Genomic DNA, 139267 nt, shown 5'->3' with positions numbered 1-139267 from the left:
AAATGCCCTTCGTTTAGCTTAATGTGCTAAAAATGCCTATACCAATTATTTTAATTCTCCTTGTGTTTTCTGAACAATTTATTATCATCGAATCCTCAATAACTCTTCACCGGAGTTTCAGGAATTATTTCACAGGATTCCCCAGAGGTTTAGGGTTGCTAGCTATCTTTATAGTAGCTTCCCGGTGAGATCACCCATCACTGTGACCTCAGCTTGTTTAACTCATTGGCAATTCACTTCTTTTATTTTTCCTTAATTTTTCTTAGTCTTTATTAAGTCAATTTATATCTCCTCACTCTAGTTTGATTGTAGTTCCAGATATTCTGGCTGTCTGAATAGACATTAGTCATCGGAACAGTAGAATGTACGAACTACCTAAAGTGAGGGCGTTACAAGCCATTTGGCCTCAACCTTCCCCCCGCCTCCCTTTCATTAGATTGTCATTTTGTAACTTTTTTAACTAGTGTTTGTTGTCCTGGTTTCCTTCAGTTTCCTTTGGAGTCTTAGTACCTCTCTACTATATGGGGCTTTTATGTGTTTATATTAGAGTCCAAGTCCAATTGGAATTAGGAAGTATAATTGTTTAGGAAGTTTAATAGAATTTAAATTATAAAATTTAATAATTAGAGTCCTAAAAGGACTTGATTTTAGTGGTCTATATATATGAATAGTTAGTTGACCATTATATGGAATATATAGCAGAGAGCCCACAAAGTGGATAGGTGTGTTAAATTCTGTGAGTTTTGTTTGAGTGATTTTGAGGGTGAAAAAAATAATTAGTGATTGTAATTATTTTTCCTTGATAGTGAATTTGTTGGTGGAGTAGGCTTACGCCGAATCACATTAAACTTTGTATTCTTTATTTTGTGTGAGTGTGATTTTTACAACAAGTGGTATCAAAGCCTGGTCCAAGATGTCAAAGATGGCGAGCACAAAATTTGAGGTGGAGCTGTTCTATGAGAAAAATAATTTTAGTTTATGGCAAAGCACCGTGAAAGATGTCCTTGTACAACAAGGATTAATTAAAGCATTGAATGAGAAGAAACCAGCGACCATGAAAGATGATGATTGAGAGAAACTTCAACAAAGGGCTGTGAGTATGATTAGATTGACGTTAGCCCCAAATGTAAAGTACAATATCTTGGAGGAGACCTTGCCTGTTCTTTTGTGGAATAAATTGGAGAGCTTGTACATGTCAAAATCACTCACAAATTGTTTGTACTTGAAGAAGGAGTTGTACCAACTTAGAATGGATGAAGGTACTGATGTGAGAGATCATCTTAATATTTTTAATAAATTAATTACCTAATTGGCTAGTGTTGGTGTGAAAGTTGATGAAGAAGGAGTTGTACCAACTCATAATAGATGAATGTACTGATGTGAGAGATCATCTTAATATTTTTAATAAATTAATTATCCAATTGGCTAGTGTTGATGTGAAGGTTGATGAAGAAGATAAAGCCCTCTTGCTTTTAACCTCTCTCCTACACTCTTATAAAAGCTTGGTGACAGCTCTAACAGTTGGGAAGGAGACTTTAAAGGTGGAGGAGGTTACTGCAGTTATCTTAGATGATGAAAAGTTTAAGAAGACATGTAGTAGCAATAAAGGTGCAGCTTTTGTTACTGGTTCTAGTCGTGGTAGAAGCAATTCACGTGGAAACAATTGGAGAAGGATAGTAGATCGAGTTCAAGACCACGAGTAGACCATGAAGATAGAGAATGCTACTATTGTCATGAGAAGGGCCGCATTCAATACCATTGTATGAAGATGAAGGAAGATCTTATAGAGTTTAAACAACTTAAAAGGAGTTATGGAAAAGAAAAAGAAAAAACTGCTGCAATTGCAATGGATGATGGTATTGATGGTGAATGTTTGAACGTAGATGATGATAAGGAAAAAGCAAAAGATCTATTAAAAGATGAGTGGTTAATGGATTCTGCTTGCCCATTCCATATTTGCTCAAAGAATGAATGATTTGATGTGATTGAAAAAAAAAGAAAGAAGAAAAAGTAAAACTAGCCAATGGGAACAAGATGAAAGTTGAAGGTATTGGAAAAGAGAAGATTAAGCTGCATGGTGACCAAGTAAAAGTGTTCGATGAAGTGAGATATGTTCCTAAATTTGAAAAGAACTTAATTTCATTGGATAAATTGGATTCCTTGGGTTATGGGTGTTTGATTTATGGTGAAATCATAAGAGTTAGCCGATGTCCTCTTGTGATCATGAAGGGTGAGAAGATTGGTTCAAAGAATCTCTATAAATTAGAAGGAAGCACATTGATTGAAAGAATGCAAGTGAAAGCAAGAGGCAACATCAACAATCAAAAGTAGGGTGAGAAGATTGGTACAAAGAATCTAAGCACATTGATTGAAAGAATGTAAGTGAAAGTAAGAGACAAATCAACAATCAAGAGTGTAAGGAAGTACCCAAGAGAAAATTAACTTTTGCAGAAATTGTGAAAACTAATTCCATTTAACTTGGAGGTGGAGATTGCTAGAGTTCAAGTCCAATTGGAATTAGGAAATGTAATTAATTTAGGAAGTATAATTGTTTAGGAAGTTTAGTAGAATTTAAATTATGAAGTTTAATAATTAGAGTCCTAAAAGGACTAGATTTTAGTGGTCTATATATATGAATAGTTAATTGACTATTATATGGAATGTATTGTAGAGAGCCCACAAAATAGATAAATGTGTTAAATTTCGTGAGTTTTGTTTGATTGATTTTGAGAGTGAGAAAAATAATTAGTGGTTGTAATTATTTTTCATTGATAGTGAATTTGTTGGTAGAATAGGCTTATGCTGAATCACGTTAAATTTTGTATTCTTTATTTTGTATAAGTGTAATTTTTCACAATAGTTTACTTTGGGATGCATGTTGTAGTCGGCTCTCTTGATGAATGTGAGTAAGAAAGCGTGTTTCTTTGTGTATGTTAGTTTCTCCAAACAGCCTGACTACTTTCTGCTTTGTTGACAACTGATGTATTGCTGGTAGAAGAGGCTATGATGACTGTAGTTGAAAATGGCAGAAGGTTGTTGATGAAAAGCGGACATGGGTCAACCTAATTAGTTTAAGGCTCCAAGTTTCTTTTGAATTTGAGTCTCTTATGAGTTTGGGTTGATTTGATGTAGTTTTTATTTTATGGGATTGGCCTTGTAATCCTCATTTTAATAATGAAGTATCATTTTCTGTTAAAAAAAAAAATTCTAAAGTTCGTAGCCTTTCTTTGCTCAATCCAATGGCCTCTAGTATCTAGCTCACCTCAAAACCAAACAACGAGTGCATCCACTATATCCGTTAACCCATTGTCTTGCTTGGAGTCCTCATTCTTCTCATCTCCCCCGCTGTCATTGTTGGCACCAATTGGTCATAAGGAAACTCTAATTGCATTATACCTTTATTGCATGGCCATTCTCATCGAACTTCTCTTTATCCCATTAATTTTCGCTTTTGTTGTCACGCACGAAGATGGGGTTATGATGTCCCAAGGAGGGATTATAAAGGGTACAAGCTTCAAGGATTATCAAAAGTTCATCTCCAAGTTCTAGGTCAAAATTAAAAGGAATTGTTATAGGGATTTAGATTTAAAAATGTGAATTTTGGAAAATTTTATTAGTAAAATTATTTTGTTATACTTTTGCACTGTAATTTATCACATTCGCTCAAAAATCTTGTCAACGTGATTTTTTTCACACTCTCTAATATATGACTTATAAGTTATCTTAATTTTAATTTTATTAATATACGTTTTAAAAATTACAATGCCACGAGACTTTTTTAATAAAATTCATAGGTGAAATTAAATATTTGACTTTGTTCCTCAATGGTAAAAAATTTAAAATTATTTATCATATATTATTTAATTTCAACACATATGATTTAAAAGACTTATAATAATAATAAAAAAGTAAAAAGTGTGAATTAATGTTTTTAAAAGATAGGACAGGCACCTTACCTCGCTCAATTTAGCAATTAAAAATATATATTATTCATTTAGTAGGCTTAAGTTTGAGTTACCAATCTCTCAAGTTTCTACTAAAAAAAGAAAAAATTAAATATTTACTTTTTTCGACATATAAATATAAATTTAATTTTATTTTTACAGAAGTTGAGAAAAATAAATTAATATAATTAAAATAATAAATTTTATTTAATTTTTCATAATATACCATTAATTTATATTACTTCATTAAAAGTTAATATTTATTTCATTAAAAGTTAATATTTATTCTTAAAACTAATAAATATTAATTTTTTTAATGCATATCAAACATGAATGCATTGATAAGTTATTAAAAAGCTATTACTTTAAAAGGGAAGGTGATTTTGGGATAAATAAAAAATAAAGTAGATATATTTTTAATGGGGTGGGGGAAGTATTTAATTAAATTTAAAAAAATTAAAAATTAATGCGTATATTTTGATACCCCTCACGGATATAGATTTTTATTCCAGCGTGTTTGGGATGTACATCACCAAGCAAGTATGTGCAATTCATGGGGATAATCTGTTCCAACGACATACCGTTTCTTGAACGTGAATTTTGCAGAAGGTCAAATCTCAAAAAATACAAATTCTACAACGACACATCGTTTTGTGTCGATAGCCAGCTGTAACGCTCATTCCCAGTTGCCTAGGGCTAGTTTCTCTATAAATAGGCCCTTCGGGTCCTTGCATCTTTCGTTTCGAGAGTACCCTATTCGGAGAATTTCTCTGAGAGATCTGTGGCTCTTCGAAGACGATCTCCTTCTCTGCTTGCGAAACTGTACCAAATTTAAAATAATACCAAAGGAAAGAGCAAAAACTTCATTTGTAATAGATAAATAGAAACATTTTGTAACGAATTTCAGTTCTTTATTTTCTTTGAAACCCTAGGGTTAGTTTTTTTTTTTCCCTTATTTTTATTTTTACAATCCGATCGCAATGGATATGAGATTTCCATACTCGCCGGCGGAGGTCGCCAAAGTCCGCGTGGTGCAGTTCGGCATAATTAGCCCTGACGAGATTGTAAATTCCCATGTCTCCCAGTATTTCTTTTATTGTCTGTTTAGCTGCTGGAAAATTACAAAAATCAACACAAAATGTTTGATTATCAGTTCTAGTGTTAAACTTCCATTCTCCTTTTGCTGCTGCTACTGCTACTGCAAGTTCCTTTTTTTCTTTGGTTTTGTATTGCATCTGTTTGTGTGGTAGAACTTGGTGTTTTGGTGTTACTGTGTCGTGAACTTCTATGGATTCTTGAATAGTGTTGTGGTTTGGTTGCAGAGGCAAATGTCTGTGGTGCAGATTGAGCACAGTGAAACTACGGAGAGGGGTAAGCCGAAGCCAGGGGGTTTAAGTGATCCTAGACTGGGTACAATTGATAGAAAGATGAAGTGTGAAACTTGTACTGCCAACATGGCCGAGTGTCCAGGTCACTTTGGTCATCTGGAGTTGGCCAAGCCAATGTTTCATATAGGCTTTATGAAAACAGTGCTGAGCATCATGCGATGTGTTTGTTTCAACTGTTCCAAGATTCTCGCTGATGAGGTACTTTTGAATGGAATTTTTACGGTTTTTCAACTAGTTGATATCTGGGTTGTAGACTGAGTTGTCTAAGCATTTCATAAGTAGATTTAAGTTTTTCCACAGACCTTGTTTAGAACTTTTATTGGGATGACTGACCAGCTATAATGAGAACTAATAGCTTCATGAACGAGTCAGTGCAGTATAAAGTTATAGCTGTCATTTATGTCTGCTCAATTGCTAAATCAGCCGCCAATTATTAATTCTGTCACCAGCTCATAGGCCAGACCAGCATATTGGTAACTTTTTTCATATTGTGTTTGATTGCATTCCTGCAGGAGGATCACAAGTTTAAGCAAGCCTTGAAAATAAAGAATCCCAAAAACAGGCTTAAAAAGATTCTTGATGCATGCAAGAATAAGAGTAAATGTGAAGGTGGTGATGACATTGATGTTCAAGGTCAGGATACTGAAGAACCGGTTAAAAAGAGTCGTGGGGGTTGTGGTGCTCAGCAGCCAAAGCTGACCATTGAAGGTATGAAGATGATTGCTGAGTACAAGGCTCAAAGGAAGAAAAATGATGACCAGGAACAGCTACCTGAGCCTGTGGAAAGAAAGCAGACACTTACAGCAGAAAGGGTAATCATATTTAAGAAATCTTATGCCTTAAGTCCAACTTGCACTTGATGTTAATCTTCTATTTGTGCTGCAGGTTCTTAGTGTTCTGAAACGGATAAGTGATGAGGACTGCCAATTGTTAGGATTTTATCCAAAGTATGCACGTCCAGATTGGATGATTCTACAAGTCCTTCCAATTCCACCACCTCCTGTGAGGCCCTCTGTGATGATGGATACATCCTCTAGGAGTGAGGCAAGCTTCTTTCTCAATTATTTGTCAATTATAAAGAAGTTGATTTTTAGATATTTATTTGTTTTTGGGTTTATGCAGTTTTTTTTTTGTGCTTCAGTGATGAGAAAGCAAAAATGATTGTTATGTCTTGTCTTTGATGAATCCAGGATGATTTGACTCATCAGTTGGCAATGATTATTCGGCATAATGAGAATTTGAGGAAGCAGGAGAGGGGTGGGGCGCCTGCACATATCATATCGGAGTTTGCACAGTTGCTGCAGTTTCATGTAGCAACATATTTTGACAATGAGTTGCCTGGACAGCCAAGGGTATGAGTTGTAGGACATCTGCACATTTATCTGTAGTGTAAATTTGTAAGCTCAATGTAATGTTTAACTTGATGTAAGAAGAAAGCTTATACTGACCAGCTGATGTACCATATCATGCAGGCTACACAAAGATCTGGGAGACCTATTAAATCTATTTGTAGTAGGTTGAAAGCCAAGGAAGGCCGGATTAGGGGTAACCTGATGGGGAAACGTGTGGATTTTTCTGCACGTACAGTCATCACACCTGATCCCACTATTAATATTGATGAACTAGGTGTGCCTTGGAGTATTGCATTGAATCTCACCTATCCAGAAACTGTGACTCCATATAACATTGAAAGGTATATATCTCATCATGGTTAAAACTTTTACATATTTTATCCTTTTATTTGTCTTAAGCTAGGATTTTCTTAAAAAAGGTTGAAGGAGCTTGTTGAATATGGGCCACATCCTCCCCCGGGTAAAACTGGTGCAAAGTATATCATAAGGGATGATGGTCAAAGACTTGATCTTCGTTATTTGAAGAAAAGCAGTGATCATCATTTGGAGCTTGGCTACAAGGCATTGTCTTCAATTTTTTCTTCTTTCACCTTAGTTATTTTTTCTTTTGTTTGATTTAATAAGCTCTTGAATTGTGGTTTCAGGTGGAGAGGCATTTGAATGATGGTGACTTTGTGCTCTTCAATCGACAACCCAGTCTCCACAAAATGTCAATTATGGGACATAAAATAAAGATTATGCCATATTCAACTTTCCGTTTGAACTTGTCTGTTACTTCACCATATAATGCTGATTTTGATGGTGATGAAATGAACATGCATGTTCCTCAATCATTTGAAACCAGAGCAGAGGTGTTGGAGCTGATGATGGTGCCTAAGTGCATTGTGTCGCCTCAATCAAATCGGCCTGTGATGGGAATTGTCCAGGATACACTTTTAGGATGCCGTAAGATCACCAAGAGGGATACCTTCATAGAGAAGGTGATAGCTGCAGAGCAACTTCTGGTTCCTTCGGCCATTTTAGCTGTGTTTTTATCTTTTTTATGGTTGGTTGAAAAATGACCTTCATTGCTTTCTGGCAGGATGTTTTTATGAACATCTTGATGTGGTGGGAGGATTTTGATGGGAAAATTCCTGCTCCTGCAATTCTGAAACCACGACCGCTTTGGACTGGAAAACAAGTTTTTAATCTTATCATTCCAAAGCAGATAAATCTTATCAGAACTGCTGCCTGGCACACAGATACGGAAAGAGGTATTATTACTCCTGGGGACACTCTTGTTCGAATAGAAAGGGGGGAGCTGCTCTCTGGAACTCTTTGCAAGAAAACTCTTGGGACTTCTACTGGAAGTCTTATACATGTCATTTGGTATGCATTTCTGTCTTTTCAGACATCTAGGAAAAGATGTTTTTCAGCGGAATCTTTTTTTTTTTTTTTAATTTCAGATGTCTAGTTATAGGTGGAATTTGGAGAAACTTGGTATGGTGCTTTATGTAATGTGTCAATGCATGCAGGGAAGAGGTTGGTCCTGATTCAGCTCGCAAATTTTTGGGGCATACGCAGTGGCTTGTGAATTACTGGCTTTTGCAAAATGGTTTTAGCATCGGTATTGGAGATACAATCGCTGATGCAGCAACTATGGAGAAAATCAATGAAACTATTTCACTTGCAAAAAATGAAGTGAAGGATCTTATTACAAAGGCCCAAAACAAGGAGCTAGAGGCTGAACCTGGACGGACTATGATGGAATCATTTGAAAACAAAGTGAACCAGGTACATAAGAAATGATTCCTCTTCATTCTTCTGTCTGGTTCCTTTTTGTTGCTTCCTGACATATTTGCCATCTGCTAGGTATTGAACAAAGCTCGTGATGATGCGGGAAGCAGTGCCCAAAAGAGTTTATCTGAGAGTAACAACCTCAAGGCCATGGTTACTGCAGGATCTAAGGGGAGTTTCATTAACATATCACAGATGACTGCTTGTGTGGGGCAGCAAAATGTTGAGGGTAAGCGTATACCATATGGTTTTGTAGATCGGACTTTGCCCCACTTCACCAAGGATGACTATGGGCCAGAAAGTCGTGGGTTTGTGGAGAACTCATATCTGCGTGGGTTGACCCCCCAGGAGTTCTTCTTTCATGCTATGGGTGGTAGGGAAGGTCTTATAGATACTGCAGTGAAGACTTCTGAGACTGGGTACATCCAGAGGCGGCTAGTGAAGGCCATGGAGGATATCATGGTTAAATATGATGGCACTGTTAGGAATTCACTAGGGGATGTTATTCAGTTTCTCTATGGGGAAGATGGTATGGATTCTGTCTGGATAGAATCACAGAAGCTGGATTCTCTAAAAATGAAGAAATCAGAATTTAATAGGGTCTTCAGATATGAAATTGATGATGAAAATTGGAACCCTTCTTACATGATGGCAGATCACATTGAGGATTTGAAAAATATCCGAGAACTGCGTGATGTTTTTGATGCTGAAGTTCAAAAACTTGAAGCAGATAGATACCAACTTGGAACAGAGATTGCCACCACAGGTGATAATTCATGGCCATTGCCTGTTAACCTCATGAGGCTTATTTGGAATGCACAAAAAACTTTCAAGGTTGATACAAGAAGGCCATCAGACATTCATCCAATGGAAGCAGTAGAAGCTGTTGATAAGTTGCAAGAGAGATTGAAAGTTGTTCCCGGGGAGGATCCGTTGAGTGTGGAAGCCCAAAAGAATGCCACTCTTTTCTTTGGAATTTTGCTTCGCAGCACTCTTGCTAGTAAAAGGGTGTTGGAAGAATACAGGCTCACTCGTGAAGCATTTGATTGGGTTATTGGTGAGATTGAATCACGGTTCTTACAGTCATTGGTGGCCCCTGGAGAAATGATAGGTTGTGTTGCTGCACAGTCAATTGGAGAACCTGCCACCCAAATGACTCTGAATACCTTCCACTATGCTGGTGTTAGTGCAAAGAATGTCACTCTTGGTGTTCCCAGGCTAAGGGAAATTATTAATGTTGCTAAAAAAATTAAAACTCCTTCTCTTTCTGTCTTCTTGGTTCCTGAGTGTAATAAAACAAAAGAGAAGGCTAAGAGTGTTCAGTGTGCCTTAGAATACACCACTCTCCGGAGTGTTACCCAAGCTACTGAAGTATGGTATGATCCAGATCCCATGAGTACCATAATTGAAGAGGATGTTGATTTTGTGAAGTCCTATTATGAAATGCCAGATGAAGAGGTTGCACCGGAAAAAATTTCTCCTTGGTTGCTTCGTATAGAGTTGAACCGTGAAATGATGGTTGATAAGAAGCTGAACATGGCTGACATTGCCGAGAAGATCAACCTTGAGTTTGATGATGATTTGACATGTATATTTAATGATGACAATGCTGAAAAACTGATCCTGCGCATACGTATCATGAATGATGAAGCTCCAAAGGGGGAGTTGAATGATGAGTCAGCTGAGGATGATGTTTTCCTGAAGAAGATTGAGAGTAACATGCTGACAGAAATGGCTCTTCGAGGTATCCCAGATATAAACAAGGTGTTCATTAAACATGGTAAAGTAAGCAAGTTTGATGAAAATGATGGATTTAAGACTATGGAGGAATGGATGCTTGATACAGAGGGGGTCAATCTCTTAGCTGTTATGTGTAATGAGAATGTTGATGCGAAGAGGACAACGAGCAATCATTTGATTGAAGTTATTGAAGTTCTTGGTATCGAGGCAGTTCGTCGTTCCCTACTGGATGAGTTGAGGGTGGTTATTTCTTTTGATGGATCTTATGTAAATTACAGGCATCTGGCTATACTGTGTGACACGATGACCTATCGTGGCCATTTGATGGCAATCACCCGCCATGGTATCAATCGGAATGACACTGGGCCATTAATGAGATGCTCATTTGAAGAGACCGTTGACATTCTTCTTGATGCTGCTGTGTATGCTGAAACAGATTACTTGAGGGGGGTGACTGAAAATATTATGCTTGGTCAGCTTGCTCCAATTGGCACAGGAGACTGTGCCTTGTACCTCAATGATGAGATGCTGAAGAATGCTATTGAACTTCAGCTCCCAAGTTATATGGATGGCCTGGATTTTGGCATGACTCCTGCTCGTTCCCCAGTCTCAGGAACGCCTTACCATGAGGGCATGATGTCTCCAAGTTATTTGCTGAGCCCAAGTCTACGCCTTTCACCCATTACAGATGCTCAGTTCTCACCATATGTTGGTGGAATGGCTTTCTCTCCTACTTCATCTCCAGGCTACAGTCCATCATCTCCAGGCTACAGTCCATCTTCCCCTGGATACAGCCCTACCTCTCCTGGATACAGCCCTACCTCACCTGGTTACAGCCCTACCTCACCTGGATACAGCCCAACTTCGCCAACCTATAGTCCTAGCTCTCCTGGCTATAGCCCTACCAGTCCTGCCTATTCTCCTACAAGTCCATCATATTCCCCAACTTCCCCTAGTTACAGCCCAACATCTCCCAGCTACAGCCCGACATCTCCAAGTTATAGCCCAACCTCTCCAAGCTATAGCCCCACATCTCCCAGTTACAGTCCAACTTCACCAAGCTATAGCCCTACATCTCCAGTATACAGTCCCACTTCACCGGCGTATAGTCCCACTTCGCCTGCATACAGTCCTACCTCACCTTCATACAGCCCAACTTCTCCTTCCTATAGCCCAACATCACCTTCCTATAGCCCAACCTCTCCTTCTTACAGCCCCACATCTCCATCATACAGCCCAACTTCACCTGCTTATAGCCCCACTTCCCCCGGTTACAGTCCAACCTCACCAAGCTACAGCCCAACATCGCCAAGCTATAGCCCGACCTCACCCAGTTACAATCCTCAATCAGCTAAATACAGTCCGTCACTAGCATACTCACCAAGCAGTCCAAGATTGTCACCATCAAGTCCTTACAGCCCTACATCTCCAAATTATAGGTAGGCTGACAATCTACTAGTAGCTAGTTCCTTGCTTTTGTTGTTTATTCAAGTACTTGACTTTTTCAAATTTCCCCCATAGTTATGGTGAATTATTTTCATAGTGTCTCTTAACTTTTTCTTCTTTTATCTTATGTTGCAGCCCAACATCACCATCATATTCTCCAACCTCTCCATCATATTCCCCTTCAAGCCCAACATATAGTCCTAGCAGGTGACTCTTATTGTACCACTATTTTGTCTGCTACATACTTAATATTATTTTACTGGTTCATTATTACTAGCTTAACCTTTACTGATAGTGCATTCTAATCATGCTATCGTTTGTATTCTTCAGCCCATATAATTCTGGAGTCAGCCCAGATTATAGCCCAAGTTCCCCACAATATAGGTATGCCAAAATTTCAAGCCAATTTCTCAAAGTAATACATTAATCTAAATGGATTGATCCAATTACAATGGGTTCACTTTTTTCCCCCCTGTGCAGCCCTAGTGCTGGGTATTCGCCTAGTGCACCTGGGTACTCACCATCATCTACTAGTCAGTACACTCCTCAAACGAGTACCAAGGATGACAGGAATAACAAAGGGGACAGAAATGGGAGGGACAAGAAGGATGATAGGAGCAGTCGATGAGATGTATAATTTATTTGAAGAGCTTGTTAGGAAGTAAAGGTCAAGTGTCCTTTCAACTCTTGTGTGTTACTTGGATACAGAGTCGTGCAAATCTATAAAATTTTCTAAACTTTTTCTGTAGAGGTATAGTTGCGAGATTGCTTTAGTAAAAACCTTACAACTGTTTTTAGTGTCACTAAATTGAGATGATTTAAATGGATGGACTTTTTAGATTCAGTCCCAATATAGCTTATTTTTACAGTTTGTAGGAAGTGCTTCAAATGTGTTCCTGTTGTGAATGGAACGGTACAGATTGCTTTGATAGATCTTGGTTCCAATCCCTTTCTATGCTATCCTTTTGTGATCTATATTTTGTGTTTCTGGAAGTATTCGGCTGCTAGATTTTGAAACTAGCAACAAGTCTACTTCCATAGCTCTTCTTTATTCTTCATTGTTAAATATTGACAGTGGTACTTTCTTCTGTTAGGTTCAGAACTTGATATCTTTACTAATGAGCATTTTGAAGTCGGAATATTTTGCTAATATTTTTAGGCAAAGTATGCTGATTTGTACTTTAATTTTTGTTGAACTTGCAGCTTCCATTAAATTGCAAGGCTTGAACATGGATGGGTCAAAAGCTAAATATGTTGTTGACTATATGGAGACATTAATTTCTCGGCTTTCTTCATATTACTGTATAAAGTTGAACTGAACTTTTTCACGTGTTTGTGGACATCTGCTGCTTAACACTTGAATTTCAACTTCAGTTCAAATGGTTACTCTTCATATGTCTAGTTGGTTACAAATTAATTCGGTGTTGCATTTTCTTTTGTAAGTTGTAGCCATATTGAGAAAGGGAAGTACAAGTTCCAGTACAGCTAATTGTTGATTTAGATTGTAAAAATCTTGAGAAGTTTATTCATGTTCTAGTGGATGGATTAGTGCTTATGCAAAGTAGTTTGGGATGGTGTTAAGGATTCGAAGTAGCAAAGCTACTTGTATTGTGACCTTGTGTTATTACTAGAAAAATGATATGGCGCAAATTTTGAAGAAAACGTGCCTAGTGTGATGCTCTCTTCTACAAAATTTGAGGTTGCTTTCACCAAGCAGGAACCAGAATTTGCCCCAGCAGAGTAGACGTCTGACGGCTAGGTATTTGCCATCTTATTTATTATTTTAGGCTGGCGAAGAAAGTCGACTAAACCATCACTTATTTTGTTCCCAAGCTTCAAATTCTCCTTTTCTTAAGCCTTAAAGAAAACTCTGGAGAGCCCTAGTGATATTGACAGGGAAACAACAGAAATTTAGAGGCAAAATCTCAAACTTTCTACCAAAAGCAGCAACTCCTGTGACCTTTCTGAGTTAACCTCCCTGTCCAGTCACAGCCAATGCTAGAAAAGGATTTTCTAACCCAAGAGTATCACTTATTCCAAGGAAGTTGCGTAGAAGAGGCAGGAGTTTAAGTCCATCTACCACAAAAATTCGTGCATGGGCCAAGTCGAGAAGGAGAACCCCACAAAACTCCCAGAAAATGTGCCATGTTCTTGTCCTGGAGCAATAATGATGATTTTAAGGGAGAAGGACCAACCATGGAAGAAAAAGTTCCTTGCTGGGGTCATCATTAGCAAGTGGCCTAGGTGTGAAAGAAATTTCACTTGAAGGCTCATGATGTTGTAGGGGCTGCAAAGGGGAATGTTTTTGTCCACCAAATGAGATACTCGAGGACAAAGAAAAAAAAGGTTATTGTAGCTCGCTCTGTCTGAATCAACCATATTGGATTGGATAGATCGCTGTAAATCCAAGGAAACACGTAAATTGGCGGAGGAAATGAGACATGTCTCTTCTTAGACCTCGTCAATTCTAAAAATAAGTAAATGTCTGCTGATTCAGTAGTAATCTATTTGGATTTGAAGTTGAACACACCCTTTGAAAAAAAAAAGTTCGAAATTATTGCATAATTATTGTGAAATTTTTATAATTAAAATGTATTAATATTTTAAAATAATATATATATACACACATTAAAAAATATCTCCATTAATCTCAAATTTACCTCATATAAGTGCAAATATGTGTATATTGAATGAGAATCTAATTAGAAGTGTAATTAACTTGAAAGTTTGCCGGATGCTAATTGTCTATGATTGATGGGATAGTGATGGTAACGAACAAAATACCCAAAATCATTAATCTCCAGCTCAATTATTATTTTTAAAATTTAAATTTCATTTAATTATATTATTTAAAAAATATTTGAATTTATTTAATTTTATATATTTTAATTAATAATTTACATAAAAATTTATTTTTTTATTAATAATTTATATAAAAGATTAATAATTTTATAAAATATTTAAATTTTGTTTTATTTAAAATAAAAATATAAAATTTTTAAATATTATTATTATAAAATATATTTTATATTTCATTAAATATTTTTATAAATAAGTTCAGATAACAGATACCCAATATATAAAACTCGAATTCAATCAAATCTGTTACGGGTAATATTTTTAAAAATTGAATCAATTCTAAACCTAACTGTGTACAGTTTAAATTTCTGTTATTAGAATTTAATTAAACTAAATACTTACAAAAATTCGATCGTTATTATACCCAGATACATTGATGTTTGTTGATATCAATGGTCCCAGTATTAAACCAACCCGATTATAAATAAATATATGAGAAATTAATGATCTATTAATTGCCATAGAAATCAGCTAAGGAAGATGACAGAAGATAACATATTTTTTTGCAGTTTTCACTTGAAGAGCTATATATATATATATATATATATATATATATATATATATATATATATATATAATTGGCTTAAAACTTCAATCTCACCTCGCCTCGCCTCACTCACTCACTCTTCGCACTTGGATAAATGATTTTTATTTTTGTCAAAATTAAAAACTATATATGTTAGTTAATCTCCTTAAAAAAGAAAGAAAAGAAAGAAAGAAAGAAAAAGTCAGAAACAAAAGAAAGAAAAAGCTAGAAAGCATGCTGGCCGCTGGATTTTCTTCCAGTCGTCATTTTCTTTGATATAATTATTTCTTTTACATTCTGCATGCTAAAAGAGAGCAACGGGAAAAGGAATGAAGAAGAGAATAAGAAAATATTTAACTCCATATATTTGAAGAGCTAAAATTAAAAAAAAAAAGAAGCTTATTTTGTTTGAATAAGTGAAATGGGAATAGAATTGTTTAGTCTTTGGACGGTCTCTGATGGTTGAATTTGGAACTTGTGATTTGGCAGAAAATTTGTAAGCCTATCCCTTTTATCGGCCACCCGCACACGCCCATGCGCGCGCATTCTCTTCTCCTCTCCTTTCTTCTCCTCGAGGAAGCATGGAATCAGAGTTCAGAAAGCTTTCAACTTTCCCGCAAATGAAATTTACTAAAATTTATTAATGGTATTATAAATATATATATATATATATATATGTACATATAATCTTTTCAAAAATTTAGACATGATACCACTAGCTCAACTCGCTTGCCTTCATCATCCAACCACCAAATTGAAATCCTGGCCCTGCCTGTAATATCATCGCTGTTCCTTTCGTGGCCTTGTCTTCACCTACACCAATTATCCAAAACCCCACTAATTTAATATTACCTTTATTTTGATTTAATCTAAATTATTCACTAAAATAATCCTTCACTGTCCTAGACCTGCCACCAGTCTTCCGCAGGCCTTAGCTCTCTGCTGCAAGCAAACACTGTCTGTACAGATTCTGCAGAAAGAACGCCCTTCCTTATCCCTATTCACAATTCATCTTCAAATTCTTTTCTTTATCACTTTCTTTCCTTTTTTTTTTTTTATATAAAATTACCCACATCACCCGTCTTCTTCTTTTCTTCCAATTTCAATAATTTCGCTCTCTACAGTTTCTTCTTTTTCTTTACTAGACTTCTGCTCTCTTTATAACTTGTTTCCATGGCTGAGATCTCCGAGGGTGAAAAACAACCAATATATCTTCATGGGGACCTTAACTTGTTTATTATTGAAGCTAGAAATTTGCCTAACATGGACATAGTCTCCACCCATATTGGCACTTGCTTCGCTGGTTGTACTCCCCACTCCACTGCCGCCGCCACCTCTGCAGCTTCCACCGACGAAGAGACAGGTGAAGATGACCAGAAAATTCATCACCACCGTAACATCGTCACCAGCGACCCTTACGTTACTGTCGTCGTCCCTCAAGCCACTGTGGCTCGCACGCGTGTGATTAAGAATGCCAAAAACCCCAAGTGGAAGCAGCGGTTTTATATTCCTCTGGCTCATCCGGTAATTGACCTCGAATTTCATGTTAAGGATAATGACCTTTTTGGAGCGGAGGTTATGGGAACAGTCAAAATCCCGGCTGAAGAACTCGTCACCGGCAAGTTAATAAAAGGTTGGTTCTCTATAATTGGCTCCTCCGCGAAGCCGGACTCTGCACTACTTCTGGAAATGGAGTTTACGCCGTGTGAGAAGAATCCGTTGTACCGCCACGGCATCGCTGGCGATCCTAAACATCGAGGAGTGATGAATACGTACTTCCCTTTAAGAAAAGGAAGTAAAGTGACAATGTATCAAGATGCTCATGTGCATGAAGGGACGTTGCCTGAGATCGAAATTGATGACGGAAAGGTTTATAAGCAAGAAAAGTGTTGGGAGGACATTTGCACTGCCATATTAGAGGCTCACCATATGATTTACATTGTGGGGTGGTCTGTTTTCTATAAGACTAAGCTGGTGAGAGAGCACATCGGGTCATTGCCTCGAGGTGGGGATATGACTCTTGGTGAATTGCTCAAGTATAAGTCCGAGGAAGGAGTGCGAGTTTTGTTGCTGATTTGGGATGATAAGACTTCGCATGATAAGTTTGGTTTCAGTACGGTGAGAATTCTCATCAACATTGCAGTTTTGAATTCGCTTGATTTTTTGTTGCTTTCGGAAGTTGTGAACTTGTAATGTAAAAAATTTGAAAACAGTGATCATAATTGAATCGTATGATTGCGAGCTCCTTTTTTAAGTGGTAGGCAAGATAAAACTTTCTGAATCTAATTGAATATCAGTTATAATGCGAAAACTTTCTGGTTATAATTTGTTATTTGTCAGGGGCAATACAAAGTGGCTACATGTATATTTTGTATCTGAAATAGTTATGATGTTGAAATTTCATTGGCTTCAGGCAGGATTCATGCAGACACATGATGAAGAAACCCGAAAATTCTTCGAACATTCTTCCGTCATCTGCGCATTGGCACCTCGCTATGCCAGCAGTAAACTTGGTTTTTTGAAACAACAGGCAAGCTTTATTACGTTGTTCATTGCATAAATAATTTATTTAAGATGTTTGCACGTGTGTGTTTACTTTATGGTTAAACATAGATGAATGGATTTGATTTTACTTATATTTAACTGCACGAACTATATAGTTAGGTTATTTTATTTACAGCTCTACTCTTTTGCTTGCTCCTCACAATTTTTTTTTTAATTTAAAATTCAGATTAATTTTATTTACTGTTCATCAACTTTAGCTTCAACTTTAATTTGTTTTTTGTTTAATGAATAATAAAGCTTTTAACTTGATTTTGCGGGTTTACATGTTAAAAAGCTGACATGGCAGACATCTGAGGAAATTTTTTTCCCCTCTCTTCTTCCTATTCTCTCTCTCTCTCTCTCTCTTGAAGAGTTTTAAGATACAATAGGGACATTGTTTCAAGAGCCAAAGTTCAGGGATGGTGGGTGATGGGTGAAATTGACCCTTTAAAATTGATTTGATTTTGCGTAATTCACATTATTGATTGTTTTGGTTCTGTCCAGATCGTTGGAACTGCCTTTTCACACCATCAAAAATGTGTTCTCGTGGACACACAGGCAACTGGTAATGATAGGAAGATCACTGCATTTTTAGGAGGTATTGATCTGTGTGATGGACGATATGATACCCCTGAGCATCGATTGTTTCGTGACCTTGAAACCGTATTCAAGGATGATTTCCATAATCCAACATTTCCTGTAAGTGATTCACCAGAAAATATTTCATTTTAACTTCAGCAGTCCTTGGGAATACAATCTCTCTCTCTCTCTCTCTCTCTCTCTCTCTCTCTTTCTCTCTACTTTAAGTGCCGTTGAAGTATTTATCAAATGATTTGTCTTGATGTTAGTTGTAATTGAAATTTATCAATTGCTTCCTAATGATCTTTTGTCAATCAGCTGAGTTAAAGAACAAGTTTTCTTTATTATTGTTGTCTATTGTGCTGATCTCCAATTAGTAGTTATAATATTCCTCAGTCCAAGTTTCTTTGAATGCTGTAGCATTTGCTTCCCTCCCACTCCTAGTTTTATATCCCTCCATTTTCTTTCTTTTCTTTTTTTTTTTTTTGGTTTTTTATTTATTGTTGTGTTTATAAGGCTGGGAGCAAAGCACCAAGGCAACCATGGCATGACTTGCACTGCAGAATTGAAGGACCTGCTGCATATGATGTTCTTATAAACTTTGAGCAACGATGGAGGAAAGCAACAAAGTGGACAGAATTTGGACTGTGTTTCAAAAGGGTATCCCATTGGCATGATGATGCATTGATAAAGGTAGAACGGATTTCATGGATACTAAGTCCTCCTTTCACCACAAAGGATGGTGTCACAATAGTTCCACCAGACGATCCCATGGTACATGTTTCCAGCGATGAAGATCCTGAAAACTGGCATGTCCAGGTTGAATTGTGCTGGATTTTTTTTTATCTCCCTTAAGTGGAAATTTTTGTTTTATGTATTAAACTTATTCCTTATTTTTGTATTTTTTTTTCCTTTTGCAGATTTTTCGGTCTATTGACACAGGATCATTAAAAGGATTTCCTGAAAAAGCCCATGATTGTCAAGCTCAGGTTTTAGTACAATTAATTGACAATTTCCCTCTTTTTTTGCTTCTGATATAAACCGAAATTGATATTTCCAGCATGTGTAATGTTAATTGACAGTTGGGTTATCGCACTTGTATCTTACTTCTCAATGAAACTTTTCTGTTGTAGAACCTCATTGCAACGAAAAATCAGGTCGTGGATAAGAGCATTCAAAGTGCATACATCCAGGCAATCAGATCTGCTCAGCATTTCATATACATTGAAAATCAGTACTTTCTTGGCTCATCATATGGATGGCCATCATATAAAAATGCAGGTTAGGATTCTGATAATTTGTCATACAAGTTCTGTTTTTGTCATTTAGATGGCATTGCTTCTATTCCATATCATTGTTGATGCATCCTTTTTTCAGTGCAAACTTATAAAAAAAGGGTGTTGACATCTAAATTTGTTTGAATCTTTGGATTTTGGCATGATTTAGATAGGAGCTAGTGTTTTCCAGCACCTTTGCAAATTCACCACTGCCTCTATTATTTTTCTTTCCAAAAGTTTGTCTTGTACTGGACAAGATGACTATTTTTGTCTCTATCCGTCATCAATGGTTCAAAATGCTATTTTATCTATATTGTGAAGCTGGGCTTTGTTTTTCGTGGAAAACATGTTCCAGAAAAAGAAAAAAAAAAGTCCACATTTTCTAGTTTTTAGGCATTTAGAAAAATTGAGCAATACAAAATATTTTTTTATTCAAATTCTAGGAAGCATGGAAACGCCTATTACTGTGCCTTGACACTGGGACCGTGTCCAGAAAATCTAAAAGATGGAAATGCGTATCCCACTTAAAAAAAATTGCAGCAGGAGAAGAACAGGACCCAAACTCTCTTTTACTTTCTTGTGGTTTCATTTCCCATCAGCAAGTAACCAGGCCAATGAAATATACCAAATCTACAAACCAAATCTTTTTTTTTTTTATTTACACAATAATATAAAAGGAAATAAAAAAGATCAAGGCAAAGCAAAAGGACAGGAATTGAAAGATTAATTAAAAGAAAGAAAACGCTAGATTGACTCAGCAAGAGTTGAAACAAAGACTCTCCTGGAAGAAAAGAGATTAGATTGAAAATACAAATTAGAAATGGAGGTGGTGAGATATGAAAAAGCTGAAAGGCAATTAAGGAGAAACAGAGAAGGAGATTAGTGTTTTGATAGAAAGGAATCAAAAAAGATGATAAAAAGCTGATAATTGGCAGAGAAGAAGAGTATTAGAGAGAGAGAGAGAGAGAGAGTGAGAGGAATATGAGGCTGCTTTTAAAGTTCCATTGCAGAGTCCAGAAAACGAATGCTAGCTTTTAAAGAGAGAGAGAAATGAGAGGCTGGCTTTTAAATTGAAAATTTTTATTGTAATTTTTATCTTATTATTTTTACTCTTTACTTTTATTTTTTGAATTGGTTTTAATTGAAATGTAAACTCTAATTTTAATATGATTAAACTAAAGTTGATTAATACTCTTTATTTTTTTAATAATTATACAGGAGGTGAGAGTTTAAAATAAATAATTATTTTTATAATCTTCAATAAATTATTGATTATATATATATACCCTATATTTTATTATGTTTACGCGTTTCTCAAGTTTCCATTTCCTATATTTTTGAAAATACAATTTTCCCATGTTCGTTTCGGCGTTTATCCCATGTCCGCGTTTCCGCACTTCTATGCTGCATAGTTCAAATTTCAAAAGAAAATTAATCCATTTTTTAAGAAAATTATTTAGTACTTTCAAAAAAGGAAGTTATTTTTTAAATTTAAGCAGTTTTTTTTTTTGAAGAGAACAAACCTGTAAGGGAATTGCATAGGTACACATTCATTGGTGTATCAACTATTGCCTATCATCTTTGATTGTCATTGGCCATCATTTCTTGTCTTAGATCACCAGCGACTTCTACAGCTTTTTCGTTTTTTATGCAACTTTCTACCATGTTCAACTATAAATGGAAAAATATGAAGTTCTTGCAGGTGTGAACATTTTAATGGTCTTATGCTAGAATTCACCACTTGCAGTTGGAAATTTTGTCAATCTATTTGCTACTATTTAATTGGCTACTGTTATCTTTGGCTTCATTGTTCTACTCACCTTTGTATCATATATTATTATCTATTTTGTTTGGCTTGGACTTTTGATAAATATCTGGGCGAGGGCAATGACTGTGGACTGAAACTATGCATATAATTTGCAGGAGTTGATAATCTGATCCCAATGGAGTTGGCATTAAAAATTTCCAGTAAAATTAGAGCCAATGAGAGATTTGCAGTGTATATTGTGCTGCCAATGTGGCCTGAGGGCAATCCAAAATCTGAAACCATGCAAGAAATTCTCTACTGGCAGGTAATGCTGTCTTAAGCTGTAACAATTTATGCAAAATTAACATCTTTACATTTTCGAAGACAAAGAAATTACATTTGTTTATTTTTCTTGTGCTGTTATGTTCATTGTGCACTATTTCTGGGACCCTTTCCAGTCCTTAAGGGTGTGATAGGTTCATCTTATAAAGTGTGAATGAGGACAAAATAAGTTTAAACTTCACAAAAATTTGACTCTTGGGTACATGGCTTGGCATGATCCATCTCTATATCTTCAATTGGTGTTTGCTCACAGTAAAATGTTGAGGAACTGTAGCTGAGAAAGGGTATTTAGTTACTTTTGCTATCCTCAATAAAGCCATGAGTATGCTTTTAGAAACATATGAAATTTAAGGGCTTTTGGTTTGGCTTGTTTCTCAAATTATAGGTATGGCAGTGTAACCCAAATACCCGTTGGATCTTGCAGTATCTTCTAGTATGAATTTTTCTGATGTTGCTGCAAACTGATAGGATACATTCAATGGTTCAGAACTGCAAACTGATAGGATAGATTCAATGGTTCAGAATTACAAGTTCAATTTTACTTTATGATCAACCTAGAAAGTTTGATTAGTTTGTTGTAAGATGTCAGGAAATTGCTTTTGAGAAAGTGGAACAATATGTCAAATCTATATTTCTCACTTTCACAAGTTCACATTGTGCAGAGCCAGACAATGCAAATGATGTATGATATAGTTGCACGGGAAATTAAATCGATGCAACTGGTAGATTCGCATCCTCGAGATTACCTCAATTTCTTTTGCCTTGGTAATCGGGAAGAAAATCCACAACTGATGTCCAGTATCAATGGTGAAGCGGTAATTCTTAAAAATCATTTTATTTTGTGCTTTCTAAAGTTAGTCATTCATAGCATTAACTGTTGAGTTTTAGCGTATAGATAAGCTACTTGGCTGTCCATTGTGATGGCATAATAATTTTATCTTTGACTTCAGCTATGACAATCCATATATCCTTTATTTTAGGCCAAATGCATATCTGCACTCTTATACTATTTAGGATTGACCTATTAAAACTATTTTTTTAAACTATTAACCATTTAAACTCATGAAAATCATAACAATTAAACGCAAATCGGTGCAATTACTACGGAGCGTGTAACGAGAGCAAGTCGGATGGGATCTACGTGGCAAATCTAACGTCTTAGATTGACCCATTTTTTCTTCATCTTATTTTCTATTCTCAAAGATTCTCTCTCCTTCTTCTTTCTTCCCAAACTCAGAATGGTCCCAACCATTTCCTCTTCTTCCTACTAATTCTTTCACCCAACTTAGCTTCCTCTTCCGGCTTCTGGTTACGGCTCAGATTGACTCATCTCTTATGCTCTTAGTCCTTTGGTTACATTTTCTTTCACTAAAAACCTCTCATTTTCTTCTCTCTATGTTGATGGCCTCTGCTATCTTGCTCAACTAAAAGACCTGAAGGGGAATCACAATCTGTCTTTCTTTTCCTTCTCTTGCAGGAATGGCTTCAAAATGACCAACCAATATCAATCAACGCAATCACTGCAAAGAGCAAAGCCACAAGAATAAACTAGAAAATGTAGAACAAACATCGCAACCTATTTCAAATCAAACCCATAGGAAGTTGATTCGAACTCAACCTTCAAAAAGAAATTGATTGGCACTAACCAATCCAAAATCACAAAAACAAATAGGACTCAACAATGTAAGCTACAGTTGAATGGAGGACTAAGAAATATTTGCTTGAAGTAAGGAAAGAAAAATCTACACTGAGATTCAAGCCTTGGAAAATTAGGCACATCACATTTTTAATGAAAGCCATAAGCAATTCCAAAATTGATCAAACTAAGGAGTGAATCCAAGAATGAATATCAATTAAATCAGAATCAAAATCATCTGTGTATAGATTATTATTAGAAGTTGAACAAAGTTCCTTCAAAATGGAACCAATGCAATTTAGCATAAGAATAACATCTAAAAACACAGAACCAAGTGAGACACGATGCGCAAAAATTGCAAATTTCCCATTGAAATTTGTCTTTTAGCTTATAACCTATCCAATGAATTGATAGTGCTAATGGATAAAACCTTGAGCAGCAATTAGCCTGCTATCTGCAATCAAAACGAATAGTTACCTCAATAGGAGGAAACCAGGATTCATAACCTACAAATTGTAACGCCAATTTGTTAGGACTACGTTAGATGCTATTAGGCCAAAAGGCTGTTAGCAACTTTTTCTTAATTTTTTTGTATAGATTTAGAACCTATTTGGCATTGGATTTAATATTTTTTTTATTTTTTGGAAAGCACTCTTTTAGATGCTATTGGAAAAAGCCGTTTGAAATAGTTGTCTTTGCTATTTTAAAATTATAATTAAAACATGTCAAATTTCAAATTAAAATCAAAATTTAAATATTTCAAATAAATATATTTAAGATAGTGTTTTTCTTAATTGTAGTTTAAATAATAATATCAAACAGACTCTTACAATTGCCACTTTAATGTTTCTACTCACACTCTGATAGGCCTTTCTCATTTTTTCTATACAATTGTTTCAATGGACCAACTATTCAATTTTGTAAATGGTGGACATTGTTCAATATATATAACTCCAGATTTTCTAAGGTTTGGGAACCCTAAGTTCATTTTTTATAAATCTCCATTTTCATTTGGCATATACTTTTAGTAACCTCATGAGATTTTCAGTATGACTTTTTGCTCTCAAGTGTTTTATAGTACATATTTCATCTTTCCCTTTGACATATATAGATACTTGTCTAAAAGTTATACTTTTTAATTTCCTACTTACCAAAAAAGAAAATTTATACTTTCTAAGCAGCAGCTGAGTACCATTTTCTTTTATTGCTTTGATTTATTATTTACAAGAAACTCGTAAAACTTCTCACAATTACAATTTTCCTATCAGGTCTCTGATGCTTTCAAATCTCAGCGGTTCATGGTTTATGTCCATTCGAAGGGAATGAATGTGGATGATGAGTATGTCATTATTGGATCTGCCAATATTAACCAGAGATCCATGGCGGGTTCAAAAGACACTGAGATAGCTATGGGTTCATATCAACCCCATTACACATGGGCTGCAAAGAAGAAACATCCACGTGGGCAGGTTCGTTTGATATTTTTTTCCCTCTTACAGGACACTTTTGTTTTTGGGCTTCGTTTACAGCTTTTGGTGGGTAAGTGGTCAGCTTAAAGTATGCATTTTGCAGATATATGGATATAGAATGTCACTGTGGGCTGAGCATCTTGGTGAGGTCCAGGGATTGTTTATGGAGCCTGAGAGTTTGGAATGTGTGAAGAAAATAAATAATATTGCTGAAGCCAACTGGAAGAGATATACAGATCCAAATTTCACCTTATTGCAGGGCCATCTTCTCATGTATCCTGTGCAGGTAGATGTTGATGGGAAGGTAGCCCCCTTACCTGGATATGAGAATTTCCCAGATGCTGGTGGCAAGGTGCTTGGATCTCATTCCCTCACACGTCCTGATATTTTGACAACTTAATCTTGTTTTCCCCCCAACCCCTCTCCCCTTTGTGTTCATACAAACTGACGAAAATGTATTTTATGTTGCTGGGTTTCATAGTTTGGCAGATTCAAAGAGCTGTGCTTTGATGTTTTTATTCAGAGCTGTAATTTTGTGCCGTCCCATTCTTGTGCAAAATGTAATAAGGATGGCATGAGTATTGAATTAGTATTGTTGTGCAAAGTGTGGCAAGGATGACATGTGAATACTGGCCCATAATGAATGGTTTATAAATTGTATGACAGGGTTAACAGATTGGGAGTTCAACAATCATGATTGGTTTTCTATTTTTCGTTACAAAATCAGATTATTATATTTGCTTTGCAATTATAATTGGCGATTGCAAAAATAGCAGAAACACAGCAAAAATGGAAGCGACTTGGCTTAACTTATTAGTTGCTTCAATCTACAGCGATGTCTACATTCTTAGATCTTGCACGCAACCAGTGGTTTAGGGAGAAATTCATTTTAGCAGGCTGTCGATGATCCATAATTGTGTTTTCCCACGACTACTTCCTTTCCTCTGATTTCTTCCATTCGATTTGAGCATCAGAAGGCAACCTTGCGAATGATCGTGTCTGCACCAACTCATCCTCCTATCTAATCTTTCCAGTGCATCAAACATCTGCTCCTTACGCGGATGAGAATCATCTTCGATGCCAAATCTGTGGTGAACGCATTCGACCTCATTAGAACTACATGTCTGTTTAGTATTAAGGTTGAAAGGCTAAAATTATTTTCTAAATAAAAATATCATTTTAGATAATTCAATTCAACTCAACTAAGCCTTTATCTCAAAAATTTGGAGTCGGCTACGTGGATTCGCTTTCTCTACTCTAAACAATTTCGGATTAAATCCTCAGAAATGTGTAATGCTTCTAGGTCATGTTGTACTACTCTCTTTCAAGTCAATTTAGGTCTACCTTTTTTTCTTTCTATCCTAACCTAATGTGCTCTATTTATCTACCTGGAGCCTCCGTACTTCACATGAACAAACCACTTCAATCTTCCTTCTCTCAACTTATCTTCGATTGGCACCACTCTTACCTTTTCTCTAATACTCTCATTATGGACTTTATCTAGTCTAGTATGACCACTCATCCACCTTAACATTCTTATCTCTGCAACTCTTATTTTAGACGCATACGATTCTTTCAGTGGCCAACACTCACTACCATATAACATAGCCGGTCGTATGGCTGTACGGTAAAATTTTCCTTTCAACTTATTGGGAATCTTACAATCACATAAACTCCCGTGGCACGTCTCCACTTCAACCATCTGGTTTTAATCCTATGATTAACATCCTCCTCACATCCTCCATCTACTTGAAGGACTGAGCCTAGATATTTAAAGTGATTAATTTGGGACAATACCACTCCATTCAAACTAACTCTTCCCCTATCACCAGTTTGGCCTTCACTAAACTTGCAATACGTGTATTCTGTCTTCTTCTACTTAACTTAAAACCATTTGACTCTATAGTACTTCTCCAAAGCTCTAGCTTTTTATTGACTCATTCTTGTGTTTCATGTATCAGAACAATATCATCCGCAAACATCATGCACCAAGGAATACTGTCTTGTATATGTTTCGCCAATTCATTTAAAACTAATATAAAAAGGTAATGGTTTATGGCTGATCATTGGTGTAATCCAATTGAGATCGAAAAATCTATTGTGTCCCCTCCCACTGTGCGCACAATAGTAGTTACTCCTTCATATATATCTTTCAACACTTGTATGTACCTAATAGATATACTCTTTTGTTCTAACACATTCCATAAGACATCTCTTGGAACACTATCATAAGCCTTCTCCAAATCAATAAAAACCATGTGTAGATCTTTCTTCACATTTCTATATTTCTCCATCAAGCTTCTAATGAGAAAGATCGCTTCCATAGTTGAACGACCAGGTATGAAACCAAATTGATTGAGAGAGATAGAAGTATCATGACATAGTCTCTCCCACAATTTCATAGTATGGCTCATGAGTTTAATTCCCTTATAGTTTGAGCAACTCTATATATCTCCCTTATTTTTAAAAATAAGTACTAAAATACTCCTCCTCCATTCATCAGACATTTTCTTTGAGTTTTGAATTTTATTAAATAATTTAGTTAACCATGCCACTCTCATATCTCCCAAACACTTTCACACTTCAATTGGTATTTCATCGGGTCCACAGGTTCTACCCACTAGTACTTTTCTAGCTACTTCTCTAATATTTGATACCATCTGTATCAACATATCATTTTAGATACTATTAAAAAAATAGTTTAAAAAAAATTATTTTGTTATTTTAGTGTTTTTATAATTAAAACTTATTAAATTTAATTTTAAATTAATTTTTAATACTCTAATTAGTGTATTTAAAAATTTTAAAAAGTGATTTTTTTTAACGGTAGTTATAACAGTAATGTCAAACAGACTCTTTAGCTAATTAGCTTTTTCATTTCACTATGCAACTTCCTCACCCTGGATGAATCCTCCCACCTTTTCTGCATCTTCATACCATCTTGGCCAGGATTATGTACTGTCCAGCATTATCAGGGTCCAAAACAAAGAGTCTTTCCGTAGCTTCTTCAGCGATTTCTACGTTGTGTATTCTACAAGCACCAATCAAGGCACCATAGACATTTTTCTGGCTTCGCAGGCATTGTTTTGAAAAGTGCTACTGCCCTGTCAAGATATCCAGCTCGGCCAAGGGCATCTACCATGCAAGCATAATGCTTCTCGTTTTGCTTGACTGCATAATCTCCCATTCTTGAAAACAGTTCTTGCGCCTCTTCAACCATTCCTGCATGACTACAAGCAGAAAACAGACAGTAATATAACACCATCTTGTTGTAAACCATTCTCCGTTAATTGTGAGAACAATTGGAGTGCCTCATCTGCATAACCATGCATACCGTAACATCTTATAATTGCATTACATACCACAATGTTCTTATCGAAGACTCGATCAAAAACATATCTGGCAATGTTGACACGACCACAATTTGCATACATGGATGGATACAAGGCCACTGCCTACCACAGCATTCACTTTCATGCTTGTCTTTATGATGTAAGAATGAATCCGAAAACCCACTTTTATAGTTGGTGCTTGAGCACAAGCGGCAAGAATGGCGACGGAAGTGGCATTATCAAGTGCACAGGTTGTCAGATCTAGCAGCAGAGCCGGAACAATCTTAGAGCACCACCTGCATAGCCGTCTACGGCATAACCGGATATCATTAAATTCCATCTAACAGTATTTATATGAGGGATTTCACGAACACTTTCCTAAACATGTGAACTTCCGGACAATTGGCATAAAGCCATAAAATGGCACAAGGCAAGGGGCATTCCCAACAAACAATGCTGTGTCAAGCGCACATTTCACAATATGCCCATGAATCACCTAACCGTTCTTTCCATCCCGTGAAACCCCACAAGCGTTCAGCACAAAAGTGTACGTGTGCACCGGTTGGCACAAATACCACTCAAACGCATTTCAGAATATACACTCATTGCTTGCTTCTGTATGAGGATCCAAATTTACACAACCTTGAATAATAAAATTCCACAGAAAAATATCCCTTTCAAACAAACTATCAAAGACCTTCCTTGCATATCCCATGTTTGACCCATTTCTCTCACAATAATTGCCAACCAGCTTTGAAGTGACAAATGGGTTCTGCTGGTTTCCTCCAGTGATGATCTAAGAATGCACTTTTTGAATGCATTTGGTGCCTTCACATAGCTGTAACAAGCGCGTATAATCATACGAAAAATCGAATCGATGTAAATGAAATCCTTAGTTCTGGTTACCTACCCAATCCATGCAATTGGATTTTCAAGGGAAAGATTTCCTTCAAACCTTCACTGACAATTGACTTTTACTACTGTTCATCCCCTCGTTTCGAACTCTCTAATCGATGTAAATGGTATCCTCAGTTTTGATCATCACGCTATGCTATGAGTTTTGAGATCCTGAGCCACTAGGGCATCGTGTGCTAATTACTAATTCATTTACAAAATGAATTTTTATTTTTATATTTATATGTTGAAAGTTAAAATATATATATTTGGATTGAATTTTACAAAATTATATTTAGAATAAATGTAGCATTGAAGAGTCATTCACATTTATTTGTTAAAATATTCTTGATATATTAATTTTCTAAAATAAATAATAAATTTATAATTATATTTGTCTTATTTAACATAATAATTTTACATTTATTTTTTTATATTTTTCTTTTAATTTACCTCCTTTATTTGACACCACAAGGATTTTCTTCATATATGTTATTTACATTTACCCCTCTGTAAGGCATAACATAATCTCGTAAAATACCTAATGAACTACTGAACTCTTTATTTGACTGGCTTAACAGTTTTTTTTTTTTCGTGATTTTCTCTTTTTTACTTTGTTTATAATAGTCTTAAAGACTGCAGTGTCACATTTTACAGTTCGAAATTTGAGTTTAAATAGATTTCGCAATCCTTCCTGAGAAGGTCACCCATCATTGTGACTCTCGGCTGTTACTTAACTAATTGGCAATTACTAATTATTTGTATTCAGGGATTATCTAGTTGTCTTAGGTGTGGTTATAATCTCCTCAGTTATCCAGACCGACACCGGTCACCGAAACAGTAAAATATACCAAGCCATACAAATAAGGGTGTTACATAAATTTTATAAAATTTATTTAAAAATTTTACCTATCAAAATAGAATTTGAATAATTATTTTCAATTTTATTGAATTCACATCATAAAATTGATTTTTTTTTTCTTCTACACACAAATTTTAGATTTAAAAATTAATTTTGGTAGAATTCTATTTATTCGAAACTCTATGTAAGAGCTTGTTTATTGTGGAATTCAATTGAATTTTTATATTTTATATGTTAGGTTTGGAAAAAAAAAATTAATTTTAAAAATTAATTATAACTAAATTAATTTTTTTATCAAATTTTATAAAATTTAAAATAAATTTCATAAAACTTATATAATAATATTTTTTTTATATTAAAATACTCTTATCAAAACTTTTCTCTCAATTATTTATCTTTCTATATACTAACATGCTGAAACTTTGATATGATCAATATAATTTACTACATCTAATAAATATTATTAATTAATTAAAAAAATTAAAAGTGTTTCAAATTTGTATGAAAAAATAATCAAATATTATTGATATCATCATCAAATTCCTATGAAACATGTAAATTTATTATTATTATATTATTAGTTAGTTTATATAATTATTCATTGTTGTAAACTTATTAGGTATAGATTTTTAAAATTATATAGAAAATTATAATTTTTTAATTTTACTCTTTAGAATAATTTTAAAAAAAGAAGAAATAAATTTAAATTTAAATTTAAACTAAATATTAATTATAGAAAATTTAATTAAATTTTATATTTTTTAAATTGTGTCAAATTCATTTCAAATAAATTACAAAATTTGCGGTAGAATTAAATGTGGACGCTTAGAAAAAGAAAAGCCAATTGGTATATAAAACGGCAAGCCGTTTTGATGTAAAAGGTTTAATTATTCTACAAAAAGAAAATAAATATTTCTGCTCAAGGGCCACGTAATATTCGTTTACTTTCCCCTGTATATGAGGACAGAAAATCGCAAACCTTATTTCTGTACACAAGCTTCATAACCCTAACTTGGAGGCTTTGTCTTCAGGTTCTTTCTGTTAGGGTCACAATGGTGAGATCCTCTATCACTTTCTTTCGCTCTCTGTTCCATGCTAATGGTTATTGCTTTTTGCGTTTGATTTAGAACTTAGAGATCTAATCAATGCGGTTTGCTTTTTTCGCAGGCGGATTCTCCTGGAAAAAGGTAAGACTTTCCTGTCGCATTCGATATTCTATTATAGCATTCGAGTTTTCATTTTTAGTTAGTCCCTTTTTTTTACGCTTACAGTATTTGATATCCCTTTCTCTCTCTCTCTTCTTCTTCTTCTTTTTTTTTTTTTTTTTTGTCTTTGAGCATTTTCATAAAATTAGGGTTTCTGAAATTTTGCATCCATAATTAACTAATAGAGATGTTATTAAATGTATGTGATGTGGTGTATATAGATTTACTTTTGAGTATGTGCTGTGGGTAGGACAACATTTTTTCTCTCGTTTATTTTCTAGGTTAGTTCTGTTTCACAGTAATTGTTTTTTATGTTCATTGTTCGATAAGAAAAGGCATGGGTATTACCTTCCTGGGATTTTTTTAAGTCTAGATATCAAGCAATCTGTAGTTGGTGTTGTGTTGGCGTGTTGTAATGCTATTATTAGGGTAGCTAATAGGTTGGTTACTGTTTCTTGCATAGTTATTATAGGTTCAAGGCCCCTAGGGTCCTGGGGCCTAGGTCCAAGGGGTCCTAGGGCCTAGGTGCAAGGCGCATGAAAAAAAAATCTATAAAAGTCAAATAAATGTGATGTTTTTCCATTTTCCTTTGGCATATATCTTGAAATAGGTATAAATGTAACATTTTTAAAAAAAAAAAAAAAAAAAGGATAATAATAGAGTGGTAGAGTTGAAAATGAAAATATGGGAGGTTTGAGATCTTAGGTATACGACATGGCCTAGAAACATTACACATTTTCGAGGATTTAACCCAAAATCGTTTAGAATGGAGAAAGAGAATTCATATAGCCGACTCCAATAAATTTTTGAGATAAATGCTTAGTTGAGTTGAGTTGAGTTGAGTTGAGTTTTGAGATCTTAGGTGTGCTAGTTTGATGGGATTTTGATGACTAGTTATACTAATTCCAAAAACTTCTTAGTGCGTCAATGTAAAATTCTTATAGATCAACAAATATCAAGTTTAAGTGGTAGTTTTTTTTTTGCCAATGGAAGTGCTTACTAAGGTGGAAATAAAGAATGCATAACTTTTTAATTTCTTGTGCCTGGAACAAAGACGCACGTTTAGGCGCATAAGGTGCTAGTGTTGGAGCTTGTAGAGCCTTGAGCCTAAGGCTCGCCTTTAATAACCATGGTTTCTTGTTCGTTAAGTATGTGGACCATATTTCTGGAGGTTAAATGTGAGGGAGCAACAAATATCAGAGAGTTTTATCAAGGCCACTAGAATATTTTGCCATTTTCATTTTGAAATTTTGGGTATTTAGGGTTTGTTTGGATAGGGTAAGGAAAGTGTAAGTAATGGAAGGGTAAGGAAGAGGAAGGATAAGGAGGGTTATAATAAAAGAAATCTCATATTTGGGAAATAATGGGAAGGTAATGGAAGGTAACGTATATTCTTTATGTTTGGGAGGTAACTTATATTCTTTATGTTTGGGAAGAGGTGAAAGAGGGGTAAATTTAAGGGCATATAAATAAGAATATTCATAATTCTCAATCTCTTCCTCCTTACCTCTCCTGAATTGAAATTCGAGGGTTAAGGAAGGGTAAAGTTTAGCCTCACCCTTTCTTATCCCTCCTTTATTTACTTCTCTCTCACCCTCCTTACATTTAGTGCCTAAACCACATTACTCTTAACTTAATTTTATTCTTTTTTTTTTTTTACTGGTTATATCAGGAATTCACAGTCTCTTTCCCCTTGGAGAGAACAGTCAAGGTCTAGGTCAAGATCCCATTCCAGACCCAGATCAAGGTCAAGGTCCAGATCTACATCCTTGTCCCGGCCAAGGTATAGATCGCGGTCCCGAAGTCGTGGCAGGTATCATAAGTCTTGGAAATACATTGATTATGTTTTTGGCATGTGCAAGTGCCATGTCTATATTAGTATTTCTGCTTTATTCAACACTGTTTTGATGGTTCTTTTACATGTGTGGTGGTGGTCCTCTTCTTCAGATCACGATCCAGAAGCCGTGGCAGGTTAGTTGCAACTATAGCTTATGCAATCCTTAGTTTGCCACTGCTTGTAACTGATACATGCTAGTATTTGGACATGTCTGCTTCATATGCCTCCATTTTTGTTGCTTGTATGGCCAATTTATTTTTAACTCTCTGCCCTTTGGAAATTTTGTGGCAGGACTGATACTGTAAATCCTGGAAATACATTATATGTGACTGGTTTGTCTACAAGGGTCACACAAAGGGACCTAGAAGAACATTTCTCCAAGGAGGGAAAGGTTGGGTTTCTTTGTGTAATATTGGGTCTACGTGCTATTTCATATATCCAACATTGCTATAATCTGACTTATATCATCAATAATACCTTTTTTTTATTAGGTAGCATCATGTTTTCTTGTTGTGGAGCCTCGTACGCGCATTTCTCGTGGTTTTGCTTTTGTTACAATGGACAATGTTGATGATGCGAACCGTTGCATTAAGTATCTCAATCAATCAGTTCTAGAGGGCAGATATATAACAGTGGAGAAGGTAATGTTATTGTGCCCCTGGTCTTGACAATGAGTCAGTTTCGACTGGATCCTTCTTCTTAACTTGAAGGTTTTCTGGTTATATTCAGAAGATATTGTCAGCTATGTTGGCAGCAATCAAAGATGATCAGTTCTTCCATGTCACAACTTAAGTGAAACAGCTTGATCAATGGCCAGCTTAAACAGCTTTTCAAATGCTTGTGATCAACTAAACATAGCAACTATAATACTACTTCAGCATTCAATTTCAACTCTCAACTAATCAACGGACATTACCAACAGCATTCAATTTCAACCCTCAACTAATCAAGGACATTATCAACAACTTTCTAATCAGGCTTATGGTATTTCATAATACCTGGCACTTAGTTAAAGAACACGAGTAATGCATGCCTGATCGTTTTCTTAATTTTTTTTGGTAGCTTGCTCCTTCCATGGACATTTTCCGAGCAAATATATCGTTTAATACTTTTTTTTTTTGTTTAAGTTTATATGAATTGTGCTTTAAATTTGTAGGTATTGTGCACCCCTAGGTTTAGCTTGATGATAGGTGCAACTTTCAACTTGGGAAAATTTCCAAGTTTGATTGCCTCTCTACCTCAGGAAAAAAATTGCTGGTTTTTGGTGGTGTTTCATGATACTGGATTGTGCTGTAGAACTAAGGTGATTTATTTATATTTCAGTCACGGAGGAAACGGCCAAGAACTCCAACGCCGGGACACTATCTGGGGCTGAAAAGCAATAGAGACTATGGTATGTTTGAATTCAGAAGATTTTTCATAGATGAATTTTTATTGGTTTAATAATTTTGATGAATGTCCTAACTTTAATTTCAATCTTTTTTTTTGTTTTATTCTGGAAGGTCATCGCGGAGATCGTGGTAGGTATCGGGGCCGTGATGATTATCGGAGGTCTCCCAGGCGCTCTCCTTATCGTGGGGGTCGTGATTATTCTCCCAGGCACTCTCCTTATCGTGGGGCGCGTGATTATTCTCCCAGGCACTCCCCCTATGGTGGAAGGTCAAGGAGGGAGAGGTCCAGATCACCCTACTCTCCTCCTTATCGTAGCGCTAGGTGAGGCCATATGGCCAATTGTTCCATATATGGAAATCATGGAGATGTAGTGTTGACTGCTTTTGGGCTTTTAGCAGATGATTTTGTTTTTTTGTAAGCCTGAAATGACTAATTGCTTGCGTGCCTTGAGGACATTTGTAGTCGTGGTTAAACACTTACGAAATTGTATGGTCGTGCTACTGAAACTCTGGTTAAACAGTTATGAAATTGGTCGTGCTTGGGGTGGACTGGATATTTGGGTCATTACTGGAGCACTTTTTAGTGTTGCAAACCTTGATTGGATTATGGTACGGAACAATCCAGCCAAATGTTCTAATATCACCGGTTTGGGTTGCTCTTAACTACTTTATTGAACAAATGCAAGATGGATATAAAATCTGCAACATATAAAAAAAAATTATTAAAACTTGTTACTTCCGATTCCTATTATAGTTTCTTCTGTGTGTGTCAGCAAAAGGGATTCTCATCTTCTTTGCCTATTTGGGAGAAGGTTCATGTGTTATTGCTGTCTACCTGTGTGGTGTTGGGATGTTTTAGATATGAGGTTGGAATGCAAGAAGAATAGATGGATTTAAGCTTCATTTTCTTGCTCTGGACTCTAAAATGTGGTGGGGTTGGCGTTTAGGGTAACCATTCTTTGCTGTGTTTATTGTTTTGGAAAATCTTCTCACCCCTCAGTTGTCACCGCTGCTAAACTGCTCTTGTTTGAAGATATTCAATTTCTAGGAAATGCATAGGACTTGCTAGAAAACAGAAAAACATTTTTTTTAAGTAGATTACATATATCTCCTAATTTACTGGGTTACTTCTTGTGGAGAGGCTCATCGCGGGGTAAAATTTCATTGGAAATTTTTTCTATTCGCAATAAAATAAATAATAAAAATAATAATAAATAATAAAAATAACAATGCATAATAAATGAATAAAATTAAATATTTTTTATATCATTTAAATTAATTAATTTTTCCGTTGTATTTATTTTTTTATACAAAATTTATACACATTTAGAAGAATATTTACTATTTTTTTAATTTATTTTTTATCTTTATTAAATATAATTAATATTTATATAAAAAATAATTAAATAAAATAAAAAGAAAATTTAATCAATTATTTTTTTTTCAAATTCTAGTTTTATCTTTTATTGGCTTTTATAAGTGAACAAAAAATTCTTTTTTTTTATTGAATTTTCTGCCTTACCGAAAATATTTTTATATTATAATTTATAATTTATATGAAAATAAAATAAAATATAAATAAATTTAGACTGCAAAACATTGAATTTTTTTTTTTTTTAACTCACAAAACATTGAGATTCAATTTTAGTAAAGAAGAAATTGCCATGTGTTATATGGAATAATTTCTGTGAATTTTTTGGGCTAATCCAACCCATTCAAGTTTGTATAAAAGCGATAATCATAATGTTGCTTTTCTAGTTCCTGGACCTTGAAACCTGTAAAGCCATACCTGAGTGAGAATGCCTCTTCCTTCTCTTCTAAACCCACAAACCCCCAAACTGTTGTACCCTCTCTGTCTCTCGACAGCTCTCAAGCTCCCATCAATCTCCACCCTCAAATACCCAAGAAAATTCTTCTCTCTTTCACCTTCTCTTCAATCATCTTTCCCTCTGCAAAACGATGACCCTGAAGACCATGTCATTGGCGACTGCCTCGTCTTTGAAGAGGGCGTTTTCGAGGACCCATATCTGGAGACTAACCTTGATGCTTTTCGTGATGGTGATTCTGGTTCAGATTCAGACAATTCCAGGAGAAAGCTCAAGCCCAAGAACAAGAAGAAAAATGTAACGGATATCCAGACAGAGAACTTGGTTCCTGATAAATGGAGAGAAGTGCAAGCTGAGATTAACATTACGAAGAAAGAAAGGCGCAAGATTGCTCAAGAAATGGAGTTCAATAGTCGAGTTGAAAAGAAGAAAAAGGGATTGGTTCCTATAAGGAGTGTCAATTTGGAGGAGTATAAAGCGTACAGAGAGGCTAAGTTGGCGCAATTGAAGCCACTTGTTCTTGATAATCCTACCAATATCTCTGAGAAGGAGGAGGAAGAGGAGGAAGAGGAGGAGAAGGTGGGAATGAGTGAGATTAATAGTGAGCGAGTGGCACCAAAGAATCCGAGATGGGCTGTTTATGGGAAAGGTTTTGATGATGTTACAGAGTTCTTTAACAGCGGGAACTATGAGCCTGGTGCTAAGAAATCTGGAGGTATTTCCTTTTCCTTTGATTTCTGCAGTTGGGTTTGAAGCTATTTAGATAAATGCTTTTGGTCTCATTTCTTTTTTGCTTTGCTTGAATAAATAGCCCCTCGCAAGTTGTTTACAAAAGAGGAAAAGGTTTTGCTCAATAAGAAGATACCTGATCTTGCTGCTGCTACCTCTGTGAGTTTACCATATGATAGAATTAATGACAGTCACTATGTTTCATAATTTTATTTGCATTTTATCCTTTGAAATTTTCTAATGCTTTGGTTTTCCAACTGCTAGCTGATGTCTTAATCTATTTAGAGAATGGATTAGTAGTTAATTATAGCTTATATTGTTTGTTTTAAACTGGTCTAAAAAATGTGCCTAAGATGGGGTTAAGACTTAAATTATTAATGACTTATGTATTCTTCGCAGACCAAATGGCTACCTCTGCACACACTTGCTGCATCAGGAGAATTGTACCTTATGGATGCTTTGCTGAAACATAATGTTGATATCAATGCTGTGAATGTGGTACGTAGAATGTCTCTTGCTGTCTAAAAAAACTTCACTATCAATTGGCCCATGATTTGTTTTTCGTCAGTCATTTTAGGAATTGGACGCAAAAATGCTTGGATTAGAGTTTCATGTTCGCTCTTGTTTTGAGCTTTGAATAATTGCTTTATATTCAGGATGGTTTGACTGCACTTCACAAAGCAATAATTTGTAAAAAGCAAGCTATTACCAGCTATCTTTTGAGAGAATCGGCAAATCCTTTTGTTCGAGATTCAGTGAGTACAGGCTTTTTAATTATTTCTAAATTTTAAGTCTATTTACTACCAGTGAATATGTTCTGATCTGAAAATGTTGAACTTATTTTTATGATTCGTTATCAACTTATCTGCAAACTAGGTGCCTAACTTCAAATTTGGTAACGTGATACGTGTTCTCTCTCTTATTTTTTTCAGTTTTCAACCATGCTTTTTTATCAAATCCGCAACTGAAACAAATGTTGCTTTATTAGTTATTGTCATCTTGTGGATCTAGCTATATGTTATCTTCTTTTAATGTTTGTCTGTCATTAAACTGGGGCACATGGTCAATTTCCTTTTTGTCTTCACTGTGGATAATTCTATGGGTTCAGGTAATACCTCTTTTCTTTAATATTATTTATTTATTTATGGCTAACTTATTGAGAGTAGTCGCATTGCGGTGTCCTCTGCTGCATTTTAGCAATGCTGTTGATGCCTGAAAACAATTTCAGTGTGAACTTTTGTGTCCTGATATTTAGAGTATATCGCTTAGAGTTTACTTGCAAATTCTTTGAAATGTTGATTTTACCTTTCTTTCCTCACTGACAACAGGATGGAGCTACCTTGATGCATTATGCTGTCCAAACGGCATCTAGTCCTGCTATTAAACTTCTTCTATTGTATAATGTGGATATAAACCTTCAGGACAATGTATGGTTGATTCTTCATACTTTTTTTGCACTTTCTCTCTCAATTTCATTTTTTCTTCCCAACGAACTGAACACACTCATTACACCATTTTAGGATGGATGGACACCATTACATGTTGCCGTTCAGGCCCAAAGAACTGACATAGTAAAGCTATTATTAATTAAAGGAGCAGACAGGACATTAAAAAACCAGGTAAAAATCTACTGATTCCTAGGAATCCCTTTTCTTCTTGTTCTTCTTATTCTTCTTCTCTCTCTCTTGGGGTGGGATGGGACCTTTTAAGTGCTAATTGTATGTGGTTTAGACTTCATTGTCCTGAAGTTGTGACTTTCAGCAGCCCAATGGTTGAGTTGCATTTCTTCTGTAATGTAGGCATTCAAGTTCTCAGACACCTGCATTCCTCTTCCACTTTCTTGAATGCATTCCTGACTCCCTCCTTCCCCCACTCAATAAATAAGTGAATAAAAATAGAGAGAGAGAGAGAGAGAGAGAGAGAGCTCTATGTTACATATTATAGTAAGTGAAAGAAGAATAGTAATAAGTAGTTGAGAGTTGGATAGCTGAGATTTTGGAGGGAAAAAGATGCTTTAGTAATTGACTTTTTTACTGTTTGTTAGAGGCAGTTACAGGCAGTTACACTTCTCTTGTATAAAAGGGAAGTCTCTTCCTGTATTCATTCGTTCAAGAATCAATAACAGAAATACTTTCTCTTCTTCAATATTTTCTATTCTCTTCTCATCCAATCTTCTACAATTCTGCTCTAATCTCTATTCCAGAGATTATTTCAGATCTGATCTTTAACAAACTAGTTGTGGCTTGTAATTTATATTGAGATGATAGCAAATGCTAGGCAGTGAAATGTGCTGAACTTACCATTTTCAAACCACAGAACTATTCAGATGCAGCAAGGTTATTAATTCATTATAAATTAACTGAAAATTTTCAAGTGGAGGATTTGTGGAGACGTGATCATCATACAAACATGATGCAATTTGTTAGCACAGCAGACACTTAGTGTTTTTGGCACTTCACAGGATAGAAGGGAAATCTTTTTATTACTCTCGAGCATGATATTATTGTGTTTCTAGAAGTCATTCACTTGTGGTTTGATGTGATCGGTCTTATATTAATTTTAACATGCGTCTTCCCTCTTTTTCTTATCCTATATGTCATTGGTCTTCCTGTGAATCTCTATTTTTGCAATGCATGACAAGTGTTTATTGATCTCAGGATGGTTTAACCCCACTTGATCTTTGCCTCTATTTTGGTAGAGACACAAGGACTTACGGACTTATCAAGCTGTTGAAGCAATTCCCCTACAATTCAACTGCACTGACAACAAAAAAGCCATTTCAATAATGTTATAGCCTTCCCAACTGCATTGACAACGCCACAACAGATTTTGCCATCTTCTGGAACTGGAAGAACCTCAGCACAATTGAAGATGGTGAAACTCAAATGTAGATCTGGCCATACGTGGATTGCAGAACATAGATGTGATTAGAGAAAGCAAATAACACTGAGAAATGAGAAGGTTGTGCTTTCCAAACTTGCATGTTATTGTAAAATAGTTAGGTTGAGGAATTTAATTTTGTAATTATGATACCAAAATTATGGTCAATATCATAGTGATTACGTAATGACATAAATCAACCTTTTTTAAAACAATTCATTAGATAAGCGAGAGGATGAATGAGTGTTTATGTTTACTTATGTACCTTTCACTTATATTTATTTTCCAAATAATGTTCCTGTAGAAAGAGATGATTCTCATTGATTTCAATTAATCTGTACATGGGTATATATATACAATTGATTCCTATAATTGTGTTCTACTAATTAGGAAAAAATCATAAATAAGAAATCCTAAATAGGAATACAGAATACAGAATATACAAAGAAATAATATAGTGATTGACTTTCCATAACATAGTGATTGACTTTTCATAACACTCCCCCTCAAGTTGGAGCATAGATGTTAATCATGCTCAACTTGTTACAAATGTAGTCAATCCTAGCTCCATTCAGAGCTTTTGTGAAAATATCTCCTAACTGCTCTTCAGTTTTGATGTGTCCTGTTGAGATTATCTGTTGTTGAATCTTTTCACGAATAAAGTGACAATCAATCTCAATATGTTTGGTCCGCTCATGAAACACCGGATTAGAAGCAATATGAAGAGCAGCTTGGTTATCACACCACAATTTCGCAGGTAGGGAGGTCTTAAAACCTGTCTCATCTAGTAATTGAAGTATCCACATTACCTCACATACTGATTGTGTCATGGCTCAGATTCGATTCAAAGACTAGATCGAGAAACTACACTCGCTTCTTGCTTCTCCAAGACACCAAATTTCTCCAATAAAACGCAATATCGAGTAGTTAACCTCCTGTCAACCTTAGATCCAAATTTCGGTCAGATTCGAAAAACATTCAACATTCAAATGCCCATGATTGCCATATAGCAAACCTCTTCTGGAGCGCCTTCAGATAACACAAGATTTGTTCCAAGGCTTTCCAATGAGCAACAGTTGGGGAAGACATAAACTGACTTACCACACTAACGGCATAAGCAATGTCAGGACGAGTGATTGTAAGGTAGTTCAATTTTCCTACCAATCTCCTGTATCTCTCTGGATCTTCAAACAACTCACTATCCGCTGCTAACAGTTGTAAAGTTGGAGTCATTGGTGCGCTACAAGGCTTAGCACCTAATTTTCCTGTCTCTGTCAATAGATCGAGGACATATTTTCTTTGAGATAAGAAAATACCATTCTTACTTTTTATAACTTCGATACCCAAGAAATACTTTAACAATCCCAAGTCTTTGGTCTGAAACTGAGTTTGGAGGAAGGTTTTAAGAGATGAAATACCTGCAAAGTCACTCCCAGTGATGACAATGTCATCCACATAGACTACCAAGAGAATTAGGCCAGCCTCAGATTGCCTATAAAATACTGAGTGATCACACTTACTCTTTTGTATACCAAATTCTGCATCGCTTCACCGAATCTCCCAAACCATGCCCTAGGACTTTGTTTCAAGCCATAAAGAGACTTCCGAAGCCTACAAACTTTACCCAACTCCCCCTGAGCAACAAACCCAGGTGGTTGCTCCATATACACCTCCTTCTGAAGATCACCATGAAGAAAAGCATTCTTGATATCCAATTGATGCAGGGGCCAATCATATGTAGCTGCTAAAGAGATAAACAAGCGAATAGAAGTAAGTTTAGCTACAGGAGAAAAAGTATCAGAGTAATCAACCCCATATGTCTGAGCATATCCTTTTGCTACAAGGCGTGCTTTTAACCTAGCCACAGAACCATCAGATTTACTCATCAGAATACCCATTTGCATCCAATAGCTTTCTTACCAGTGGGCAAAGGCAATAGTTCCCATGTACTATTAGCATCTAAAGCCTCCATTTCCTCTTTCATAGCATCACACCAGCCAGGATGAGACAGTGCCTCATTAACAGTATTAGGGATAGGAACAGAATCTAAAGAAGTAACAAAACACCGAGAACAAGAAGAAAATTGATTATAAGAAACAAAAGAAGAGATAGGGTAAGTACATGAACGTTTACCTTTACGAAGAGCAATGGGTAAGTCTAGATTAGAATCATGATCAGTATGGGGGACAGGATCGCCCAACGAAGTAGCTGGTGGAGGATCTGAGTCAGGAATCTCCAATCTCCTGGAATAAACATGAACAACGGGAGGTCGAGTAGGTCTAGAGACAGAAGGAACAGGCTGTGGGAGAGGACTAGACATTGGTTGGACAGTATATATTAAGAGATCATCCTCCTCCCCCTGACTCTCATACACAGATGATGGAGGAAAAAATGGAGTGGACTCAAAAAATATGACATCTGCAGAAACAAGATATCGATTAAGAGTAGGAGAGAAACAACGGTACCCTTTTTGGAGCCGGGAGTACCCAAGGAAGACACATTTGAGAGATTTTGGATCAAATTTAGTAACCTGTGGACGAACATCACGCACAAAACAGGTACAACAAAAAATACGGGGTTCAATAGGGAACAAAGATTTTGTAGGAAATAAAGTAGTATAAGGAATATCCCCATTAAGGACAGAAGACAGCATGCGATTGATCAAAAAACATGCCGTAGAAACTGCATCCGCCCAAAAGTGTTTAGGTACTTTCATATGAAAAAGAAGAGCACGAGTTATCTCAAGAAGGTGACGATTTCGGCCACGCCATTTTGGGATGGGGTATCCGCACAGGAAGATTGATGAAGAATGCCATTTTGTGTCATATAAGACTGAAATTGTGCTGAAAAGTATTCTTTGGCATTATCACTTCTTAATATGCGCACAGAAATATTAAATTGAGTTTTGATTTCATTACAAAAGGCACAAAATATAGAAAACAACTCAGAACGATTATTCATTAAATATAACCAGGTAACACGAGAGTAATCATCAACAAAAGTAACAAAATAACGAAATCCAGTTTTAGATGTAATAGAACAAGGACCCCAAACATCAGAATGAACTAACTCAAAAGGGGATGAAGCCCGTTTATTGACTCTAGACACAGAAGGCAAACGATGATGTTTTGCAAACTGACACGACTCACATTCTAGTACTGATAAAGACTGAAATTGAGGACACAACTTCTTCATGGTAGACAAAGAAGGATGACCCAATCTACAATGAGCTTCAAGAGGTGTTAAAGTACTGGAGCAAACAAGCGACCGCGGTACATGATTTTTCAGAATGTAGAGACTGCCTGACTCGCGTCCTCTACCAATAATCTGCTTCGTCGTAAGATTCTGAAACAAACACTGATAAGGAAAAAAGGAAACAGAACAATTTAAGGTACGAGTAAGTTTACTAACAGAAAGTAGATTAAAAGAGAATTTTGGTAGACACAAAACAGAAGACAAAGAAATTGACGAAGTCGGGTTCAGCCTTCGAACCCATGACACAAGAAGTAGAACCATCACTAAAGTAATGAGAGGAAGTGAGATTAGACCAAAAGCGGATAGAAGACTAGAATTACTCATGTGATCTGTTGCACGTAATCAATAACCCATTTGGATGAAGAAGACACAAGGCATGTAGTGGATTTACCTGACTCAGCGATCGCAGTGACAGGGGAACTGGTAGGCTTTAGAGATGCCTGATACTGGGAAAATTGTGCAAAATCCTCTGCAGATACCAAAATAGTTTTCTCAGAGGAAGATATTATAGAAGTATCTGCTGCCATATTGCCATCTGTGATCGCTGATTTTTTCTCTGAATTTGCGGACAATTATATTTTGTATGGCTAGGCTCATGGCAATAATAACAAATGACTCATCCTGAGTCCTGATTCGAACTAGCCTCTCCATTACGCTGATTATTTCTGTTGCCTGTAATTCCTCCTCTACTTCCTCTTCTATTACCCTATTGTCCATTTGGATTACGGCTAATAAGAGCACTACTGGCAGGCTGTGAAGATTGAGTACTCTCTGTACGAAGGACCCGTGTGAACGTTTCATGCAAAAAGGAAATCTCAGAATCGAGAGAATCGAGATTTAGCAGCCTCATACTCAAGGAAGGCCTGCAAGAAAACTCATAACACCGTTGCTCTCGTTGGGCTCACTAACTTTTACATCGTGACTAAAAGGCAACAATACATTAAGTTTCTCATATACCCGTTTAAAATCCATAAAATAAGCCGTGAGAGACTTATCCTCTTTCTCAAAGACGGAGAATGCCTTCCAAACATCATAAATACGGAGATATTCCCTTTACCATAATACAGAAAATATAAGTAATCCATCAATTCCTTAACAAATTCACAGTGATTAATTAAACTAATTACCTCACTATGAATCGAGTTCCGAAGCTGCAAAAACAACCGAGCATCCTCCCTTAGCCAAGCTTGTCGTGTATCATCAGTGGGTGGATCTTTAGTAAGGTGATCATCCTTATCAATGCTACGCAAATAGACCCTAACAGTCTTACTCCACTCCAGGTAATTCGAACCATTAAGTTTGTGTTCCGTGATCTTAGTCATCACCGGAATCACATCAGAAATAATATTCTTATTGTCTGCCATTTGTTGAGACAAAGAAAACTAACCGAAAGGCTCTGATACCATGTAGAAAGAGATGATTCTCATTGATTTCAATTAATCTGTACATGAGTATATATATACAATTGATTCCTATAATTGTGTTCTACTAATTAGGAAAAAATCATAAATAATAAATCCAAAATAGGAATACAGAATACAGAATATACAGAGAAATAATATAGTGATTGACTTTTCATAACATAGTGATTGACTTTCCATAACATCCCATTGAAACTCTAATAAAATGGAGTCAGTACTCAATATTTATTTATTTATATTTTCACAATAAAAAAATGTCACTATCAAATTAAACAGTATATATATATATATATATACAACAAGAGGATACTCAAAAGGATCTGGATTGAAGATGCTCCTACTGGTATTTCTGAACTTCTTTGTCTTGATGTTCTGTCCTCTTAATTCTACAAACTTTTCTATTATTATCGAAAAAAAAGAAAAAGAAAAATCTGAATATCAAACAAAGCTGAGCTTAGGTCAGGATCTTGAGGAAAAGAAAAACACAAGCGTGGACTTTTCTAAAAAAATAATAAAAAATAAAATAAAACCTACAATCCATTTTGTCAAAACTAAATAATTGCAGAAATAAAGTGAAAAAGACAAAGCACATCGCAATAATCGAGCAAAGATAAAGAAACAAAGGGTATAAACTTATTGATTACTCTCTTAATGCCATATAAGTTAAGCGCATGTACTTGCTTAATCATCCATAATCAAGAACGAACCCCAATTTGTTTATTTATTTATTATTATTTAAATTAATTAAATCCGAAAATATCATGTTAAAAGAAATCCAACAGCCTCTGTATCTGTTTCCCTGTTTCGTTGTCTGTTGGCTTCCTTTAGCGCAGCTTAGCTTACCCTTTGAAGTTTGAACCTTTCCTTCTCTCTCTGCGACATCATGATGATGCTTGGAGCTCAATTCCAAGTCCCCGCACTAGATGCTTTCAGGGTTTCAAGGGCAAGTGATGGTGGAGGAGGTTTGATCCCGAATTCTGGTAGGTGCTTGTCGATTCAATTCGGTCTCAAAAGAAGCCTAAAGTTACAGTGTCGCGGTGGACGTAAATCAATCCTCATCTCCTGCAACTCTTCTCGTGGAAGCTCCTCCGATGGTGGTGGCCAATCTACCAATGCCCATGATGACCACGATCACGACTTTCTCCAAGCTTCCCTTCTCATTTCAGGTCCCTCTCTCTCTCTCTCGATGGTTGTTTACATATGCAATTTGATATATATATTCCTGGGTAATTTAGATAGGATAAGTTATGGAAAGAAGAAGAATTCAAGTTGTTGAGTTCTTTTATGAATGCTGTTACTTGCAATGCGACAGTCAATTTTAAGGTTCACTATGCTTGGGAGGATATTTGAAAGTAAGATGGGTTTCAAACATTCATAATTTTTTAGTGTTTGGGGTATTTTTAAGTTATTTGAAAACCTTCCTAACCCCCAATTGCTGAGTTCAAAATGGAGGATTTTGGAAACCTCCAAAATCATTTACTTAAAAAAAAAAAAAAAACAACCTTCTATTTTAAACATTGAAAAACCTTTCATTAATTTAAAAAAATTCCTCCAAACAAAGGCATAATGGAATGGCATAGGTATCTTGAAAACATCCCATCACTTAATTTTTTGTTATTTTAGATTTCAAACAATTGGGTGAATCTTATGTTTTTTCCAGTTGTAACTTGATATCCATCTATGCTTCCATGTCTTTTCATACCTGACCCTTCTATTGGTTCAACTAGTGCAGAAACTCGCATACACTACCTTATGCGGAGACAAGGATTTCAAGAAGAGATGAGATGGCGATTACCTGGTAGATGGAACCCATTTGCTGTCCTTTCAAAGGAATCAAGACCCGAAATGAGTTTTATAGGACATGAGTTTCTTGGTCGCTTCCAAAATCCCACTATTTTTCTTAAAGTTTCTTGTGATGGAGACTTCTTGCTGCCAATTATTGTTGGTATGGTAATAAGTACTTGCATCATTGCTTTGTTGTTGGCAAATATTCATCTTATTAACTTTTAGTTGGTTTTCGATGTAGGGGAATTTGCTATTGAGAAACTTGTAGATAACATTCTAGAAGGAGATGATAATGGGGTAATTTCTTAATGGTTGCCATTATTTTTGTTTGTTTAATTTATCATGGCCTCAAGACATGTATGGTTTTTCTGCAGGACTGTCCAGACCAGTTTCAGCTTGTGAAAAATCTGGTGGAAAGAATTGATTATGAAGTATGGAACTATATTTGTTATGTATATGGGATGTGTTTTAGGGCCTGTGTTGTTGGTTTCATTCTTTAGTTTTGCAAGTCAGTACCTAGTCATCGCTGCCTATAGCTCTACTTTGCTATAGAGCATTGCCATACAGGATACTAGGTTCTTAATTGCAGTAAATTATGAAATGTTGTGTATCACTTTTACCAAGTTATTTATATCACTTTTCTCTTCATTTCAGATAAAAATGGTGAGAATTACACAGAGAGTGGTTAACACTTATTTTGCAAGGGTGTATTTTAGCAAGGTAAAACTGTGAACTATATGGCCCTTAATTATCTTTGAAAACAAAAACTTTATGAAATTCTCAAATATATTCCATGGAACTTCTAAATTCTGTAGCCAGGAGAAAATGAAATTCTAAGTGTAGATGCACGGCCGTCTGATGCCATTAATGTGGCAAACAGATGCAAGGTAATTATTTGCACACCTTGACTACATGAATCCTATTAAATTCCTCCCTTTTACTTATTTATTTATTTATTTTTTATTTTTGGGTTTCCCTTCCCTATACCTCATGCCATCCAGATCAACAAGATTACAAACTTTCTTATCTACCACGGAGTTGCTCTTGATTCCTGTACTTAGCTAACTTGAGGCACCCAAACAATAAGCCAATAGATAGCTTTCAATTTTGACAAAAATGGATGCTAACTTTTTTTTTTCTGGTTAACTTAATCTGATTGATTCTCAAAAAATTTGCCAAGGCCATCTGATGATTGCTTTGTAAAGCTGAATCAACAAAATCTTGGCATCCTAGTTTGATGAAAATGTCTTAGCCTGAATGGAACTCGTTCATCATTAGTTGAATTAATGTGCATAGTAAGTGCACAGGTCAGTTGGTTATTCTTTTCCTCCTTGGAATGTAGTTGAAAATTTTGGAAACCTAGCAACCCCTTCCCCGGCCTTCTCTATCTTCACATCCTTGTGTCATTGATTTGATTTTCTAGATCTAGTAGTGTTAGTGTATACTGGTTTCAGTGCGGATATTTCTCCAAATGGTGTTGATTTGGGAATAAATTTGTTCTAATCAGGCCCCAATTCTTGTAAGTAAACAAATTGTCTTCACAGACGCTATCAGAATTAGCTATGGGATTGGAGATAGGAAGCCAACTTATGATATATCCCTTGACAGGTATTGAACTTGCTTTATTTTTTAAGCTTCCAATGTTTGTGTCGCTTTCTTGTGATTCTAAGTAAGAGTTAAGTTCTGTCCAGTCCTGCTGATGGTCCAGATTCACTATCTGAGGAGCTTTATATTGTGAAGAATATGAATTTAGCTATTAAAGAGCAAAGATATGTTGATGCAGGTACCTTCTGGGAAAAGATGTTTTATATTTGCCTACTCTCAAAAATTAATTTTTAAATATTTGCATACTTCACTTCACTTTTAGTCACATAGTCATTGCTCTAGCTTATTGTAATAATTTTAAATTGACTTCTGATTCTTGTAGCTGTGTGGAGAGACAAACTGATGGAACTTCGCCAGTCAAGACATAAAGAATAGCCAACTTTTCTACTCTTATGAGTTGTTCATTATATATATATATATATATATATATATATATATATATATATATATATATATATAGTTGCTGCCTTCACTTGTATATAACATTATTTCAGGACTTGATGTATTCATGTATATTTAAGTTTCTTTTAGGACTTTGATGTATTAAGAGTTCCTACTTCCTGGTGTGTGGTTTCTGGCTGAGTCAGGGCTGTTCTTTTTGTGCTCAGTCTAGATGTAGTTTCCAATAAAATGTTGGCATAGTGTTTCTATATGCTTGTGCATAGTCAAAGAAACTCAAAATAGTGGTACAAACCGCGCAAAACTTGCTTTGAGAACTGAGATACCTGGTATGTTAATTAAGATCTAGTGCCCCTTTGAATTGTTCAAAATCACCAGGATTATCAATTCTCTCATGGATGTGGATTTTGTTGCTTCAATTAGAATGTAAATGATATATGTCAAAATATAGAAATGTTGCTAATCAAGGAAGAATGTATTGAGTTCCTTGTTAATTATGGTGATATTGAAGCCAAACACTTCTTGTTCAGAAGTCTTTATGATATGATTCCCGGATAGTAAACTATGACAAGAATTAACAGAGCTCTATTAAGTTTTCTTCTTTTTTCTTCCCTGCTTTGGCAAGACAAATGAGAATGATGAGAGTTACCTCTCACGTCGTTATGCTGATGTATGCTGGTGCTAGCATTCACCATGAAAAAGATTCGTGAAAAGAGAACAGAGGCCTCTATAGTTGACAAAATTGTCAACACAGTGACAGCTGAAAGCTGCATCATAATAGCCTTGCATGTGTTATCAAGCTTATAATATTTACTGATTAACCTGCAACTTGTAATGTAATGATTTTTGCATGCTTGAAATGTGAATAGTGTGCACAGTTGTGACAGTTTCTTATTTGAGAGCTTCTAATTATCTATGTTCATCGCAGCCCATTCCCTCTTTGTTAAAAGTTTGTAGAACATTATTCTGTTGTTTTTTTTAATGAGCTACATTTTCCGGGTATATGGACATTATTCTGTCTTGGTTGTCTTTACCAGCAAATATAAGATTACACTTTGACTACAACATTCTCATCCTACAAACGATAATCTCAGACTTATCTTTCTGGGAAAATTGTCTTTTACAGTTAATTTTCTCCTCCAAACATGAAAATTGACTTTATGCACTGGGTATGATAAAAATTGGGCAAGAACTGCAGTAAAGAGTATTACCACATTCCCTAGAGCATCACAGGAACTTATTAGACACCCATTACAGATCGAAATCAGGCCTCGTAAGAAACTCAACTCAACGTCGACACAAGGAAGGCAGCCTCGGATGCAGATGACGAGGTTTTGGCATTCTCTCTCCATCACCCCAAAGTGCATAGGCTTCTTCACCATGTACAGCGTCATCGCCTATTTCCAGGTCATCTTCTTGCATTCTCAGATCAACAATGCGGCTTATCAGGATACAAATTAAGCTTGTCACAGCTGCATTCCAAACAGTAATGAAAGCTGCTCCTTCAATCTGGCAAAGCATTTGTCTGAAGCCGTCCTTCTTTCTTCCATTTGTGAGGCTATAGATTAATCCTGTCCCGTAGGTGGTGTCTGGATAAATCAAACTTAGAAGGGCGGGTTTAGCAAGGAGACCGGAAAGAATTCCTCCGAGAAGGCCAGCGACGGCGTGCGTGTGAAAGACTGCCAATGTGTCATCCACGCTTTGGAAGAATGCGTACCTCCTGTGCAATACCATCATGGTGTACCATGTCAATGAACCAGACAATGCTCCCATCAACATTGCTGCCCATGGCTCCACTAATCCTGCCCATATACAATGTTGTGTTTTATGTCATTTTACAGGCCGTATATGTTGTTCAGTATGTCTTAAAAGAATCAAGAGAGAATTTGCCTAATGTTTGATGTTAGAATTCCATTGATCGTTGAGGAAATAAATAATGAGAGAGAGAAAGGGCTAACCTGCGCCAGGAGTGATGCAGACGAGGCCAGTGATCATCCCCTGAACAGCACCAATGACTGAGCTTTTCTTGTATACAATCATGTCAAAAGAAACCCAAACCAAGAGGCTGGTGGCAGTGCAGAGATGGGTATTAACAATGGCAAGTGATGCCACCAACCCAACAGCAAATGGAGACCCACCATTAAAACCTGTCCATCCCAGCCACAGAAACCCTGCACCCCCTAACATGTGAATTATGTTATTGGGAGGGAAGTGTTGCCTATCATGTGAATGCCTGGGTCCTACCTAATTAAGCACAATCACCATCATTATTTGTGCAACTTAAACAAGGCACACCAATTTCTTTTACACAAAATGAAAAAGGATCAACAAAATACATGTCAAATTACCCAATAAGCAGCAGTGAAACCAGCCACCCCAGAAGATAGATGTATCACATAGCCACCTGCATAATCAATTATATGCCGGTCAAGAAAGCCTCCTCCCCAAATGCTGAAAGCCCCAATAGTGTAGCTAAAGGTGAGCCATAAAGGAACAAATAGCATCCAAGCATAGATGTTCATCCTCCCAAGTAAAGACCCAGCAAGCAATATAACAGTAATGGCAGCAAATGCAAACTGATAAAACACATAATCAGCCACAGGAACAAGACCCACTCTAGACTTGCCTAGGAGAAAAGCCTGAGAAAGTGCAGAATTGGGTCTTCCCACAAGTGGGGCAAGCTTATTGCCAAAGGCCATGTGATGGCCCCATAAAACCCAGCAAACAAGAACAGCTGCAAATGCATAAAAGGCCATAAAAGCAGAGTTCACAGCCCATTTCTTCTTCACCATGCTTCCATATAGAATCACAAGACCTGGAACACTCTGTAGACAAACCATGGTGGTTGCTGTGAGTTGCCATGCATTGTCTGCCTTGCTATTCCACTCTGGAGATGCCTCGTTTGGTTCTAGCCCTTGTGGCAGAGTAACGTAACTCTGATCTTGATAGCCAAAACTCATAGAGAATCAAAGAGAGAGCAAAGAATGGCCAAAGAAAGATACGAATTTGGTTCTTGGAAACTCTGAGGTATAGAAAAGAATGATAAGTTTTGGAGTTATGCATGGAGGTGTGAAACCTTGAAGTAATCTCCACATTGTAGTTATCAATTAGGGGGGTACTAAAACAATATTCCTAGCTGTCCAAATAGGTTGGCTTTTGATAGATTCATTGGGGAATTCTGTTTGGGAATTGCATTGCTACTGCAAGCCATGATACGTGGGCTTTTCTTTGTTGTTCCTAATCAAATAAGAGATTCTTATGATTTGCAAGAGACATTCTTGTTTGGTTTGTCGGTTTCACCTGTTAAAACAATATAATTTTTTTGATTTACATTTTTTTTTTGTTCATCTTGGCAATTACATATTTACATTCCCTCTTCCCCAAGACCAAAAATAATTATATATAGAAAAATTTCATTATGATTTTGTAACACCCCTATTTGCATATCCTGGTATATGTATATGTTACTGTTCCAGTGACCGGTATTGGTCCAGACGACTGAGGGGATTAGAACCATACTTAAGACAACTAGATAAGCCCTGAACATAAATAATTAGTAATTATCAATTAGTTAAGTATAAATAAGAAAAACAGAATATAAGAAGTTAAACGAGTCGAGAGTCACAGCGATAGGTGACCTTCTCGGGAAGGATTGCGAGGTCAATTGTAACTCAAATTTCGAACTAGAAAATGTGACGCCGCGGTCCTTAGGACTATTGCGAACACAGTGGAAAAGAGAAAATCACGAAAAAGAACTGTTAAGCCAGTCAAATAATTAGGTCAGGGATCTAGAAGAAATATTGAATTATTTTCAAACCGGATCGAACCGGCGAGGGGCAATTTGGTCAATTGACCCCGAGAGCTGACTCTTGACCTAACTGTCAAATAAAATCGACGAAAAGAAAATTTCGGGGTCAATAATTAAATTAAAGAACTATTAAAGAATTAAAGAAAAAGAATAAAAATGAGACTTATTACATCATGATGATGACATCATATATGATGTCAAAATTAATTTTAAATTTCCAACCTTTTTAACCAAGTCAAATAGCCAAATAATTACAAAAAAAAAAAGAAAAAAAAAAGGAAAAGAAAATAGGATTATGATATCACCCAAATGACATCATGCATGACATTAAAAATAAATTCTATTTAATTTAATCTTTAACCTAGTCAATTATGTGGCATAAAAACAAAAATTCAAAAAAAAATTTTTTACTTCTTCTTCTTCTAATTTTCGTAGCTCTCTCCTCTCCCTCTCTTCTTATTTTGTTCCACCATTAAAGCTTAGATTTAAGCTTCTTAAACTTTAGATTTCACCCCCAATCCTTGAGAATAATTATAGAAACCATTAAATTGGCCCTCAAGAAGAAGATTTGGAGCAAGAAATGAAAGGAATTTGAAGATTTGAGGGAGATTGAAAAAGCTTCAATTAAGGTAAGTTCCCTCTTTTAATTTGAATTTGAATTGAATTTTTAGTATGGAATTGTAGTTAAACAAGATTTTAATTGCATAAAAACATGAAAATTTTTCATGTAGAGGGACTCCATTAATTCGGCTAGAATTAAGATTGAGTATAGAATTGATGTCAATTGATTGAAGTAGATAAATGAGCATGCTTGAATGAAGGTGTGAAGATGAATTATACACTTTGAATCTTTGAAATTAGAGAATTAGAAAATTAGGGTTCTTGAATTAGGGAAAATAGGGGGAAAAATTAGAGATTTTTGAAATTGAACCAAATTGACCAAATTGTGATTAGAAATGGTCAATTGAGACCAATTGAGGTGTGTTTGAATGGATAGAAGTATATTCAAATTCGGATTGGTGAAGGGTCAATTCTGGACAGTTTGACCTAGGTCCCTTCTAGGGATCAAAATTGAAAATTTACAAGTCCAATTGGTATGAGACTAATTGAAAATGAAAATAGACACAAAATGATACAATTTTCATTAAGGAATCATGCCCAAAAAGTGACCAAACCTAGTGAACAAATTGACCAAATCCGGATTTTCTCAGTCTAACCTGTACAAAAATGACCAAATAAACAGTGTTTGGTTATTTGGCCATAATTTGAGCTAGGCAGGTCTAAATGACCTGAAATTTTACCAGTGGACAGTTGAGATATAGACCTAAAACTTTCATGAAGAATACAAATCCAAATTATGCCATTAAACAAGTCATTTGGCCACCCAAATTTGGTAATCTAAAACTGCCAGAACCAGAATTTGCCCAGAAAATCTGGGTTAAGTCCAATCTGGCAGCCATGATTCAAATGGCTATAACTTAAGCTACAAGACTTCAATTGGAGTGATTCAAAAAGGAGAATAAAGTTAAGACAATAGGGAACATCTTCTATAAAGAAAAATTTGTCAAATTCTAACAGCAACATGACCAATGGAACAGTGCAACCTAAGACACCAAACTGAAATTTTGCAATTTTGCCTAAAAGACTTAAAATTTGAGAAAACAACCAAAACCAACAAATTAGGTAACCAAAATGTGGTATGTGAGTGAAATTAGAATTTTCATACCTATTAATCATTAGAAATTCAACAAATTGACTTGAATAGTGTCATGAATAGTAACCCCAAAATATAAATTTTAAAGAACGTCAAGTTTAGCATATAAAAGTTAGGTATAAGTGAATTTGAATTTATTTTTGGATTTATGATGAGTTATGATACTGAAACACTGTGAAACTGTGTGTTTCAGTTGAAAAGAACACCTGGAAAGAACCCGAGGAATCGAGTCAAAGCCAAGAGGCGACTCGCTTAAGATTTGTGCACAACTAACTTTTTTGTTACTTTTCACTTCTAAATTGATTTGAACAAGTTTATTTTATGATTTATAATTTTTTTGTGTTGAGGATTTTAATTTGTTGAATGAAATTGTATAAATTAAATATAAATTTTTTTATGCATTTAAGGATTTATTGCATGGTTTTGAGGATTGTAAATTTTAAGTTTGATGTGTTGCCAACCTTGAGTATGAATTTATGATGATTAAATATGTTGATGATTTATAAACACTTTGTAAATGGAAATTGTTTTGAATATGATTTGAAACCACAGTTGACATGGCAAAATATGTTGTGAATTCTCATTAGCTTGTCTAGTCAGATATCTCCTCCACTAGATGGGACGAGTTCCTTCCTCTCTGGCTTGCCAGTTGAGGAAGAGTTTGAATGAGTCTCATATATACTAGCTAGTCTTTGTTCCTCCCTTTTAGCCTCTGTTATTGGGAGAGTGTGAAATGTCGTGGTGTACAACACGGTATCTATTTGAATTTTGGGTCATGGGTTCAACTGTGTGAATTGTTGGCAATGCCCTTTAAATTATGCATAATTTGATAAATTGTGGTTGAAATAAATAATTTGTCAGTGATTCAAAATATTTTCGTATTGTTTCGGAATTTAAAAGAAATGTAGATAAATAGTTACTATTTGATTAAAATGTTATTCAAATGAATAATTTGCATGAATGAAAATATTGATTTCTGAACATTATAAATTTTGAAGAATTTAAAAATTTTAAATTTTTATTTGTTATGAATTGTCAAGCATAACTTGTATTAAGTTTTAAATTATTAGTTTGTGCACCACTGAGTTCACTACTCAGCGATAGCTTTGTACGCTGTCGCAGGTGAAAGAAAATATAAAGCAGCTGAACAATATTACTGAAAGGTATAGTGAGACTATCTTCGGGTATATTATAGGTATACCCTTGTACTTTAAATTTTGATATAATTCTGTAATTATATATATGAAATTTCCTTTGAGCAGTTGTACCAACTCTTTTGTAATATATTTTTGGATTGTAATGAAATACAAATTATTATAAGGTTATTTTGAGATTTTATGTATTTATAAAGTTTTGCACTACTAAATTTTTAATGATCCCATAAATGTAAATATTAATTTTGTTACCTTAATGAGAGGTTTCAATGTTTGATTTAATTTAAACTGTGTATTGAGTTGCTTGTGTTGATTTGTGAAATGAAATTGATTAATGAAGTCGTGATTGAGAAATATATTGGGAGTATCTCTATTTTCAGGTTTTGAAGAACTGTTTTCTAAAAATACAGACGGCACTCTGCCGAAATTTCTATAAAATTTACGGAAAAATAAAATGGAACAAAATTTTTATTAGTTTTAAAACTTTAAATAAATGATTTCAATATCTATTAGAAAATGCTCCTCACTTATAAAAGTAAGAAAATTGTTTTAAAATCCCTTGTAGTATATTTAATGGGTTACCGATAGGCGAAGTACGATAATTTATTAGGTGTACTACGGGAGCATGTTACATCTTACGAGGAGTAGGGTGTGACAGATTTACTATTTAATTTATTTTTCTTATTAAAATATCAAACCAAATTATTTGAAAATAATACAAAAATTTTCAAATTAAACTCAGTTATTTAGTACCAATTTGATTTAAATTTAAATTTTCACTATATGTGTTGCATGCCCAAACTAATAGATCACACATTCTTCTCTTAATTATTTAATTTTAAAAATTTTCAAAATGACAAAATTGCCGAAGTTTAAATTCAACCATCATTAAACTGTTACTGCAATGGCAATACCCACCTAGAAATGGAAGAGAGACTAAACAAACCCTAATATATATTGCTATTTCTTTTAATAAATGAAGACATAATAAGTCAGATACTTAAATTCAAGACCTCTTCATTTTCTACACTTTATAGCTAAAGGGAGATTAATTCGTTGTAATTTTTTTTTTTAAATAATATATATATATATCACTAAATTTAATTTTAAAATAAAAAAATATTTTAAAAAGTACATGTGGGATTAACTATCTTAATATTTTTCATTTTGTCTCAAATATATATGTGGACGGATGAATATCCTTGTTTTAAGAGTGTTTAATAACTGTAATTATTTATTGAAAATTAAATATTATTAATACCCAATGATTAAAATTGAAGATAAAACTTTCAATATTATAATTCTAACTTTGAATTATATTAAATGTTAATTTTAAAAAAATTTAAAACTATAAAGTCTTAAATTTAAATTCCAATTAAAGTCAAATATAAAAAAAATTAAAAATTAATTAATTAATCATGAATAATTCAAAAATTAATTAATTGAAAAAAAAAAAGCTTTCAGTCCATTTGAATTGTATTCCAATAAATGGTTTTCGAAAATATTTATTAGTCATGTTTTATATTTTCTTATGTGGTGTTCATATAATATAGTATAATAAAAATGTAACTAGTTTATAATTAATTATAAACTATTCATTTTACTTGTGTATTCCACGTATTATTTATTATTTTAATAATATAAATTTATATATATTTTTGTATTTTATATTTTTACAGTTGCATTATAAAATTTTATTATTGATAAAATTTTTAATTAATTATATTTTTATTTTAAACGTGGATGAATAAATAAATTAATTAATATATTATTTTTAAATCGTAAACAGCTACAATTTTTATGCTTTTTAAATATTAAATAATTTCAAATTTTAAATTTTTTATAAAAAATCTATTTTTTTGAAGCATAATATATACTTATGCATAGATGAGATTTGACAAACCATTTATTAAACATAAACCTCAAGATTTTGAAAAAATATAATTACATAAAAAATAATTAAATTATCGAAATCAGTGAGTGAGATAAATTTTAATAAATACTATATTTAATATCCAATAAGTAACAAATAAATTTATTTTCTAGTATTAATAAATTTTATTAAATTTTAAAATTTGAAACTTAATAAATTAAATAAATTATTTATATTTTTTCAATTAATTCATATATATATATATATATATATATATATTAAATAATCATTATCTCTATATTTTTATCCGTAAATCAATTAATTAATATTTTTTACTATATGATATATTAATTAATTAATTAATATCTTTTGCCAAGTGACATTTTTTGTCTATTAGCTTATATAAATCAATAAAAAATAATAATAATTGACTGATAAAATGATATATTTTTAAGTTAATTATTTTAACAATGGTATTCATTTATAAGTTTATGTGTATGTTGCAGTTTATATATATACACCAATTAATGACGATGAGGATAATAAAATGAAAAAGCAGATAATTAATGAAAGAGAATATACAATTGCATGTTTAGTTTTGCCACTAATCATTTGCATAAAAAAATTAATTTTTTTCACAAATAATTGAATTTGGCATAATTAATTTATTTTATAATTAATTATTGAAAATGTATGTTATTTGTAATTAATTTATTTTATTATTAATTATTGAAAAAAAATCAATGTGTTTATCGTTTAACAAATTAATTACGCATTCAAATGCTAATACTTCTCTCTTTTTGAAAAATCATTGAATTTTCAAAAATAAAAATTCAAACATCTGAATCCTTGCATATAGATATATGAATTTGATTTTCACATGATCATATAACTTAATTAATAACACATCAACCACATATAGAGAGAGAGAGAGAGAGCCTGAAGATAAAAAAAAGAAGTAGAACATTGTCATAAATTTGAAATCTTTCCCAGAAACAAGCAGGCATAATTAATTATTTACATATATAGCAGAAGAGAAATATATACAAAGAGAAGGCCAGAAAAGAACAACAATAATGAAAGAGAAATCAAGACTTGCCATATTTGTGCCAACAAAGAAGAATCAACGCACATCTCCTAGCAATATACAACTTTGATCTTTGTTCATTCACCATGGCAATCCACCCATGCCTCCCTCTGCAAGCTCCACCATCCCAATCTAATTTCCTGCTCTTATTCCCAATCCCTCCCCTGGACACGCATTGACCCATTTCAACGAACCCAGAACAAGCATTTTTCTCTTAATAACCCTCTTTTTTATATATATACATTTGCAACGAGAAGCCAACCAATCAAAACAAATAAAATTAAAATATCTGTTAAATAAAATATTATTTATTTATTCTCATAAATATGAAGACTCAATTCGCAGAATAATTTCCGAGAAAAATTATAGAAGAATTTGTCATCAACCACTCATTTATTCATGTTTCACGTTTAGTGTTTCTCATTTTTTTGTCTTTGCTTAGTTGTTTATTCATTTATTATTATTTATTTTCAATTAAAATTTAAATATGAAACATTATAAATATAGAGATTATTTTAATATTATTAAATTAAAATTCATTAATTATTATTTTTTTTAATTTTTATATGCTTAGCAAATCCCATTACCCTGACAATTGGTCCACCATATCACATGGCTCTGATTAGACGGAGACAATTCATCCATCGTTTGTTGTCCAAGTTTCAATGTTTGATTGTTTCACCGTTAATATTGTTAAGCAACCCTTGCTTTAAGCAATTGGCCGGGTGGGTGGTTTTTATGAATTAAAAAAAAAAAAATTAGGAGAGTTGGTATAGGTTAATTTACTCTTAATTAATTCAAATTTTCTAAAATTAATTATTAGCAAATATTGAAATTTGAAAAACCTATGGCATCACATGTGGCCGGAATTAGCAGAAAACCTCTTAAAACCTATGGCATCGCATGTGGCTGGAATTAGCAGAAAACCTCTTACCCACTTCATTATCATGATTTCGAATAATTCAAGGGCTGGGATGACTTGTATAAACAAAATTAAAAGAAATAATTAGTTTGACAAGTAATTAAGTGACAATCTAGAAAAATTAATTAATATTTTATATATATAAATTATTTTTAAAGAGAATAAACAGTATTCTTTTTAATAATTATCACCCTTGTTTTTCTGAGGACAAGGTTAAGGTAAAGCTCGAATTTCCAAAAGGGCAGATATGCGATCTTCCCGGTTTTTAGACCCCGTAATAAATGAGTCCCAACTAATACTCTAACAGAGTTTACTATGATTTAATGTTTTACTGTCGTATATCTCTTTTTCTTTTAATATCTATGTATATATAAATTTCACTATCATGTTTGTGCGTAGGCAAAGTTTGAGTTAGGCCCTCCATGGAAATGGCAAATCTACCAGAAAGCTATTGATGAGTAGTCAAAAAGATCAATCAATTGATGCTCAGATTCTCAGACACAAAATCATATATATCCTTCTTTAGCACCTCATATATAAGGAAAGGAAGCTAGCACCTGCACTCATGGAGAAAATGAGCAACTTCGTCATAAAGTAACCTGCAGGAAGATGCAAGAGAAAGAGAATTTAAAACTCTCATATACTACTGAGATTAATAAAATATACAATATTTGTGTTGAGATGTCACCCATATACTTAGCGATTTACCGTTATCACGTATCTTACAAAATATTTTGTTCGTTGTATTATAGATTTTCAAATCGAATTACTCTATATCCAAATCGAATATTATGGAGGAAGAATAATAGTTTTTCCTTGTGAAACTAATGATGTGTGTGTGTGTAATGTAACCAGTAACTAACATGCAGAGAATTGCGGTTAAGTTACGAGTAATATTACTAAAATGTGGGCTCGTTAAAGAATTAAAACATGAAATCAGTAACCCCTGGTATTGCCCTAGTAAGCAAGATGATTGAAGAAAAGAAAGGAGAGAGTGTACTTTCTAGAAAGTGAATAAACCACTCAACAAAGAGGAGTGATTGTGGGGGGTTAAAAGTTCTAAAAACAGTCTGACGGGTACCTTGCCTATTAATGTTGCGGCCTGTCCGTCCTAGAGAGAGATTCCTTCATTAATGTCGGTGGTCTTTCTGCTTCGGTTAAGACACTGAGTATCACGATCATGGCCGATCCCTTCATTTGTTGCTTCTTCTCCTCCTCTCTCTTTTTGAATTTTCTTCCCCCTTTGCCCACTCCCCCTTGATCAGTCCTCACCCTTTTTACAATCTTGCCCATACTCGATCATTCCATTTAAGACATATAGAAATTCACCTAGATTATTTTTGTAATTCATTTAATGATAATATAAGAAATATTTAAGATTAGAAGAACTATTTTGAAAATATATGTACTTATTCTAGAATATAAAAATTTTTTTAGTAAAAATATTTAATTATGAGAATATTTTCATGGAATAAAGTGGAGAGTTCTTCTTCAAATATCACTTCTTAGCTAGGGTTATTTTAGGAGTTCTATTGCAGTAAAGGTGGGTGCCCTTATGTAATGGAGTTTATAGTATGGTAGAGGATGAGAGAAATAGATGGAGGGAAGAATATAATGGATTTAAATGCACTGGCCCAGCTTTCTGCTTTGGTAGTCGCGGTTTTAAATGCTCATGCAGACCCTCTTGCCCCTTAAATCCTACCAAGACATTCTCATCTCTCCTCACGCCTCTAGCTCATTAGCTACACCATTCTTCATAAAAAAAAAAAAAAAATCACCCCTTCTCTTTCTCTCTTCCAAAACCTCTGGTTTTCAATCTCTCTTGTCATCTCTCCATAATTCTCGTCAATATCCCTTCTGTTTATTTGATCTTGAAATGGTGGTTTTCTTTCTTTCTTTCTTTCTTTCTTTCTTTCGTTCTAGTTTTGCTGGTCTCAAAGGACCAAGAAAGTAAGCAGCTAGTGTTTTACTTATTGAAAACATATGTGAAATAGCGATTGTGATATTGGCCTGGTTCACTCAGACATGGAAAACCTAACCTTTCTTGCTTTTTGCTTGAGTGGACAGTGGTGTTGTTTTGCTTTGATTGAGCCGTGCCAATATCTCAGTGCTCTTTCATTTCTCTAAAAAAACATTATTATTAGACTGCAGCTCTATATATATATATATATATATATATATATCCAACATCAAAGGTTTGCCTTTAACACATATACATTAGTTGGCCGTTTTTTTTTTTTGTCTAATTCTGTAGTTTTTAAACATGTGCATGTCTTATATGTTCTTGTTGCTAACTTTGTCTTAATATTAACAATGACCTGAATCAGGAACATATCCCAAGAAACAGCAGGATATCTATATATCGTCATCTGGTACGAACTAAGCAACTCGCCAGGAGTTTGTTAACTCAATATAAAGGCATGAACAAGATATTTTGGAAGACTTGCATCTTTCTTTGATCTCTCATATTTTAATTTCTCTGCTTATGTTTCTGTATTTTTTACATTACAAGCCAAGCACATACGAACACATGAACTCAATTATATTTTTTCTTCTCCTGTAAATTAACGTACTATGCTCGTTTAAATAATTTGATATAGCATATGTACGATATACAAGTGTGAGAGAAATACTTATTTAATATTAGTTTAATTATAAATTCAAGATATATATATATATATATATATATATATATATATATATATATATAATGTGTATTAGATTTAATAGGCAAGAATTTCCCATTAGTGCAAAAGCCGACTTTATGGCAAGTGGAGATAAGTCGCGTTATTGACAGATAGATCTCATAAGATAAGTCTCTTAAAAATAGCTGCAAAAGTCAAATCACCATTAAATGGGCATCTTTATTGCAATATATGCATCAAATCACCCTTAAATGGGTATCTTTATTGCAATGTATATATCCAAAGAAAGGTTAGGGGTGACCTATGAAGTATGAAACTTAATTGAGGTTGGGCATGATGATGATACCCTTTTCTTTGAAAAGAGTTGAAAGCTATACAAAAAACTAATTAATCAAAACCTTAGCTGAATTTGTTTTTCCCCCCTAAATTGAAGAAGAAGAAATGCTGGCTTCTGCCATGGATGTGTGCCATATTTATACATTGACAGAACTAACCTCTACATGCAAAATATACATCTCTATTCACTATTTGCGGAGATAAGTAAAGAATTAGGGCATACCAATAACAATAGTTAGCCCTTTTTCAGTACTGTATGCGCCAGGGCTCCATAACTATAGGTACCTTGTCCAGGAAGGTGAAAAAGCTATCTTTCAGTCATGTTTGCCCAAAAAACAGCTAGCTATCAACATAAAAGTACTGATTAAAAGGGCAAAAATACAGAAAAATATGTAGTTGAAGAATATGTAGTTGATTATATTATATTCTACTCGCTGAAAAACATAGAGAGAGCAAGAGCAGTATTTCTCTCTTGGTTAGCAAGATTTTTAAGGTTTGCCTGATGATGGGTTGAGTCCGCTCGATCAATTTGCATGGTTATTGGCCCAGATTTCCCGTAGTTTGTCGAATAGGCATATGTATTGTAGCCCACCTACTGTATTAAAAAATATATATATACAACAGTGATGGAAAACGAATCTAAACTGTGCAGGATGAAGGTTTACACGTGCTTAATTACACCACCTTGTCGATTTGTTCATTTTTTTATTTTAGTAAACTCAGGTAGACTTAAAATCTCTCATTCTTTATACCTTAGAAAAAAAAAATCAAATAATCTTTATTATTAGCACCTTTTGAATTTCTATTTTTATTTAACATTATTATTAAATTTTAATTAAATTTTGGCGATAAATGGGGTTATAAAAAAATAGAAGAATTTTAATGCAGCATTTCATTATATGCACGACACTTAATTAATATCCGCTCTTAGGTGAGTTACTGATATCCCACAGAAAAGGAAAAAAAGAGATGTGCAGAGATGACTAAATGTGATTCAACTCCTAACTATATATAGCCCTAAGTTATTTCCTTCTTGGTGGGCACACCGCACGCGCATTAAACGTTTTGCTTGGCTTAAATAAATCATTTGAAAAAAAATTTCCAAATGGTTGCTAATATATATATAGGTCGTAGATAAAGATATTTGTTTAATTTAATTATACGATTTGATGGAAATTAAATACTTTATTATATACTATAATATATTTCACTAAATCAAATAGATAAGGCTTTATTCACTTATTAAAATTAAATATAAGTTTGTGAGAATTTAATTAATTTTCTTTTATAAATAATTTATTTTAAAATTGTCAATATTTCTATAAAATAGAAAATTTGGTGCTTGCCACGTCTAGCACTTACATGTCTTTCACGTGGGTTTTAACTCGACAATTTGGACTGAATCAATGGAAATTGTAGGACTCTAGCCTTGTATTCACCCTCACATGGAAAGATTCCACTTACCCTTTGCACGGTTGCTCCATTTCGTAATTAATTTATTTTTATTTAATTAAAAATCAACAATTTATGTTTAAAATGTAAATAAAGTTTAATCACACAGGTCAAATTTCAATTGCATATTTGACTGTAATTAATATCATAAGGATTTAAACAATGTAATTTTTTTTTTCTATTTTATTCTTACTTTTTACAAGATATATGTGCATAAATATGTTTTTGTGTGAGATTTGATATATTTAAAATTAATTAATACTATGTTTGAATTGAGTGATTTGATCTTAGATTCAAATTAAATATATTATTTAAATATTTTAAGTGAAAATAAATTTTTAAATTATAATATTATGTAGAATTAATATATTTGATTGTAATGAAATATATTTAAAATAATAAAATAAAGTTTATCATGAACATGTAGAATTTAAACTAAATTTAAATTTATTTTTATTTTAAATATTAAAAAAAATAAATTTATAGAGTTAAATTGTGACACCCCTTACCCGTCTACAGTGTAGCCGAGCAAGATATGCCACACAATGTGCAGAGCACCAAATCATATTTCAATTCAATTTACCCTTTTTACTTATTTATTTAAAATTTTTTATTAATCTAAATCTTTCCACAAATTTTATAGAATCATCGTGAGTGCATTTGTAAATTGGAAATAGTTCTTCGAATCATAAAAACTTCCAATAAAATCATCATATCATTCTCAGTCAACCACCAATATTTTCTCAACAATTTCTCAATTGACTTTAGTATCTCAAAATTAAATTCAATTCATATCACAGTCAACTCAATGAGAAATGCTCACATTTATTACTGAACATAATTCATAGATAGTTACATCAAAAATATAATTACATGAATTTATAATATTCATTACAGAAGTTTACAAAATACAAAATACCAAAATACCAAAAGTGGCCTAATGTCCTACCAAATGCACTGCAATATGAGGTGACTCTGAACTCCGTGTGCGATCCAAGGATCACATCAGTATAAGGCCTCTTTGGACTCTCACTATGCCTCGAGTACTGCGTGGCAAAAGTAACGTTAAACAATTACGCTTAGTGGTGACAATATAAAATAAAATAACTAAAATAAAGTAAATATGCGAATGTGTGTTTACATTTTTTGTAGACTTAATTCTCGATGTTTATTGCGGTATTATTCGATTAAAATTTGGTAAAATTTATTATCATTGCATTGCCGAAGTAATCCATACTAGTCGATCGGATGAATAGCAAGATCGTAATCGCTTTGGGTACTAAGTACCTCAGACCATCACACCATCGGTCACATTGTATCTCTCGGTGTGCAACAGAACAGCTAATAAGCTGTAATAATTATCAGGAATGAAACCCAAATATAATATCTCAATCAACATAGCCAAAGGCTATTTTATCATAAAATGGCACGTGAGGCCATAAAACTTAGAATGGCATGAAGCCATATACAGTACTGCTAATAGAATCCTATTGGCATGCCAACCTATCCAACTCAATATTGCTAGGTATACTAGGGTATATTACACTTTTAAGTTTCACAATTCTTGAAATTTAAGTTTTGGTGTTACTATTCAATTCATTAGTCAATAAAATGTTGACTTTTACATGGACAATAGGTACATTGGTTTTAACACTCTCAACATACCACATTTTGTATTCTAAAATTGTTGGTATTGGTTGCCAATACCATTTCTAAGCTTAATGTTAATTGTTCAAAATTTTCAATTTTCAAGCTTTGTGTTTACTGTTCCATTAGTCATTTTTGTAGTGGGAATTTGACAAAATGATCAACATAAAGTTATTCCTTATTTTGTCTAGTTATATTTTCTTTTTTTGAATCACTCCATTTGGAGTTTTGTAACTCAACTTATGGCCCAAAAATCACAACTGGTCGGATTATAATTTTTCCAAAATTTCGGATCGATCAAATCTAGATTTTTGAGCGGATCGCAAGTCACTTTTTGAATATGTTATGGTCATAATTTGGGTTAGGTTTCTTCATGAAAGTTATAGGTCTATATCTCAGCTTATTGCTAATAAAATTTCAGGTCAATTGGACCTTTCTACACTGAGTTATGACTAAATGACACTGTTCATTTGGTCATTTTGCCCAGGCAAAATGCAAGTCACCCGGATTAAGGCAATCTTTAGGTCAACTTGGTTTGATTTTCTGGGCATGGTTTCTTCATCAAAGTTGTGCCATTATGTGTCTAGTTTCATGTCCAATTGGCCTTGCACCAATTGAACCTCTACAACTCCAGTTATTGCTACCCAAACCTGCTGGACTCATGCCCAGTCCTGCAGGTCACCAAGGGCAGCCACACCAAACTCAATTCCCACTACACAACCCATTTCATTTTTTATTCAAACAAAACCAAATGGTCACTAATTGACCATTAAAACCTACTTTCATCATCACACGATCAAAGTCTCATTTTTATCCCAAACCCTAACTCAACTATTACAAACCATGCATTATAATTTGCATTTCATCACTCCACTTAAGAGATTCATATTAAGGGCAGCCATACTACCATTTTAGCTCCATAAAAGTCATCACAATCTTACCCCAACCAAGGCTGCCGAAAATATGGGATGGGCATACACATGGTATTTAATAAATTTCTTTGTAATTTGCACTCAATCATAGTCCTTTAACATGAATTTAAAGAGAAAATCAAGGTTAGGTCACAAACCTCTAATGGAGTGAAATTCCCACTTGCTAGGGTTCTTCTTTTTCTTTTCTTTTTGCTCCCAAAAGACTCACCAAGATGTAAGAACAAGTTTTTGTGTTGGGAACATAGGGTTTAGTTGGGTAAAAACTATGGAAATCAAGCTTTAAAAAGCTTGATAATGGTGGCCATGGAGGGAGAGTGAAACGGCAAGGAAGAAGGGTTGAGAAGCTTTTGATTTTTTTCTTCATTTTTCTGCCCAATAAGTCTTTTTAAATAAACTTATGCCATGTGTCAACATTGGATTGGGTGGGAGAATTTTAATGACATCATTATGATGTCATAATTCCAATTTCTTTCATTTTCTATCATTTTCTTGTCTATTTAATTTCAATTAAATTTTTAAAAACATTTATTCATATTTTATATTATATAAATTCTTTATTTAACTGGACAAGTTGGCCAAAAATCATCTCTGAAGACGAAATGACTAAAATACCCTCCGTTTGGCTTAACGAGCCAAAATTGTGTGTACAGATAGAAAAATTTTTCTAAGTATTTTCTTGGCATTCTAATGTCATAAGAACCTTAGTGACCCTTCTTTGGAGTCCCAAAAATTATTTTATAATTTTTTCCCTGGGTCTAGGGTTGCTAACGGTCTTCACCGTCACTTCCCTTTCGGGTTACTCATCTCTGGTGTTTCGGCTCGTTTAACCTTAGTGTATTTCGTTCCTATAAATTTTCCTTGATTGTTATGAGCATTATTTAGTTTCTTTATAACTCCTCACTCTAGTCTATTTAAAATTTCAAACATTCTAGCTGCCCGGACTGACATTGGTCACCGGAACAGTAGACTGTACGGACTAGCTAAAGGTAGGATGTTACAACTCTTCCCCTCTAATAAAAATTTCATCCTCGAAATTTACCTGATGCAAACAGTTGAGGGAACTGTTACCTCATTGTCTCTTCACTTTCCCAAGTTGCCTCTTCAGTGTTGTGGTGCCTCCAAAGCACTTTCACCAGTGGAATTTATTTATTTCTCAGTTCCTTCACTTCCCGAGCTAGGATCCGTATGGGTTCTTCTGTATATGTCAAGTCCGGTTAGATTTCAATCTCTTCCATGGAGATGACATGTGAAGTATCTGAGCGATATCTTCTCAGCATAGAAACATGGAATACATTATGGATTTTATCCAGTTCTGATGGTAAAGCTAGCCGATAGGCCACTGGTCCCACACGTTCAATGACTTCATATGGGCCAATGAACCTAGGGCTTAACTTACCCTTTCTTCCAAACCTCAGTACTTTCTTCCACGGTGAGACTTTGAGAAACACTTTATCACTAACTGCATACTCTATCTCTTTTCTCTTCAAGTCGGCATAAGATTTCTGTCTATCTGAGGTAACCTTCAGGTTAACTTTGATTATCTTCACTTTCTCCTCAGTCTGTTTCACCAGGTCTGGTCCTACCAGCTTATCTTCGCTCAATTCAGTCCAACACACTGGGGTTCTACATTTCCTCCCATACAGTGCTTCATACGGAGCCATTTGAATGCTAGCTAGGTAGCTATTATTATATGCAAATTCTGCCAGTGAGAGGTATCTATCCCAAATCCCCTCAAACTCAATGACACAACTTCTCAGCATATCCTCCACGATCTATCACATAATTCACTTTGTTACTATCATTTCAATTTATTAACTATGAAAATTTAATTAGTTCTTAGGTTTACCTGGATTACTCGTTCTGACTGTCCATCCGTCTGAGGATGAAAAGCCGTGCTAAAGCGGAGTTATGTGCCCAAGGCTTCTTGCAACTTTTTCCAGAATCTTGATATAAACCTTAGGTCTCAATCAGATATGATGGAAAGTGGGATTTCATGCAGTCTAACTATCTCACTGATATACAATTCTGCTAGCTTCTCCAGTGAGTAGTCAGTCCTAACTGGCAGAAAATGTGCTGACTTCGTCAATCTATCCACTATCACAAGTACTGCATCATGCTTCTTCTGGGTGAGAGGTAGACCACTAACAAAATTCATAGTGACCCGGTTCCATTTCCATTCAGGTATGCTTATAGGCTGTAGCAATCCTGATGGAACTTGATGTTCTACTTTAACTTGCTGACATATCACACACTTAGTCACATAGTCAACTATATCCCTCTTCATACCAAGCCACCAATAATGAGGCTTCAAATCATTATACATTTTTGTGCTTTCTGGGTGCATAGCATAAACACTAGTGTGTGCTTCTTTCAGAATACTAGTCTTTAATTCCCTATCATCTGGTACACACACTCTTCCTTTGTAGTACAGACACCCATCTGCTTTCATCTCATAATCAAATTCCTTTCCCTCTGAAATTTTACCCACAATGGCCACTAATTTTTCATCTGCCTTCTGCCCATCTTGTATCTGCTGTAGCAGGTATGGCTTCACTTGTAACTCAGCCAAAATAGCTCCATCTTGAGCTAAGGACAGACGGGCATTTAATGATCTTAAAGCTGTGATGGATTTTCTGCTCAAGGCATCAGCAACTACATTTGCCTTCCCAGGATGATAATCTATCACACAATCATAGTCCTTTAGGAACTCAATCCATCGCCTCTGTCTAAGATTGAGCTCCTTCTGGGTTGGCAAATATTTTAGACTCTTGTGGACTGTATAGATATAGCATTTTTCACCATACAAATAATGCCTCCATATCTTCAGTGCGAAGATAATTGCTGCTAACTCTAGGTCATGAGTAGGGTAGTTCTGATCATGTGGCCTTAGCTGCCTGGAAGCATAGGCGACCACTTTCCCCTCTTGCATCAATACACACCCTAGCCCATTATGCGAGGCATCACTGTAGACCACAAAGTCTTTTCCCGACACTGACTGTGTTAAAACTGGTGCTTCTGTCAATATAGCCTTCAGCCTCTCAAAACTAGCTTGGCACTTGTCGTTCCAGCCAAATTTCATATTCTTGTGCAACAACTTGGTCATTGGAGCAGCTATAAGAGAGAACCCCTTCACAAATCTTCTGTAATACTCAGCTAGCTCCAAGAAACTTCTGACCTCAGTTGTATTTCTAGGAGGCTTCCATTCCATCACTGCTTCTATATTTTTGGGATCCACTCTAATCCCCTCTGCTGATACTATGTGTCCAAGGAAAGAGATTTCACTCATCCAGAAGTCACACTTGGATAACTTAGCATACAGCTTCTTTTCTCATAGGGTTTGTAGAACAATCCTCAAATGTTCATCATGTTCTTCCCTGGCCTTGGTATACACCAGAACATCATCAATAAAGACTACTACAAACCGATCTAAGTATGGACAGAAGATACAGTTCATAAGGTCCATAAATGCTGCTGGTACATTTGTTAACCTAAATGGCATCACTAGAAATTCATAATGCCCATACCAGGTTCTGAATGCAGTTTTTGACACATCTACATCCTTTACCCTCAACTGATGATACCCTGATCTGAGATCAATTTTTGAAAATACACCGGCTCCCTTCAACTGATCAAACAGATCATCAATTCTGGGCAATAGATATTTATTCTTCACAGTTACCTTGTTCAACTGCCGGTAATCAATACACAATCTCAAGGTTCCATCCTTCTTCTTCACAAACAGCACCGGAGCTCCCCAACACTGGGGCGTATGAACCCCTTATCGAGTAACTCCTGAAACTGAATTTTCAACTCCCTCAATTCAGTGGGTGCCATCCTATAAGGAGCAATAGAAATTGGTGTTGTACCCGGCATTACCTCAATAGAAAACTCAACTTCCCTTTCTGGTAGTAAACCAGGCAACTCTTCAGGAAATATATCTGGGAAGTCTCTTACTGTGGGTATATTACACAGGTTGGCTTAGCCTGCCTAGTATCAACCACGTGTGCTAGGTAAGCTTCACAGCCTTTTCTCATCAATTTTCTCGCAACTGTGACTGAGATAACATTGGACAGGAAATATGTCCTTTCACCCACAACAGTAATTTCATTAGCCTCAGAAGTTTTCAAAGAAATTCTCTTCAATTTGCAGTCAACTATTGCCTGATGACGTGACAACCAGTCCATTCCTAAAATCACATCAAACTCGTGGAAGGGCAATTCAATTAAGTCTGCCGAGAATTCATACCCCTGAATCCTCAATGGGTAACCTTTATACACCTTATTCACTACCACACTGTGGCCTAGTAGATTTGTGACCAGAATGTCTTGATCACTCTCCTCTACTGGAACTCCCCTCTCTATGGGTAGTTTGATGCAAATATAGGAATGAGTGGATCCTAGATCCACCAATGCATGTACAAAAGTGTTGTAAAGGGAGAACGTACCCCTGATGACATCCAGGGCATCTTGCTCCTCCTGGGCTCTAATGGCATAGGCCCTAGCTAGTATTCTAGTCTCTGGCCTCTCAGCTGACTCAGATGCAGGCCTCAGTGATAGACCAGCTGCCTCAGATTTACCAGTTTTCCTACCCTTTTGTGGTGCAGGAGCAAGTCAGTCGGCTTGTGTTGGAGCAACTGTGGTAGTCCTCTTCGGACAATTCTTGATCTGATGTTTTGTAGATCCACACCATAAGCATGCACCAGTCACTCGCCAACAGTCCCCCTTATGCCACTTCTGGCAGTACGGGCAGGCAGAAGATGTTGGGGTTGATCCCCTGAACATCGTCCCTGGAGAGCTACTCACTGATGGTGTGGACTGGCCTCTCCTAGGTGTGAGCGTGGTGCAGGCCTGGACCGACCACGACCTTGTGGTTGTCCGAAACCCTGAGCAGGAGGACCCTTACTCTTCTTACTGGGAGCAGAAAATGAATTGGATTGACCTGGACCCCTCTTCTGCTGTCTTTTCCTTCTAGTTTACTCATTTATTCGAACCCTTTCTACTTTTGATGCGGCATCTACTAATTTAGCAAAATCTGTGATCTCCAATGCTATTATCATGACTTTAATATTGTCATTGAGCCCTTCTTCGAACCTTCTGCACCTCTCTGCTTCTGTAGGGACTATCTCCCTCCTATACCAGCTCAGTTTGACAAACTCACGCTCATACTCTACCACTGATAATTGTCTCTATCTCAGACTGATAAATTCTCTTCTTCGCTCTTCTAAATACACTTTGCTAACATATTTCTTCCTGAACTCTGTGAGGAAGAATTCCCAGGTGATCTGTTCCGGTTGCACCTCACTGGTTACTGTGTCCCACCACTGATATGCATCATCCTGAAGTAGGGACACAGCACCCTCCAAGTTCTGCTCGGGGGTGCCATTAAGCTGCTTCAGCACTCTGATTATTCTATCCAACCAGTTTTCTGCTGTCATGGGATCATCTTCCCTCTTCCCAAAGAAATCCACAGCCCCATATTTTCGCAGTTTCTCCAGATGGGACATCTGTGGTGCTGGTGGAGGTTGTGGTTGTAGTTATGGTGGTGGAATTACTCCCATTATTTGCCGGTAAAACTCGATCATTTGCTGAAAATAGTGCAAACTGAGGTTGGGCAGGTGCCTCAGCTGCTGGTGGAGTAGATTCTCCCCTGCCCCCAGATTCAACCCTTGGTGGAGCACGACTCTCCACCTCTTCATCAACTGCTCTTTGAGAAGCAGGATCCATATCCTATTCAAAATAAGAAAATAAACAGATTTGCATCAGTATCACCTCAACACTTACAAATGCAATGCAATGGTATGCACTCTATCTAGGCTCAGAAACGCCTAAACCAATGCTCTGATACCACTAAATGTGACACCCCTTACCCGTCTACAAAGCAATGAGCAAGATATGCCACACAAAGGTGCGTGGCACCAAATCATATTTCAATTCAATTTACCCTTTTTACTTATTTATTTAAAATTTTTTATTAATCTAAATCTTTTCGCAAATTTTATAGAAAATCTGGCAGAGTGCCGGCTGTAAATTGGAAAAACAGTTCTTCTGAATCTGTTAAAAACAATTCCAATAAAATCATCACATCATTCTCAATCAATCACCAATATTTTCTCAGCAATCTCTCAATTGACTTCAGTATCTCAAAATTAAATTCAATTTATATCACAGTCAACTCAATGAGAAATGCTCACATTTATTACTGAACATAATTCATAGATAGTTACATCAAAAATATAATTACATGAATTTATAATATTCATTACAGAAGTGTACAAAATATAAAATACCAAAATACCAAAAGTGGCCTAATGTCCTACCAAATGCACTGCAATGTGAGGTGACTCTAAACTCTGTGTGCAGATCCAAGGCTCACCTCAGATGAGGCTCTTTGGACTCCCACTATGTCTCGATTACTGCGTGGCAAAAGTAACGCGTTAAACAATTCTGCTTAGTGGTGACAATATAAAATAAAATAACTAAAATAAAGTAAATATGCAGAATGTGTGTTTATATATTTTTTTTTGTAGACTTAATTCCTGATGTTTATTGCAGTATTATTTGATTAAAATTTGGTAAAATTTATTATCATTGCCCGAGTAACCTATACTAGTCGATCGGATCGATAATCGGGTAACCGCACCGGGTACTAAGTACCTCGGACCATCACACCATCGATCACATTGTGTCTCCCGGTGTGCAACAGAATAGCTAATAAGCTGTAATAATTATCAGGGATGAAACCCAAATATAATATCTCAATCAACATAGCCAAAGGCTATTTTATCACAAAATGGCACGTGAGGCCATAAAACTCAGAATGGCATGAAACCATATGCAGTATTGCTAACAGAACCCTATTGACATGCCAACCTATCCAAACCAATCTTGCTAGGTATACTAGAGCATATTACAATTTTAAGTTTCACAATTCTTGAAATTCAAGTTTTGGTGTTACTATTTAATTCATTAGTCAACAAAATATTGACTTTTACATGGACAATAGGTACATTGGTTTTAATACTCCCAACATACCACATTTTGCATTCTAAAATTGTTAGTATTGGTTGCCAATACCATTTCTAAGCTTAATGTTAATTGTTCAAAATTTTCAGTTTTCAAGCTTTGTGTTTACTGTTCTATAGTTATTTTTGCAGTGGAAATTTGGCAAAATGATCAACATAAAAGTTGTTCTTTATTTTGTCTAGTTATATTTTCTTTTTTTGAATCACTCCATTTGGAGTTTTGTGGCTCAAGTTATGGCCCAAAAATCACAACTGGCCGGATTATAATTTTTCCAGAATTTCTGGACTGACCAAATCTACAGTATTTTGAGCAGTGACTGCAAGTCACTTTTTGAATATGTTATGGTCATAATTTGGGTTAGGTTTCTTCATGAAAGTTGTAGGTCTATATCTCAGCTTGTTGCTGGTCAAAGTTCAGGTCAATTAGACCTTTCTACACTGAGTTATGACCAAATGACTGAACACTATTCATTTGGTCATTTTGCTCAGGCAGAATGCAGGTCACCCGGAATAGGGCAATCTTTAGGTCAACTTTTTTTGATTTTCTGGGCATAATTTCTTCACCAAAGTTGTGCCATTATGTGTCTAGTTTCATGTCCATTTGGCCGTGCACCAATTGAACCTCTACAACTTCAGTTATTGCTGCCCAAACCTGCTGGACTCATGCCCAGTCCTGTAGGTCACTAAGGGCAGCCACACCAAACTCAATTCCCACTACACAACCCACTTCATTTTTTATTCAAACAAAACCAAATGGTCACTAATTAACCATTAAAACCTACTTTCATCATCATATGATCAAAGTCTCATTTTCATCCCAAACCCTAACTCAACTATCATAAACCATGCATTATAATTTGCATTTCATCACTCCACTTAAGAGATTCATATTAAGGGCAGCCATACTACTATTTTAACTTCATAAAAATCATTATAATCTTACCCCAACCAAGGCTACCGAAAATATGGGATGGGCATACACATGGTATTTAATAAATTTCTTTGTAATTTGCACTCAATCATAGTCCTTTAACATGAATTTAAAGAGAAAATCAAGGTTAGGTCACAAACCTCTAATGGAGTGAAATTCTCACTTGCTAAGGTTCCTCTTTTTCTTTTCTTTTTGCTCCCAAAAGACTCACCAAGATGTAAGAATAAGTTTTTGTGTTGGGAACATAGGGTTTAGTTGGGTAAAAACTATGGAAATCAAGCTTTAAAAAGCTTGATAATGGTGGCCATGGAGGGAGAGTGAAACGACAAGGAAGAAGGGTTGAGAAGCTTTTAATTTTTTTCTTTATTTTTCTGCCCAATAAGTCTTTTTAAATAAACTATGCCATGTGTCAACATTGGATTGGGTTGAAGAATTTTAATGACATCATTATGATGTCATAATTCCAATTTCTTTCATTTTCTATCATTTTCTTGTCTATTTAATTTCAATTAAATTTTTAATAACATTTATTCATATTTTATGTTATATAAATTATTTATTTAACTGGACAAGTTGGCCAAAAATCATCTCTGAAGACGAAATGATCAAAATGCCTCCGTTTGGCTTAACGAGCCAAAATTGTGTGTACCGATAAAAAAATTTTTCTAAATATTTTCTTGGCATTCTAATGGCCATGAGAACCTCAATAACCTTTCTTTGGTATCCCAAAAATTATTTTATAATTTTTTCCCTGGGTCTAAGGTTGCTAACAGCCTTTACCGTCATTTCCCTTTCGGGTTACTCATCTCTGGTGTTTCGACTCGTTTAACCTTAGTGTATTTCGTTCCCATAAATTTTCCTTGATTGTTACGAGCATTATTTAGTTTCTTTATAACTACTCACTCTAGTCTATTTAAAATTTCAAACATTCTAACTGTCCGAATCGATATTGGTCATTGAAATAGTAGACTGTACGAACTAGCTAAAATAAATATGTTACATAAATCTCTGAATCCAACTTAGCATAAAAAAAATAGCACTCACTAACATACAAAGAATTAATGTAATTTTTTAATAAAAAATTCCTTAAGAAAAATATAATTATTATATTTCAACACATTTCACATCACCTTCCTAAATCTAATTATTAGCAATTTAAAATAACAATAATTATTCTGAACAAAAAAAAAATTCATAGATATGTTCATGTCACTCTATATGAAAAAATTGCTATATAGAATTATGAATATATGCTAAGTGCATGTATTATTTTTTTTATTTTAAATATATTATTATATTGTATTATTTAATATTATTACTCTCTTAATGTTATAATAATTAGCAATTATTATTTAGTAAGTTACAATGTATTAATATATATTTATTCTATATATACCTATAATTTTATATATTATATACATATAATTTTTTTTCTCTTTTGCACTATACCTTTATGCTTTTCATATTATAAATATTATTTTTAAAATATTATTAATATTAATAAATGAAAAGAATATTTAAATATACTATATTTCTTTAATATATTAAAAGAATTTAAAATTTTTTGATAATTAAAAGTGATCAAAATGATGATACATTTTAATCAATTTAAAATTATTTTATATTTATAATTAATTTTTTTATTAATTTATTATTTTTTATTAAAAAATTGAGAAATAAAAGTTTAACTTAGCGTTATTAAAGCTATTAGGCTTATAAAATTTCGAATTTGATTGATGGTGAAATTTTTTTATATAAAAAAAATTCCACAATTAACAATTAAATCTTTTGATAGAATTTTTTTTTTTGTGTTTTTAAACGCTTTAAATACTAGCAAATTATTTAATTTTAATAATATTTACCCAATAATATATTGACTAATTTTCATATGAAATTAAAAATAAATTTATTATTATAAATGAACAAAACAAAATGAAATTATATTTTCCTTGTTTATCCAATCAAGGCAGTTATGAGAAATATGTGGACGCCTACTGACCCACCACCTGGTGGACGCTATGCTGACGTGCAAATCTCACGGCAAGAGAGAGAAAGACAGGGCAGCCAACGCAAAGCTCTCAAGAAAAAAGAAAAAGAAAAAAAAAAAAAAAAAGCATCACCATTCGGCCTTTTGTTGTTGAGCTCTCCCTTTCCCTCTTCTATTTGTCGAATTCATCCACCACCGCCACAACAACCACCGCAACTGCCACCGCCATGTGCGATCCACCTTTTTTTGATTGAGCTCTCTTAATTCATTTTTACTACAATTTTAATTATTATTTTATTTTGCTTTACTGGTTTGAGCGAGTTGTCGTTTCTTTATCCAAATAATGGCGATTGAAGAGGACGTAGAGAGCTGTGGAAGTAGAGCAGTGGAGTCGTACTCGCAGGCGAATCCTCGACACCATATGCAAAAGCTAGAGGTGTATAACGAGGTGCTTAGGCGAATCCAGGAGTTCAATTATGAAGAGGCGAATCTTCCTGGCTTTGATGATCAGCTTTGGCTCCATTTCAATCGATTACCTGCGAGGTATTTGCCTTAACCTAGCTCTTGATTTCTTAACCATTGCTTGTTTGGTTGCTGAGAAATACAAGGAAGCTTTAGAAAGAATATCACTTTGGAATCTTTTAATTGGTGTAATCTTACCAACTCATGCTTATTGGGAGATTCCTCGTTTTCGCCTTTTCTTTTGGTCCTCCTTAATCTTCTCTGAGTTTCAGATTTTTTTTTTTTTTTTTGCGTATTTTCATTGTAATCAAACAACGGAAACCTCTAACAAGCTAAATGGTTGTAGTCATATCAGCTATAGTGTTTCTTTTTATTTTTTTTTTTAAGTTTCTTTTTTTTTTTCAAAAAAAAAAAAAGTAGTTTTCTTGTTTGCTTTCCTGTTGATATTTATGCATTATACTTGGTTAAATGGGACAGGAAGCTGTTTTTGATTTCCTAATTGATGATGTGATTCTTTGAGGGACAACTAGTTTAGTTTCGAAAACTGATTTGTCTGTTCTTGCTTTGTTTTTAACTTTCGATGAGGTATCTTGTTGCTAATGCATAGATATGCATTGGATGTGAATGTGGAGAGAGCAGAAGATGTGCTTACGCATAAGAGACTATTGCAGTTGGCGGAAGATCCTGCTAATCGACCTGCATTTGAAGTTCGTCTTGTGCAGGTGAACGTTAAGTACTACATGAGTGTCCTAATCATTTGCTTTGCTGTTTCTTTTCTTTTCTTTTTTAAGACTTGTGCTTAGGAAAATAGTTGTTTCTGCTCTGGAAACTCGTGGAAAAACTAACTTCAACCTCCTGCACATATGTCTTTCAGTCGGTGTGAATTTAATTACTTGTTGAGATCTCAACCTTGTATGTTGTCTGCCTTATCAATGTATTGAAGCCTGGTTTTGGCAAACTATGTTTGACATTGAGAACTTCACTATGGTTAATTCTCCATGGTCTGAGTATTTTTCCTCAGGGAGAGTAGTCTTTCCGTTGAGCTTTCTTTTACCATCTTTGACAATAATTGTCTATGTCTTTGAGCTTTCTTTTGCCCTTGAGAGTGATTTTGTCATTTTGCTGTTATAGACAAAGGGGCAACTTTCTTAGTTTATATATTTTTATATTACCCAATTAGAATGTTTGTCAAAGTGGTAATTTTCAGTAGGGAATGTGACGTTTGTTTCACTTCTTTCTTATGAGCTGTGTCCCATATTTAATAGCTTTTGGTGTGTGGAAAGTCCAATTTAGGATTTCTGGTTAATGTAATGGCAATTGGTTAGTTTACTTACAGATTATTAAGAATGACATGCCTGTGTCTGATTGAAATTTCAAACCAGCTGAGTATCATCCCAATTATTTAGGGTAATGAGAAATTGTTTTTACCCACCTTCAGTTTGCATGTTCTATCATATATGCCTCGCATTGAATGCCAAAAAGGATTCATATATAACATTATGTTTGGTAACATCATTTTTTTAATGGCATCACCATCCTATTTGTGTTACATAAATAGTGGTCTGAGATATTGATGGTTTTAGCCTGTCATTAATTCATTATCTAATAAATCTGACTCAATGATGTGTAATAAATAGCTCGTTTGCTTTCTTTTCTTCAATGCAGGTTTATCCTGTCCTCAATGAAATGTCTTTTGATTCTATCCTTTCAGATTGTGCAATGAAAGAAGATGCACAAAGTTCTTATATGCCAAGCAGACAGAGGTATATTCATTACATTTTCTACTCATCTAGTTATATTCTTCATTGTTGTTCAGTGTTTGTCAAAGTTACATTTCCTAGTTTAGTGTTGTCCCTCCTTTTTCTTGGAAAATTTTGTTATGTGTGCATTTCATTGATTTGCGCCTTTCTCTTTCTTTGTCTTTCTACAGTGTCCATCCACCACCTACATTTGGCTCAACACCTACTCTTGAAGCATTTGCATTTCAAGCCAGCAGATATCGTCTGGAAGATGGAGATAGTGCAGTAAATTCAGTATCACATCTTTCTCGGTAAGAATGTTGAGACATTTTGTGTGACTTGCTTCATCTTGAAACATTGTTTTCTGTCAATGAGTTAAAAGTAGAAACTTTCCTCATATTGGCCTTTTTATTGATATAAAAAGGTGTATAATATTGGATCAAACTCTAAATTCACACTCTTTTCCGAGATCATATTTATTATTTTCATGAGGTCTCTATATTTGGAATTCAGAAGTTTGATGTTCAAAATTTAAGATAATCTTTTTTATCAATTATGATGCTTGCATTGATTCAATTGACATTATTATTATTGTTGTGAAATTTTCAATCCTGTAGGCCTATGCACGAGATCACTTTTTCAACAGTTGATAGGCCAAAACTCCTTAGTGAGGTTGGTGATTAATACTTACCACTTGCACAAACATTTTGAACTCTGAAACTATGTTAGATTAATTTAGCCTGTTGCTTGGTCTTATGCTATATGTGTTTTCAGGCACAATTATAGTAAAAGGTTTTCATATTCAGTTATAGAGCTACAAATTTAATATATCATCTCTATTTCTAGAGCAATTTGAAAGTAGTAACTTAATATACATAACTTTTCCAACATCACTTACAAGTTTGTAGACAGCACTCCTGCTACAATATTGTTCATGCACTATCTTGTAAAAAAGTTTAAGAACAGCATTAAACATCACGTTCTTGCGCTAGACAATAGATAGAAGTAATTACTTTAAATAATTTTCCAGTTGACCTTCTTGGTTGCGGAGATTGGATTGAACATTCAAGAAGCTCATGCTTTTTCCACTGTTGATGGGTTTTCTTTGGATGTGTTTGTTGTTGATGGTTGGCCACGAGAGGTAAGGCATCTACTTATTTGCTTAAATTGTCCTATTGAAGTATTTGTTAGGCAGTTGGATTTTCATTAGATTTCTCTTAAAGACAATTGGGCTAATCCAAAAGGTATGAAGGATGATCAAAGTAACAACTTAAGATGGCAACTCAAATATGTGCAAATAAAATTTTTATTTTTATTGACATCACACACATTACTAGATTGTTGAAATTATAATCTTGATTTGAAAATTTTTGGATTTCTTTTTCTTTTTCTTTTTTCCTCTCTTCTCTTTCTGTTTGGTTGTTTTCATCTGCTCGTTTGTTTGCTATGCTAACATCCTGACCCATGATTCTGTATTCTTTTAGATCCACTTAACAGTTCTAATTTGAGCAGCCTCATTGTAGAACTGCAGAAGAATGTTACCCTTCAATTATAATTTCCAAATCTTTGCACATGTTCAGGTTTTGATTATTTTATTCACCAAATAAGAGACATAACTGTAATATATTCAATTGAGCATGGAAATTCCAATATTGTTGAATTTGGTTTTAAGTCAAAGTTGAATTAAGAGATGACTTTGAAACTGTCAGCCTTCATTAGTATTTTTAGGTTCTCATTATCCATAAAATAAAATTCCATTAAATTGTTTGATGTTGTCTTCAGACCACTTTTACTTTTTTCGTTACTTGGCTGTTTAACAGTGATTCGTTTGTGTTTAAACCTTTTCTTGCTTAGGTAAACAAGCTTATTTTTATTATTTTGAATAATAATAGTAAGCTAATTGCCAGACTAACGCCTTTTTGTTCACATTTCTGTGTTGCTTCACATAATTGCATATGGAAACTTCAGGAAACTGAGGAGCTTAAAAATGCTCTTGAAAAGGAAATCTTAAAGTTTAAGGTAGTTTTTCTCCATGCTGCTTTGTCTTTTGGGGGGTTACAACTGTGCACCTCTAGAACTTGAATACGATATGTTCTTGATTGTTTGAAATTTGCAATGCTATATTAGTATTCTAGCTGAATAAACCTGTGTATTTATTTGTTGATGTGTGGTGCTAACAACCTTTCTTGTAATTAATGTATATCTTAGGCAACTTTGAACTCAGCAGATGCTGGAAAGTATGACCCTAAACAGAGCTGATTGTCGTTGATGTAGTAAACCTCCCCAACCAAATTGGGGTTGAGTTCAGTCATCCCTAAGGGACCTCAGATGATATGAATGACTAGTGTTGGTGCTTATAAAGTGGTTGCTTCATTTTTACTTCACCATGTATTCTTGAAGTTTTTTAATGTTCAATTGAAGCACATTTAGATATGTTATTTTGGTCCTTGTTTGTTTCCCAGTATATGTGGCAACTAGTGAGGTGGTGAACTCATTGCAATTGTGATAATCGTTTTTAAATAAGTAATTTATGAATATAGTCCTTGATCATTTTATTCAGAACTGCAAATTTTGTTTGTTTCTGGTTCTTGAAACGTTGAAAACATTTATGAATTTTGTGCTGAGAGTTCGACTAGATTAGACCCTTCAAATAATTAACTTACAATGTTCTGTGTATCTCATTGGGGTTTGTTTTGTTTTATAATGTTGTAATTCCTGGAACCAGTGTGCCACTGATTGTGGATCATGGAAATCGGATAGGATTCTGCATTTGAGATAATTTCCTTATAGCATCACTGATGAACAGGATCATTATGACAGCCAGTATTGAGCTCTGAATATTAACTTTTGCATGGCTAAAAAGTTCAGTTCGACTCTTTTGCAGTACCATATGATAGATCAACCTGAAGCAAAATTATGGCATAGTTTTGATAAATTGTAATCTTCTGCAGGAGCAGAGTTGTTCAAAACAAGCTTCTGTTTCTGCTGCGAGCAAGCAGAATGAAATGAGGGTCGAATCTTTTCCTGACTGCATAGAAATACCTAGTGATGGAACTGATGTCTGGGAAATTGATAGCAGTCAGTTAAAAATTGAAAACAAAGTTGCATCTGGATCATATGGTGATCTGTAAGTTTGTCTTTTGAAAACTGCATTTGCATATTGTGCAAGTTTTCACTTGATCTGTTGATCTACCTTTCAACCTCTTCAGGTATAGAGGCACATATTGTAGTCAGGAAGTGGCCATCAAAATCCTCAAGCCTGAGCGTGTCAGTGCAGAAATGCTCAGAGAGTTTTCCCAAGAAGTTTACATAATGAGGTTTGTCATAATGCTTGAGAGAAGTGCCCATTGTCATTTCTAAAAATCTTTCTTTTTTCAATGTACTTGATTAGATTTTTTATACTTTGATGCTTTAAAAAAAAAAAGAACAGCAAAAAAAAAAAAAGAACTTTTTTGACTATGCAGTTGTCTTCAGATGCCTACCAAAATTTTCTTTTACATGCAATAATGTACATTTTTATTTATCATTCATCTTCTAAGAACTTTGGCAGGGTGAACCCTCAATGTTCTTAATTTTATGAATACTATAAAATCGTTGGAGAAATGGTAATTTACTTGACAGCCATTGAGGAAAAAAGTGGAGGCTATCACCAGTGATGGTCCTGAAGGGGGACTTGCTTTGACCCAAACTTTTAGTATTCCATATGTTGTGCTGCATTCTTTATCTATTTGCGTATGAGGCATTCTTCTTACTTTTCATTCCATGGGAAAATTCTGGTCTGTGCTTGCTTTGTCTTCCCTGGACCTTTGTTTTCTGCAATGACTTAATCTGGTTTGCACTTTGCAGGAAAATTCGACATAAGAATGTAGTACAATTCATAGGTGCATGTACCCGACCTCCAAACTTGTGCATTGTGACTGGTGAGTCCTATTCAATCTTTTACATCTGTAGCTTTGTGGAATTTTAGTTATAAAAGTATTTGACATTTCTCAATTTAATTGATGCTGTTAAAGAGTTCTTTAGTGCCTTTGCTCTAATGCTCTCCCAAGTCCCAACCCTTGACTATCTTCCACCTTTATTAGATATGAACTATGTTGCTAATAGATAGAAATTGTCATATTTAGTGACGTGGTTTGAGGTTGGCAGAAAACCCACAATTCCTATTTCTATGAATTCTGATAATTTCACATCCATATTAGTAGGTTGACATTGCCTTATCATTATCTTTGCTAACAGTCAACTTTTGATGCTCAATTTCTGTCTTATCAGAGTTCATGGCTAGAGGAAGTGTATATGATTTTCTCCATAAACAAAAGGGTGTGTTTAAGCTTCCATCCTTAATCAAAGTGGCAACTGATGTGTCCAGGGGAATGAATTATCTTCACCAAAATAATATAATTCACAGGGACCTGAAAACTGCCAATCTTCTTATGGATGAAAATGAAGTAAGAAGATTTCCTTAACTTGTATATTATTGGATTGCGTTATCCTTCTAAATTTATATGAATTTTTAGTTAAGAATTTATTTTTCTTATTATTGCCATCTAGTAAATTTGTCATCATACATTTTCATTAAATCTATTTTTTTAAATACATATTTTTGGTTCAATTTGTTGATATCCTTGGTCTTTTTATCATCTTTATGTGCATCTTATTGTAATTGTGAGATATTCACATTTCTCTCTCATGCTCCCAATTTCTGCCAAGTATTTAGACAATCTATTTGATCTCTCCTGGTTGTTGGAGACTATAGTGTGTCTACTTATAGCTTTCTGCCATGTGATATTAGTTATTGGTGGTTTTCTTCTTCATTTGTCTACATTGTGCAACCTGCTATTGGGGGTTGGAGGTTAAGTAACCTAGTCTTTTTTTTTAGGGTAATCACGAATCTTCATTTATACAAATGTGAGTGCATACATTTTGATACAATAATAGAATGAACCTTGCTTCAATGATTGTAACTTCCTCTAATACTTCCCAATTACAGTGACAGAGCATTTAAAACCTACAAGTCAGCAGTAAGCATATATTGTTCATGGCTATTATTCTAAGCCACAAATCAACTACCCAGTCTTAAATGAGCCCAATTGAAGGATTATCAAGTTTATCACCATAGCCAAGAACCTTTATACCTCAAAAGGCCTAGGGTAGGCCAGATTGGAAGAGATCCAAAGAATAAGAAAGGGAAGGGGACAGTTAATGCTTCAAGAGAGCATTTTTATGCAATGTTATGTAATTTCGTTTTGCATTCCCTGGCCTGAATATCCTGGACTTCGAATGCTGTCAAAGATTTTAATATTTGGCTTGTCTTATACTTTACCTGTCTTTTAGCTTAATAAATTACTTAACTAGTTCTAAAATTAAAAAGTTTCAATAGCTCTGAATGCTATGCTTTCTAGTTTGAAAGAAATAAATGCCCTCTGTTTTGTGAAAAATTCACTCGGATAAAAGGATATCCAACTCAATGCTAGTGCCCTCTAGATTGACAGGATTTTAGCAAGGAGCATCAGTATATTTCTTCTCACTTTTAACAATAAATGTTGGTGGATGTTGCTTAAGCTATGCAGTAGCATGTAAATATATTATTAAACATGTGTTGTAGGTTATAACATCTCAATAGTGTTTGGATTGGTTGGTTCTCCATGCTGGACATTGCTGACATTGTTTCTTCTGTAGAATTCTATTATTATATAGATGAATGAAAATATATGTATGCACGCTAAAACATCTAAAAACGGAATAAAATAAATTGGATTTGATTGTTCTAAAATCAGAGATCCTTCTGGTACAGGTTGTTAAGGTTGCTGATTTTGGGGTTGCCAGAGTGCAAACTCAATCTGGAGTAATGACAGCTGAAACTGGAACATACCGTTGGATGGCACCTGAGGTATGCCTTTTCTAAGACGTGTACTTTACTTTCTCGTGTGTTTCTTTGCATGTCAGTAATTCCCAACTTTAATGGGATATCTGGTCTTCCATTCTGAAGTAATCATTGTTTAATGACTCTCAGAGAATGATGTTGTTTTTCCATTATAATAGAAAACTGTTTAATAACTTGCAACAAATGATGTATAACCAAATCAGCATAAAAAAATTTGTAGAGGAAGTTGATAGTTCTTTTCCAATCTTAAATATTGATTAACAAGAACCTAAATAACAAAATACCTAAATAATCAATATTACTAATTAAATAGATAAAAATATTAAATATGTTCTTGTTGTCTTTATCATATTATGTTTACTTATGGTGGCTTTAACTGTATGAAGGTGATTGAACACAAACCATATGATCATAAGGCTGATGTTTTCAGCTTTGCAATAGTATTATGGGAACTTCTAACAGGAGAAGTAAGGCCTGCATCCTTTAAGGAAGTTTTTAGATGTCAATATTGCATCATTTTCTTGCCTCACATGAATTTGTAGTTTTTGATGGCACAACTCTTATCTCTTGTTAATTATTATATTTTATGACTGAAATCTCAGCTTCCTTACTCGTACTTGACCCCATTGCAAGCAGCAGTAGGCGTGGTGCAAAAGGTATATGTGTTATTTTCACGCTAAGATGAAACAAAAACAATTCTCTCATGTTGATTTTAACTTTCTTTAGGGTCTACGGCCTACAATCCCCAAGAACACTCATCCAAAACTTGCAGAACTTCTTGAGAGATGCTGGCGACAAAATCCAAATCAGAGACCCAGCTTCTCTGAAATTATAGATATCCTTCAGCAAATAGCCAAAGAGGTACTGAACTGCCTAAGATAATATTTTGGTCCCATTAAATAGTTCTAAATGTTTAGTTAAAAACAGGTCACAAATGAGAGGGAAGGTCGACACAAGGATAAATCATCAGGTGGCTTTTTTTCAGCACTGATAAGGGGTCACTAAGTTGGAAGAAGACAGTAGCTGTTAATAGTGCATTCATGTGCAGGCAATTTTCCTTCTTACGTACATTCTAATTGTACAAATGCTTTTATCCAACTCAGTTTTAGCTTTATTTTGCCGCTTTTCTTTTCTTCATTGTAAATAGGATTTAGTATGTTTCATGCATCTTTTTTTTCCTCCTCCATCTGTCCTCTTCGTTTTCTCCTCTTACCGCATACATAGGATGATCTAAATTGGAAAACAACTGAAACTAGTATTGCACCAAACATTGGATTGGTTGTTAATAAGTAGAAAATCTGCTATGTAATATACTAGAGGACTAGGTGTAAAGCAAAATTAACTTGTATATGGATCTAATCCTGTAGAAAATAAATTTTAGAATCCATGCCCCTATCCTCCGAAGAACTCGAATGAAGAATAACTTTTAATTTTGGACAAGGAAAGATCTAACTCTATGCATAGGAAAACCAGGAAGCCAAACTATGGCTAAATGGACCTCCTTATTCTGAAGGGGAAAAGCCTTTATTGACTAAAATAGAAGAAGAGAGCAAGAAGACGAAAAAAGAACTTTTTCCAGGCAAAATCAGCCTGAAATAATACTCCTTCACGGAGTTGCATGGATGGTACTAGAGGCAAGAGAACAAAAAAGGGCAAAAGGTGATATTCATACAGCATATTTGGAAGTCTCTTCTATGTACATGAGTAATAGGAATTAAAATCAAGAGTAATAAATAGGAATTAGAATCAGGAAACAAGAATAGTATTTGCAGAAAATGGACAAATTTATCAAGAATATTAATTAATTAATTCCTGCCTACATATTTGATTTGCTTGAGAAAGCCAATCCTTCGATTATAAATGTGGATGCATGTTACACAAGGTATGGGATGCTAGAGAAAGCACTGTGAATTGTAAATTGTGTTTGTCTAGTTATATCAGTTAATTTTCGCATAAGCCAAGGAGTTGGAGCTGCCTTGCTCTGACTCGTACCTGCAATCGGACAAGTGCCTGCATGCAATGCAAAGCTATACGATTTTGTTTCCTCACATGCACCCCTCGAACTAATGCTTTCACCAGGCTTCTAAGTGCTCTAAATGCTCGTCTTGCCTGTTCAGATTACAAAATACATTAAACCATAAAGAAAATTGCCAATGAAAGAGAAAAAATTGCAGTATATATTAGACAGCCTACGAGATGACCCCTAAAATTTGCTTGGATTTTTATGGCAGCTATGTCTTCTTTTGATAGTTGTTTCATTGAAATCAGTGAAATTTCAGTAATTAATTCCTCATAAATGGCTGTTTCATCTGTTTTTGTCTCAACAAGAGGACTAGAGCAAGCATTGGAATGAAGAACAATAGTGTTTCCATGAGATGACGATTTGACGAATGTTCGTCGGAGCATTTCGAAGTCGAACCATTTTCGAGATGTTCTCAAGCTTGTCATCTCTCAGCTATTTTCTGTTGGAAGGTGGCAGATTTAATGTTGTCCACCTGCAAAAACCTCTCAAAGAAGACGCGTAAAAAGTAAGAGCAGGAGATGTGGGAACCATGTTTGATTGTTTTTGGTTTACTTGGCGAAATGGGTGTCAAACTCGAAACGTGGGCGGACGAATTTTTGTGTGATGCCACTTTGAAGCTTTCTTCGGCTTTACAAACTCTCTAGAGCTTTCCATGGAGAAGAAAAATCAAAACCATCATTACCAAACAAAAAAAAAATGTGTGAAGATTTATATTATTAATTACATATTATTATATAATTACTTTTTATTTATGTATATATTATAAATACATATAATGATAAAAATATAAACATAAGGTAAATTATTAATTATATTTATAAATATATATATATTTAATTATAGCATATATTAAGTAGTTGTATACTTAACACTAATAAATTATTAAGTTTTATTATATTTAATTTTTATTCTATTTTCTTGTTATTTAATTAATATTTATTTATTTATTTATTTTTGGCAGATGAGAAACTTGGAGTATGTCTGAATTGCGAATCTTCTAATATTATATTAGATAAAGTTATGGATTATAAATTTGAAAAATAATTATTTACCTTTCTAAAATCATATTGAATAAACATCAGCTTTCATCTGTCAATAAATTGAGCATGTTAACTATTATATTGTAAATAACTTAAATTCTTGCATTATAATATAATTATTTCTATATGTGATGTAGAAATAGTTTTTCAAAATGTTTAATTAAAAATTCCTTCAACTGAATATCATGCATTTGTTGGAGTTTACCTCTCTAATGGCACGGCCACCTCAAACACATTTGCTATGTATATATTGGGCATGAGGCACAAGTATGGTATGACCAAAAGAATCAGAGGAAAGAAAAGGATTTATGTACAAATTAAGTTGACATATTATTTTGTTTTCCATGACATTTACAACAGTACAATTTGATGATACTGGTTTTCCATGAAAACAGCATCTCTCCATATAAGCTCACTATGCCTTACAAGATTCTCTGTAGTAGTACTGTCTACTGTTGATTAATATATATTGTTGAAAAATGTTCTTCTGCACATAAACCTTCTCTGCTAATTGTCAACTAAAAACTTATGGTAGCTACAGGATTTATGATTCCCACCAAAATACATCAATTTTCTGTTGGAAGTCCATTCTGTGTCCATGCAGTAAATCCACCAGCAACATCAGTAATGGCAGTATAACCCTGCAGAAGAAGATTGCAAGTTCGGTTTAATCGAATAAGCATACAGCTAATGCACTCAATTTAACAAACTGTGTCACCCAAAAATCTATGGATTGCTATTCTATGGCTTCCCAAGGTTGTGTTCTTTGTATAAGTTTTGTTGACTTCTTGTGATGAGTATACCAGAACTTGGCATTTTCATTGAAAATTAGGTTTGATTCCTTAGCTTTGGGAATTGGTTTGCTGCCAATAAGTACAAATCTCTGCTGAAATTATTCTATTATTTTTAGGTGAGCAAAGCAATTCATCCTGTGCCTTCAAAGCAAACTTTCAGAAACACCCACTTGATGTTTCATATTCTACCAAACTATGATGTAAAAGACAACTGAATCAATTTCAAGCTCAATATCTTCAGGATGATGCGCTTACAACAGCTAAAAGATCGGTTGCAGCCATCATAGATCTTTTCCCACTTTGGCAACCCTGTAAATGCAGGAAGTTACAGACCATACCAGGAGAAAAATACAGAAATTATGGTTGGAAACAAACTAATATTTTAGGGTCAGAGACTCACAACAATAATTTCATCATATTTTCCAAAATGTGAAGATACTTGCTCCAGAAATTTGGGGTTCTTAGACATTCCTGCGTCAAGAAGCAAAACAACAATTGAGAGAGAAATTTGACATATAAGGTATTGATGATCTTAAAAAATATTGACAACTTAATCACAAAATAATGCATTTCTTCCCGAGTGACCACAAATCCAAAGAGCTTCAAGTTGTAATATTACTACTACTCAAAATTACCAATCAGCACCTGACAAAGAAAAGGGGAAAAAAATTTGGAATTCCAATCTAATGTAGAATCGTAGTCATCACAAATAATGTGAGCATGACTAACAAAACATGCTGGATTAAATCCATATAAGAGAATTATTTCCATAGAACAAATAGGAGAACAACCAGATTGCCTGATACATTCAAGAAAAGATGAGAATAACCTGATCCAACTCTGTACATATATGGTATGTTAATTGCCCCTACCACATGTCCAGCACTGAACTCTTCAGGAGTCCTGCAAATGTCACCATAAGTCCATAACCAAAAGAAATTGCTTTTCTTGTTTCTCACAGGCAAATAAGCAATACAGATTTTGCTTCCAAAAACAATAAAAGAAAAAACGAATCTCCCAGAACCAAATACCTGACGTCCAAATACCGGTGCCCAGCGAGAAGAAGTTCATGTGCAACTCGTACAGGCACCGAAGTTGGAACTCCAACAGCTTCCGAATTCTCTCTCAGACTGGCCTTGGTGCTTCACAACACCAACACTAAACATCATAAACAAAACTAAAAAAGGGAACCCATTAAGCAAAACCCTTTAATTTTCTTTTCCTTCACGTACCAGAAACTGAAGCTTTTGTGATTGACACCAACAGTCCATCTCCGTGGATTAACCCGTAAAGGCAATGGCAAAAGCTTACTGTAAGCACAAGCATAAAAACTGAGACATAAAAGAGACAGAAAACAGAGAAAATAACCAGAGAAATCAAAGTAAAAGACCTGTTATTGAGATCATCAGAGCGAAAAACTGGAGCAAGAGTGGAACTAGTGAAGGTAGCAGAGGAAACAATGGACTTGGCTTCCATTTTCGTTTTGTGGTATATACAAATCAGGATTCTTGAAGGTTTGTGGATGGTGTGCGCAGAGGATGAAACAGATATTATAGAAGTGAGGGATGGTTATGGAGGTTAATGGTGGGTGCGTGGCTGAAGTCATCACGAAGAAGCATGGCTGACACGTCAACCATTGTTGTGCTTTACTCCAAGTTCGCACACATCCAAATTGGAATCAAAGGTGATAAGATGACATGTAGGCAGGCACACATACATTTGCGTGGATAAGGTTCAAACTTTACTATACTTCCTGTTTTGTTTATCTTTCTACACATGCACATTTCTCAATGCCTGGCTCTTCCATTGTACACGTGGCAAATCTGGTCTCTGTGATGGTCCAACAATACATTTCAAATTTTATTTTGGTCTACAAATTGGAGATTTTTTTTCCCTTGATTGATAGATTAGTACAACTAAGAAATAAATTCATTACTTTGAAAATATTATATATATATTTGAAATTTTATGATTCCAAAAAATCTTTATTTTATAATTCCGTATTGTGATCGTATATTTTCATTATTTTAACGTACAGAAATTATATAATTTATTATTTTATATTAGAAAAATAATTATGAAAATATCCTTCGGAAATCTTGGAGGAGAATTGGTGGGGTGCGCCCGGCCCGTGCAGCAGTGCAACGCATGGGCGACGCTTAGGAGCTCCAATAGCAAGCTATTGTGGTGAGCTCTTCCCCTTGAAAAAATTAATTTAATATCATGTGGACTAATAGCCCACGTATCAGATATTAAACTGATAAGAACAGATACTACACTTGATCTTAGCCAAAAGGCCGAGAAAGGTATGCTTTCTTTTGCATTTCAAACTTCCTTTTATAGGGCCCTTCTGATCTTATCTCCTCCTTCCATCTGTCGATGTGGTATAACGATCCATGTTAAATAATGGGACACAAGGCGGCGGACCAATTAACCATATATACCCAAAAATTAAAAAGCAAAAGATTAGTTCTCTCCTGTGTTTAGGCCAAGTCCCTCCTTTCCATGAAATACAATCTTATCAGTATTAAAATTAACATCGTATGGATAATTAACTTTTTCAAAATATAACTTATAAATAAATAAATTGTTTGTTTTTATAACCTTTTCTATTGAAGAATTTGAATTATTGGTCTTGTGCGCTGTAAAATAATAGCATTTCATCAATAATTAGTAAGTCAATGACCATATTTTACCTATAGCTATTAACAAGAAGAGATTTTGATTTTGTTATGTAATGTGGATCAAAAAAATCTGCTGTCCCATATTATTTCCTTGAAACAATGAATAGCATTATCAGCAATTAAGTATTTGTTTTATAATATTAAAATTTTAAATTTTGATAATTCTGATCTTTTCAATAATTCACAGTACAAAATTAAAATTCAATCTTTTTTTTTCTGTGATTCAAAGAAATAACATGAAATATTCTCAAAAAGAATTACATGGAATAATATAATATTTTATTTTTAACTATAATGTTTATTTAACTTTGCTTGATTAACCACTAATTTTTTTAATAAGTAAAATATGATATTGTCACCACTATTTTCGAATTATACTGAATTCTTAATCAAGTAGAAAAGAAATGTAACGTTGAAAAGCATCAGCAAATGCCAACCATGCGGATAAAGTTGTATTATGTTTTGTAGGGCTTTACCCCTAAGGGAGCCCTTCCAGAAATTCTCGACGGCCAAGGTCAAGCCCAGGCCGAAGAGGGGGTTTGGAAATAGTTTTCAACCAGCAATAGACGCGCCTCGGTTAGAACCTCATTAGCTGCGTCATTGCCCCAAGCGCAAAGATAATTCAAAAGGAAACCTCGGCTTTCTTTTTATGAGCTCTGTCCTTAGAAAAACTATTTATATCATTACGATGTGGGATTATGGCTCATCCTTTCCTAATGCTTCCATGTCCTTGGGAAAAAAAAAAAAAAGGAGAATATAACACACTTGCGTCTGAAGACCTAATCAACAAGTAATTCATTTCGTTTATGATTGAATTTCTTTTATTGTTATGATTTCCATTTGCAAATAAATTTTAAAAATAATAACAGATTTTATTAATAGTTCATTTACTCATGGTGGGATTTACCATGAGGGTATTCACTGCCCTTTAGAAATCGTTTATATAATTAGGTTACTTTTAGTATTATTTTTACTAAATTTATTAATTTTGTTCTCACTAGAATTATTAATTTTGCCCTATAGTTTATTTAATAGAATTACCGCTAAATTAGATTGATTTGTTTATTATAATACATATTTTTGTACAATTGATCTCATTAGTAATAATCCCATCCTCAAACTAAAAAAAATAATAAAATTTATATATATTGTAAAATCATTATATCTGTTACATAATAATTTTTTTCAATTATTCTTCTAATGAAAGAATTCTCTAAAGGAAAATGCATTACTGTTAAATTCACTCACATGAAAATTAAACCAATAAATTACCATAATAATGAATGGCTTATTAGGATACATATACATAAAGGAATAAAAAAATTGAAAATTCAACCATTTATAAAATTTATAAAAAATTCTAATAAAGCTCTATTACTTAAAACATATTGCCCCACTCAATAATTGAGAGGGGTTGATAAAGGGAAAAATGAGCATACGTGGAGATTATAGTTTAAGAGTACAATTCATTTGTTATAATAAGCACGTAAATTCAAGGCACACATACAAATCACATAATCACACAGTATAAAAAAAAAAAAAGAAGAATAACATAGGATTTAACGTGATTCGACCGTAAGGTCTACGTCCACGGACAAGACAAGAGGAAAAAGTTCCACTATGATAAAAAAGCAATATACAATCACTCAGAACTCTCAAACCCTAACCTCAGTGTGTTTTCTGAATATCTCACAACTCTCAATCCTTATCGGCCTGTGCCCTCTGCTACCACCACAGATTTCACTTTTTATCCCAATCGGGTCACAGCGAAAAATTTTCGGGTCAGGTCATAATTCGAGTCCATGAAAAATATATCTAAAATTCAAGCCACAAAAATAACAATTTTCCCCCTTGGCTTGAATTCCCTCTGTCATTAACAAAATAACCACAAATACTCTATCTTGCCATATGCCCTCGCAAGGGTATTATTGAGCACTACAAACACCAATCAAGTCTAGGCAACATCTAAACTTGCTGACTGAGACTCCCTTGATCATCATATCTGCTGGATTATCATGTGTAGAGACTTTCTGCACAACTACAGTCCCTTGAGATACAATGTCCCAAATGAAGTGATATCTGACATTAATGTACTTAGTTCACTTATGATACATCTTATTCTTTATGAGATGTGTTGCATTCTGGCTGTCACAAAACACCGTTACCTTATTTTGTATCAACCCAATAACACCCATCAAACCTTGTAACCATAAAGCTTCATTTAATGCCTCTACTAAAGCCATATATTCAGCCTCTGTAGTAGACAAAGCAACTGTAGCTTGCAACGTTGCCTTCCAACTGATAGCACTTCTAGAAAGAGTAAACAAATAACCTGTTAAAGATCTCCTCTTATCTAAGTCCCTTGCAAAATCTGAATCCACATAGCCAACAACTGAATCACTCATCTTGGCCCTATCAAATGTCAAACCAACATCTGTAGTACCCTTCAAATACCTCAAAATTCATTTCACTGCCCACTAATGCTTTTTCCTAAGACACGCTATGTATCTACTCACAACAGTAATTGCATGTGAAATGTCAAGTTAAGTGCATACCATAGCATACATGATGCTACCAACAGCACTTAAATAGGAAACACTGGACATATGTTTTATCTCCTCATTTGTTTTTAGTGGCATGTCTGCAGATAACTTGAAATGAGCAGTAAACGGAATAGTCACAGGCTTAGCATTATTCATGTTGAAATGCTTAAGTACTTTCTCAACATAGGCCTATTGAGACAAGAAAAGCTTCCCAACACTTTTATCCCTGGTAATTTCCATTCCCAATATCTTCTTTGCAGGACCTAAATCCTTCATCTCAAACTCATCAATCAACTGTTTTTTTAGAATATTAATTTATGACATGCTTTTAGTAGGAATAAGCATGTCATCCACATACAACAACAAATAAACAAAGGAATCATCTGAAAGCTTCTTATAATATACACAACTATCATATGAACTACGATTAAAGTCATTACGAACCATGAATGTATCAAATTTTTTGTACCATTGCCTGGGAGACTATTTCAGACCATATAAAGATTTCTTAAGCAAGCAAACATGATTTTTCATATCTGGAATGACAAATCCCTCAGGCTGACACATGTAAATTCGCTCCTCCAACTCACCAATTATGAAAATTTGAGTTGTGTTGGGGATGGTGATTGAAATGTCATCAACCAACTTTTGATCAAATCACACAATTAAATTAGATATTAAATAATCTAAATGGTAAATCTAGTGACTCTAATACCAATTGAAGGAGCGGAAGCATGAAAGAATATAAGTTTAGATCATTGAATTCAAAAATTTTTCATCTATGGTCACATGCATCATGCAAAATTCATTTGTATCTATTTGATTTCAATGATAAACAGCATATTAAAACTCTTTTAATATATTTTTGGATCTACATTTGCCATTTAAGATTTTAGAATTAACAGATTAATTCATTAGAACCCTAGATTAGATGAAGAACAAGTGCACTAACCTTTTGATGCACTACAGTGTGTTTGGCACATCTAGTTGCTCAAACTCTAGATCGTGAAGAGCAACCATAGTAAGTAAGACTCTGATAGAACTGTGCTTCACAACTAGAGAAAACACTTCATTAAAGTCAATCCCCTCCCTCTGAGTAAAGCCTTTTGCTACCAATCGTGCCTTATATCGAGGTGCTTCAACCCCTGGAGTGCCTTCCTTTTTCTTAGACACCCATTCGTAACCTACCACTTTTTGTCCCTTAGGCAATGTTACAAGCTCCCAAGTCTGATTCATGTGAAGAGATTCAATTTTTTCATTCATAGCACTGACTCATTGATCTGCATCTGAAAAAGAAATAGCTTATCTATAATTGCTGAGTTCATACACATCAACTGTCTCAGCAACTAACAAGGCAAACGCAACTAGATTTGCATATCCATATCTCTGCGGTGGTCTAATCTGTCTTCTCTCTCTACCAATTACAATGCTATATAGTTCCTGTTGCTGTTGCTCAGGTGCATCCTCTTGTTGATTAGGATCTTGCACCTCATCCTCTGAATCACTGGACTAAACTGCTATAATATCAATATCTAGCTCCATCTGTTCTCCGACACCGTGATCTAATTCTGCTATTGACTTATCCCTCTGACTATCCAATGAAGCAGACTCATTAAATGTCACATCCCTGCTAATAATTAATCCTGGAGACTTTGGATCATTGCACCACAACTTGTAGCCTTTCACTCCAGATGCATACCCTAGAAATATGCATTTTCTTGCCCTCGGCTCAAGCTTACCATCTCTCACATGAGCATAAGCAGGGCAACCAAACACTCTCAATTGAGAGTAATCAGCAGGTGAACCAGACCAGATCTCAAAAGGAGTTTTGCACTCAATAGCTGTAGATGGAGATCTATTAACCAAGAAATAGGCTGTATTAATTGCTCAGCCCAAAAGTCCTTTCCCAATCTTGAATGTGAAAGCAGGCTTCGTGCTTTGTCACAAATTGTTCTGTTCATGCGTTTTGCAATATCATTATGTTGTCGTGTCTTTGTACAAGTGCAATGTCTCACTATACCTTCATTACTGCAGAATGCATCGAACTCACAATTGCAAAATTTCAACCCGTTATCAGTTCTAAGACTTTTGACCTTCTTTTCTGTCTGCTTCTCAATCATTGTCTTCTACTTTACAAAGGTTGAAAATGCCTCATCTTTTGTTTTCAAAAAATACACCCACATCATCTGAGAGTAATCATTAATCAAAGTCATGACATACCTGGCACCGCTCTTAGAAGGGATTCTGTTAGGACCCCATAGATTTGAGTGGATATAATCCACCGTTCTTCTGGTCTTACGCACTAATTTTTTTTTCAAACTTCACCCTAGTCTGTTTGCCAAACACATAGTATTCACAAAAGTCCACAGATTCTATTTTCTTCCCATCTAACAAATTTCGCTTGCTTAACACAGATAATCCTCTTTCACTCATATGACCAAGATGCAGATGCCACAATTGAGTCTGATTTTGATTATTGCATCTAGATGCTACTACAACTTCCCCTGAAACTGTACAACTAGGAAGAAAATACAATCCTGAAACCAAATTGCTCTTCATGATTACCATAGAGCCCTTGCACACTTTGAGAACTCTATTCTCTGCATGGTATCTGAATCCATGAGAGCCAAATGTTCCAAGAGAAATCAGGTTCCTCTTTAGTCCTGGAACATGGCAACACTCTATAGTTCTGACAACGCCATCAAACATCCTCAATCTGATGTTACCAATTCCTTCCACAGATAATGCACGATCATTGCTTAGAAACACCTTGCCACTCATCTGTTTGTAAGTGACAAACAAATTTCTGTGTGGACACATATTATAAGTAGCTCCAGTATCAAGAATCTAGGAATTTTGTCCATAATCTAAACTCATGGATAAAATTTCTCTAGCACTGTCATCACCATCGGAATCAATAAAACTGTCAACCACCTTCACAGAACTTTCTAGTTGCTTTTCCTTTTTATTTTTCAACTTGGGACAGTCTCTCCTGTAATGACCTTGCTCCCTGTACTCAAAACAGTTAGCCTTTTTCATTCTTGACTTAGATCTTGCCTTAGATTTCTTCTTGCTGGAAGAATCATCCCTTGAATGTGTTCTTTCCCTGCTCACCAAATCTTCTCCCTCAAATCTTTCTCTATTATCTGGAAAATTCTTTTTCAACTCCTTCGATTTTAGAGAATTACTAACATCGTCTAGTGAAATACTGTCTTTTTCATACAACAGAGTATCAACAAAAGTCTCATAGGAGGGTGGCAAAGAACATAACACAATAAGGGCCTCATCCTCACTATCAATATTAATATTCTTCGGGTCCATAATGATTGAATTAAATTCATCCAGATATTCTTTAATGGGCGTACCTTCGCTCATTCTCAAATTGTAAAGTCTTTTCTTCAGATATAGGCAATTGGTCAGCGATTTAGCAGAGTATAACTCCTCAATTTTCTTCCATGCCGCAAACGCTGAGCTTTCATAAGCAATCTCTCGTAGGACATTATTAGTTACCCTTATAAAAATTACACTCAAGGCTCTCTCCTTTAGATCAGTCTTCTCCACCTCTTTTATACCTTCTGGAAAGTTATTATCGATTGTCTTCCATAGACCTTGCAGGATCAAGGAAGATTTGATTTTAATCTTCCATTGACTGAAACTCGATCCACCATTAAATTTTTCTATCTCATACTTCAAACGCCATCTGTAAATCCTAGGTTTTGTGTACAAAGCTCTGATATAAGTTTGTTATAACAAGCATGTAAATCTAAGGCACATATACAAATTGCACAATCACACAGTATAGAAAAGAGAAGAAGAATAACATAGGATTTAACGTGATTCAACCGTAAAGTCTACGTTCATGGACAAGATAAGAGAAAAAAGTTCCACTATGATGAAAAGAGCAAGATACAATCACTCAGAACTCTCAAAACCTAAACCCAGTGTGTTTTCCGAATATCTCAAACCTATTAGCTCGTGCCCTCCGCTGCCACTACAGATCTTATTTTTTATCCCAATCGGATCGCAGAAGAAACTTTCAGGTCGGATCACAATTCAGTTACATGGAAAATATATCTAAAATTCAAACCACAAAAATAATATCATTTCTGCTGCTAAAAAAAATAAAAAAAAGAGTACAATTCATTCTTGAATTTAATCAACTATATAAAATTAATTTTATATATAGCAAATTTCATACACTAAAATTATGCATAAACTTGTATATGGATTACGTAACTTTATGTGTGCTACTGTCTCCCAAAACTGTGTTTTATTCTTTAGTTTTCTCGGAGAAAGTCGTGTGGTCTTCTCTGCTTCCCCTGCTTTCTGGGTAGGAGAAGCCAGTAGATAATTGTTTCGACCTAGTTTGGGGTTGCTCTTCCCCACCTGGATTTGGCGTACATGGATGTTTTGAAATGTGGTCTTTTTATAAGTTGGTGTACATGGTGAGAGCTCTTGTGAACCTGTGTTGGTAGTAAGCCTAAAATGGCTTTTTCGGATTCTAAGAGAGAATTTGGTATACTCATGAGGAGTCCGCCAGCAAGATTGCCTTTTGGCCGACTCAAGGCTATGAAAGAGTGAATCCGCCTTAAACCTTAGTGTGTTCAACCGTTTTACTCTGCCAAAGATGTTGTTTGATGAGCTTTCTGTTGTGAGATTTTGAGAAAAATCTGCAGGCCTCTGTTCCTTTTGGTAGTGGGAAGTAAACAGGTGGTGTTCTAGTCTTATTTGAGTTTGTTTTGATTCCCCCAGTCTTAGCATCAGTTTCCTACGATGGGAGATTCAGCGACGCTCCGAAAGTGTCTCAGGTGGTTGGTTCGCATTTGTACTTCAAGATCACCGATGACGCTAGTTGATGACTATGGTGGTTTTGCCTTCTGGTGTGTCCAAGGGAAGAAGGTGGTTTTGATGTTAGGAGCTGGATTTTTAACTGGGTTGATTTTTTGTTAGGACTGAATTGAGCCTTATTTCCCTTGTATTCTCTAATCTTACCTTTCTGGGCCTTGATAATGCAATATTTACATTTTTAAAAAAGAAAAAAGAACTTGTACATGAATTTGCGTAAAACTTCAACAATATAAACAACAAATTATTTTAAGGGATATTGACGAGCCTATTTTAATGTGCAGAATGAAAATGAATACGCAAACTAATTATTTTAGTAGAGAAAAAAGAACACTTGCACCCAGAACAATTATGGGCTTTTTTCTTTAAGATAATAATGGACTATTATTTAGTAAGACATGTTAATTATCTCAAGTGATTCTGAAAAATATCTTGTGACAACCCAATGCGCGGGACTAAATCTTAGACTAGAATTGGCGGGGTGCGCCTGGCCCGTGCAGTAGTGCAACGCATGGGCGACGCTCAAGGATTCCAATAGCAAGCTATTGTAATGAGCCCTTCCCCTACAAAAATTAATTTAATATCATGTGGACTAATAGCCCACGTATCAGATATTAAACTGATAAGAACAGATACTACACTTGATCTTAGCCAAAAGGCCGAGAAAGGTATGCTTTATTTTGCATTTCAAACTTCATTTTATAGGAAATATCCAGTGGCATATGCTCCTCTCTCTGCCGATGTGGGACATCATTTAATTTTATATAATTAGACATAAGTGGCAGACCAATCACCGTATCCAAAACTTAAAAAGCAATATATGATTAATTCTCCCCTGAGTTCAGGCTTTTCATTTGAATTCATTAAGCTATATATACAAATCCTATGATTTGGAAATTTATGGCCTTGTTTAGTTATATAAAATAAAAAAAAAATTATTAATTCCCTCATTTCTATGAAATACAATTAAAACTATCTCATCGGGCATTAAAATTAAATATTAGATGGAGAATTTTTTTCTAACTTATAAACAAATAAATTGTTTGTTTTTATAACCTTTTTGCATACTGAAATTTTTAAAAAATGAGGCTATAAAAAAATTGAATTATTATTCTTGTGCGCTGTTAAAAAAAAAAGCAGCATTTCATAATTAAATTATTAATTCAGGGACTATATTTTACCTATAGCTATTAATAAGAAGAGATTTTGATTTTGTTCAGTAATGTGGATCAAACAAATTCGTTGTCCCATGTTATTTCCTTGAAACAGTGAATAGCATTACCAGCAAATAAGTATTTATTTTATAATATAAAAAAATTAAAATTTTAAATTTTGATAATTCTGATCCTTTTAATAGTTTTCACAGCACAAAATTAAAATTCAATATTTTTGTGATTCAAAGAAATTACATGGAACATATAATACTGTATTTTAACTATAATATGTTAATATAACTTAGCTTGATTAACCACTCACTTTTTAAGAAATAAAATTATGGCACATCATAGAACCACTTTTTTCAAATTATACTTGAGGAAAAAAGATCAATTAATTTCACAAATTTTCCATTTTCAGTTGGCCATAAGTGAGTAAGACGATATCAAGCATAACTTGACGTCACCAATCACCCAACACGTTAAACTGTAGATTGCAGGGCTTTACCCCTAAGGGAGCCCTTCCAGAAATTCTCGACGGCCAAGGTCAAGCCCAGGCCGAAGAGGGGGTTTGGAAATAGTTTTCAACCAGCAATAGACGCGCCTCGGTTAGAACCTCATTAGCTGCGTCATTGCCCCAAGCGCAAAGATGCTTTTGAACGATAACTCGGCCTTCTTTTTATGAGCTCTGTCCTTAGAAAAAATATTTATATCTTTACGATGTGGGATTCTAGCTCATCCTTTCCTAATACTTTTCCATGTCCTGTAAAAAGCTTTATTTACATTTTTTTTTTTTAATAATTGTCGATAATGTTCGCATGTATAAAAACATATATGCATTGAGTCTCGTTTAATTAACAAATTGTGAATATCATGAGTTTGTACAATTAACAGATCATAAGTTCTAACATTTCTGTTAAGTTAAAAGTAAAGTGTGTGATATTTGTTTACCACATTTACAGTCTGTTTAACATTAAGTTTTGAATACTGAAACTGCTTTTCTGAATAAAAGTATCATTTTAAATATTATTAAAAAAAATAATTTAAAAAAATTATTTTATTATTTTAATATTTTTATGACTAAAACTGATTAAATTTAATTTGTAATTATTTTTAATATTATCTAACTAGCATATTTAAAAAATTAATTTTTTTAACGGCAATTTCAACAACAATACCAATCAAACACTTAAAAAACTCTTGGTGATTAAATTTTTAACTCTAACCTTTGTAATATAAAACAGACGTTTAATTATTGGATTATTAACCCATTAACATCTATTTAATATTCTAACAAAATTTACAATAATAATTTTACTATAGATTCAACATTTATTAACCCTACCAAAGAAAATTAAAGTTTAGTAAATTTTTCAACCATGAGTTTAGTAACCAATAATAAAAAAAAATAATTCCTAAATATATATGTATATTTCAAAAATTTTAACCCACCAATTATCTTCATAAGCAGAATAATTTAATGAATCATCATCTAATTTAATTATTAATAAATTTAAATTTATATTAACAAATTATCTAATTTCAATAAAAAATCAATAATGTTAGGTTTTTCTAAAATATCAATAAATTTTTATAAGATAATTTGGATTTTTTTTTAAATTTAGTTATATTTAACTATACCTTATATACGAACAATGCTTATTTGATTAGTGTAATCAATAAATTTTAATTTAACAATATTAAAATTTATTTTTTAAATTAGTTTAATTTGGATTATATTTAAGTGAATAATTTAAATCAATTCGATATTAACCTTTAGAATATGAATGGATATTGCCATGGGCTTTCATGAATTGGGTCGAAGGCTTGATGCTGAAAATCAACTGCACCCTGTTAACTGAGCAGAAAAGAAACTAGACCTTGGCCACATGTTTGTACGGTGAAGAAGAGAGAGGGCAAAAATGGCCAGCTTCCTCAACATCTCGTCTCCTCCATTCCTGTGTGGATCCTCACCTCTCCCTTCTCTTCCTCCTCGTTCCATTACGCCCATAACCCAATTCAAGGTTTTCTCTCTATGATAGTTTAATCTCTCTCTTCATGTTTTTGCTTTAACTTTATTCCCTTTTTTTTTCTCTTGAAAAGGTTTGGTGTCGAGGTTTGACAGTGAAGTGCATGTCCTCTGGGCCGAGTCAAGATGCGGAATCTGAATCCGAAACGGCGGCGTCTTCTTCCTCTTCGTCTTCATCCTTTTCATCTTCGAGCATTTCTACATACAATTGGTGTGCAGCTCTCGGAGGTATAGGGTTTCTAGAAACTGTATATTTGACTTACCTCAAGCTCACCGATTCCGATGCCTTTTGCCCTGTTGGTGGTGGCAGCTGCGGCGACGTACTGAACAGTGATTACGCTATCGTTTTTGGTACTTTTCCGCTGCAAGTTTAATATGTATGCTGTCTTCTGTTCTTTTGGTTTACAATGGCTCATATCCAATAGAAATATTGCAGGTAATGTGTTTGATAGAGGGTTTCAATGACAGTCCTTTTGACATTTGCCAGGTGTTCCTCTTCCAGTCTTTGGGATAGTAGCATATGGTTTTGTTTCAGCACTTGGGTTACAGTTGAAAGGAAATAACTTACCCTTCGGAATTGGCGAGTCTAATGGTCGTTTGCTTTTACTTGCGATCACTACCTCCATGGCAACTGCTAGTGGATATTTTTTGTACATTCTTAGCACAAAATTCTCAGGAGCATCTTGCTCATACTGCCTAATGTCAGCTTTCTTGTCACTCAGCTTATTTTTCATCACTATAAAGGTACGCTTTTATTTTACATTTCTTGACGAAATTATAGAATGTTGCTGTAATTGGAGTCACAAACATTGAAAATTTTCTTCTCTCTTACCCCTTCACTTCCATAGGATTTTGGGTTACAAGAGATACAGAAAGTATTGGGTTTGCAGTTGTCTATAGCAATCTTGGTGATTGCTGCCCTGAGCACCTCATATGGTACTTCTCCATCCGTCTCCTCAAGGTGATTAAATCTGTGCATAGATCATGGCATGTTTGTTTCACTTTCATGAGCAGTTATATAAGAATTTTTTCCCTCTTCAAAAATTCCAGCTGTATATTTTGGTTCCTGGAGCCACCTATTTGTGTTTTTGGTCTGTGGATGTTAGTTACTGCTACTCACTGGTTAGATGAGCAGTAGTAATCTTGGCTAGATAGTCAATTCTTTGGATTTATTAATGGCAAGTTATAATCTTGGCAAGTATGAGGGAGGTAGTGGCATCTGATAGTTAGAATAGATGTATATGTTGCTTGGTTGCTACATGCTTCTCTAATTATACTTTAAGATGCCTGCCCATCTTTTTCTGCAAGTGAGCATTCACCCTAACATTTTCTCGATCATTTCTATATATACAGCCTGGCTGAAATTGACCTACCATATTTTACCTCTGAAATAACCACGCCATCAAGTCCTTTTGCTGTTTCACTGGCAAAGCATCTGCATTCCATTGGAGCTAAAATGTATGGGGCTTTCTGGTGTTCACATTGTTTAGAACAAAAACAGGTATTTTTATCCTCCTTAATTTTTGTAAGGTGCTTGCATAAAAAGCAAGGTTGTAACTTGTAATGTCAATACTTGGCAGTAAAGTTCGGCCTTATGTGCTAGATGATCCTAGCAATCCAGAAGCTGAAATGAAAGCTAAGGATGTGAAAAATTAGTACTATTGATGCTATTAAAGATTGCCTCTGATCATTACAAATCCATAGAAAACTAATGAACCTTGTAATTGTAAATTATTGGCTCTTTCTATTTTGGCAGACTCCCTATAGCTGGAGTGAGTCTTCCGTAGAGAATTATTAACACGGGTCAACATATAGGTCTGTAATCCATAAAGCTCATTTTTAATTGTAAGTACCTGAACCGAGAATAGCTTGTGTTTCATAATTTGACAAGTTAGCCAAATGGAACTCATAGAAGTTCGTTGAAACAGACAAATCACTATTATTTGTTTGATAATGATAAACTATGAACTATCTGCAATTGAAGAGCTAACTTTTGTGGACAACTTTTTTCTTGAGGCATCCTTTCCATTTGATAGGAAACTCTCGATCTTGCTATTGGGCCTAACAATAGTTTCTTACACCATATACTTTGTGTTGCTAATATAGATGTTTGGAAAGGAGGCATTGGAAATGTTGGACTATGTGGAATGCTTTCCTGACGGATACAGGAAAGGAACTAAAATAGCCAAGGCATGTGCAGATGCTAAAATCGAGGGATTTCCAACATGGGTGATCAATGGTCAGGTAAGGAAGGTTGTTATGGGTCTAACCTTTTCTGATCTTTCTTCTTTTGATTACAAGTGGCTTCATCCAAAGATATCTTTTCTTTTTTCCCCATCTATTCGGTGAATAATGTTTTGGCTTATTTTGATCAATGCCTGGAGTACAATGATAGGCTTGGTGTCCATGGTTGGAACATTCCATTCTAGTAAAAGTGTATAAATTCTAGGGAACATGTAGATGCGCCTGCTTGATGATTCAATCATTTGTTCCTTTTGGCATGACCTTCTAAATAAAGTGGCCATTCTATCATTCTGAAGCTTTTCTTTTCCTATCATCTGTCTTGGCCCTGCAAATAAGTCAGGAGGGTGTTCTCATCAAAGCATTTATTTCTTGCAGGTTTTGAGTGGAGAGCAAGAACTGTCAGAGCTTGCACAGCTTTCTGGGTTTGAATTTATCGAATCAAGTCAACCTACTTAGAGTAATCCATTGTGATAACGATAGCATTTGTACAGTTTTTTTTTGTATATGTTCTTGTGGTCTGTGACGACTGCTGAATTGTTTATTATCTATAGAAGTTGAGTACTTAGTATGCCAGTTTCGCTGTTTGTTGCCTCTGCATAACATTATACCAGGAAATCATATAAACAGTGAGCATGTTCTAGGAAGGGCTGTGATTTCGATGATTAAAACTTGAGACTGTGGGAGGACTTTTATTAGATGGATTACTGGACCTAAGTTGATAATGGGCACTGTAGGGATATGCATATAGTATAGTCAATGGTGGCTACCTCATTGCATTTTCTCCCAGCAATGTGAGCTCACAATGGGACCTACACATGTGAAGGCCGCGTCGATTTAAGGGGGGAACAATAATCCTATGACTACCGCCTAGTAATTTTCAACTTGTGATACCAGACCCTTTTGCAAGTTGCTGATCGCTGGCATGTCCAATGCATTTCTTCGATGAAACACTACAACCGAATAATTATCAAATTATTTTTTCTTAACTTTAAAGGAAAATTTAAATAGCGAAGAAAAAGGTCGTATTGGGCCCTGTAGTTGCATTTAAAATTAAGAAAGACCAATAATTGTAGCTTTTTTTTAAAAAAAAAAAAAAGAGAAAACTAATATTTGTTACAATTTTATTCCTTTTTTTAAAAAAATGTTTTTAATTTTTATTTAATGTAAATATTTTTAATTAAATTTTAACAATTAAAGAATTTTTATTTTAGGTTTTGGAACGAACATGACATTCATTTTAAATCCAAACTTAACTCACTTTAATGATAATTCACATACTAATAGTATTTTATGTATAAATGGAATAAATAAATTTATTTTATTTTTCAAATATTCCTTTTAAACATATTATTTGTAAGAATTTATGTATAGCTATTAAATTAGAGGAATTATAATATTCAAACAACAAAAAATGTTTATGGCTGAAAGTGAAAACGCAGTCCATTGCGAAATATTTTTCATGTTTATTTTTCAGTGAATTTATATTTCGTTTATTTTGTAAAAAATAATTTATATATAAAAAATATTTTTCATTAAAATTATTTTTAAGAATATTTTTTATTATTTAATTATAATAATATTTTTATATTTTAATAAAGTTATTAAAATCTAAAAAATAATTTTTTATTAGAGAAAATTATTTTTTTAAAAATAATTTAATTTTTTCACACATAAAAAAAATCTTTCTATTAACTCGTTTCTAAACACTATAAAATATCAAAAATATTTTCATGAAATGAACAGAGGTTTAGTTGGAACAAGCTTTCATAAATGAGACGCGTGTCACGTTGCCTTTTTTTTCAATTTTAGCTAAAAATATTTAATTCATAAATAAAAAATAAAATAAAATTTAATTTTTATTCAAATTTAAAATTATAACTATTTAAAAAAAATTATTAAAAAAACATTTTTATCCATATCAATTTACAGATTCATTGAGCCGAGATGAATAATATATATTTCAATAATTTAAAATTAAACACTATTAGTAGATATTATTTTTATGATAAGTCTATGATGTAGATAAAATTTCTGATCGAGTCTCAATTGAATAGTTTTTTCCTTGGATTTGTGTATGGAAAAGATTTGCCCCACTTATCTCAATGGACGGTGGAGATGATCCGAAACCAGATCGACAACTGAGTAAGTAACTAAAAAAAAAAAAACTTATCATACATCATGCCGCTCCCAAAAAAAGGAAGATGCTTTAGAATATCCTCTCTGAGAGCGACTATAGCTTCTAACTCGTAACTTCCTCCCCTTCATATTTCTTAACCCAACCCCATAAATACGCTTGTCCTTGCCTTTGTTACTTCCTCCCTCCTCCACCCTCTCTCTCTCTCTCTCGTCACTTTGCCGTTTTTGCTTCTTTAGCCCAAACTTTAGCCAAATTGAAGAAAAACGAACAACATGTGCCCTCACGTTTCGCAGCTCGACCAAGAACAACTCATTGAGAAGCTCGGGATCTTCAAGATCCATGGACGAGACAAACATGGCCGCAAGGTCCTTCGCATTATAGGCAAATTCTTCCCTGGTACCATCTCTGTCTCTTTTTTAGCTTTTCTTTTGCATGCAATTGAATGCTTGTTTCTAATTTTGATTATGATTTTTTTTGGGGCGGTTAATATTAGCACGACTTCTGAGTGTGGATGTGCTTAAGAGTTACTTGGAGGAAAAGATCTATCCTCGCCTAGGAAAGAAGCCGTTTTCTGTGTTGTATGTTCACACCGGGGTTCAAAGAAGTGAGAATTTTCCTGGAATCTCAGCCTTACGATCTGTCTACGACGCGATACCAATCAACGTCAAGGATAATATCCAGGCCGTTTACTTTCTCCATCCAGGCTTACAGGCCAGGCTATTCCTAGCAACCTTTGGCCGTCTTCTCTTCAGCGGCGGGTAAGGCGCATTTTAATATTTGTCTGTCTTATATAACTAACTTAAGCCTCCTTTTCTATTATCACTATTGTTACTAATGAGGGTGGCGGTGGCGATTGTGTGTGGTAGGCTGTACGGGAAGCTGAGGTATATAAACAGGATTGACTATCTGTGGGACCACATGAGGAGGAATGAGGTAGAAATTCCAGAATTTGTTCATGATCATGATGAGGATTTGGAGTACCGTCCGATGATGGATTATGGATTGGAAAGTGATCATCCTAGAGTGTACGGTGCGGGTGCACCCACCATGGATTCTCCTGTGTGTATGTATTCCATGAGGTGCATATCGTAAATAAAAATTGGTGAGATGCGTCTTATTTTGTGTATAGAGAGACCTCGAGCTCACAAGTCACAAGTGAATGTGGGGGAGATATTGGCGTAATGTGTAGTTTTTATATTTTGTTAGGGATAAGATAAGTTGTAATATTTTCGTTGGATTTCAAGTTGAATCCCAAGGCTTCCAGCATATATCCAAAAATGGATCTCAGTGGAAAGAGAGAATTGTGCAAAAATGGATCTCTGGTGTTTCATTAATTTATATGGTCAAATGGGCCCTTAAATTATCGCCTACATAAGTTGTGAATTTGATATAGGATTTGAGAAAAAAAAAAAAAAAGTTGAAATGAATTTTAAGAAGTTTTATTAATTGAGGTGAGGACATTTTATCATGGAGAAGAATATGTTTAATCTATTAATTATGAGTATTTTACTGAACATATGAAATCTCTCAGTTATTCGATTCTCATTTCTCAGTTAGGCTAACATCTGGTCGGAGGATTCTAAAGAGACTGCTTTCTGTCCTGCTGTTCGACTCCCGTTTACCGTTACATTTTCTTGTGGAAACATCAGACATCGAAAACTATTTATTTGAAGCAAAAACCTAAAATTCAAAAGCAATGTAACTGACAAAGTGCCATGTTAAAATTCAACCATCGTGATTCCTATCGCCAGATAAATTCACCCCACACGGCTGCCATATCAGAATTCAGACTTTTTTAATAGGTCAAAATAATTATGATTAATTGATTATTTAAGGTTGGACATCACACGTGTAGCCAACTACTGTGCATATATATATATAGGGAATGATGTGTTTGTTGGGCAAAAAGCCCCCGCCCCCGCTGCGTATATCACTTCTTTGAAATTAGAGGGCCATTCCTCTGCCCCTGCCACTCCCTTCAACAGTAACTCAACATCCATGCAGGGCCTCCGCGCAAATAACTCACATATATAGGATTAGACCTTGGTTTTTAACAGTAAGAAAATTGAAGACGCCTCAAATTTGGAAAATCTTCATATACAATCTCTGTCCATTACTAGATCACTTAAAGAAATCATTGTGAAAAATATAGATATGTATCAGCTTAAAGTCTCTGATTATCAAATCCTAGCTTGTTCTATCTCTCTCTCTCTTTAAAAAAAAAAAAAAAAAAAAACACATTGTATTAGTTTCCCTTTGTGCTATCATTCACAGTAGACTAAAATTTTGCTACTGTTTCTACTCCTCCTTGATCATCCATCTAAACTATTACAATCCCAACACTCAAAATAATAATAATAATAATAATAATAATAATAATAATAATAATAATAATAATAATAATTGCAAATTAAAGACATTCTTTCCTTTTTATTCCATCTGAAACTCGCCAATATAGTGTTAAACATTCTGCCATTTCATACATGTATATATATAAAAGCAGTTATTAACTAAAACCACTGTAAGATTTACCTGATAACCCAAACCAAATAAATCACTACCAATTTTATATCATCCTGAATCCTTAAAGATTTACAGAGAAACATTCCAATTCTTGCAGTTTCTATCATCCTCATCCTGAAAGATTGATTTTTTTAACTTAATGTATTGATGGGGCATTAGATAATCAATGTATCAAACCAGTAAATCATAATCTTGCTTCCTCCAGTGACTTCCTCAGGAAATTGGCATGTCCCAATAAAATTTTGAAATATGCTTGATCTTGTAATTTTCTTCACCACTCAATCTCCTTTCTAGGTCTCCACGTAAGTGAGTTAAAAACAACTCTTGAATCGTAGAAATGTTCTGTAAGCCCTCAGGCAGAAACCTCAAATTAAGACAATTCCAAAATTGAAGATTTCTCAAACTTGGAAAAGCCCCATTTACAATCTCAATCCACTCCACTAAATCACCTGAAGCAATTATCAAAGTTTCCAGCTTCGGAAATCCACCTGATTCGCAAAACTCTTTCCCAATGAGCTTTGCCTTATAGGCTTCCCAAAGTCTAAGATGTTTTAATTTGGGAAGAAACTGAAGAACTGAAGACGGATTCTCCAAGATATTAGAATGACATTGCGCTAGACTGGTTAGGTTTTCAATGGAGGGAAGCCAATTGAGCATTTCAACTAGACCCCCACGTAAAACAAGCTCTTGAAGATGAGGTGGAGGAGAAAATGGTTCCAATTCAGGCAGAAGTGTGCCCTCGCCGGCTTGTTCTGCATTTAAAGACAGGGAAACAAGGTTTTCTAGTTTTATGCTGGATGCAAATAGCTCACCGACATGATCCTCAGACACATCCTGAACGTCAAGTTTTCGTAGTTAGGTCAAACAACTCAATTCACTAGCAATGCCAGCACCTATATAGACACCAGTGAAAGTCTGAAGATTTACCAATGTTCCAATCCCCATTGGAACTCTAATTCCACCTTTATATCTGAGCGTATCGCACAATAAAAGGTGCCGAAGCTGTTTGATATTCAGAATTTCTACAGGGAGTTCGAATTGCTTTGAACAATCATGTACTTCCAAAGTTTGTAGTTTTTGAAGATTACCTATAGTAAGTGGAAGCTTCTTCATCTTTGAGTTGCTCAAGAGTAAATACTTGAGGTGAACCAAATCTCCCACTTCATCTGGTAAATATTCTACTGCGGCATACAAATTCAATACCAACAAAAACTGCAACCCACACAGTTTGCCAAAACACCTGAGACAATGGTCCAATATGACCATCACAGTAATCTACTGAGGTAAACAAGGATTGAATTTGAAAGCGGTTGAAGTTAGGAGGCAGTTCTTGTCCATCATTTTTAATAAATGCATGGGTCAGCGAATTGGCAACTTTAGAAATGAAATCTTGCTCCTCAACTTCAACAAGGCATGAGTTTTCATATAATTTAGGAACTTTTACTTTACTGTAAAAGACATAACGTTCTTCAAGCATCCCTAGGCCAATTAATTCCTTAATAATATTTTCTGCTGTATCCTCCATAATTTTCCCTGGTTTTCTGGTATTAGACCTTGAGCCAACAAAAGTCTAACTACTTTTCCTTTATCCTGAGCATATTTCTTGCAAAGAATATAACAATAATCTAAGCAGGATTTGAGATGATGAGGAAGCTTTTCATAACTAGATCTGAAAGCCGCTAAAGAAGAAGTCTTACCTTTATCTTTGTCTTGTTCAATTCTGCAGCTTGGAATAACATGAGTTTGAGTTGTTCCACCGGGCATCTCACCATAAAACTCTTCAATTGTACCATCGGAACTACGATTGTAGAAAAAGAAAGGCATGATGGGCTATTATCAGATCAAAATGAAGAACAAGTGTTGTAAGATGAGAGAGTAAGGATGATCATATCAAGCCTCGTCTTGAGGTAGTTGGTTGGTAAGGGGTGCTTTTCTTTCTAAATTTCTAGTGGACCCAGGCTGAGGTAGTCCTTTTTCTATTTGCTAGCTCTAGCTGGACTCTAATAAAAATAATTATTCATAAAAAAATTATTATAAAGTTCCACTAATTACTCCATAAAACAGTCTATGTTGACAATGATTAATTTATAATACTTTCCATAAACATGATTATCAAATATTCATATTTAATATGAAATAATAACAAAAAATATATATAAATATCATATCCTCCCATTATTTCCAAGCAGGGTTAGTTAAAAGAAAAAAAATTGACTTTTGACTTTGATTAACTTTCACTTATATTTTAAATTAGATCATATAATTTTAAAATTTAAATGCAGTTTAATTGTTGAATTATTATATTATAAAATATTATGATTTTAAATATTTTTTAAGGATTAAAAATATTAATTTTGAAACAATAAGACCAAAGAGTAATTAAAAAAGTTTTTTTTTAACCCTGTTAAATAAATTACTTCGTGAATTTCATAAAAGATTGAATTACAAGAAGGAAACATTGTTAAAACTGTCAGGCAAATGATTATAAATGAACAAAAAGGATTATAATTACAAGTTCTGCATCCTTGTTCAAATTTTGCCTTATTGCAGCCTCATCCTCTTCTTTGAACTGTGAGGTGATTGATTTTCTGATTTACATGGATTATTATTGTCTTTAGTCTTTTTTCTGTTCACGAACTCCGAAAAGGATGGAATGGCCAGCAACTCAGCACTCAAAGAGGCATTTTGTGTTTTTGATTGAGAAATGCACATCGTTGTTTCAGATCCAACATTGCTATGGAGTTCTGGATCAGTATACTTTATTGGCTTTTTCTCCAACAATCGCGATGGTTTCTCAGGATGTTCTTCCTTAGGCATGGTGTTCTCAGGACGGGCAGGGGTACTGCTCAGCAGCCGATTAGTTAACTCCGAGGAATTTGTCATTTTTATCCACCTCAGTGTACTCGCAACCTGTGAATAATAGAATGTTTTCCCACTCTTCCCATACTTCTTGTAGCACTCGTTTTCAAAGAAGGCAGCTGATGCTTCCAATTCAATGCTGCCAAGGAGAATTTAAACATATCAAAAGCTACCTTCTTTATCTTATTTCTCCTCAAAATAGGGCTCACGATGTATTGATTGAGCTCTGGGTTAAAATTAATTGTCCACCAATCAAATGATGCACTCTATGCAAGGTGCAAATAGGAATGCCAGTATACCTCAAGTTGCCAAGCCGTTGCTGAGCCTCCTTCAGAGCATTTAAAAATCTTTGTTTGCTCGATTCTCTCACCATTTCGGATATAGCATTCTTGTCAAGTTTATTGACCTGTTAATGAATTAAAATTAAGCATCTGTGCAGGGAAAATAAGTTCCAAGTGGGTTATCTATAGAAATGGTGGCTTGTGAACGTGAGAACTGACAACAAACACGCCTATTGTTCTTGATCAAACTGAAATGCAAAGGAAAAATGTTGAATATGTGACAATGCAATCAAATCAACATTCATTATTGCCAGGAAAGCATATTGAACATCCATTTTAGATGTTTTTGCTAATTCACAATATCAATTAAGATGTCAATTTCCTCAAAAAAGGAACTACCATCTATTAGGATGCTTCCTAAGTAGCATTTTTCCTTGTCACTTATGCTCAAGGAAAAGAAATGAGGTTAATCTTCATAGAACAAAGGAGAAGGGAGGTGAGAGGATACCTGTTTATCAGAGCTTTTATTCCGATAATAATTTTCTTCTGCACGCTGCAAGAACTCAATCTTGTCATTTACGCCTGATTTTCTTGACAACTTAGATTTGGCTAGGCTCTTCACAACCTCAGTACCATCTGACAGTTGAAAAACATAAAAATGAGAAGATAAACAAGGCACTTCAGAGTTTCCAACCCATCTCAACACCCCCCCATGGAGAAATTCCCAAAATAGATACAAAGGAAACTTTTTTAAGAATGATTCACCATCTGAATCAGATATATCTTCCTCAGAAGTGCCTGCTTCATCATCACGATTCCAGAATTCAGAGAATTGTTCTCCATGAGTCACATCTGCAGAGCTGAAAAATAACACAAATGAATCAGGTCACAAGACAGAAAATAACCCCACAGATGAATGCCAAGTCAATGCAAATATACAAAACCAAAATATTACTAAATTATTAGTTGGAAAATGGAGCAAATGGCATGTGGGATGTGCCCGTCAAAGGCAAGATCGAAAAATTTAATGTTAAAAATAGCTTTAAAATAAAAGGTAAGAATGAATGGTTTTGTTAACCTTTGCTAATATTCACTAGGAATCTCAATTAGTAAAATAAAAAGCCAACAATCCATTCGGTATCTTCAAAAGAAATCAAGGAAATCTTGTAGCATGAAAAAAAACAGCAACCGTATGATAATTTTCAAGAAATCTAATAGCAGAAGTGATTGCATTTTTAAGTATAGCTACTTTTAGGATCTAAAGTGAAAGATTTTGACATTCCAGATAATTATGAAGGCAGATACGCAGCAGGTCTCTTTTGTGGGTGTACCCAACTTCTTAGATACCTAATCATTTCAATTTCAATTTTAATTTTAATTTTTTACTTAACATAGGCTCCTGAATAAATAATGTTCCAGAATATTACTCTGTGGAGAAGAAAAATACCTGTTTATAAAAATTCGAGAAATGCCATTTCCCCGATGAGAAGTGCAAATTATTGAGATCTCCTCCAAATACTTGGCAACTAAGTTTGGATGCTTGCAAGCATCGCAAGATTTTTTACATAGTGATGCAGGCACCTGTTTTGGCCAGTGATAATAAGTAGTCTCACATGAGTTTTGGTAAAGAAAAGCAACAGAGCATTCACAAATAAAAAGTTTCTGTTTACGTTACCTGTTCTCCGAAACTTTCAAGAATCTTTTTCCTGCGGCACCCAGAACCCTCACAATACTCAACCATCTGAATGTTGTATGCATTTCACATGAAGCATCAGTTGCAAAGGAGATTCACATACTGCAAAAGAATTGAAAGTCACCTGATTGAAGTCAGAGATGGATTTTTTTGACAACCCATCCTGTGAACTTGAGGATTCTGACTTTTTGCTCCCAGAACTTCTTAGAATAAATTCCTGCCACATAGTCCTAAATGATCATGGAATATACTCCTATAGGTTGAGCCAAGCAACTCATAACAAATGAAAAACAAATAAATCAAGATAGAAGTGGTAAAGCTGATGACCATACCATTTTCTTGCGATCATCAACTCCATAGTACAACAGACTTCTACAGGGCAATTGATCACGACCAGCTCTACCTGACTCCTGATAGAAAGCTTCCATTGACTTTGGAACATTAAAGTGACAAACTATTCTGACATCCTTTCTATCTATACCCTAGAAAATAGTTTTCAGTCCGTTAGTGGCATATATATCAAGACTCCAGTCCAGAGTTCATTGAAATCATTAGCATTTAGCTACATACCATCCTGAAAGAATGATTTGCTCACTTACTGATCAGTCACCAGAACAGCTCCAAGCGGAAAAATAATATGAAAACAAACAAAATCATCACAATCTAGTGTAATAGGATAAAACAAAAGAAAATGAGTAAAGTACTTGATAGAAAACTTATTTTCCTTCAAATGATTACAAAATTCGCCACTCACATCAAATTCACCATTTTCTAAAACAAATCCAGATATCTAAATTGATGCATCAATTAGTACATTTCTGAAAAGAAAAAATTTTGAGAGAATATATATCACTCAAAACCCAGGACACCACACATGAAAGCCATAAAATTATGGAGTTGATCATACCCAAAAGCCACTGTGGCAACAACAACTTGTATTTTAGAAGACATCCAATCATCTAAAACAGAGCTTCGCAATTTATTATTCAACCCTGCATGGTAAGCTGAAAAAATTTCACCAGGGTTATTAAGAAACATATGTACTGACACTAGCTGGATCCAGGGGTAACAGGAAAAAAAGATTGAAAGATGTATATAGTTACCAGCACATGAAATGCCATTTTTGGAAAGATGGGCAGACAAGCCATCACAAGTTGTTCGCTCAAGGCAGTAAATAATTGCACAGACATCCCCACTAGATTTTAGTACAGAGGACAAATCAACATAGGCATCATCCAGAAGATCCTTATATCTAACTGCATTATTGAGAAACCCAATTAGAAGTATACAGTTGTATGCAGGCAACGTATCTAACTTCAAAATAAATGCTTCAGACCAACAAAGTGATAGTGAGCAGTGGTAATTATCAGTCTGCCTTCCCAATGTTTTCTTTCTTTCTTCTTTTGCTTGTTCTACCATTTACCTTTCTCTCTAGTCTCTAGTGGTCCTTTTTCAGTCAAAAGTAATCCATATTTGGCAAATTCTACTCTGACCTTTTAGTAAGACAAAATCCCATTCACAGACAAAACCATGAAATCCTATAATCCTATTTAGTTGGACATAGCTCATGTAACATGGTTATCTTTCTTCTAACATCTCAATAATTTTTCAACATCTTATCTTTTGTCATCAATTGTTTTACACATTATATTATGAATCAATGCCTGATTGAGTTTATTAAGATGTCTAGTACACACGCATTGTACACCAGCAATGATACACCAATATGGAAGGTTAAGCATGATGAAGTTTTAGGAGATAAGACAGTGGGAGGCAAAACTAGGATGGCAGGGTCAGAAGTAGTGAGAAAGCATTTAGCAGCTGTAGATCTCTCTGAAGATGTACTGCTAAATCAAGTAGAGTGAAAGGAAAGAATCCATATAGCCGAATTTCAGGTTAAGGTGTAGTTGGGTTGAGCATTTGCTGCCGTTTTAAAATATAGTTCATAAGTATGCATATGTGCACAAACTAGAGATAATTCAGTTGGTTCTTTAACCTGTTTTCTCCATATGAATTATTTGGTTCTCATTCATTGGTTGGAATTGCAATTACTGATATATTCATAGGATAGTCTAGCTGCAAGTTTCTACAAATTTTCCATTTATTTTAGCAACCTTTGTTGTAAATTTCAATGCTAATTTCACATTTTCAATATACAAGGATAGATCAGATAAAAGAATGTAAAAGTGGTATCAATGAAAAATTTTGATAACTTCCACAATTTAAAACATTTTTAAAATAGTAAGGTGGATTTTCTAAAGCAAGCAACTGCAAGATCATTATCTAATTTTTCAACTCGAATTTTTTTAAAAAATTTGACAGTTGATTCCAAAAATTATTTTCTGAAATAAATGAGAAGGACCTACCTTCATAATAGATATTTGAACGATTAAAGGAAGATTTCAGAACCAAGGGGTCTTGCAAGCATAAGGACTGTATTACATCCTTCTGAACACTGGAAATAAGATGAAAAGCTAAAGAATTACTATTGCTCCTTGAGATAGTATTACTGTTTCTTCTAAAATATGAATAACCAGACTCAGTAAGGCCCTCACTTAGGAACAGCTGTAGCGGTCAAAGCCAGTATTGGTACATCAGGAAGGCAATTCCTCAAAGATGAAAGTTTACGATAGCTAGGCCTGTTTCAGAAAAATTAGTTACATCATAGAATTCAATAATAATTTAAAAAAACTAGAAAAAAACAATTTCAAGAATACATAAAATTTAGTAAGAGTATTAATTCAAAAGGCAAAAACTCTGATTTTCACTCTATCAACAATATTAACACGTGTAGGATACAACGAAAAAAAATTCTAACCATATTTGATAGTACTGGAGCATTGTTTTGTGGGGGTTGTGAGTGTGTGTGTGTGTGTGTGTGTGTGTGTGTGTGTGCATGTGTATCCGTACAAAAACAACTGAAGACTGACATGGATGCCCAGCAGAAACATTTAAATAGCAACACAACGAGTCTCGCTTAAAAGATTGGAGCAACCACAAACCTGAAATCATGGCCCCATGTTGAGATGCAATGTGCCTGAAACAAAATTAAGAGAGAAAGAGGCAAAAAGGAACAAAATAATATAGAAAAGAACCTGTATGTCCTTTTGAAGAGTGAAGACAACTAGGAGTTCAGCCTTTATTAAAACATAGAAAATATAATTTCACACCTCATCTATGGCAATGAGATTCAAGAACCCTCTAGTATGAATCCTCGTTAACTTAGACATAAATCCTGGTGTTGCAATCAATTCTGGAGTGACATACAGCAACCTTGGGGATGGTTTTCCAGAATCCAGGTCTTCATGAATCTTAAAAATAATAAGTTAATTAATTAATTAATATGCCCATTGTTTAGAAATATAATTACATATTTTCAAGTTTACAAGTCCTAGACAGGGTAAAGTTCATGATAATCATTGCAAAGAAAGAAAATAAAGAATGGGACTAGAGTGAAAAAATTGCATCAACTGCAGACAATACTTATTACCCATTAACATTCACAAAATAAGACATTACGTGTGAATGACACATTCTATTTAGAATGCAGAAGTTTTTAAGATACTCAAAAACAGTCGCTAAGCAAATTAACCATGAGATCATATCAGGAACTCTAATAACTCACTTTACTTTTGACATTTGATGTTTGGGTTGAGGAGAGAAATTCAGCAGCAATTCCTTTCTCTTTCAATGCCATCACCTGGTTTTCCTAATTTAAAAGAAGGAAAAATAAATTAAAAAAAAATCTTATAACATCCAGAAGGAGAAAAAAATAAATAAATAAATAAACGAAGACATGGAAGAAAGTTACTGTGTGCTACTTACCATCAAGGCTGCAAAACAGAAATGGAGAAATGCAAGAGGAAGTTAGAGCTGAGTGGGGAAAAAAAAGAAAGAGACAGACAGACAGACAAAAGAAGAAGAAGAAAAAAAAAAAAAAAAAAAAAAACCTATTAAGGGAGAAACAACAAGCACAATCCCCGGTTTTGCAAGTGCAGGAATCTGATAACACATTGACTTGCCTCCTCCAGTCGGCATCAAACAAAAGCAATCTCTCCCTTTGACAAAAAATAATCAACCAAATAAAAATTCACTTGATAAAATAAAGAGTAATAATGATCTTCAGATCACTGAAATAATGTATTTTTAAAGTACCTGATAAGACAGCTTGAATAGCTTCCAATTGCTTGCCTCTAAAATCAGAAAAACCAAAATGCCATCTCAAAAGCTTCACCAATGCTTCCTTTCCGGTGGTCTTCTTCTCATTGCCACATATATTTTGCACTGTCAACGGCGACTTCTTCATCTCTAACTCACTGCCCTGCCTATACATAACGAAACGTCATCGTTGTGAAACAGAACAAAAATCAAAAGGCAATTACGAAAGAAGATAAAATTTTCAATTAGGTAGAATCTTGCCCTTGGAAAGCAAAGCTCCTTCTCTTGCTCCTCCAGGCTCCACTTGTTATTCCTGTGAATTTTTCCGGCCCGGATCGCAGTCGAGATTATGCAGCCTCACAAGTTGCTACCAACGCGAACATTTTGTTTATTTATTTAATTTCACCTTAGCAACGTTGTAGAAAACGTCACCGTATTCTTGTTAGCAATACGACGTCGCATAATGGGGTTACAGTTCGACTCTTGAGGCCGTGGTCCGCTCCAATTGCTTGTAAGCATCTAACTTGGTACTCCTTGTTTTACATCAAAATTTTATATGAAAATTAAAAAAATATAATTATATGTTTTTATTTTCCTATAATTTTTGATATAAAACACTTGTGATAATTTTAATCGTTGTTATTTTGGAGGTTATTGACTGTAGTTTCGCCGGAGATGGTTTTCTCGTGGGTGGGTGAGCCTTCTTCTGGGGAGCAGAAGGATTGCTTAAACAAGTAAATGGAATACAATTAAACACTCAATTTTCATCTGCCATAACAGGAAATTGAGACCATTTCTCAATTTATCACTTAGTTTTGTTCATTTAAAATAAATATTAGTTAAAATTTATTTAAAAATAAATTTTAATACTTGATATGATATAAAATCTATATAAAATTTAATTAAATTTTATATAATTTATATTTATTTTTTGTCTGTAAACTATTATTTATTATTTTATTTCAATAATATAATTTAATATTTATATTTTATACTTATTAATTAATTATAATTTTACTTTAAGTGTTAATAAATAATTTTTTTTAGCAATTAATATAATTTTATATTTGATAAAAAAAAAGGTAAAAGACATAGTTTGACCATTAATGAATGGACCAATAGTTTCTTAAAATGTTTTGATCCCAACAAGCCCTCCAAATTTTTAAAAAATCAAATAATTTCTTCAAATTTAAATAATAAATCAAATAAATATTTTTACCATTTTGTAAATAAATATGTCATTTAATTTTAAAAATAGATAAAAAAAATTGAATATAATTTGCCTCTTATATAAATTTAGTCAACATTTGTATAAAAATTTTATAATGCCTAGGATAATCATCAATAATCATGCATATATGATTTACAATATCTCAATAAATATCTGTTACATATTAGTACAAATTAACAATTTATTATTTACTAAATAATTTAATAAGCTTCTCTATAAATTCATCATTTTCATTATATTTTCTGTTGAGAAGTTTTGTTAGCCATTTGGTAAAAAATAACTTTATTAATAGGATATCACATTAATATAGATTTTTTATTATTGTTCTTTAAATTATTTGACATTTATCAATAAAAGAATAAATAAAATATAGAAAATTATATATGCTACATGGGAATTTGTAAAATATAATCATTAAAATTTTTATATTTTAAATATAATAAATGTTTTTAAAATATATATTTAAAATTTTCAAATAATTTTTAGTGAATAATTATATATAATTTTTTAAAAAATAATTCATATTTTTTATAATGTAAAAAAATATTTAATTATAAGATATTTTATTTTAGGGATATATAATATGATAGTATGATGTTTGAATTTGTAAACTTAGGAAAATTTTAAAACTATTAAAAAATGTACCAAAAGAAAAATGGATTTTAATAGATGAGACAAAATTTAAATAATTGAATTTTAAAATATTTAGATAACAATTAATATTTAATATGATAAGTTAATTTTTATATATAAATTAAAAAATAAAGATAAAAAGAGGTATCATATGATAATTTACTAAATATTCACTGGATATTATAAAATATATACGCACAATTGCTAATAAGTATTCATGTACAGTTTTGGCTAAATTTATATTAGAAATAAGTTATAGTTTAATTTTTTTTATATATAATTTTAAAAGTCAAAAATTTATTTAATTTATTTTTAAAATTTTGAAAATTTTATTTAGTTTTTTGTTTGAAATGCTTAATTATATCATAAAATATTTTAAAATTTATGTTATTATTTAACATAACTTTAAGAGAAAAATAAATTTTTATAAAAAATTATATATATATATATATATATATATATATATATATATATATATATATATATATTAATCTATATGTTTTTTTTTATCTGCACTGCATATTTTTTTTCAACTCAACTCAATTAAACTTTTATTCTAAAAATTTGGGGTCGGTTATATGGATTATCTTTCTTCACTCTAAACGATTTTAGATTAATTTGGGGTCAGCTATATAAATTATCTTTCTCAACTCTAAATGATTTTGGGTTAAATATTCATAAATGTGTAATGTTTCTAAGTCATATTGTACTGCTCTTCCCTAGGTTAGTTTAGGTCTACCCCTTCTTTTTCTTTCTATCCTTTAACCTAATGTGCTCTACTAGAGCCTCCGTATGTCTACGCTTCACATGACCAAACCACCTCAATCTCCATTCTCTCAAATTATCTTCAATTGGCATCACTCCTAGGATATATGAATTCTCTTTTTTCACTCTAAACGATTTTGAGTTAAATCATCATAAATGTGTAATGCTTCTAGGTCATATTATATTACTTCCCTTCAAGTTAGTTTAGGTCTACCCCTTTTTTTTTTTTATTATCCTATAATCTAATGTGCTTCACTTGTCTAACTGGAGCCTCCGTATGTATATGCTTCACGTGATAAAATCAGCTTAATCTCCATTCTCTCATACTTATCATATATTTTCTTTAATACTCTCATTATGGATTTTATCTAGTCTAATATGGTTACTCATCTATCTTAACATTCTCATCTTCGCAACTCTTATCTTAGACACATACAACTCCTTCAATGCCCATCACTCACTACCATATAACATGGCCGGTCATATAGTTGTATAGTAAAATTTTCCTTTCAACTTATTGGAAATATTGCGATCACATAAAACTCTCGTGACATGTATCCACTTTAACCATTCGGCTTTAATCCTATGGCTAACATCCTCCTCACATCCTCCGTCTACTTGAAAGGACTTAGTCGAGATATTTAAAGTGATTATTTTGAGGCAGTACCACTCCATCCATACTAACTCATTCCCTATCACCAGTTTGGCTTTCACTGAAATTACAATGCATGTATTTTGTTTTCGTTTTACTTAATTTAAAGCCCTTTGACTTTAAAATATTCCTCCAAAGTTCTAGCTTTCTATTAACTCCTTCTTGCGTCTCATCTATCAAAACTATATTATGCGCAAACATCATGCACTAAGAGATACTCCATTGTATATGTTTCATCAATTCATTTAAAATAATATAAAAAGGTAAGGACTTACTGTTAAACTTTTGTATAATCTAACTGAGATAGTGCCCTGCATATTCTTTTCATTTCTCTTTTTTTCAGGTAAACTTTTTTTTTTTTTCTATGTGCACATCCATATACTTATTTATTGATTTTATTTATGCATAGCATAATATATAATGGATGTCTTATATTAATGCATAGCATAATACTAAAGAGAATATTTAGATGAGTTTGATTATATATATATATATATATATATATATATATATATATATATATTTGATTTAGTGCTCTGTGTTGATAAATTTATTAATCGGTTTGCATACCCATTTTCTGATAGTATGCTTCATTAGATTAGCATAGCTCAAAAGATAACACCGGCAATTTTGTTTCGGTGAAGCTGATTGGGTTGAAATCCAACCTTTAAATAATTCGTAAAATAATATATTTTCTATTTGATATTACATATTTTTGACATAATATTATATAAAAATATACAACGTTAACAATTTTTCATACAAAATTAATAATAATAAATTCTAATAAATGCAATATTTCACTTATTAAAAAAATCACTAAATAAACTCATAATCTCAGTCAACAATGAAAGTCTGTTGATTAATTTTTTTTTTAATCGTTGAAAAAGAAAAAGAAGCGGGATATCATTTATTTTTAAAATGTGGGTTTTTAGATTAAAAAAATCAAGGATTAATAATGATTTATATATATGTATATTTATAAATTATTAATTATATTTTGATTTAATTAAATTTATATTTTATAATATATATATATGTATATTTATAAATTATTAATTATATTTTGATTTAATTAAATTTATATTTTATAATTTACTTCTAAGATTTTTATTTTTAATAAGCAAATTGTCATTATTTTATATCATATTAATAATTTTTACTATTTTCTGACTTCTTTCAATCCCAGTTGCATGGCGATTACAAACGGACCTTCCATCGGAGAAACTACTTAGAACATCCACAGTACCACGTCAAAAAATAACAAACAAATTGAATCTTGACACGTAACAGATTATGCAACGGTCCGATTTTTATGCTACCATAATCTATTTCCCTAACCTCTTCCTACAGGATAGTAACATATTGAATTTTTATGAGTAGGTTTGGAACTGATTTGGATATTATATAACTAGATTTGGGATGAATTTAAATTTAAAAAATAATATTTATGATGAATTTAAATTTATGTTCGACTTTTATATATTGAGTATCTATTGACCGAATCTATATATATAAATATTTAATTAAATATAAAATATATATTTTTTATAATAATATTTATAAATTTTTATATATTTTATTTTATATAAAATAAAATTTAAATATTTTATGAAATTATTAAAATTTAAAATATAAATTATTAATTAAAATAATTTTTTATATAAAATATTATTTAAAATATATAAAATTAAATAAATTTAAATTTTTTTTAAATAATAATAATTAAATTTGAGATGAATTGGATAGTTGAAAATAAATTTTAAATTGATTTGAAACGGTTGAAATTTTAATAATATTAATCGAATTTAGATATAAATAAAATAATTTTCATAGATATCCTGTCCGTTATCATCCCTACTTTTCACTACCGTAAGCACATCCAATCACGACTCTGTTAAAATTATTATTGGTTTATCAGATGTTCAATTTTGCCACTAAATTATTTATGCATCTAATGTCTATGCAAAAAAAAAAAATCACCTCATTTTTAGTTATTAAAATAAAATCAGGAGTGTCCATCAAAGTATTTACAAACAAAGCTAAGATTAATTATTAAATATATAAAAAATATTAAAAAGTAATATTTTATTTTTAAAAATAAATAAATTTTTATTATAATATAAAAAATAAAATTTATATAATTATAAAAGCTAACGTGTATAAGCCGCTGCACTCAATAATTACTCCAAAGCTAATCCCACCTTTTACCTTCCATTTCTCGCAGAGGCTTCGCGCTCGGTCTCTCTCTCTCTCCCTCCCTAATACCACAAGAACCCATGGATTCAAGCTCGACACCACAGTGGGCTAGTCTTCGAAGCGACCTCTTGTTTGTGATCGCTAAGTGCCTCGACACTTGCGTAGACCTACTCCATTTTCGCGCCGTTTGCTACTCATGGCGGGCTTCTATCCCTCTCCCTCCCAAAATTCCATCTCCACACCCTTCTCTCAAGCTCCCCTTCCCTATTTTCACCAATCTACCTTTCAATAGAAACAGCCGCGGCCACTTTGTCCTCACTGAATCCACCATTTACTCCTTCCAACCTCTCACCAGCATCTCAAACACCACTGACACCTGGCTTGTCAAAGCCGAAGAGTTGAAATCTGGCGAGGTGATTCTCAAGGATACACTCTCTCCATTTCCTTCTCTCTGTTTAATGGAGGGGTTTCCTCAAGTTCTGAACTTGTTGGATTATAGAATTTCTGAGATCGGCAATGCTTATGGACTAGAGTTTCTTAAACACGGCAAAACCTCTTTTAATAGAGTACTTACCAAGTCAGATAACATCAAGTCTATTTTTATGAAGAAAGTCGTTGTTTCTTCGAGTTTTTTTAAGATTGGAGATGATGGGCTTGCAGTCATGGCCTTGGATATGGATGGGAATGTGGGTGTGTGGAAAATGGGAGATGAGAAATGGACTAATATCAACGATGCCCGTGAGCGGTCTTATTATGTTGATATCATTTTTTACAACAGAAAATTCTATGCTCTTGATGTTTCTGGATTGACTGTAACAGTTGATCCCAAGAACTTTCAGATTAAAGAAATTGTTCATGGATACCCGAGTTTTGGATTTGGTGCTGATCGTTTTATGTACCTGGTGGAGTCGTTTGATGATTTGTTCCGGGTAGATAAGTACGACTTTCTCGGAGGAGACTCTCCTTATGAACATTCATGCGATTTTGATGTTACCCATCCCATTATTTTCCTGATTTATAGGCTGAACGAGGAGAATCATGAATGGGTTAAGGTGGATGGGTTGGAGGACCGAGTGCTATTTCTTGGCGCTGATAGCTCATTCTCTGTTTTGGCAAACGATTTCCCTGGGTGCAAGAGAAACTGTGTTTATTTCGTTGATGGCTCCTTTCTTGAAGATTATGATGAGCATCCTCCGTATGGGTTTTTTGTTTTCAAGAGTCATGCTGCTATGCGGTTGTCTAAATTTCCTAGCTATTCTAAGATTTTCTATCCACCACCAACTTGGCTCAAGACCAACCCAACTCTGTCTCAGCGTTGAATGTGAGTAATGCTCCAAATTTCTACATATGTAATTCATTTATGACTTATGAGATTCCATGTATTGTTCTACTTTTCAGCTGTTGTTGCCTTGCAATATTCAAGTGTGAGCCTGTAAATATTTATAAATTTCTTGCTTCTTGCAATGTGATTATTTTTCATAATTCATATCTAGATTTCATGTAGATTAGCCATGCCATGTTGGCATGTATATTGGATTGCATAATATTTGGAATTAATTTCACAACATTTTCAAAGCTTTAAATAAAAACTGAATTTGTTTGTATAATGGTACCTTTGATTTTTAATGTTAACCTCAACATTATGATTTTTTCAATCTTTATGTGATTGAGTCATTGAGATTGTTTTAAAATTGCATATGAATGAAAGCTTTTAAAATAATTTCTATATGGACAAGTGTCTATTGGAATAAATTTGTGGACACATCTTAATATTTGAACCATCAAACATTTAATTCATACCTTAGCTTTTCATTCTACTGATTCTTAATTTCTTGTAATGCCACTTATCTCTATGCGTAGTTGAGTAATCACTTCATTCCTGTCAAAGATTTCAAGAGTAAAGTGCAACTAAATATTGATAAGTTGCTAGAAATTCTATCCATTGATGGTCAGTTTTTGTAAAAATACAAGTATCGTATTGAATTGTAGTATTGTTGCTTCGAGGGTTTTAGTGGCCTATGTTCTATGCTGTTGGGACTTAACTTGAACCTTAACATTTTGGTTTATTGTGCCCCATGTTAGCGTCATTGCCAGATTTAGGAGGAGTTGCTTAAATTATTATTCCTTCCATGTGCTCAACAAAATTTTGCATAGTCAGTACATATATATACTCAAAATCAGGAACCCCTGCACAGCAAAAGCAAAGAGGCGAAGCATCAGCACCAACATCTATGTCTCAATCAGCATATAAAGCATAATATACAGTAATAAGCCCGCAGAAAGGCCTGGTATAGGTAGTAGCTAGTGCAGGATCAAGAGTAAGAGTAGTGTCCGGTTTGTCCATACCCAAAAGAGTTTGTATTTTCTTTTGTCTTTCATCAACACTTTTATCTTCTTTTCTTGATTGCTACATTACAATGTTTGCAGATTTCTGAACTTCTACAGAGGCGGAGAGTGGAGACACGCACCTTACCAGATCAATGTTGCAATACTCTGTAACAGGCTTTATTATCCTCCTTTTATGCAAATGTGTCACTGATGACTTAGTTTTTACAGTTTATGTGGGTGCCGTTATCTTTACTCGATACATCGGTTCATGCTTTTGATAAATAACTTTTGCTATATATTTCCCTTGTTCTGCTGTGTGCTTTTTTTTTTTTTTGGAATGCTATTCTGGTGTTGGCTTTTTGAGTTGTTGAAGAGTAGCAGGGACAATGCTTGAAGGAGTGATGCATTTATTATATGAGAAATTATAATTTTAATGACAAATCATATGAGAAAGAGTGTTAAATGAATTCAAAATACATTTATATTATGTTTGGATTAAGGGATTTGAAATTTATTGTTTGAATATTGTAAATGAAAATGAATTTGAATTTGATCCAAATATATCAGCTCTAAATGATTTATAACTTCTAAATTAACCTTAATAGAAATATATTTACACCTATTAGAAAAATTATATTTTTTTATTATAATTTATAATAAATAAATATAAAGCTTATAATAGATAGTTTGATTGATTTTTCATTGCTTATACAATGTATGAATGGAAAGGATCATGTTTATAAAGAAAAAAGAACTATAATTTTAAATTAATGATCAATATTCTAATCATAATATTTTAAAGGTGTTATTTGAAAGTCTAAAAAATAAAAGAATTCATTTTAATTATTTTTTATTAATTTTTATGTTTAGAGATTTTAAAATTGTTAGAATTTAATTTTTAATTAAAAATTAATAATTTTGAAAGAAATAAATTTGACAAGATTTAAAGAAGTTTTATATTAAATACCCAAATCACCCTTATTTAACTTATATTTATTTATTTGTAAATAATAACAAATTATGAAAATAAATGTACACACCTTACTTTTTATCAATTGTTCAAGCAATAGAATTCAAATGATTTCTGTTATTTTAAAAAGTATTTCAAATAAATGATTTTTTTTTTTATAAACTTATTTGAATTGAATTCTATCATAAAAATTATTCAAAAATAGGCATAAAAATTAAGTTGTTAATTATAATTATTTTCTTATTACAAGGTTTTTATATTCTAATAATGAACGCCTTATATTATATTTGGAGGAGAGTTTTCTAAAGATAAGGTATAGTTTTTTTAGTTAATAGATATGTGTGTTTTAATTAAAAGCAATTTTTTTGTTCAAATTTCTAAAACTTTCTTTTTTTTTTTTTATAAATCATTAAATTAATGAATTAAAAATTTTTTAATACCTTAACTTGTTTTTTTTTTTTTTTTTAACTTTCATATACCTTTTAAAAATAGATTAATTATTTAAATAATGTGAATTTAAAAACATTTTATCCAAATAATGTGAATTTTAAATTATTTACTAAAATAATATAGTGTTATGAAAACCGCAAATTGAAAAGGTGATTTCCTGTATATTTATCTGAATAAGAAACGCCCATTGAAATAATATTTTCGTAGCTTTTATCCGTATGAACAGAGCAAAATTGCTCTCAAAATCGCCAGTCAAAATGATAGTTTTGTATGTTATTCCATTACTTACACCGTGTTATCACATTAACAATTGTGTCAATTTTTTATACTAAAATCGTCATTCCATTTGACAGTTTCAAAAGTAAATTACAATTCTCTAGCAATACATTGAAAAATAAATATTTCAAAATGTAAGGAGTTTATTTCCTCTGCTCACACGTGAGTTTTTGTTGCTCATATATTGTTGCTAGCTTTAAAAGCCAGAAATAAGTCTTCATAATTGAAAACTTTCCATTATTTAAGCATCAAGTGCTCTCTCATTCTCTCCTCTCCTTGATTTCTTTCTTTATTTTTTAGGTGCATATTTGTATCTAGCAATTTTTTTCTTTGTATTCAATATAATTTTTCTTATACATATTACATACAGTATTTTCAAATTGTGCTCTTGCTTGAAGTTTCACATTAGAAAGCAAAAATATTGCAATTAAGGTGCATTTTTAACTTTAATGTAAAATGTAATTGTGATAAATTGATGTGATATATTTATTTAATATTTTAATTATGATAATTTTATTAATATGCATGTCAAATTTTGTAATAAATTTAGTGTTACGTATTTGATCTATTGTATTGTGACTTTTTATGCTAATAAGTTTGTGATAATTGGAAAAAAATAAAATAAATATGCTTTTGCTAATATGTTGATGTATTTATAATATATATGATAATTTTTTGTAATTTTATTGATAAAAATGTCAATTTATAAAAAATTTTGCAAAATAAAATTAGGAAGGTAGGAAATTGATATTTTTATTAATATATATTGTGCATGTAAAGCTTTGATAAATTAAAATATATATATAAAATTTCATTAAAATAAGATTTGAAAATTTTAGTGTTATGCATGTAAAATTTTCATTATTTTTTTAAAAATATAAAATTTAATTTAATATATTTAATATTTCATTTTAATTATTAGGATATAAAAATTATAAAAGAAAATTTAATGATAATTTATGTGCTATGTTTATTAAATTTAAATTTACATTGAAGGTTTAATGTGCCATTTGGAGAACAAATTCTTTTTATATCACGTATTTTAAAGTTTTAATAAATTCTGACCCATATTTTAGAAAACGCGAATTGAAATGGCGTTTTCATAAGCTATTTGATATAATTTGAAAGCACTAATTTAACGATAGTTTTGTGTATATTTGACGTTGACACTGACACATTGACTTTGTTGACTTTGCTCGTGGAATTAAATGACTTTGTGAGTGAAATTGCTTCTTAAATTGATAATTTTATGATTCTTAATTAATTACTAAAATTACTTTTTCGGTTAGCGTTTTTATAAGCACACACTATATTTATAAATAATTTTATATTTATATTATTTTAATATAAAATTTTTTAAAAACACTGTATTTAAATAATTAACCCTTTAAATACATTGTTAAAAAAAAAAAAAAATATATATATAAAAATAACAGGAAAATAATCCATCATTAATTCCTTCATAATAGCTTAAAAGTCTATATCCATCAATGTTGACGTCGTTTAACTTAATGTTTTAGTGACTTAAGCATATGATTTACTTAACAGATTTAAAAATTTAATTTTTAGTTAAATAATTATAAATTATTTTTTAAATATTTTTAATAAGAATGTATGATATAATATTTATATTTTTATATAATAATAATAATTTTATATTTATTTGAGGATGTAAAGACATATTTTATTTAATTTTAAATTAAGTTCGATTAATAGACTAGAAGTGAATTAGCTTACAAATTCTATAAATTTGCCTAATGTGTGTGATAACCTCTTCATTTCTCGCTAGGGTTTTCCACTCTCTAACCAGTATACCGCCATGGATTCCCGTTCAAAAAAGAGAAAAAATCTAGCCATGGACGCAAGCTCTCCCCACTGGGCTAGTCTTCAAAGCGACCTCTTGTATAGGATCGCCAAATGCCTTAGCACTAGCGTCGATGTACTCCGCTTTCGCGCCGTTTGCCACTCATGGCGGTCGTCGATCCCTTCTCCTCCCAAAATCCCTTCTCTCAAGCTCCATTTTCCTATCGGCCCCCGTCCATATCTCAATGGCTATTTGTTGCTCATCAAATCCACCGTTTACGCATTCCAATCCCTCACCAACTCTGACAGTTCCTGCGACACTGCCAGAACCTTGCTTATCAAGATTCAAGAGTCAAAATCCGGCAAGATGATTCTCATTGACCCACTTTTTGCATCCCATTCTGAGAATCTAGACACCACTGAGTTCCCTAGGGTTTTGAACTTGCTAGATGATAGAGTCCATGAGATAAGCAAGGCTTATGTGCTTGAGCTTGTTGAGCAAGTGAAAAAAGGTCATGAACTTGAGTAAAGTTGTTACTTCCTCGAGTATAGATAAGATTGATGATGGGTTTACGGTAATGGCGCTGCACTCCTGTTCGAAATTGGGCGTATGGAGAATGGGTACAAGGAATGGAGCGCTATCAATGATAATCGCGAGAGATGCCTTTGTGATGATATCGATGATGATGATGGCGAGGGATCCGGTTATGACGATATTGTTTATCATAATGGGAAATTTTACGTTCTTGATAAAACAGGATTGCTGGTGTCAGTTGATCCTGTTACGCTGGAAATTACTGAATTTTCTTCTGTAACGTGTGGCTCTGGATATGGATGTGGTGGTCTAGTAAAGTCTTATGGAAATCTGTTTCGGATTGATAAGTTCGCGGGTTAATTACCAAAAAGGGGTAATCAAAAATAAAATTTACCAAAATAGGTGATTTTGAAATTAATTACTAAAAATGGGTGAATTGTGATGAAGTGAACGAGATGAATGCAAAATGCTAATTATAGTGGCGTTTTTAAGATCCGGACGCTATTATAAATAGCGTCCGAATGAATAAATTTAAAAGGAAAGCTGGACGCTATTCAAAATAGCGTCGAACTTTCCTTTAAATAATAAAAAATTAATTAAAAAAAAATTTAAAGGTTGTACGCTACTTAGCGTCTAACCTTTTCTTTAAATTTTAATTATTTTATTTTATATTTTAAATAAAATATAAATATTATTTTAATAAATAAAATTATAATATTTAATAATATATATTATATTTTTATTATAAATAATATTTTTAATTTAAAATTAAATTAAAATTTAATAAAATAAAAATTAAAATTAAAAAAATAAATAATTAAAAAATTTAAGAAAAATTGGACGCTACTTATAGTAGCGTTCAATTTTTCTTTAAAATTTTAATTATTTTATTTTATATTTTAAATAAATTAAAAATATTATTTTAATAAATAAAATTATAATATTTAATAATATATATTTTAAATTTTTATTATAAATAATATTTTTAATTTAAAATTAAATTAAAATTTAATAAAATAAAAATTAAAATTAAAAAAATAAATAATTAAAAAATTTAAGAAAAATTGGACGCTACTATAAGCAGCGTCCAATTTTTTTTAGATTTTTAATTATTTTATTTTATATTTTAAATAAATTAAAAATATTATTTTAATAAATAAAATTATAATATTTAATAATATATATTTTAATATTTTTATTATAAATAATATTTTTAATTTAAAATTAAATTAAGATTTAATAAAATAAAAATTAAAATTAAAAAAATAAATAATTAAAAAATTTAAGAAAAATTTCGACGCTACTATAAGTAGCGTCCATTTTTTTTTAGACTTTTAATTATTTTATTTTATATTTTGAATAAATTAAAAATATTATTTTAATAAATAAAATTATAAAATTTAATATTATATATTTTAGATTTTTATTATAAATAATATTTTTAATTTAAAAGTAAATTAAAATTTAATAAAATTAAAATTAAAAAAATAAATAATTAAAAAATTTAAGAAAAATTGGACCCTACTTATAACTAGTGTTCAATTTTTCTTTAGATTTTTAATTATTTTATTTTATATTTTAAATAAATTAAAAATATTATTTTAATAAATAATATTTTATATTTTAATTTTTTTATTTAATTAAAATTTAATTTTAAATAAAAAATAATTTTTTTATAATAAAAATATTATAATATATAATATTAATTATTATAATATTATTTATTAAAATAATATTTATATTTTATTTAAAATATTAAAAAAATTTAAACAAAAGCTGAACGCTACTATAAGTAGCGTCCAGCTTTTTTTTTTTTTTTAAAAATTGAATAGCTTCCGTTTTTAACGTTTTTTTTGAACGTTATTGTTAATAGCGTTTTGGACATTAAAATACTTTTAATATTAGCGTTTTTACGCTCCTGACTTTTCTCATTCTGATCAGATAAATTTTTCACATCACACTCAATTTTAGTAATTTTTGTTTCTTCCACACCCTTGTACGGTCAATTTCCCAAGTTCCGCGCTGATGATTATGATTTTGATTATTCATCCGATTCTGATGAAGAAGATTTTCCCATTCCATTTACTGTGTACAAGCTGGATGAAGAGAAGCGTGACTGGGTTCAGGTGGAAGAATTAGGTGACAGTGTGCTCTTTATTGGTGAGGGTGTTTCGTTCTCTGTTTCGGGAAAAGGTTCTCGTGGGTGCAAGACGAATTGTGTCTATTATATCAATAATTCGTACCTGGAAGAATTTGTTTACCCTGGGTGTGATGCTGGTATCTTCAGCTTGGAGGATGGGGCTTCAGGTGCTTTGTCTGGGTTTCCTAGCTATTTTAGTATTTTCTGGCCTCCTCGAGATTGGCTGAAGTTTCCTCGCCGAATGCGAGTTATCTTCTAACTTTATATCTAACTTGAAAGTGTAATTTTCTTGATATTGACAAATTGGTATTGTGTTGTGACCATGGAAGACTTAACTCCACATGTGAGCATGTAGAGTAATGGCTGTACATAAGTTTGTCTCTTGCAAGTGGATCGTGAATCTCTTTTAGGTGAAGCTTTCTTTACTTATTCGTTCACTTACAAGTGTAGTTTAGGTTCTATGTTATTACTTAAAGAAATGGCTTGATCAGATTTATGCATTTGTCATTTGATTTATTGTAAACATCATATATAGGCTTTTTTTTTAATTTATTTTTTTATTAAGATTGTATTAAATTACATCTCCATTAGTACTTAAGTTTGTTTCATGTGGAATAATTGGCTGTTGGTTTTTAAATCTTTATTTGCTTACTATGGGTCTTTTCTGTTGCTTTAGTTGAGACGATGATTTTCCCATTCCAAATAAGTGGAATGAGGGTTAGCCTTTCCATTCATTTTCATTATATGTACATGTAAATATTATTCATTTTATGTTATATCTACTTGAATAATGTGCCCTTTTCATCCTGATTGTCTCAGATCATCTTCAAGGGGTTAAGTCACAATGAACTTCCACGAACCTTGAAAGCTTTATCAGGGAAGTTGATGCTGATTATTGCATATATTATGTAGTATTATGCTTTGTCTGTCTTTTGTTTTTTAATTTGTGACTCTTTGTTCTTGAGCACGTAGGTTTGCTATTGTTGATGGCCTAATCATATATGCCAATTGCATATTTTGTGAGAAAGTTGGTGTTTGGTTTTGCATTATATTTTTCCTTGAATCTATTGTATGCTCTTATTTATTGAATGTCAATCTAATTTTTATATTTCAAACCTCATGATTAGCAATAGTGCTTTGTATTGCTGCTATATGTAAAAGTGGGATTAAGCTTTTCTGTAGTGCCTTGCAGTGCAGGGCAATGAATTAAGGTTATTGTTGAATGCAATATTATTAAACCTACTCTGGACATTGACCTGGCAGAAAAATCGAGTCGATAAGTTGATAGATCAATAGTTCAATAAGTAAATCATAAAAATATTAATTAAATATTAAAATAACTATAAATAACTTTCAAGTTCATAAATGTGATATAACATAAAATTAAAAGGATTAAAATAACAATACAAGCTAAGTTAAACTTTAGTTTAATCAATATGTTTATTCTCATTTTCATCATCTTCATCTTCATCAACTTCAAAATCTTCTATATTTAGATCACTTAAATTTTATGAAATTGATGCATTACTAAAAATAAAGTATTGATATTAAATTATATAACATTACCCATAAAAAAAAGTCTCATATAAATGGTAAAAGAAAATGAATAATTATCGATATTTTAATTGTTTTGAATGTTGCAGAGATCAATTCAAGATGAAAAGTCTCACTGACATACCATTTCTTGTGATGAATATTATTTCACAATTCAGGTAAAATTTTTGGTCTTGTGATAAATATATCTTTGTCGTTTATTCTCCTCTGTCATTTGTTTTCCTCTGTCACTTCTAATCTTCGTTTATTCTCCTCTGTCATTTGTTTTCCTCTGTCACTTCTCCTTCGTCTTTTTTTTTTTGGTGGTTTCAGTTCTTCACACAAACTAATCTAATGTTGCTTTAGATGATATAGTTTTTTATCTTTCAGATTAATCATACTTATCTTTGCAAGTATACGCTAGAAAAAGCACTTATAAAGGTGCCAGCAAAAAATCTCTAATCACCTGCTTTGGCCAATGCCAAGCTAAATCCGTATTATTTGCATCATCATTCTAGATAATATTGACACCAAGAAAATTGCTTATATGCTAAAACCTAACTTATGTGTTGACCCTGTGTAGCTCAAAATGAGCATTGATTTTGATGATAACAAAACTTAACTAGGATCTATCTTACTCAATTTCAAGTGATGTGTAGATTCTCTCTCTTATTCGTGAAGAATTTTTGAAGTTGCATCTAATGAGGAAGGGCACTCAAAGGAATCTCAAGATGAATCTAAGTTGAGAAATAGCAAGATTATGAAAGTTAAGACTCAAGTTGAAGGTATGAAAGTCATAGAGTTAGTAATTGAGTCTTAGGATTTGTGTAAAAAGAATAGATAAAAGTTTTAGTCAATTGGAGCTCAAAAATAATTTCTCTTTCGATTACTTTATAAAATTTTCTCTCATCATAACCTTGGATATTGCTATTGGAATGCATATTTCGCTCAAGGTCTAAATTAGATTTTTAAAGATTACAATTTGAAACAAGCATCTGGTAAATTAGTTTACTAACTTATTTGCTAAAATATTAGTTTGCTAATATTTTTGCTAAAACTATAGTTTGCTAACTAGTTTACTACTGTTACAAAAAATTTCATTAGTTTGCTAAATGACAGAGTGTGTAACCTTCCAAAAAGGTTTCAAACAATCGAAAATAATTTGAAACTATAAATACACTTTCTTTACTTCATTTTACACTTAATGAAAGTTTACAATTGCAACTCTAATTTTGATTTTTTATTTATTGCTTTCATTCAAGAGATTTAAAATGTTTGAATTAACATTGACAAATCAACTCATCTGTTCTTTATAGTTTGTTTTGTATTGTGTGAGAGTGAGTATTAAAATATTAAATTGCATTTTAGAGGTGTTGTACAAGCACCTTTTAAAGCTTGTGAGTATGAGTACTTGAGATAGCACTTGTTAAGGTTTCAAGCTACCTTTATAAAGACTTGGTGTTGAAGAATTTGTAAAGGGCTTTTGGTCTCTTGCCTTTAAAAGAGCAAATAGTGGAGAGAAACTCAAAGAGGGTTCTTTGAGAGAGTGGATATAGGCTAATTAAGCCAAACCACTATAAAAATTATTGTGTTTGATTTCTCTAACTCTAATCTCTTTAATTTTGCATAATTTACTATCGATGCATGATATTGGATGTTGAGAGATATTAACGATAGATTGAGTTGATATATTTGAAGATATATTGATTAGATTGAGAAATTAGTTGAATATTTTATGATGCATGTTATGATAGAATTGCCATAAATATTGATAGAGACTTGAATTGCAATTTAGGAACACATCCTTGAAACACATATCATTTTCACTACATATAAGAGCACCTAGTTGAACAAAGTCATAATTTTTCATTAAGCTGCAAGCATCAGTAGAAAAATTATTTAAAGTCCAATTTACCCCCCTCTTAGACTATTTTGGGACAACAAATCAGTATCAGAGCTTGTCTCTCTTTCTTAAGGTGTCACAACCTTGGAGTGATCCCCAATGGCTAGTTCATCTAGCAACATTGCTGGTATATCCGCACCACTAGCTGAAGGCTACTCAATTATTAGACCACCACTCTTCAATGGCACTAATTACTCATTTTGGAAAGTTAGAATGAGAAATTTTATACAATCTGTGGATATTGACGCATGGAGAATTATTAAAAATAGTTCATATGTTCCTCAAAAAGATGGTGAAGGAAACACTAAAGTTCCTAAAATTGAAGATGAATATGATGACAATGATTGGAAGAAAATTTCTATGAATTCTAAAGCTATTAATATTTTGCATTGCTTACTTGACCTTAATGAATACAATCGTGTTTCAGGATGTCAAACTGCTAAGAAAATTTGGGATAAGCTTAAGGTCACTTATGAGGGAACGGATGTCGTTAAGGAATCCAAAGCAAACCTCCTTATCTGAGATTATGAGCTATTTGAAATGAAGCCAGGAGAATCAATTACGGATATGAGTACAAGGTTTACCGATCTTGTCAATCTTCTCAAAGCACTTGGTAAAAGATTTGAGGAAGCCGAACTTGTGAAGAAAATTCTTAGATCACTTCCAAAATCTTGGGAAGCAAAGATTACAGTTATCCAAGATACCAAGGATTTTAAAACATTCACCTATGATGAACTCATTGGATCTCTCATTGCACATGAGATGGTATATAAGAAAGATGAAGTTGAAAATGAGCAAAAGAAGAAGAAAAATATTGGTCTCAAATCTAATAAGAATGAAGAGAAGAAGAAAGGTGTTGTACTTAAAGTTGACTCAAGTGACAACTCAAGTGACAACTCAAGTGCTTCAAGTGATGATGATGATGATGAAATGGCTATGCTTGCAAGAAAATTCAAAAGAGCTTTCAAGAAGGGAGGAAGTAAATACAAGAAATTCTTGAAAAAGTATACTTCTAAGGATAAATGTTTTAAGGAATCAAAAGAAGAGGTATGTTATGAATGTCACAAACCAGGACATATCAAGCCCAAATGTCCATTGCTCAAAAAGAAGAAAGGAAAAGAAGACAAGAGTAAGAAAGCTATGAAAGTTGTATGGAGCAATAGTGAAGAATCTTCAAATGATGAATCAAGTGACAAAGAAACTGCTCGCTTTTTTATGATGGCATTTAAAGAGAAAGCCGAAAGTTCACAAAAGGAAGAAGAAAGTGATAATGAAGTAAATTCTCTTGAACCTCCTAGTGTAGAGGAACTTGAACTTGCATTTGCTAAAGTGTATGATGAGTATAGAAATTATAAGAGAAAATGCAATAAAATGAATTTAGAAATTGAATCATTGAGATCACAAAATATTGCTATGTCCAATGTGTATAAAGAAAATGAATTTTATAAAAGACAAATTGCTTTGTTTAAATAGCTAGATTTGGAGTTGAAAAGCTCATTGAGAAAAGTAAGGTTTTTGAAGCTAAAATAGAATCTTTAACAAATGATTTGGCAAAATTTATAGAGGGAAAAAAAACTCTAGATGTACTTCTTGGAAATCAAAGAATTTCAAATGAAAAATATGGAATTGATTTTGACGGTTTCATGGACTATGGTAAATACAAGAACCATTTCATTAAAGCATCTACATCCTCCTTGTCTAATGTCACATGTTATTTTTGCAATCAAAGAGGTCATATGATTAGTTCTTGTGCACTTAGGAAGGGTTTCCTTAAGGTAAAGAAGGTATGGGTGTCAAAGGGAACCTTACCTAAAAACATTAACCTCCAAGGACCCAAAGTTGCTTGGGTACCTAAAGCTAAATGATCAAATTTCAAGTTTGCTTCAAAGGGTTGAAGGAAAGTGAGAAATGGTACATAGATAGTGGTTGCTCAAAACACATTACCAGTGAAAAGGACAAGTTTTCAGAAATCACAATGGTAGATGGAGGACATGTGAAGTTTGGAGATAAAGGGAAGGAAAAATAATTAAAAATGGCACAATTGGAACCAAACCATACATTGAAGATGTTTCACTTGTTGAAGGTGTAACACCCCTAATTTTTAAATTTATTATTTTTTGGTAAATATTGATATTTTATTTTAATTAAAATTTGGGAAATTATTTGAGATTTTTCGGGTTTTAGAAATCGGGTTCGATTTTCCGAAAATATAAAACTTTGATGATTTTTAAAAATTAACTTAAAGACCATGTGGCAAAACTAAAAATATATTTGGAGTTTATAAATTTTTCTAAGTTTTCTAGAATTTTTTCGGAATTTTTGGGTCTCGTTTTCGGTCCCAAGGCAAAGTAAAAAATCAAAATTTTGTATCTTGAATCGGACCAACGGAATCGAATGGGACCGGATCGGACCGGTCGAATTGAACAGGCCTTCTTCTTCTTTTCTTCCCTTCCCCCGCACATCCCGTCCCTCCTCCTCTCTCTCCCGTTTTCTCTCTCCTCCCTCACCCCCAGGCAGCGTCGCCGCATCCCCAGCCACCCCACCTCGCCGGCGCGCCACCCCACCACCTCCCCATGGCTGGTCGACGCTCCAGGCGGCCGAAAAATGCTCGCGAAGACCACTCGATGCGCGCGCGCCATTTCGAATTCCCTGTCGAAATCCGGTCGATCCGGCCACCAATTGAGCCGAGTCTTGTGTCAAACAATATCTACACCTTGAGAGCTTTCCATAGACACCAAGAACACCAAAATCCATTGAGCGGTTTGTCCAATTTTTGTCCGGGAAGTTTTAGCCCATTTTGATTTTCGGGCTAGATTTCTCGCAAACCGTGAACCCCACGAGAAAACCGAGAGTACCAGAGCGCTCCACTCGTCGAGAGCTTCACGGCAATATAAATTTCAAAATTTTCTAACACCGTTTTTCGGTGGGTCCCACGGAACTTCGTAGTGTTTTTTCGAGCATTAAATGAGCTTAGAAAATTCCGTAAAAATTTTATACTAACTCCCGTGTTGTGGGCTTCGTGTAGGTACCTTCAATTCATGGAAATTCGATAGTTGTCCAAGTCTGTGAATTTCCGGCCAGACAGACCGGCTACCGAAAAAGTCTTGAAATTGGATCGGGATTTTGGCTGCTCCACCATTGTCAGATGCCCCGAGCGCGTTCCCGAGATCGGAATTGGCATAGGTAAACCCGAACCTTGCTTTTTCGTAATTTTCTAGTGCTTAAATGGGATTAAAAATCCATAAAATATTCGTGGTAGCTCAGAAAATTATGATTCTTTTTGCATTAGCCTAATAATATTGCTAAGGACCGCGGGGCAAAGTTTTAGAATTTTTAGAGTTTATTTGGGTAGCTTTTGCAAAAAGGGTCAATTATAAGGACTAAACTGTAAATTTACATATTATGATTGATGACTGTTTGGATGGGCCCAGGAGGGGCTGTGTGATATGATTGAGTTGTGAGTGTATGATTTGTGAATATAGAAGTGCGTTTTGAGCCCTTTTGCATGTTGGGTGAGTCCTAGGTATAGGGGAGACTCTGCCGGATTTTCGGCACGACCTAGGACGTATTTAGTCTTTTCTTGGTTTGTATTGAGTCAATTGTATTAAATAATTATAATAAAATTATCAGGTGAGTAGGGACAACCTTCTTCCTCCGCCTAGCCGCCACAGTGACTGCTGTTAAGTCTGTGAGTAAAATATTAATTTTAATTGTAATTTCGATATTATTATATATTTAAGCATGCCCATGCATCACTTATATGTATATGTCTATGTTGTTAAACTCTAGGCACGATTTATGTTACATTTACAATTGTTAAAGTGTCATGGATGTGTTTGTGGTAATTTGGAGCAGTGTGCGTGCGTTGGCGTGCGTGTGTTATAGTGTTGGATATGGACAGAACGGGTAGACATGGCTTGAGATCTTCGCTGGGACTCGATCCTTCGGGGTAGACACGGCTTGAGTTCTTCGCTGGGACCCCGATTTGGTTTATTAAGCGAAAGTCCGGCTTGAGTTCTTCGCTGGCACAGGTTGGATTTAAGAAAGTCAGATAGGGATCACTCCATATATTTATGATTTGACATTACTGGGTGTGTGAGTGCTCCAAATTACCTTTTTGCTGTTATGATGTGAAAATATTACTGATGTTGCATTTCACTCTACAGGGTGCATTAGCTTTAGATAGTTATAGAAATTATGGTTAAAATTGATATTTTATTCTCTGAGTCGAACGCTCACTCCTGTTCATTATTTTTCAGGCTATAGGAAGATTTTTGTTGTGGTTAACTTGCTTTTCTCCTTCGCAGGTTGTGTATTAATGTTTGTGTAATTCTATTAACTCTTAGAATTTTCGCATGTGTTAGAAATATTTATTTGATTTGGATCTGTAATATAATTATCATGTTGGACCTGTAAACTTATTATTATATGCATGATTGATGGACTGGATGAGGGAGCTGAGCTCCCATTTATTTTTATGACATTTGAGTGTGTGGAGGGTGAGCTGAGCTCCTCAGTTTATTAAATATTGTGTTTAAAGGTCAGGTGAGTCAAAAACTCCCCGTTGAAAGGTCCACTTTATGGTCGGACTCTGTCCTGTTGAATTCTTGAAATTAGGCCCAAATGGGCCTTAGAGTTGGGTTAAGAAATAGTTAGGGTTACTACAGGGCTCGGGAGCTTTAGGTTGGCCCAGGTCCTAGTGCCCGTTCGGCCCATAGGTTGGGTCGTGACAGAAGGTTTGAAATACAACTTGTTAAGTGTAAGCTAACTTTGTGATAAAGGTTTTTAGGTAAAGTTTACTTCTTCTCATTGCACAATTAGTAACTTAAATAATGACACATTATTCATTGCCAATAGATCTAATAATGTTTACTTGCTTGACATGAATAACATTGAAACTAATTATGGTACATGTCTAGTATCTTTTGATAATATTAGTTACTTATGGCTTAAAAGATTAGGACATGCAAGCATGCACACACTTTCAAAATTATCTAAGAAAGAACTTGTTAAAGGTCTCCCTAAGATTAACTATGAAAATGAATTTCAATGTAGGGCATGTGCACTAGGAAAGCATACTAGAGCATCTTTTAAATCTAAAAATGTTGTTTCCACTACTAGGCCATTAGAATTGCTTCATCTTGATTTGTTTGGATTCGTGTCTCCTGCTAGTCTTGGTGGGAAGACATATGCTTTAGTTATTGT

At 33.7% G+C, this 139267-nt stretch overlaps 15 protein-coding genes, 4 non-coding genes and 1 pseudogene across 33 annotated transcripts; 11 read left to right on the top strand and 9 right to left on the bottom strand.

The window, feature by feature from the left end:
* The first annotated feature begins 4689 nt into the window (after nucleotides 1–4689).
* Nucleotides 4690–13207, top strand: LOC110642224 (DNA-directed RNA polymerase II subunit RPB1). Its single transcript, XM_058153119.1, has 15 exons — nucleotides 4690–5008; nucleotides 5267–5530; nucleotides 5845–6144; nucleotides 6218–6376; nucleotides 6523–6684; nucleotides 6805–7025; nucleotides 7104–7245; nucleotides 7329–7664; nucleotides 7766–8052; nucleotides 8199–8457; nucleotides 8536–11639; nucleotides 11782–11853; nucleotides 11977–12030; nucleotides 12127–12313; nucleotides 12850–13207. The coding sequence occupies exons 1-14, from the start codon at nucleotides 4925–4927 to the stop codon at nucleotides 12272–12274; spliced, it is 5592 nt and encodes a 1863-aa protein (XP_058009102.1). The 5' UTR covers nucleotides 4690–4924; the 3' UTR covers nucleotides 12275–12313; nucleotides 12850–13207.
* Nucleotides 13208–15738: 2531 nt separating this feature from the next.
* LOC110642225 (phospholipase D delta) lies at nucleotides 15739–25299 on the top strand. The gene is made up of 10 exons (XM_021794188.2): nucleotides 15739–17149; nucleotides 17445–17561; nucleotides 18080–18274; nucleotides 18671–18973; nucleotides 19075–19143; nucleotides 19288–19435; nucleotides 21355–21503; nucleotides 22183–22335; nucleotides 24425–24625; nucleotides 24729–25299. The coding sequence occupies exons 1-10, from the start codon at nucleotides 16205–16207 to the stop codon at nucleotides 25023–25025; spliced, it is 2577 nt and encodes an 858-aa protein (XP_021649880.2). The 5' UTR covers nucleotides 15739–16204; the 3' UTR covers nucleotides 25026–25299.
* A 50-nt stretch (nucleotides 25300–25349) lies between these two features.
* LOC131182817 (pentatricopeptide repeat-containing protein CRR2, chloroplastic-like) lies at nucleotides 25350–29338 on the bottom strand (annotated as a pseudogene).
* A 1287-nt stretch (nucleotides 29339–30625) lies between these two features.
* On the top strand, nucleotides 30626–34700 carry LOC110642207 (serine/arginine-rich splicing factor SR45a). Its single transcript, XM_058153118.1, has 8 exons — nucleotides 30626–30768; nucleotides 30881–30900; nucleotides 32591–32731; nucleotides 32866–32889; nucleotides 33047–33146; nucleotides 33247–33396; nucleotides 34079–34148; nucleotides 34258–34700. Exons 1-8 carry the CDS (start codon nucleotides 30766–30768, stop codon nucleotides 34470–34472), a joined length of 723 nt encoding a protein of 240 aa, XP_058009101.1. The 5' UTR covers nucleotides 30626–30765; the 3' UTR covers nucleotides 34473–34700.
* Nucleotides 34701–35826: 1126 nt separating this feature from the next.
* LOC110642227 (ankyrin repeat domain-containing protein, chloroplastic) lies at nucleotides 35827–39796 on the top strand. 3 transcript variants are annotated; one of them, XM_021794190.2, is made up of 7 exons: nucleotides 35829–36687; nucleotides 36784–36860; nucleotides 37101–37199; nucleotides 37358–37456; nucleotides 38030–38128; nucleotides 38222–38320; nucleotides 39400–39796. In XM_021794190.2, exons 1-7 carry the CDS (start codon nucleotides 35946–35948, stop codon nucleotides 39493–39495), a joined length of 1311 nt encoding a protein of 436 aa, XP_021649882.2. In that variant the 5' UTR covers nucleotides 35829–35945; the 3' UTR covers nucleotides 39496–39796. The 3 variants fall into 3 exon arrangements, with proteins under 3 accessions (XP_021649883.2, XP_021649882.2, XP_021649881.2); XM_021794189.2 differs by having other exon boundaries at nucleotides 35843–36687; nucleotides 39359–39796; XM_021794191.2 differs by lacking the exons at nucleotides 38030–38128; nucleotides 38222–38320 and having other exon boundaries at nucleotides 35827–36687; nucleotides 39359–39796.
* A 5024-nt stretch (nucleotides 39797–44820) lies between these two features.
* On the top strand, nucleotides 44821–48297 carry LOC110642229 (bifunctional nuclease 1). 3 transcript variants are annotated; one of them, XM_021794192.2, is made up of 9 exons: nucleotides 44822–45423; nucleotides 45990–46202; nucleotides 46284–46339; nucleotides 46417–46473; nucleotides 46697–46762; nucleotides 46858–46929; nucleotides 47550–47650; nucleotides 47734–47825; nucleotides 47970–48297. In XM_021794192.2, exons 1-9 carry the CDS (start codon nucleotides 45141–45143, stop codon nucleotides 48020–48022), a joined length of 993 nt encoding a protein of 330 aa, XP_021649884.2. In that variant the 5' UTR covers nucleotides 44822–45140; the 3' UTR covers nucleotides 48023–48297. The 3 variants fall into 3 exon arrangements, with proteins under 3 accessions (XP_021649885.2, XP_021649886.2, XP_021649884.2); XM_021794193.2 differs by lacking the exon at nucleotides 47734–47825 and having other exon boundaries at nucleotides 44821–45423; XM_021794194.2 differs by lacking the exons at nucleotides 46697–46762; nucleotides 46858–46929 and having other exon boundaries at nucleotides 44821–45423.
* A 740-nt stretch (nucleotides 48298–49037) lies between these two features.
* LOC110642231 (ammonium transporter 2 member 3) lies at nucleotides 49038–51339 on the bottom strand. The gene is made up of 3 exons (XM_021794197.2): nucleotides 50395–51339; nucleotides 50005–50290; nucleotides 49038–49848 (listed from the first exon to the last, which is right to left on the bottom strand). The coding sequence occupies exons 1-3, from the start codon at nucleotides 51004–51006 to the stop codon at nucleotides 49334–49336; spliced, it is 1413 nt and encodes a 470-aa protein (XP_021649889.2). The 5' UTR covers nucleotides 51007–51339; the 3' UTR covers nucleotides 49038–49333.
* A 24315-nt stretch (nucleotides 51340–75654) lies between these two features.
* On the top strand, nucleotides 75655–84823 carry LOC110642216 (serine/threonine-protein kinase STY17). 5 transcript variants are annotated; one of them, XM_021794170.2, is made up of 16 exons: nucleotides 75658–76098; nucleotides 76625–76739; nucleotides 77683–77780; nucleotides 77948–78067; nucleotides 78374–78428; nucleotides 78787–78897; nucleotides 79725–79775; nucleotides 80708–80883; nucleotides 80966–81073; nucleotides 81603–81676; nucleotides 82026–82201; nucleotides 83548–83643; nucleotides 84024–84104; nucleotides 84240–84293; nucleotides 84364–84498; nucleotides 84565–84823. In XM_021794170.2, the coding sequence occupies exons 1-16, from the start codon at nucleotides 75899–75901 to the stop codon at nucleotides 84640–84642; spliced, it is 1728 nt and encodes a 575-aa protein (XP_021649862.2). In that variant the 5' UTR covers nucleotides 75658–75898; the 3' UTR covers nucleotides 84643–84823. The 5 variants fall into 5 exon arrangements, with proteins under 5 accessions (XP_021649865.2, XP_021649863.2, XP_021649862.2 ...); XM_021794174.2 differs by having other exon boundaries at nucleotides 76603–76739; XM_021794173.2 differs by lacking the exon at nucleotides 84024–84104 and having other exon boundaries at nucleotides 75655–76098.
* Nucleotides 84824–87005: 2182 nt separating this feature from the next.
* On the bottom strand, nucleotides 87006–89181 carry LOC110642239 (thiosulfate sulfurtransferase 16, chloroplastic). 2 transcript variants are annotated; one of them, XM_058153117.1, is made up of 8 exons: nucleotides 88885–89181; nucleotides 88727–88804; nucleotides 88526–88636; nucleotides 88324–88397; nucleotides 87895–87965; nucleotides 87750–87803; nucleotides 87282–87341; nucleotides 87006–87247 (listed from the first exon to the last, which is right to left on the bottom strand). In XM_058153117.1, the coding sequence occupies exons 1-8, from the start codon at nucleotides 88968–88970 to the stop codon at nucleotides 87245–87247; spliced, it is 537 nt and encodes a 178-aa protein (XP_058009100.1). In that variant the 5' UTR covers nucleotides 88971–89181; the 3' UTR covers nucleotides 87006–87244. The 2 variants fall into 2 exon arrangements, with proteins under 2 accessions (XP_058009100.1, XP_021649905.2); XM_021794213.2 differs by having other exon boundaries at nucleotides 87006–87341; nucleotides 88885–89175.
* Nucleotides 89182–89607: 426 nt separating this feature from the next.
* On the bottom strand, nucleotides 89608–89804 carry LOC131183556 (U2 spliceosomal RNA). Its single transcript, XR_009151604.1, has one exon. It is a non-coding gene; the product is annotated as a U2 spliceosomal RNA (small nuclear RNA).
* An 842-nt stretch (nucleotides 89805–90646) lies between these two features.
* Nucleotides 90647–90797, bottom strand: LOC131183604 (U4 spliceosomal RNA). Its single transcript, XR_009151647.1, has one exon. It is a non-coding gene; the product is annotated as a U4 spliceosomal RNA (small nuclear RNA).
* Nucleotides 90798–98042: 7245 nt separating this feature from the next.
* On the bottom strand, nucleotides 98043–98238 carry LOC131183545 (U2 spliceosomal RNA). The gene has a single exon (XR_009151593.1). It is a non-coding gene; the product is annotated as a U2 spliceosomal RNA (small nuclear RNA).
* Nucleotides 98239–99220: 982 nt separating this feature from the next.
* Nucleotides 99221–99371, bottom strand: LOC131183593 (U4 spliceosomal RNA). The gene has a single exon (XR_009151636.1). It is a non-coding gene; the product is annotated as a U4 spliceosomal RNA (small nuclear RNA).
* Nucleotides 99372–100498: 1127 nt separating this feature from the next.
* LOC110642236 (thiol-disulfide oxidoreductase LTO1) lies at nucleotides 100499–103566 on the top strand. 4 transcript variants are annotated; one of them, XM_021794208.2, is made up of 7 exons: nucleotides 100499–100744; nucleotides 100824–101100; nucleotides 101237–101493; nucleotides 101598–101710; nucleotides 102103–102250; nucleotides 102506–102594; nucleotides 102856–102993. In XM_021794208.2, the coding sequence occupies exons 1-6, from the start codon at nucleotides 100643–100645 to the stop codon at nucleotides 102545–102547; spliced, it is 939 nt and encodes a 312-aa protein (XP_021649900.2). In that variant the 5' UTR covers nucleotides 100499–100642; the 3' UTR covers nucleotides 102548–102594; nucleotides 102856–102993. The 4 variants fall into 4 exon arrangements, with proteins under 4 accessions (XP_021649900.2, XP_021649902.2, XP_021649897.2 ...); XM_021794210.2 differs by having other exon boundaries at nucleotides 102506–102564; nucleotides 102856–102989; XM_021794205.2 differs by lacking the exon at nucleotides 102506–102594 and adding an exon at nucleotides 103369–103566 and having other exon boundaries at nucleotides 100500–100744; nucleotides 102856–103002.
* Nucleotides 103567–105280: 1714 nt separating this feature from the next.
* LOC110642203 (uncharacterized) lies at nucleotides 105281–106442 on the top strand. Its single transcript, XM_021794155.2, has 3 exons — nucleotides 105281–105526; nucleotides 105624–105888; nucleotides 105997–106442. The coding sequence occupies exons 1-3, from the start codon at nucleotides 105403–105405 to the stop codon at nucleotides 106220–106222; spliced, it is 615 nt and encodes a 204-aa protein (XP_021649847.2). The 5' UTR covers nucleotides 105281–105402; the 3' UTR covers nucleotides 106223–106442.
* A 1424-nt stretch (nucleotides 106443–107866) lies between these two features.
* Nucleotides 107867–109178, bottom strand: LOC110642204 (disease resistance protein RPM1). Its single transcript, XM_058152134.1, has 3 exons — nucleotides 108857–109178; nucleotides 108581–108741; nucleotides 107867–108487 (listed from the first exon to the last, which is right to left on the bottom strand). The coding sequence occupies exons 1-3, from the start codon at nucleotides 109176–109178 to the stop codon at nucleotides 107867–107869; spliced, it is 1104 nt and encodes a 367-aa protein (XP_058008117.1).
* An 879-nt stretch (nucleotides 109179–110057) lies between these two features.
* Nucleotides 110058–117012, bottom strand: LOC110642234 (ATP-dependent DNA helicase Q-like 3). Its single transcript, XM_058153115.1, has 20 exons — nucleotides 116903–117012; nucleotides 116642–116813; nucleotides 116437–116544; nucleotides 116312–116319; nucleotides 116112–116195; nucleotides 115657–115797; nucleotides 115489–115523; nucleotides 115042–115125; nucleotides 114853–114941; nucleotides 113590–113742; nucleotides 113394–113490; nucleotides 113057–113060; nucleotides 112819–112968; nucleotides 112611–112703; nucleotides 112469–112534; nucleotides 112241–112374; nucleotides 111559–111653; nucleotides 111302–111429; nucleotides 110812–110918; nucleotides 110058–110651 (listed from the first exon to the last, which is right to left on the bottom strand). Exons 2-20 carry the CDS (start codon nucleotides 116790–116792, stop codon nucleotides 110195–110197), a joined length of 2184 nt encoding a protein of 727 aa, XP_058009098.1. The 5' UTR covers nucleotides 116793–116813; nucleotides 116903–117012; the 3' UTR covers nucleotides 110058–110194.
* A 5111-nt stretch (nucleotides 117013–122123) lies between these two features.
* LOC110642210 (F-box protein SKIP23) lies at nucleotides 122124–124765 on the top strand. Of its 3 annotated transcripts, none has more exons than XR_009151268.1 (3): nucleotides 122124–123445; nucleotides 124320–124458; nucleotides 124552–124765. XR_009151268.1 is itself a non-coding variant. In XM_021794166.2 (2 exons), exon 1 carries the CDS (start codon nucleotides 122205–122207, stop codon nucleotides 123441–123443), a length of 1239 nt encoding a protein of 412 aa, XP_021649858.2. In that variant the 5' UTR covers nucleotides 122124–122204; the 3' UTR covers nucleotides 123444–123445; nucleotides 124552–124765. The 3 variants fall into 3 exon arrangements, 1 of the variants encoding a protein (XP_021649858.2); XR_002492402.2 differs by having other exon boundaries at nucleotides 124306–124458; XM_021794166.2 differs by lacking the exon at nucleotides 124320–124458.
* Nucleotides 124766–127996: 3231 nt separating this feature from the next.
* Nucleotides 127997–128506, top strand: LOC131183371 (F-box protein SKIP23-like). The gene has a single exon (XM_058154151.1). The coding sequence runs from the start codon at nucleotides 128004–128006 to the stop codon at nucleotides 128478–128480; it is 477 nt and encodes a 158-aa protein (XP_058010134.1). The 5' UTR covers nucleotides 127997–128003; the 3' UTR covers nucleotides 128481–128506.
* Nucleotides 128507–128561: 55 nt separating this feature from the next.
* Nucleotides 128562–130930, top strand: LOC110642206 (F-box protein SKIP23-like). The gene is made up of 2 exons (XM_058152133.1): nucleotides 128562–128841; nucleotides 130428–130930. Exons 1-2 carry the CDS (start codon nucleotides 128562–128564, stop codon nucleotides 130883–130885), a joined length of 738 nt encoding a protein of 245 aa, XP_058008116.1. The 3' UTR covers nucleotides 130886–130930.
* The last annotated feature ends 8337 nt before the right edge of the window (nucleotides 130931–139267 follow it).

This window comes from Hevea brasiliensis, chromosome 9 (assembly GCF_030052815.1).
Source record: "Hevea brasiliensis isolate MT/VB/25A 57/8 chromosome 9, ASM3005281v1, whole genome shotgun sequence".
Taxonomy (NCBI): domain Eukaryota; kingdom Viridiplantae; phylum Streptophyta; class Magnoliopsida; order Malpighiales; family Euphorbiaceae; genus Hevea; species Hevea brasiliensis.
Note: the sequence above shows the minus strand (reverse complement) of the source record. Positions and strands in the feature narration are given on the sequence as shown.

What these genes read in the sequence shown, in the direction of transcription:
- LOC110642224 (XM_058153119.1), top strand. Translation starts at nt 4,925, where the DNA reads ATGGATATGAGATTTCCATACTCGCCGGCGGAGGTCGCCAAAGTCCGC. An exon ending in AGTTGCCTGGACAGCCAAGG is followed by an intron (nt 6,685 to 6,804) that starts GTATGAGTTGTA and finishes CATATCATGCAG; the next exon opens with GCTACACAAAGATCTGGGAG. An exon ending in ATTTGGAGCTTGGCTACAAG is followed by an intron (nt 7,246 to 7,328) that starts GCATTGTCTTCA and finishes TTGTGGTTTCAG; the next exon opens with GTGGAGAGGCATTTGAATGA.
- LOC110642225 (XM_021794188.2), top strand. Translation starts at nt 16,205, where the DNA reads ATGGCTGAGATCTCCGAGGGTGAAAAACAACCAATATATCTTCATGGG. An exon ending in ATAAGTTTGGTTTCAGTACG is followed by an intron (nt 17,150 to 17,444) that starts GTGAGAATTCTC and finishes CATTGGCTTCAG; the next exon opens with GCAGGATTCATGCAGACACA. An exon ending in AGAAACATCCACGTGGGCAG is followed by an intron (nt 24,626 to 24,728) that starts GTTCGTTTGATA and finishes TGCATTTTGCAG; the next exon opens with ATATATGGATATAGAATGTC.
- LOC110642207 (XM_058153118.1), top strand. An exon ending in GCGGATTCTCCTGGAAAAAG is followed by an intron (nt 30,901 to 32,590) that starts GTAAGACTTTCC and finishes TGGTTATATCAG; the next exon opens with GAATTCACAGTCTCTTTCCC. An exon ending in CGATCCAGAAGCCGTGGCAG is followed by an intron (nt 32,890 to 33,046) that starts GTTAGTTGCAAC and finishes ATTTTGTGGCAG; the next exon opens with GACTGATACTGTAAATCCTG.
- LOC110642227 (XM_021794189.2), top strand. Translation starts at nt 35,946, where the DNA reads ATGCCTCTTCCTTCTCTTCTAAACCCACAAACCCCCAAACTGTTGTAC. An exon ending in TGGTGCTAAGAAATCTGGAG is followed by an intron (nt 36,688 to 36,783) that starts GTATTTCCTTTT and finishes TTGAATAAATAG; the next exon opens with CCCCTCGCAAGTTGTTTACA. An exon ending in ATCTTGCTGCTGCTACCTCT is followed by an intron (nt 36,861 to 37,100) that starts GTGAGTTTACCA and finishes TATTCTTCGCAG; the next exon opens with ACCAAATGGCTACCTCTGCA.
- LOC110642229 (XM_021794192.2), top strand. Translation starts at nt 45,141, where the DNA reads ATGATGATGCTTGGAGCTCAATTCCAAGTCCCCGCACTAGATGCTTTC. An exon ending in ATGTGGCAAACAGATGCAAG is followed by an intron (nt 46,930 to 47,549) that starts GTAATTATTTGC and finishes TGTTCTAATCAG; the next exon opens with GCCCCAATTCTTGTAAGTAA. An exon ending in TATGATATATCCCTTGACAG is followed by an intron (nt 47,651 to 47,733) that starts GTATTGAACTTG and finishes AGTTCTGTCCAG; the next exon opens with TCCTGCTGATGGTCCAGATT.
- LOC110642231 (XM_021794197.2), bottom strand. Translation starts at nt 51,006, where the DNA reads ATGAGTTTTGGCTATCAAGATCAGAGTTACGTTACTCTGCCACAAGGG. An exon ending in GTTTCACTGCTGCTTATTGG is followed by an intron (nt 50,291 to 50,394) that starts GTAATTTGACAT and finishes GTGCTTAATTAG; the next exon opens with GTAGGACCCAGGCATTCACA. An exon ending in CTGCATCACTCCTGGCGCAG is followed by an intron (nt 49,849 to 50,004) that starts GTTAGCCCTTTC and finishes GTATATGGGCAG; the next exon opens with GATTAGTGGAGCCATGGGCA.
- LOC110642216 (XM_021794170.2), top strand. Translation starts at nt 75,899, where the DNA reads ATGGCGATTGAAGAGGACGTAGAGAGCTGTGGAAGTAGAGCAGTGGAG. An exon ending in TATATGCCAAGCAGACAGAG is followed by an intron (nt 77,781 to 77,947) that starts GTATATTCATTA and finishes GTCTTTCTACAG; the next exon opens with TGTCCATCCACCACCTACAT. An exon ending in AGGAAATCTTAAAGTTTAAG is followed by an intron (nt 79,776 to 80,707) that starts GTAGTTTTTCTC and finishes AATCTTCTGCAG; the next exon opens with GAGCAGAGTTGTTCAAAACA.
- LOC110642239 (XM_021794213.2), bottom strand. Translation starts at nt 88,970, where the DNA reads ATGGAAGCCAAGTCCATTGTTTCCTCTGCTACCTTCACTAGTTCCACT. An exon ending in CACCGGTATTTGGACGTCAG is followed by an intron (nt 88,398 to 88,525) that starts GTATTTGGTTCT and finishes TGACATTTGCAG; the next exon opens with GACTCCTGAAGAGTTCAGTG. An exon ending in AATATGATGAAATTATTGTT is followed by an intron (nt 87,804 to 87,894) that starts GTGAGTCTCTGA and finishes CTGCATTTACAG; the next exon opens with GGTTGCCAAAGTGGGAAAAG.
- LOC110642236 (XM_021794205.2), top strand. Translation starts at nt 100,643, where the DNA reads ATGGCCAGCTTCCTCAACATCTCGTCTCCTCCATTCCTGTGTGGATCC. An exon ending in TCTCCATCCGTCTCCTCAAG is followed by an intron (nt 101,711 to 102,102) that starts GTGATTAAATCT and finishes CTATATATACAG; the next exon opens with CCTGGCTGAAATTGACCTAC. An exon ending in TCAATGGTCAGGTAAGGAAG is followed by an intron (nt 103,003 to 103,368) that starts GTTGTTATGGGT and finishes TATTTCTTGCAG; the next exon opens with GTTTTGAGTGGAGAGCAAGA.
- LOC110642203 (XM_021794155.2), top strand. Translation starts at nt 105,403, where the DNA reads ATGTGCCCTCACGTTTCGCAGCTCGACCAAGAACAACTCATTGAGAAG. An exon ending in TATAGGCAAATTCTTCCCTG is followed by an intron (nt 105,527 to 105,623) that starts GTACCATCTCTG and finishes GGTTAATATTAG; the next exon opens with CACGACTTCTGAGTGTGGAT. An exon ending in CGTCTTCTCTTCAGCGGCGG is followed by an intron (nt 105,889 to 105,996) that starts GTAAGGCGCATT and finishes TGTGTGTGGTAG; the next exon opens with GCTGTACGGGAAGCTGAGGT.
- LOC110642204 (XM_058152134.1), bottom strand. Translation starts at nt 109,178, where the DNA reads ATGGAGGATACAGCAGAAAATATTATTAAGGAATTAATTGGCCTAGGG. An exon ending in GTGGGTTGCAGTTTTTGTTG is followed by an intron (nt 108,742 to 108,856) that starts GTATTGAATTTG and finishes CACTTACTATAG; the next exon opens with GTAATCTTCAAAAACTACAA. An exon ending in CAATGGGGATTGGAACATTG is followed by an intron (nt 108,488 to 108,580) that starts GTAAATCTTCAG and finishes CTTGACGTTCAG; the next exon opens with GATGTGTCTGAGGATCATGT.
- LOC110642234 (XM_058153115.1), bottom strand. Translation starts at nt 116,792, where the DNA reads ATGAAGAAGTCGCCGTTGACAGTGCAAAATATATGTGGCAATGAGAAG. An exon ending in CATCAAATGTCAAAAGTAAA is followed by an intron (nt 115,798 to 116,111) that starts GTGAGTTATTAG and finishes ATTATTTTTAAG; the next exon opens with ATTCATGAAGACCTGGATTC. An exon ending in TTGATGATCGCAAGAAAATG is followed by an intron (nt 112,704 to 112,818) that starts GTATGGTCATCA and finishes ACTATGTGGCAG; the next exon opens with GAATTTATTCTAAGAAGTTC.
- LOC110642210 (XM_021794166.2), top strand. Translation starts at nt 122,205, where the DNA reads ATGGATTCAAGCTCGACACCACAGTGGGCTAGTCTTCGAAGCGACCTC.
- LOC131183371 (XM_058154151.1), top strand. Translation starts at nt 128,004, where the DNA reads ATGGACGCAAGCTCTCCCCACTGGGCTAGTCTTCAAAGCGACCTCTTG.
- LOC110642206 (XM_058152133.1), top strand. Translation starts at nt 128,562, where the DNA reads ATGGAGAATGGGTACAAGGAATGGAGCGCTATCAATGATAATCGCGAG. An exon ending in TCGGATTGATAAGTTCGCGG is followed by an intron (nt 128,842 to 130,427) that starts GTTAATTACCAA and finishes CATTCTGATCAG; the next exon opens with ATAAATTTTTCACATCACAC.